Source organism: Ranitomeya imitator, chromosome 3 (assembly GCF_032444005.1).
Source record: "Ranitomeya imitator isolate aRanImi1 chromosome 3, aRanImi1.pri, whole genome shotgun sequence".
NCBI classification, from domain to species: Eukaryota; Metazoa; Chordata; class Amphibia; order Anura; family Dendrobatidae; genus Ranitomeya; species Ranitomeya imitator.
Window position 1 is genome coordinate 678,856,494 of NC_091284.1, and position 144,179 is coordinate 679,000,672.

The 144,179-nt window shown below is 44.7% G+C and overlaps 1 protein-coding gene across 1 annotated transcript; it reads left to right on the plus strand.

Moving 5' to 3' along the window:
- The first annotated feature begins 20,739 nt into the window (after positions 1-20,739).
- RNF41 (ring finger protein 41) lies at positions 20,740-103,972 on the plus strand. The gene is made up of 6 exons (XM_069758401.1): positions 20,740-20,889; positions 82,341-82,452; positions 88,523-88,794; positions 94,343-94,478; positions 97,098-97,201; positions 98,895-103,972. The coding sequence occupies exons 2-6, from the start codon at positions 82,363-82,365 to the stop codon at positions 99,244-99,246; spliced, it is 954 nt and encodes a 317-aa protein (XP_069614502.1). The 5' UTR covers positions 20,740-20,889; positions 82,341-82,362; the 3' UTR covers positions 99,247-103,972.
- Positions 103,973-144,179: the final 40,207 nt, after the last annotated feature.

Genomic DNA, 144,179 nt, shown 5'->3' on the forward strand with positions numbered 1-144,179 from the left:
AACCTGGAAATTATAGGCCAGTAAGTCTAACCTCTATTGTTGGTAAAATATTTGAAGGGTTTCTGAAGGATGTTATTCTGGATTATCTCAATGATAATAACTGTTTAACTCCATATCAGCATGGGTTTATGAGAAATCGCTCCTGTCAAACCAATCTAATCAGTTTTTATGAAGAGGTAAGCTATAGGCTGGACCACGGTGAGTCATTGGACGTGGTATATCTCGATTTTTCCAAAGCGTTTGATACCGTGCCACACAAGAGGTTGGTACACAAAATGAGAATGCTTGGTCTGGGGGAAAATGTGTGTAAATGGGTTAGTAACTGGCTTAGTGATAGAAAGCAGAGGGTGGTTATAAATGGTATAGTCTCTAACTGGGTCGCTGTGACCAGTGGGGTACCGCAGGGGTCGGTATTGGGACCTGTTCTCTTCAACATATTCATTAATGATCTGGTAGAAGGTTTACACAGTAAAATATCGATATTTGCAGATGATACAAAACTATGTAAAGCAGTTAATACAAGAGAAGATAGTATTCTGCTACAGATGGATCTGGATAAGTTGGAAACTTGGGCTGAAAGGTGGCAGATGAGGTTTAACAATGATAAATGTAAGGTTATACACATGGGAAGAAGGAATCAATATCACCATTACACACTGAACGGGAAACCACTGGGTAAATCTGACAGGGAGAAGGACTTGGGGATCCTAGTTAATGATAAACTTACCTGGAGCAGCCAGTGCCAGGCAGCAGCTGCCAAGGCAAACAGGATCATGGGGTGCATTAAGAGAGGTCTGGATACACTGTTATGTTTGCTAATGACAGGTGTTATGAAGGCAATCCAGAAACACAGTGTGCTTAGCGATCGGAGCGCACACAGTGATCTGACAAATACCAAAAATACAAGAACGAGCTCTGAGACGTGAAAACTCTGTAGACTGCACACCTGATCCTATCCTAAACACAACTAAAAGCGGCTGTGGATTGCGCCTAACAACTACCTAGGCAACTCGGCACAGCCTAAGAAACTAGCTAGCCTGAAGATAGAAAAATAGGCCTGACTTGCCCCAGAGAAATTCCCCAAAGGAAAAGGCAGCCCCCCACATATAATGACTGTGAGTAAGATGAAAAGACAAAACGTAGGGATGAAATAGATTCAGCAAAGTGGGGCCCGATATTCTAGGACAGAGCGAGGATAGTAAAGCGAACTTTGCAGTCTACAAAAAACCCTAAAGCAAAACCACGCAAAGGGGGCAAAAAAAACCCACCGTGCCGAACTAACGGCACGGCGGTACACCCTTTGCGTCTCAGAGCTTCCAGCAAAACAAAAGACAAGCTGGACCGAAAAAAAGCAACAAAAAAGCAAAAAGCACTTAGCTATACAGAGCAGCAGGTCACAGGAACAATCAGGAGAAGCTCAGATCCAACACTGAAACATTGACAAGGAGCAAGGATAGCAGCATCAGGCGGAGTTAAGTAATGAAGCAGTTAACGAGCTCACCAGAACACCTGAGGGAGGAAGCTCAGAAGCTGCAGTACCACTTGTGACCACAGGAGTGAATTCAGCCACAGAATTCACAACAGTACCCCCCCCCCTTGAGGAGGGGTCACCGAACCCTCACCAGAGCCCCCAGGCTGACCAGGATGAGCCGCATGAAAGGCACGAACAAGATCGGAAGCATGAACATCAGAGGCAAAAACCCAGGAATTATCTTCCTGAGCATAACCCTTCCATTTAACCAGATACTGGAGTTTCCGTCTAGAAACACGAGAATCCAAAATCTTCTCCACAATATACTCCAATTCCCCCTCCACCAAAACCGGGGCAGGAGGCTCAACAGATGGAACCATAGGTGCCACGTATCTCCGCAACAACGACCTATGGAATACATTATGTATGGAAAAGGAGTCTGGGAGGGTCAAACGAAAAGACACAGGATTGAGAACCTCAGAAATCCTATACGGACCAATAAAACGAGGTTTAAATTTAGGAGAGGAAACCTTCATAGGAATATGACGAGAAGATAACCAAACCAGATCCCCAACACGAAGTCGGGGACCCACACGGCGTCTGCGATTAGCGAAAAGTTGAGCTTTCTCCTGGGACAAGATCAAATTGTCCACTACCTGAGTCCAGATCTGCTGCAACCTATCCACCACAGAATCCACACCAGGACAGTTCCGAAGACTCAACCTGTCCTGAAGAGAAACGAGGATGGAACCCAGAATTGCAAAAAAATGGAGAAACCAAGGTAGCCGAGCTGGCCCGATTATTAAGGGCGAACTCAGCCAACGGCAAAAAGGACACCCAATCATCCTGGTCTGCAGAAACAAAACATCTCAGATATGTTTCCAAGGTCTGATTGGTTCGTTCGGTCTGGCCATTAGTCTGAGGATGGAAAGCCGAGGAAAAGGATAGGTCAATGCCCATCCTACCACAAAAGGCTCGCCAGAACCTTGAAACAAACTGGGAACCTCTGTCAGAAACAATATTCTCAGGAATGCCATGCAACCGAACCACATGCTGAAAGAACAAAGGTACCAAATCAGAGGAGGAAGGTAATTTAGCCAAGGGCACCAGATGGACCATTTTAGAAAAGCGATCACAGACCACCCAAATGACTGACATCTTTTGAGAAACGGGAAGGTCAGAAATGAAATCCATCGAAATATGTGTCCAAGGCCTCTTTGGGACCGGCAAGGGCAAAAGCAACCCACTGGCACGAGAACAGCAGGGCTTAGCCCTAGCACAAATCCCACAGGACTGCACAAAAGTACGTACATCCCGTGACAGAGATGGCCACCAGAAGGATCTAGCCACTAACTCTCTGGTACCAAAGATTCCAGGATGACCAGCCAACACCGAACAATGAAGTTCAGAGATAAGTTTATTAGTCCACTATCAGGGACGAACAGTTTCTCTGCTGGACAACGATCAGGTTTATTCGCCTGAAATTTTTGCAGCACCCGCCGCAAATCAGGGGAGATGGCAGACACAATGACTCCTTCCTTGAGGATACCCGCTGGCTCAGATAAACCCGGAGAGTCGGGCACAAAACTCCTAGACAGAGCATCCGCCTTCACATTTTTAGAGCCCGGAAGGTACGAAATCACAAAGTCGAAGCGGGCAAAAAATAACGACCAACGGGCCTGTCTAGGATTCAAGCGCTTGGCAGACACGAGATAAGTCAAGTTCTTATGATCAGTCAATACCACCACGCGATGCTTAGCTCCTTCAAGCCAATGACGCCACTCCTCGAATGCCCACTTCATGGCCAGCAACTCTCGATTGCCCACATCATAATTACGCTCCGCGGGCGAAAACTTCCTGGAAAAGAAAGCACATGGTTTCATCACTGAGCAATCAGAACCTCTCTGTGACAAAACCGCCCCTGCTCCAATCTCAGAAGCATCAACCTCGACCTGGAACGGAAGAGAAACATCTGGCTGACACAACACAGGGGCAGAACAAAAACGACGCTTCAACTCCTGAAAAGCTTCCACAGCAGCAGAAGACCAATTAACCAAATCAGCACCCTTCTTGGTCAAATCGGTCAATGGTTTGGCAATGCTAGAAAAATTACAGATGAAGCGACGATAAAAATTAGCAAAGCCCAGGAACTTTTGCAGACTTTTCAGAGATGTCGGCTGAATCCAATCCTGGATGGCTTGGACCTTAACTGGATCCATCTCGATAGTAGAAGGGGTAAAGATGAACCCCAAAAATGAAACTTTCTGCACACCGAAGAGACACTTTGATCCCTTCACAAACAGAGTTAGCACGCAGGACCTGAAAAACCATTCTGACCTGCTTCACATGAGACTCCCAATCATCTGAGAAGATCAAAATGTCATCCAAGTAAACAATCAGGAATTTATCCAGATACTCACGGAAGATGTCATGCATAAAAGACTGAAACACAGATGGAGCATTGGCAAGTCCGAACGGCATCACTAGATACTCAAAATGACCCTCGGGCGTATTGAATGCAGTTTTCCATTCATCTCCTTGCCTGATTCTCACCAGATTATACGCACCACGAAGATCTATCTTAGTGAACCAACTAGCCCCCTTAATCCGAGCAAACAAGTCAGATAACAATGGCAAGGGATACTGAAATTTAACAGTGATCTTATTAAGAAGGCGGTAATCAATACACGGTCTCAGCGAACCATCCTTCTTGGCTACAAAGAAGAACCCTGCTCCCAGTGGTGATGACGATGGGCGAATATGTCCCTTCTCCAGGGATTTCTTCACATAACTGCGCATAGCGGCGTGTTCGGGCACGGATAAATTAAATAATCGACCTTTAGGGAATTTACTACCAGGAATCAAATTGATAGCACAATCACAATCCCTATGCGGAGGTAGAGCATCGGACTTGGGCTCTTCAAATACATCCTGATAATCAGACAAGAACTCTGGGACCTCAGAAGGGGTGGATGACGAAATCGACAAAAATGGAACATCACCATGTACCCCCTGACAACCCCAGCTGGATACCGACATGGAATTCCAATCCAATACTGGATTATGGGTTTGTAGCCATGGCAACCCCAACACGACCACATCATGCAGATTATGCAACACCAGAAAGCGAATAACTTCCTGATGTGCAGGGGCCATGCACATGGTCAGCTGGGCCCAGTATTGAGGTTTATTCTTGGCCAAAGGTGTAGCATCAATTCCTCTCAATGGAATAGGACACCGCAAAGGCTCCAAGAAAAACCCACAACGTTTAGCATAATCCAAATCCATCAGATTCAGGGCAGCGCCCGAATCCACAAACGCCATGACAGAAAACAACGACAAAGAGCATATCAAGGTAATGGACAGAAGGAATTTGGACTGTACAGTACCAATGACGGCAGACCTAGCGGACTGCTTAGTGCGCTTAGGACAATCAGAAATAGCATGAGTGGAATCACCACAGTAGAAACACAGACCATTCAGACGTCTGTATTCCTGCCGTTCAACTCTAGTCATAGTCCTATCGCACTGCATAGGCTCAGGTTTAACCTCAGGCAGTACCGCCAAATGGTGCACAGATTTACGCTCGCGCAAGCGTCGACCGATCTGAATGGCCAAAGACAAAGACTCATTCAAACCAGCAGGCATAGGAAATCCCACCATGACATCCTTAAGAGCCTCAGAGAGACCCTTTCTGAACAAAGCTGCCAGCGCAGATTCATTCCACTGAGTGAGTACTGACCATTTCCTAAATTTCTGACAATATACTTCTATATCATCCTGACCCTGGCACAAAGCCAGCAAATTTTTCTCAGCCTGATCCACTGAATTAGGCTCATCGTACAGCAATCCGAGCGCCAGGAAAAACGCATCGACACTACTCAATGCAGGGTCTCCTGGCGCAAGAGAAAATGCCCAGTCTTGAGGGTCGCCGCGCAAAAAAGAAATAATAATCAAAACCTGTTGAATAGGATTACCAGAAGAATGAGGTTTCAAGGCCAGAAATAGCTTACAATTATTTTTGAAACTTAGAAACTTAGTTCTATCTCCAAAAAACAAATCAGGAATAGGAATTCTTGGTTCTAACATAGATTTCTGATCAATAGTATCTTGAATTTTTTGTACATTTATAACGAGATTATCCATTGAAGAGCACAGACCCTGAATATCCATGTCCACACCTGTGTCCAGAATCACCCAAATGTCTAGGGGAAAAAAAAAAGTGAACACAGAGCAGAAAAAAAAAAAAAAAAAAAAAAATGATGTCAGAACTTTTTCTTTCCCTCTATTGAGAATCATTAGTTTGGCTCCTTGTACTGTAATGTTTGCTAATGACAGGTGTTATGAAAGCAATCCAGAAACACAGTGTGCTTAGCGATCGGAGCGCACACAGTGATCTGACAAATACCAAAAATACAAGAACGAGCTCTGAGACGTGGAAACTCTGTAGACTGCACACCTGATCCTATCCTAAACACAACTAAAAGCGGCTGTGGATTGCGCCTAACAACTACCTAGGCAACTCGGCACAGCCTAAGAAACTAGCTAGCCTGAAGATAGAAAAATAGGCCTGACTTGCCCCAGAGAAATTCCCCAAAGGAAAAGGCAGCCCCCCACATATAATGACTGTGAGTAAGATGAAAAGACAAAACGTAGGGATGAAATAGATTCAGCAAAGTGGGGCCCGATATTCTAGGACAGAGCGAGGATAGTAAAGCGAACTTTGCAGTCTACAAAAAACCCTAAAGCAAAACCACGCAAAGGGGGCAAAAAAAAACCACCGTGCCGAACTAACGGCACGGCGGTACACCCTTTGCGTCTCAGAGCTTCCAGCAAAACAAAAGACAAGCTGGACAGAAAAAAAGCAACAAAAAAGCAAAAAGCACTTAGCTATACAGAGCAGCAGGTCACAGGAATAATCAGGAGAAGCTCAGATCCAACACTGAAACATTGACAAGGAGCAAGGATAGCAGCATCAGGCGGAGTTAAGTAATGAAGCAGTTAACGAGCTCACCAGAACACCTGAGGGAGGAAGCTCAGAAGCTGCAGTACCACTTGTGACCACAGGAGTGAATTCAGCCACAGAATTCACAACAATACACATGATGAGAGCATTATACTGCCTCTGTACAAATCCCTAGTTAGACCGCACATGGAGTACTGTGTCCAGTTTTGGGCACCGGTGCTCAGGAAGGATATAATGGAACTAGAGAGAGTACAAAGGAGGGCAACAAAATTAATAAAGGGGATGGGAGAACTACAATACCCAGATAGATTAGCGAAATTAGGATTAATTAGTCTAGAAAAAAGACGACTGAGGGGCGATCTAATAACCATGTATAAGTATATAAGGGGACAATACAAATATCTCGCTGGGGATCTGTTTATACCAAGGAAGGTGACGGGCACAAGAGGGCATTCTTTGCGTCTGGAGGAGAGAAGGTTTTTCCACCAACATAGAAGAGGATTCTTTACTGTTAGGGCGGTAAGAATCTGGAATTGCTTGCCTGAGGAGGTGGTGATGGCGAACTCAGTCGAGGGGTTCAAGAGAGGCCTGGATGTCTTCCTGGAGCAGAACAATATTGTATCATACAATTATTAGGTTCTGTAGAAGGATGTAGATCTGGGGATTTATTATTATGGAATATAGGCTGAACTGGATGGACAAATGTCTTTTTTCGGCCTTACTAACTATGTTACTATGTTTTAAACCGTGTGCTTTTTTTTCCAGAAAGTTTTCGCCTGCGGAACGCAATTATGATGTCGGCAATTGTGAGTTGTTGGCTATGAAGTGGGCGTTTGAGGAGTGGCGACATTGGCTTGAGGGAGCTAAGCACCGCGTTGTGGTCTTGACTGATCATAAGAATCTGATTTACCTCGAGTCGGCCAAGCGGCTGAATCCTAGACAGGCTCGATGGTCCCTGTTTTTCTCCCGTTTTGATTTTGTGGTCTCGTATCTTCCAGGATCTAAGAATGTTAAGGCTGATGCCCTCTCTAGGAGTTTTTTGCCTGATTCTCCTGGAGTCCTTGAGCCGGTTGGCATTCTTAAGGAGGGGGTGATTCTTTCTGCCATCTCCCCTGATTTGCGGCGGGTGGTTCGGGAATTTCAGGCTGATAAGCCTGACCACTGTACAGTGGGGAAGCTGTTTGTTCCTGATAGATGGACAATTAAGGTAATTTCTGAGGTTCATTGTTCAGTGTTGGCTGGTCATCCTGCGATTTTTGGTATCAGAGATTTGGTTGCTAGGTCCTTTTGGTGGCCTTCCTTGTCGTGCGATGTGCGTGCTTTTGTGCAGTCCTGTGGGACTTGCGCCCGGGCCAAGCCTTGCTGTTCCCACGCTAATGGGTTGCTTTTGCCTTTGCCGGTCCCTGAGAGGCCCTGGACGCATATTTCCATGGATTTTATTTCGGATCTTCCTGTTTCCCAGAAGATGTCTGTTATCTGGGTTGTTTGTGACCGGTTCTCTAAAATGGTCCATTTGGTACCTTTGCCTAAGTTGCCTTCCTCCTCAGATTTGGTTCCATTGTTTTTTCAGCATGTGGTTCGTTTATATGGCATTCCGGAGAATATTGTGTCTGACAGAGGTTCTCAGTTTGTCTCTAGGTTTTGGCGGGCCTTTTGTGCTAGGATGGGCATTGATTTGTCTTTTTCTTCGGCGTTTCATCCTCAGACTAATGCCCAAACTGAGCGAACTAATCAGACCTTGGAAACCTATTTGAGATGCTTTGTGTCTGCTGATCAGGATGATTGGGTGGCTTTCTTGCCGTTGGCCGAGTTTGCCCTTAACAATAGGGCTAGTTCGGCTACTTTGGTTTCACCTTTCTTTTGTAATTTTGGTTTTCATCCTCGTTTTTCTTCGTGGCAGGTTGAGCCTTCTGATTGTCCTGGTGTGGATTCTGTGGTGGACAGGCTGCAGCAGATTTGGACTCATGTGGTGGACAATTTGACGTTGTCTCAGGAAAAGGCTCAGCGTCGGTGTGTTGGTCCCCGGCTTCGTGTGGGGGATTTGGTTTGGTTGTCTTCTCGTCACGTTCCTATGAAGGTTTCTTCCCCTAAGTTTAAGCCTCGGTTTATTGGTCCTTATAAGATTTCTGAAATTATCAACCCAGTGTCTTTTCGTTTGGCTCTTCCAGCCTCTTTTGCCATTCATAATGTTTTCCATAGATCTTTGTTGCGGAGATATGTGGTGCCCGTTGTTCCCTCGGTTGATCCTCCTGCCCCGGTGTTGGTTGAGGGAGAGTTGGAATATGAGGTTGAGAAAATTTTGGATTCTCGTTTTTCGAGGTGGAGGCTTCAGTATCTTGTCAAGTGGAAGGGTTATGGCCAGGAGGATAATTCTTGGGTTGTTGCCTCCGATGTCCATGCCGTCGATTTGGTTTGTGCTTTTCACTTGGCTCGTCCTGATCGGCCTGGGGGCTCTGGTGAGGGTTCGGTGACCCCTCCTCAAGGGGGGGGTACTGTTGTGAATTCCGCTCTTGGGCTCCCTCCGGTGGTTGTTGTGAGTTCTGCTCTTTGGCTCCCTCCGGTGGTTTTAAGTGGAATGGCTGCTCCTTGGATTTAGCAGTCTGCAGCTGCTTCCACTGATTGTCTTTCTGCTCGGCTATTTATGCCTGGCTCTTCCCTTCAGCCAGTGCCACTTGTCAATGGTTCCTGGTTGGATTCACATCTCTCTTGGATTTCCCTGATATCCTGACCAGTTAAGCAAATATAAGTCCTTGCTTTGCTCGTTTCTGTCCACATGTTTTGGACTTATTTGTTCTGTGCATTCTATGTTTTGTCCAGCTTGTCAGTATGGGTTAATTCAGTTAATCTGGAAGCTCTGGGAAGCAGATTTACCCTCCACACCTTTAGTCAGGTGTGGAGATTTTTGTAAACTCTGTGTGGATTTTTGTAGTTTTCAATACTGACCGCACAGTATTCTATCCTGTCCTATCTATCTAGCTAGACTGGCCTCCTGTGCTATATCCTGGTTTCATTCTGTGTATGTCTTTTCCCTCTCCACTCACAGTCATTACTTGTGGGGGGCTATCTATCCTTTGGGGATTTTCTCTGAGGCAAGATAGTTTTCCTGTTTCTATCTTTAGGGGTAGTTAGTTCTCAGGCTGTGACGAGGTGCCTAGGGAGTGACAGGAGCATCCCACGGCTACTTCTAGTGTTGTGTTGAGCTTAGGGACTGCGGTTAGTACAGGTACCACCTCCTTCAGAGCTCGTCCCATGTTGCTCCTAAACCACCAGTTCATAACACAGGGCCCCAATTTGTAGGAAGGCATCTTCAGATGGATGTACTTGGAAGAGAGCCACACTTTATCCCCAGACTGAAAGGTCTGAGCATCCAGGCGTCTCTTATCGGCAGGTTTCTTCAGGCGCTGTGATGCTCGTTCTAAAGCGATCTTGGTGTCTTTCCGCACTTTAAAAAAACTATCCGTGATGATGTCAGCAGCCGGAATGCCCAAAGACCCAAGGATAGGAAGCAGGACACCGGGTTGGAGTCCAAACACAATGTGGAAATGAAACTTAGTAGACGTTAGGGCGGTAGGACCCACTACGAGGTTTACCGTGACGTGACAGTGGGCTTCATACAGTCTGATCAGAATGTTAAACTGAAAACCTCATGTTCAGTTATATAAATTTTTGATAGCGGCTTTATATCAACATATGATTTTTGGAGGTGCAGTTCATGTTTTTTTTTCTTTTTGTACAAAGACTTAGTAGAAGACTCACTTACGTGGTTGTTATAGGAGAACTCCGCCCACGATAGTAACTTGACCCAGTCATTGTGATGTATATTGATGAAGTGACGCATGAATCCGGATACGATCTGATTGATCCTCTCCACCTGACCACTGGACTGAGGATGATAAGCAGAAGCGAAATCCAGCTTCACATTGTTTTGCAGATTGCCCTCCAAAACTTCGAAGTGAACTGGACACCCTTGTCGGACACAATGTGGAGAAGAAACCCATGGAGACGAAAAACATGTTGAACGAAGTATTTGGCAAGCTCAGGAGCAGACGGAAGACCAGACAGAGGGGTAAAGTGAGCCATCTTCAAAAATAGGTCCACCACTACCCATATAACGGAGAAGCCAGAAGAGATGGGGAGATCTGTAATAAAGTCCATAGCAATGTGCTGCTGCCAGGGAGCTGAATGGATGGGAAGTGGCAGAAGATGTCCGGACAGAAGATGCTTCGCAGATTTGTTTCGGGCACAGGACGGGCAAGCCGAGACATACTCCAGAATGTCTTTAAAATGGTAGGCCACCAATATAAATGGGAAATGAGTTGTCAAGTCTTCCTCTGCCCAGCGTGACCGGAAAATTTAGAAGAGTGACCCCTACGGAAGAACTCATCTCCTGTCCGAACTACCTACCAAAGTCTTACTGGGAGAAATCCGAGACAGATTGGCAGAGGCCACTGTCACTATTCGGGAGGGCTCGATGATGTGTTGAGGTTCCTCTTCCAAGTCGGGAGGCAGAAAGGACCTAGAGAAAGCGTCGGCCTTGATGTTCCTGCTAGCAGGACGAAAATGCAGAACAAAATTAAAACGAACAAAAAACAGAGACCACCTGGCCTGGCGTGGATTCAGCATCTGTGCAGACTGAAGATAAGCGAGATTCTTATGGTCGGTGAAGATAACGACATGGTGAACTGCTCCCTTGAGTAGATGACGCCACTCTTGTAGAGCCAGCTTGATGGCCAGTAACTCCCGGTCGCCGATGGAATAGTTTATTTCGGAAGTGGAAAAAAACAAGAGACCATTCGCCTGGAGGAAGACTTCTGGGTAAGAACTGCTCCGGCGCCTATGGAGGAGGCATCCACCTTGAGGAAGAACTGTTTGTCAGCAATTGGCCGATGGAGCACTGGGGCAAAGGAGAAGGCTTTCTTTAGAGAGGTAAATGCCTCCTCTGCTTCAGGAGACCAATCCTTGGAATTGACGCCTTTTCGGGTCAGAGATGGAAGCCACACAAGATGAGAAGTGTGGGATAAATTGACAATAATAGTTAGCAAATCCTAGGAACCTTTGTATCGCCTTAAGCCCGGTTGGACGAGGCCACTTGTGAATAGAGGCTAACTTCTCAGGATCCATCTTCACACCACTGGACGAGACAATGTAACCTAGAAAAGGCAGAGAGGATTGCTCGAAGACACACTTCTCAAACTTGGCTCACAGTCTATTCTCCCTGAGTCTCTGCAGAACCTGATGGATATTCCTCCAATGTGTAACCAAGTCAGGAGCGTAGATCAGGATGTCATCCATGTAGATAACCACACAAGAATACAGCAGTTTCCTAAAAATGTCTTTCACAAACTCTTGGAACACTGCAGGGGCATTGCTAAGCCCGAACGGTATAACCCGATACTCATAGTGTCCATCTCGGGTATTGAAAGACGTCTTCCACTCGTCTCCCTGGCATATACTAATCAGGTTGTAGGCCCCTCTAAGATGCAATTTGGTGAAGATCTTGGCCCCCCTGAGACAATCAAACAACTCTGAAATAAGTGTCAAAGAGTGATGATTTTTCACAGTGATCTGGTTTAAACCTCTATAGTCGATGCAGGGCCGCAAAGATCCATCCTTCTTCTTGACAAAAAAGAAACCCACGCCCGCCACAGAAGAGGACTTATGGATGAATCCTCTAGCCAGGTTCTCCTTAATGTACTCTGACATGGCTTTGGTCTCCGCCTGTGATAAAGGATAGATTTGTCCCCGAGGGGGAGACGACCCAGGGAGCAGGTCAATGGGGCAGTCATACGACCTGTGGGGTGGCAACCCAAGAAAAAAAAGATGGCCGACAGCACTCACAGCCCGGAGCGCTCGTCCCGGTCCAGGGAACCCACTAGGACCACAGAAGACTCAGGCAATGAAATGACAGTGCTCCATCCAGGTGTATAGTCCAAACGAATAAGTTTATTGAGCCACCGAACAGCAACGTTTCGACCCAATGGGTCTTTGTCAAGCATACCACAAAGTGCACAGGTGCGGCTTTAAATAGTGTGTGTGTCATGCAGGGCACCAATCACCATCCAGCCGCCCTCTAACATATTTTACATGCATTAAAAAATACAAAACGAACATCAAACATATACATATTAAAAGATTCCAACCATCAATATTAGCAATATATGTGGCAGGTCGATATAACCCTGTAGCATAAATATACAAAAGTAAACAAAGGATCTCAGGCAGTCGAATTCCGGTATCAGGATCATCATAGTAGCGTTGTCCAATCCCCAGAGATCCACATGGCTATATGTAAACAAGGCAGGGCCAATGAGCTCCAGTCTTCCATAAGTTCCAAGCCCCCTACTACCGCCAATCACTGGTTACAGGAAGTACCCTCCGACCAATCCAATGGCTCCTATCAGGACCAAAGCCTTCCTACGTCACTGCCAGGGAATCCCTGGCTACTATCTGAAGCCTCACGGCGCAGCACTGAGGGGACGCACGCGCACCACCGCCTGGATCAGCCCCCACACGTGACCGTGCTAGGAACCGCCCCCAAACAGAGCGCGTCATGCGCCCACCTCCAGCAGCGTCCAAAGAGACCAGAAGCGGTTGCCAAGGTGACAGAAACTGAGGAATACAGAGCCGCTATCTAGGTCTCCACAGCGCAGCATTGAGGACGCAAATGTCCCCAACTGTCCGGACCAACCCCCTTCACAATACTGTGCCAGGGGCCACCCGACAGAGCGCATCATATGCCTACCTCATGCGGCTCGCAGAGCAAACCAGAGGCCATAACCCCGGAAACCTGGCAACTAATAGCATAAACTTCATGGCACAAAATGGCAGAGTAAACACATGGTTCAAGGGAGATAACATAAGAACACAGTATATCCCCAATACAGAAATATACAAGATACTATAACTATATATATCAATCCAAATACCTACATAAGTCATATCACAGATTTATACAGTAACTATATATCAAAAAAAGACCAGAGCTGCCCACTAAGCCACAGTCGAGAGACACAAGGAGGGGAGCCGGACGTGATATCACAATGTATAGTTGATCGTCCAAATATAACTCCAAAACGACCCATCCTTCTGACAGCCGACTGTAGCGAAGATTATCTAGAACAGAAACAAAAAATATCATAACAGGGAAAAAAAACCAAAATTATACCCAACCTATACCACTTTGTTCAGACGGAGGAAACATTAAAAACAAAAAACCAATGGTAATGTACCACAAACCTAGCGGACACAGGTATGTAAATTAAAATCAATATTCAGACCCTTAGGTTGCAGTGATCCCAGGGTATAGATCCACCGAAGTTCCTTTTGTTTGAGAATTTGCAATCTATTACCCCCCTCTTCTTAGTACAGGGACGCTATCAATCACCCTAAACCTCAATTGGTTTCCAAAAAATGTTTAGGGACTGGTAGTTCTGTTAAACCCGTTCTTATCGTGCTCTTATGTTTATTGATGCATGACCTCACCTCCATGGTTGTTTCACCAACATAGGTGAGTCCGCACGGGCACACAGTCATGTATACAACATAGCTTGAAGCACAGGTATACCTTTCTTTCAAAAGACCCACTCTGTTACCTGATAATGTCCAGTTCTGTATGAAATTTGAATCGATTTCTAACAAATATGCATTTGATATCATGCTATTAAACATTGAATTTTTGAAAGCAGAAATGACTTCTATCAAAAGGAGCATCACTAAACTGGAGGATCAGGTGAAGATTCAAGTTACCACACAAGAATGGGGTCCCCTCAGAACTAAGATGGAGGAAAATCTCAATACATTCAGGAGGGACATTGAAACCACGAAAAGGACCAAATGGTTCCGTGATGCAGAAGGTGGGTCGTGTCTTCTCTTGGCAGATGGGCCCTAATCAATATTCCAAAGGTGGAAATAAGAGATATAATGGGACCAAGAGGCGTAGAAGACCGCAAGAAAGAAGACAAGCCAATTTTGGCTTTACGACTGCCGACTCGGAATTGACAGATGATTCTAATGCTGGGGGTTCTAAGAAGACACAGCATCATTTTTTAGGCAAAGAGAAGATAGACAAAACCACTCCCGGAGACGCGGTCGGAGAGGTGGCCGCAAGCACAAGAAGTGGAGGGACAGTGCGGGAACAACGGACTGGATGGAACACCGCAATGAGAACGAGGAACATGAAGGACAACTAAGTGACAGTAAGGAGCTGGTAGTTAATATTTCATCTATTGCTCTATCTGATGTTGAAATTAAGGTTCTGTCCAAGGGGTTGTCATTTTGCCCCTCGAATAGCCCCGATTGGTTTGCGTTAGAGGTGGATTTACAAGCCTTCTTCAGACGACTAAGACTATCTACCTACTTTTATGAGAAATCTGAACGGATTGAGATCCCTGATACTACCACAGATAGCATTGAAAAGGGTTTTACTTTGAGAGGGGTAGGTTTGTATTGCAAGAGCGATTTTCAACCACCCTCTAGAAATCATTTTGTGGAGTCATACATTGACCTTGTACATAGGGACATTGAAAAATTGAAGAGGGACTTTAAAACTACTTCAGCTCAAAATTTATCATCTGCAGAAAGAAAAAGACACTGAGGGCCTTGGCTGATAATACCTTAATAACAGTTAAACCAGCCGATAAAGGCGGGGCGGTGGTAATAATGGATAGTACCAAATATAGGGCAGAGATTCTGAGACAATTAAATGATGGGGCTGTTTATGAAAAACTGACATGTAATCCATCTCTTCGTTTCCAAAGGGAGTTACAGCTTGTGGTCAGTGACTCCCTGGCTTCGGGACTCATTGACCACAAGCTGTCAGAATTTTTGATTATTGAAGCTCCGGTAGTTCCGGTAATATACGTGTTGCCAAAAATACACAAGGACCTGTACAATCCCCCGGGAATTCTCAAAAAAAGGAACTTCGGTGGATCTATACCCTGGGATCACTGCAACCTAAGGGTCTGAATATTGATTTTAATTTACATACCTGTGTCCGCTAGGTTTGTGGTACATTACCATTGGTTTTTTGTTTTTAATGTTTCCTCCGTCTGAACAAAGTGGTATAGGTTGGGTATAATTTTGGTTTTTTTCCCTGTTATGATATTTTTTGTTTCTGTTCTAGATAATCTTCGCTACAGTCGGCTGTCAGAAGGATGGGTCGTTTTGGAGTTATATTTGGACGATCAACTATACATTGTGATATCACGTCCGGCTCCCCTCCTTGTGTCTCTCGACTGTCGCTTAGTGGGCAGCTCTGGTCTTTTTTTGATATATAGTTACTGTATAAATCTGTAATATGACTTATGTAGGTATTTGGATTGATATATATAGTTATAGTATCTTGTATATTTTTGTATTGGGGATATACTGTGTTCTTATTTTATCTCCCTGGAACCATGTGTTTACTCTGCCATTTTGTGCCATGAAGTTTATGCTATTAGTTGCCAGGTTTCCGGGGTTATGGCCTCTGGTTTGCTCTGCGAGCCGCATGAGGTAGGCATATGATGCGCTCTGTCGGGTGGCCCCTGGCACAGTATTGTGAAGGGGGTTGGTCCGGACAGTTGGGCACATGTGCGTCCTCAATGCTGCGCTGTGGAGACCTAGATAGCGGCTCTGTATTCCTCGGTTTCTGTCACCTTGGCAACCGCTTCTGGTCTCTTTGGACGCTGCTGGAGGTGGGCGCATGACGCGCTCTGTTTGGGGGCGGTTCCTAGCACGGTCACGTGTGGGGGCTGATCCAGGCGGTGGTGCGCGTGCGTCCCCTCAGTGTTGCGCCGTGAGGCTTCAGATAGTAGCCAGGGATTCCCTGGCAGTGACGTAGGAAGGCTTTGGTCCTGATAGGAGCCATTGGATTGGTCGGAGGGTACTTCCTGTAACCAGTGATTGGCGGTAGTAGGGGGCTTGGAACTTATGGAAGCCTGGAGCTCATTGGCCCTGCATTGTTTACATATAGCCATGTGGATCTCTGGGGATTGGACAACGCTACTATGATGATCCTGATACCGGAATTCGACTGCCTGAGATCCTTTGTTTACTTTTGTATATTTATGCTACAGGGTTATATCGACCTGCCACATATATTGCTAATATTGATGGTTGGAATCTTTTAATATGTATATGTTTGATGTTCGTTTTGTATTTTTTAATGCATGTAAAATATGTTAGAGGGCGGCTGGATGGTGATTGGTGCCCTGCGTGACACACACACTATTTAAAGCCGCACCTGTGCACTTTGTGGTATGCTTGACAAAGACCCATTAGGTCGAAACGTTGCTGTTCGGTGGCTCAATAAACTTATTCGTTTGGACTATACACCTGGATGGAGCGCTGTCATTTCATTGCCTGTGGGGTGGCAACGTCTCTGCTTCCTTCCTATCGAAGACGTAGGCAAAGGACCAGTAGGAAGAAAGCCCTGAAAGGTAGATGGTGCCACAGGATGTTAGACTGTACGGACGGTAGCAAGACATCTATTGAAGCAGGAATCTCCCTAGCACAGGATTTCGCCCGTCCTCCAGTTCAACATAGGCTTGTGCGCTTGAAGCCAGGGTAAACCTAGGAGCAAGGGGCGAAACAAGCCAGGCAACACATGAAAACAGATTCTTTCTGAGTGAATCAAACCTACCCGAAGTTCCACTAGTACAGTCTGGAAACGAACAGGCTCGATCAGGGCTTTGCCATCCACGGAGGTCACTCGTACATGGTTCTGGAGGCGTCGGACAGGAATCCGGTAATGGTCCACCACAGCTTGTTGAATGAAATTCCTGGCGGACCCGGAATTCAGGGAACCTGACTCAGAAAAATGTACAGTGCCGAAGGAGAGTGACTCAGTCATCAGCAGAGAAGGAGACGAACAATCCTCACCTAGGGAAGCCTCTCCTATAGACCCTAGGCTCTGGAGTTTTCCAGCCTCTCTGGACAAGATCAAATGTTTAGGATTGACGCAGTAAAAACATCTTCCCTGCGAGCGGCGCTCCTCCTGGTGCTGCTTGACCAAACTCACTCTGTCCACCTGCATATGCTCTGAGGAAGAAGCAGAGTAATGAGGAACCATTGACCTCTGGTGACTGGGAGCCTGGCGAAAAAGTCTCTTCTCCCTGGCACGTTCTTGAAACCGGAGATCAATCCGAATCGCCAAGGATACCAGGTCATCCAAGGAAGCAGGAACGTCCCGGCCCACCAGTTCGTCCTTTATTCTACCGGACAGACCCTCCCAAAAGGCGGCCACCAATGTCTCGTCATTCCAGGACAGCTTGGAGGAAAGGGTGAGGAACCGAACAGCGTATTGAGCCACTGTGAGATCCTCCTGGCGAAGACGGAGGAGAGAAGCTGTAGAAGTAGTACGACCTGGTTCATTGAAGGTCATGCGGAAGGCCCCAAGGAAAGACTGGAGATTGTTAACTAGCGGTTCCCCTCTCTCGCATAAAGGGTTCTGCCAGGCGAGAGCCTCTCCTGTGAGATGAGACATCACGAAGGCTACCTTATCCCGATCGGAAGCAAACAGATGGCCCAGCTGTTCAAATTGCAGCGTGCACTGATTAACGAACCGTCGAACCGGGAGGGAGTCGCCAGAGACGAAGCCGGGTGTCTGGAAGCCAGCAACTGAAGTGGTCATAGCCGAAGCATAGGGGGGCGGAACTGTAGATGCTGCACAATCCAGGCGGGTAGACAAGTTCCGTAGGTACATTGTAATCTTCTCCTGCTGGTCTCTCAGAAGGGTGACTTCCTGATATAGCTCTGTGGCCGAAGGTGGTTGGAAGACAACGGGTTCCATGGCCTGGGCAATCTTTAATGAATGGAAACGGAGCCACAGATGGTGAAGTGCACATTTGTTTATTGAACTTATTGTGGAACCACTGGACCACTACTCGGGGGGGCTCCGAAGGGGACGTAACTAATTGAGCCCTGAACTCCCATAGTAAGACCCCTAAAACAGGGCCAGAATGGAAGCCCAGGAGACACAAGGTGCTTCCTCCAGTTAGACCCCAGGTACGTGGTAGCTGACTCGGCCTTGCGGGCAGGCGGGTGAGCCGCGGGCGTCTTTGGGAACCTAATGGAGATGGGATTTCTTGAAATCCCTTCCACTATGCTGTAATATTTGGATGCTGCCGGTTGGATGAAAAAAATGAAAATGTAGTGAGCTTGAAAGGATGCAACGCTGGCCGAGGGTTGACCTTATTCACACTGAAAGATATGTATCTTTATATGGGGAATTGCGATAGAGAATATTAGATGGCAAATATCTTGCTTTCAGTTTACCCATTACGGTACCAGGGTGTAGAGATCCGGCACATGAGGATCAATCCCTCTTGATGGTGTGCTGCATGATGCGATGCATATCTGCCAGCTAAGTAGTCTCTTTACATTTAATTTACTCCTGAGGAACCTTTGATAGGGGAAACGCGTCGAGTGTCCTTCCAGAGCTCTTAGTTTCATGTTTTGATATATTTACGTTTTGTCTCTAATTAGGGATGGTGCAGTATTTTTCTACATATTGGTATCTTTGGATGTGATCAATACATTACTGTCTATTACATATGATTGCGAGACCCCCCATCCCCCAGTATTCACACTTCTTACCTTCGCCTGCTAGTGCATCTATCCCTTCAGACCCACGTGGATTTTGCTGATACCTCTAGGGATAGTAGGTCCAGCTGTCAGGAGCGAGGGCATCATTCTCGCTATTAACTTAGGGTACCAACCTCTGCTGACAGGCAGGGCACAGAAAGGATGAATCTGTTTCCTCCCCCACCATTGGCATTAATTGTACTGCCTATGTCGTAGCACTCTAATTATTATGTACAATATTTTCCATCTATAGCAATTCCCCATATACAGATACACATCTTTCAGTGTGAATAAGGCCAACCAACGGCCATAGTTGCTTCCTTTCAGGCTGACTGCATTTTCTTCCCCATCCCATACAGGGTGATACAGGGATAGAAGGGTCAGCCGTCGGTGAGCGGGGGTGCCAGTGCGCGGGTCCTAGGGCGCCAACCTCCGCTGCAAGGCAGGACCAGTCCAGCATTCTGATAGGTTCAGGCGCCTTCAGGGTCCTATTTGTGATGGTGGTCTCTTTTCTCTCTATATATTACTAACATCAAGATAAGTAAAAACTGTAAAGGGAACCTGTCACTCCCAAAATCAAAAAGCTCACCGTCATGAGGGGCTTATCTACAGCATTCTGTATTGCTGTAGATAAGCCTGTATTGCTGTAGATAAGCCCCCGATGTTACCCATGAGGAGAAAAAGAGGTTAGATTATGCTCACCCAGGGGCGGTCCCGCTGCGACCCAGGTCCGATGGGTGTCTCAGGTCTGGTCCAGAGCCTCCCATCTTCATTCCATGATGTCCTCTTCTGGTCTTCACGCTGTGGTGCAGGCGTACTTTGTCTGCCCTGTTGTGGGCAGAGCAAAGTACTGCAGTGCGCTGGGCCTCTTTGACCTGTCCCAGCGCCTGCAGTACTTTACTCTGCCCACAACAGGACAAAGTACGCCTGCACCACAGCGTGAAGACCAGAAGAGGACATCATGGAATGAAGATGGGAGGCTCTGGACCAGACCTGAGACACCCATCGGACCCAGACCGCAGCGGGACCGCCCCTGGGTGAGTATAATCTAACCTCTTTTAGGTAACATCAGGGGCTTATCTACAGCATTACAGAATGCTATAGATAAGCCCCTGATGACGGTGGGCTTAGCTCACCATCGATTTTGGGGGTGAGAGGTTCCCTTTAATAAAGGTTATAATTTAATAGGTACAGAACTGGACATGGCGATTTAATTAATGGACCAGACCTCACACAGGACAATAAAACACACTCCCTATGTATGAACTGCTCCAATACTTCTGCCATGACTGTCTCTCCCCTTCCCACACTGATAGCTCTTCTTCCCGTCCCCTAGACCAGGCATTCTGAGCTCTGTAGTGCTGCACTGGCCACACTGTAAAGCGACCATTCCATACTGGAGCTCCCTGAAACTGATGAATGGACAGGAACAAGATGGCGGCCAAGATTTACAGTCTGCCGTAATTAGAACTCTGAGCGGGTGCGCGCCGGTGACGTATGGAAACAATTGACTAGCAACTACACTCTGATTGGCCGGGAGTTCTGCTACCTCACGAGCTCAGGAATGAGTTAAAGGTTCTCCCTTCGCTCAGGCACCTCCAAGGTCTAATTCCCCGCCCCTTTTTCCATACTTTCTTCTGATTTGTTGAAGATTAGTTGGTCCTCGCCCACTCTGCAGAGTTCTGCCCTGTGATTGGGTAATGTCAGCCATTAGTCATAGGACGGACGGGCGTGACTTGGCTGTGGGTTGCGTAGCAGCAGAGCTGTGAGAGCGGTGGTGGCGTCAGCTTCTGTCAGGGGCAAACGGAGAGACGGAGCGTCGGGGCACCGGAGACTCCCTGCCCCGGGGGAGGCGGCGTCCGCTCCGTTGGGGTTGGGGCTAGTCACGGTGAGTTCGTTTGAAGTGTTCAGGATACCCGGGCTGAGGCCCCGGGAGGAAGTCCGTGTCCGGGCAGGTGGGAACTCCGGGCATGTTATGTGCGGAGCGGTGAGGCCGGGCTGTCAGCAGGGGGAGGCCGGGCTGTGCGCTGCCTGCAGGGGGAGGACGGGGGAACTTTCCTGTGACACTTTCCCCTGTGTGCACCGTACATTATGGCGGCAGAAGTTACTGCTGGCAGGTATATAGTGCTGTGCGGTCACCGGCTGTGACCCAGCTTCTAGGGGCCAGTGTGGTGTGTGTGTGGGGGGCCCAGTGTCCGCTGCGTGTGCATGCGTGTGGGGGGCCCAGTGTCCGCTGCTTGTGCATGCGTGTGGGGGGCCCAGTGTCCGCTGCTTGTGCATGCGTGTGGGGGGCCCAGTGTCCGCTGCTTGTGCATGCGTGTGGGGGGCCCAGTGTCCGCTGCTTGTGCATGCGTGTGGGGGGCCCAGTGTCCGCTGCTTGTGCATGCGTGTGGGGGGCCCAGTGTCCGCTGCTTGTGCATGCGTGTGGGGGGCCCAGTGTCCGCTGCTTGTGCATGCGTGTGGGGGGCCCAGTGTCCGCTGCTTGTGCATGCGTGTGGGGGGCCCAGTGTCCGCTGCTTGTGCATGCGTGTGGGGGGCCCAGTGTCCGCTGCTTGTGCATGCGTGTGGGGGGCCCAGTGTCCGCTGCTTGTGCATGCGTGTGGGGGGCCCAGTGTCCGCTGCTTGTGCATGCGTGTGGGGGGCCCAGTGTCCGCTGCTTGTGCATGCGTGTGGGGGGCCCAGTGTCCGCTGCTTGTGCATGCGTGTGGGGGGCCCAGTGTCCGCTGCTTGTGCATGCGTGTGGGGGGCCCAGTGTCCGCTGCTTGTGCATGCGTGTGGGGGGCCCAGTGTCCGCTGCGTGTGCATGCGTGTGGGGGGGGGGGCCCAGTGTCTGCTGCGTGGGGGTGAGGGGGGGGCCAGTGTCTGCTGCGTGTGCATACGTGTGTGGGGGGGGGGCCCAGTGTCTGCTGCGTGTGCATGCGTGTGTGTGGGGGGCCCAGTGTCTGCTGCGTGTGTGTGGGGGTGGGGGGGGGCCAGTGTCTGCTGCGTGTGCATACGTGTGTGTGGGGGGAGGGGGCCCAGGGGGGGGGGGCCCAGGGGGGGGGGGGGGGCCCAGTGTCTGCTGCGTGTGCATGCGTGTGTGTGCGGGGGCCCAGTGTCCGCTGCTTGTGCATGCGTGTGGGGGGCCCAGTGTCTGATGCGTGTGTGTGCGGGGGCCCAGTGTCTGCTGCGTGTGCATACGTGTGTGGGGGGGGGGGCCCAGTGTCTGCTGCGTGTGCATGCGTGTGTGTGTGTAGGGGGCCCAGTGTCCGCTGCTTGTGCATGCGTGTGGGGGGCCCAGTGTCTGATGCGTGTGTGTGCGGGGGCCCAGTGTCCGCTGCGTGTGTTGGGGGCCCAGTGTCTGGTGTGTGTGTGTGTGGGGGGGGGGGGCAGTGTCTGCTGCGTATGTGTGTGTGGGGGGGGGCCCAGTGTCTGCTGCGTGTACATGCGTGTGTGTGTGGGGGGCCCAGTGTCCGCTGCGTGTGCATGCGTGTGTGTGTGGGGGGCCCAGTGTCCGCTGCGTGTGTGTGCGGGGGCCCAGTGTCCGCTGCGTGTGTTGGGGGCCCAGTGTCTGGTGTGTGTGTGGGGGGGGGGGCAGTGTCTGCTGCGTGTGTGTGTGTGGGGGGGCCCAGTGTCTGCTGCGTGTACATGCGTGTGTGTGGGGGGGGCCCAGTGTCTGCTGCGTGTACATGCGTGTGTGTGGGGGGGGGGGGCCAGTGTCCGCTGCTTGTGCATTGCGTGTGTGTGTGGGGGGCCCAGTGTCCGCTGCTTGTGCATTGCGTGTGTGTGGGGGGGGGCCCAGTGTCCGCTGCATGTGTGGGGGGGGCCCAGTGTCCGCTGCATGTGTGTGTGGGGAGCCCAGTGTCCGCTGCGTGTGCATGCGTGTGTGTGGGGAGCCCAGTGTCCGCTGCGTGTGCATGCGTGTGTGTGGGGGGGCCCAGTGTCCGCTGCGTGTGCATGCGTGTGTAGGGGGCCCGGTGTCCGCTGCGTGTGTGTTTGGGGGGCCCAGTGTCCGCTGCGTGTGTGTGTGGGGGGCCAGTGTCCGCTGCATGGGGGGTGGGGCCCAGTGTCCGCTGCGTGTGCATGCGTGGGGGGGGGGGCCCAGTGTCCGCTGCGTGTGCATGCGTGGGGGGCAGTATCTGCTGCCTGTGTGTGCGGGCCCAGTATAGTGTGCATGCGTGGCGGGGGGCAGTGGCCGCTGTGTGCGCGCGCCCCAGTGTCTGCTGTTTGCTGCACATGCATGCATGCATGCATGCATGTGTGTGCCCGCTATGTGGGCACCCATATCATGTCGTCTACATCACGTCTGTATTTGCGTGACCTGTGCACTATATTGCAGCCGGCGGTCTTGCACCCTCATGTGAGTAACCTATGTGCAGGTGAGACTTGGCGGTTTTATCGGAATATGTAGCTGTATCTATCGGCAGATCATATATTCCAATTATGACCAGTCTTCATGAGCTCGGCTACTCTGGGGCATCGCCATAAGAAAATAGTCCATTGTTCACTGCGGATTATTACTAGTCCAGTGTTGTGATTTGCCGCCTGTCTGTTGGGCTTTGCTGGCTCAAAGCCCTTTATTCCTTTTGTTGCTTTTGAACGTTGGTTATGGCCATAGGATGCACAGCGACTTTCCTCATCTCCTTCTCTAGTCTTCATTGATGTGCTACATTTGGCACCTTTCTCCCATAGCATTGAGTTATTGCGCACTTCCATAACTTGCTGATTGGTTTGTGCTTACCTATTGAAATCCCTCCTGATCCCCAGAATGGGTTTCCGGAATACTGTCGTTAAGACAAACTGTGACTGCTACAGGAATCCAGGCTCTGCGATCCCGTCATCGATGCATGGAGTGGATGGGTAAAATATCAAGGTCTTTACTTGGCATCATAAATGAGTAAAATTGTAAACTAAACATAAAATGATACCACGCTAAGGGGATATATATCCCCTTAGCGCGGTATTTTATTTTTATTGGCATATGCACTGACGACCTCGGCACTTGGTTGTTTTAATACCAGCAGCAAAGGGCATCTTTTGTTTTCTGGCAGCGCTGGTGTTTCTTTGTGATATATAAATTGTAAACTGCTTCTAAAAACGAGCAACTTTCCAGTTTACTTGTTGAAAAATGTATCCATTCACAAATCGAGGGGACTTTTTTGTTTATTGCTTGTTTGGATTAGACTGCAGTGGTGAATAGTCTCCTAGGATAAGAGTGCAGCGCTGCCTGGCGCCCAATCAGCACTGGCGTCAATGTCTCCGCCTTTGGACAAATTGCACATCAATAGGAAGTGAGAGCAGCCGTAGCCCCGGCTTCCCCTTGATGATCTATTTGTCCGAATGTTGGGACATTGACGCCAGCGCTGACTGGGTGCCAGGCTCGCATGTCATAACTAGCGCACGAGTGCCCCGGTAACGCTAGTGCCGATACAGTGCCAGCACGGGAGGCGAGTATAGTTGTTCTTGTTTTTTTTTTCTTATAGGTGACAAGTGTGGGGTATGACAAGGGGTTGTCAAAGTAGTGGACAACTTCTTCTTTAAAGGGAATCTGTCACCTCATTTTTCGCATATAGGGTAAGTTCACACAGGGTGTTTTTGCTGCTTTTTTTTTTTTTTTTCTGCAGCAAAACCTGATCATCTTGGCAGGAAAGAAGCTGCGTCAAAAACGCAGGTTTAGGTGTGGTGTGTGTGTGTGTTTTTTTTTTTTTTTTTTTTTTTTCCTCCTCCTTTGTCCAGGCTAATATCCTTGGGTTTTCAGCAGCAAATAATGATACCTACGCTGAAAGAAGTGACATGCTCTGTCAAAAAAACACAGCAAAGCACAAAATACTGATCAAACAAAAAACCAATGTGTGTGCGCATGAGATTTCTGAAATCTCATAGGCTTTGCTGTTACTGTAAAAAGCAGCTGAAAATTGGCATAAAAAAGCAACAAAAATACATAGCAAAAATGTCCTGTGTGAACTTACCCATAAGCTGCCGCCACCGCCATTAGGGGCTTATCTACAGCATTTTGCAGGGCCACGCTTAGTAACCTGATATTTACCCTGGTTACCATTGTAAAAGTAAAAAAAAAAAAAAAAAAAAACAGTACATACTGATTCTGATGTCTGTCACGTCCCCCGGCGTCCACAGGGTTAAAACTGCTTTCAGCAGGAGCGCTGCTAAGAGTTTCCCTGCACTGACTGTCAGTGTCAGCAGTAACATCGGTGACGTCACCGCTGTGCTCTGCTTTACGGCCGGCGCTGACAGTCAGTGCAGGGAAACTCTCGGCCGGAGCGCATGCTTTAGCAGCGCTCCTGCTGAAAGCAGTTTTAACCCTGTGGACGCCGGGGGACGTGACAGACATCAGAATGTGAGTATGTACTGTTTGTTTTTGTTTTTTTGTTTGTTTTTTTACTTCTACAATGGTAACCAGGGTAAATATCCGTGACGTTGCAGCGTCCTGGCTAGCGATATCGTTGTTTGACACGCAGCAGCGATCAGGATCCTGCTGTGATGTCGTTGGTCACTGCAGAAAGTCCAGAACTTTGTTTCGTCGCTGGACTCCCTGCAGACATCGCTGAATCGGCGTGTGTGAAGGTAAGTATGTAGTGTTCGTTTTTTTAACTTTTACTCTGGTAACCAGGGTAAACATTGGGTTACTAAGCGCGGCCCTGCGCTTAGTAACCCGATGTTTACCCTGGTTACCGGCATCGTTGGTCGCTGGAGAGCTGTCTGTGTGACAGCTCTCCAGCGACCAAACAGCGACGCTGCAGCGATCCACATCGTTGTCGGTATCGCTGCAGCGTCGCTCAGTGTGAAGGTACCTTAACTTGTTTTTCTTATCTTTCAGGATACATGGAGGCTTATCTACAGCATTACAGAATGCTGTAGATAAGCCCCTAATGGTGGTGGCCGCATCTTATAAGAGAAAAATGTAGTGACAGATTCCCTTTAAATTTCATTAAAGCAAACCTGTTACCAGGATTGACCAATGTGAGGTAAGACTGCCACTTTTCAGGCATGATATACAGTATTCTATAATGTTGTACATCTGCCCCCTACCCTACCTGAACAATGAGAAAAATACCTTTTTAGTATACTAACCTGCAGCTTGGTTTCGGCCCGGCACCTCCCTTCTTCTTGCGATGCCATCCTCCTAATTACTTTGTGTGGATGACTTGTTCCTATGTTATCCACACAGTCTCCTGGCATCGTGCTCCTGCACTGGCGTGCTTCTTTGCCCTGACTAGGGCAGAGTAAAGTACTGCAGTGCGCAGGCGCCGGGCCTCTCTGACCTTTCCCTGTGCTCTACAGTACATTGCTCTGCCATCAATAGGGTGAAGTACGCCTGCGCAGGAGCGTGATGCCAAGGACACTGTGTCCATGACGTAAGGTGCGTCACCACACGAAGCAAGAAGGGAGGTGCCAGACCAACAACGCCCCTTGGACTGGACCGCCATGCAGGTGAGTACAATAAAAGGTCTTTTTCTTATCTTTCAGGTTGGATGCGTGATTGTATACAGCACTCTATTTTGATGTATATCAGGCCTTGAAAGGTGGCGGTCTTATCTCATCAGTCAAAAGTGGTGATGGCTTTGCTATAAATTAAAGGGGTATTCTTCTTTCAGTTGAACACTATCCCATTGACAGTGATGATTTACTGTTTGCTGTGCCCCACCCTAGCAATCCTGAAAACTGCTCTGGATCCTGTGTCCTTGACCCCTGGTCCATTTGATAAGTTGTGCCCTCCATATGTGCGCATAATCCGCGACTTCTTCAATTTCATCCAGTGCCCACGGCAATTAAGTGTGTATATATGTAGAATTAGGCCAAATGGGTGGAGCCACACAGCCTGAAAAATGTAGTTCAGTTTAAGCTTAAAAAAATGGATTAACCCCTTAACGACCGCTGATATGCCTTTTAACGGCGGCAGTTAAGGGTACTTAAAGTGAATAGCCCCCCAGAGTCGGATTTTCTCTGGGATCTCGGTTACCGGGGGTAGCCGAGACCCCAGAGAACATGATTCGGGGTATTTTTTACCGACCCCCTGGGTTGCGATTGCCGGTAATTAACGGTTTACCGGCGGTCGCAAAAAAAAACGCGATTTCCCATTTAATTTCTCTGTCCTCCGATGTGATCGCACATCAGAGGACAGAAAAATGGGGTCCCCAATCGCCCCCGATACTCGCCTGTCTCCCCCGGTGCTCCCTGTGGCTCCCGATGGGCGCTGCCATCTTGTTCCGGCTAAAAAAATGGCGGGTGCACTGCGCCCGCCGGCCGGCACCCGGAAGATCTTTGGGGTCTTGGCTGCCGGGGGTAGACGAGACCCCAAAGAACATGATCGGGGTCGGTTTTTAACGACCCCTGTTTTGCGATCGCCGGTAAATTAACTGTTTATCGACGACCGCAAAAAAAAAAAGCCGAGTGTTATTCTCTGTCCTTTGATGTGATCGCACATCAGAGGACAGAGAAATAGGGGGATTCGGGGACCCTGTTATACTTACCGGTGTCCCTGGATCCTCCTGCGTCCCCTCCTGCCCGCCGGCTTCTTCATCCGGTAAGGAAATGGTGGGCGCATGCGCAGTACGCCCACTATGATCTGCCGGCTGGCAGCTAGAGGAGTTGGGGCTAAATTTAGGGTTAGGGTTTCACACTTGCGTCGGTACGGGGCTGTCGCAATGCGTCGGCCCGACGTACCGACACATGTTGTGAAAATTGTGCACAACGTGGGCAGCAGATGCAGTTTTTCAACGCATCCGCTGCCCAGTCTGTCCTGGGGAGGAGGGGGTGGAGTTACGGCCGCGCATGCATGGTCGGAAATGGCGGCCGTGACGTACAAAAAAAAGTTACATTGAACGTTTTTTGTGACGACTGTCTGCCAAAACACATCAGATCCAGTGCACGATGGACGCGACGTGTGGCCATCTGTTGCGATCCGTCGGCAATACAAGTCTATGGGCAAAAAACGCACATTTGCAGGATCCGTTTTTTTTTTTATCCAAAACGACGGATTGCGACGGATGCCACACGACGCAAGTGTGAAAGTAGGGTTAGGGCTAGGGTTGGGGCTAAAGTTGGGGTTAGAGTTGGGATAAGGGTTAGGGTTGGTTACGTTTGGGATTAGGGTTAAGGTTAGGGTTGAGGTTAGGGGTGTATTGGGATTAGGGTTAGGTTTCAGGTTAATGTTGAGATTATGAGTGTTGGATTTAGGGTTATGGTTAGGGTTGAGATTAGGGTTGTTTTGGGGTTAGGGTTGTGATTATCGTTAGGGTTAGTGATTAGGATTATGGATCGGGTTGGGATTAGGGTTAGAGGTGTGTTAGGGTTAGGTTTGGAGTTAGAATTGGGGGAGTTTCCACTGTTTAGGTACATCAGGGGGTCTCCAAACACGACAGACAATTTTGTGCTCAAAAAGTCAAATGGTGCTCCCTCCCTTCAGAGCTCTGCCGTGCGCCCAAACAGTGGTTTACCCCCACATATGGGGCATCAGCGTACTCGGGATAAATTGTGAAAATAAAAACTTGGGGGCTAAAAAATTTATTTATTTTTTTGTGGGGTAAAAAAAATATTTATTTTCACGACCCTGTATTCTAAACTTCTGTGAAGCACTTGGGCATTCAAAGTTCTTACCACACATCTAGATAAGTTCCTTAAGGGTATGTGCACACGATGCAGATTTAGTGCAGAACTGCAGCAGAAACGCTGCAGAACTGCACTGTGATTTACAGTACAATGTAAATCAATGTGAAAAAAAAAAAGCTGTGCACATGGTGCAAAAAAATCTGCGCAGGAACGCTGCAGATCTCAAAGTGCATGTCACTACTTTTGTGCAGTTCTGCAGCGTTTCTGCACCCCTCCATTATAGAAATCCACAGTGGTAAAATCTGCCCAAAAAATGCACCTGCGGATACTGCCAGGAGATGCCGATTTAGTGCAGAAAATTCTGCACCACATTTCCTACGTGTGCACATAGGGGTCTAGTTTCCAAAATGGGGTCACTTGGGGAGGGGGGGGGGGGGATTTCCACTGTTTAGGCACATCAGGGGCTCTCCAAACGCGACATGGTGTCCAATCTCAATTCCAGCCAATTCTACACTGAAAAAGTAAAACTGCACTCCTTCTCTTCCAAGCTCTGCGGTGCGCCCAAACAGTGGTTTACCCCCACATATGGGGTATCGATGTACTCAAGAGAAATTGCACAACTGTTGTGGTCTAATTTCTCTTGTTACCCTTGTGAAAATAAGAATTTGTGGGCGAAAAGATCATTTTTGTGAAAACAAATGCGATTTTCTTTTTTTTTTTTTCTTTTTTCTTTTCCTCTCCTCCATGGCTCTACGTCATAAACTTCTGTGAAGCACTTGGGTTTAAAATGCTCATCACACATCTAGATAAGTTCCTTAAGGGGTCTAGTTTCCAAAATGGTGTCACTTGTGGGGGGTTTCCACTGTTTAGGCACATCAGGGGCTCTCCAAACACAACATGGCGTCCGATCTCAATTCCAGCCAATTCTGCATTGAAAAAGTCAAACTGCACTCCTTCTCTTCCAAGCTCTGTGGTGTGCTAAAACAGTGGTTTACCTTCACATATGGGGTATCAGCGTATTCAGGAGAAATTGCACAACAAAATTTATGGTTACATTTCTGTTTTTACACTTGTGAAAATTAAATGGTTCTGAAGTAAAATGTTTGCAAAAAAAGTTAAATGTTAATTTTTTCCTTCCACATTGTTTCAGTTCCTGTGAAGCACGTAAAGGGTTAATAAACTTCTTGAATGTGGTTTTGAGCACCTTGAGGGGTGTAGTTTTTAGAATGGTGTCACACTTCATTATTTTCTATCATATAGACCCCTCAAAATGACTTCAAATGTGATGTGGTCTCTTAAAAAAAAAAAAAAAAAAAGTGTAAAAATGAGAAATTGCTGGTCAAGTTTTAACCCTTAACTCCCTAACAAAAAAAATTATGTTTCCAAAACTGTGCTGATGTAAAGTAGACATGTGGGAAATGTTATTTATTAATTTTGTGACATATCTCTCTGATTTAAGGGCATAAAAATACAAAGCTTGAAAATTGCAAAATTTTAAAAATTTTTGCCATATTTCCGTGTTTTTTTTTTCATAAATAATCGCAAGTAATATCGAAGAAATGTTACCACTAACATGAAGTACAATGTCATGAAAAAACAGTCTCTGAATCAGCGGGATCCGTTAAAGCGTTCCAGAGTTATATCATCATAAAGTGACAGTGGTCAGAACTGTAAAAATTGGCTCTGTCACAAAGGGGTTAAACTATATAGATCTGTATTTCTTGTGCAGTCACCGAATCCATTATACTGAATTTAGTAAGAGGATTTCTCTACGTTGCTTTTAAGATATGGTATAATGTAGGCTGGACTTAATAAGTGTCCCCCCATAGTGAGTATAATGCAAATATAATGTGATACAGTGCTAAAAATAAACTTTAGGCTAGTTCCCTGGATGAGTTTTTGATGCTGCGTGTCTTTGGCACAAAAAACGCAGTAAGATAAAGAAATCTCATTCCCACTGTTTATGCAATATAAAAGAAAAATAATTAAACAGACCTGCAGTGAGAGTTTGAGACTCGTGGCTTGTTAATTTCTGTTAGCATCGCTGAACTTTATGTAAGGATTTACCCCATAAAATTGCATTAGATGTGGACAATCCGCTGGTAAACCCGCATATGCGTTTTTCTGCTGCGGAAACACCCGAAAAATGCATATAATTTGCACATGACTGTATCAATAAAGGGCAAATACCAAGAAGTATCAAAAACAAAGCAGCTGTATTTATAGAACTACATACCAAAGAAACTAAATCTGCAGCATTAAAAATGCAATGAAAATACATGTAGTAATAAAAACAAATTCATAGTTAATTGTGCCCTTTTTTATAGATATATTTTAGCTTTTCTGAATAAAAAATATATATACTTTTTTTTTTTTTTTCACATCAATGCGGCTTTTCTAGATGTTGGTCATAAAATGACATTTAACTGCAAAATTTGGCACAGCTCTACTTTATCCCCACCTGTGAGTGATTTTATGTACACTGGTTATTGACGCTTTTACACACTTCACAAAAAACATTTTGTACTAAGGTTGCAAACACTTTTTTTTTTTAACCCCTTCCCGACCCATGACGCCACGTAGGCGTCATGAAAGTCGGTGCCAATCCGACCCATGACGCCTATGTGGCGTCATGGAAAGATCGCGTCCCTGCAGATCCGGTGAAAGGGTTAACTCCCATTTCACCCGATCTGCAGGGACAGGGGGAGTGGTAGTTTAGCCCAGGGGGGGTGGCTTCACCCCCTCGTGGCTACGATCGCTCTGATTGGCAGTTTCACTTTCAACAGCCAATCAGAGCGATTTGTAATATTTCACCTATTATAACGGGTGAAATATTACAATCCAGCCATGGCCGATGCTGCAATATCATCGGCCATGGCTGGAAATACTAATGTGCCCCCACCCCACCCCACCGATCGCCCCCCGATCTGGCCGGTACACTGCTCTGGCTCCCCTCCGTCCTGTGCTCCGCTCCCCCCCCCCCGTGCTCTTGTCCGCTCCCCCCCCCCCCCCCGTGCTCCGTTCCAGCCCCCCCGTGCTCCGTTCCAGCCCCCCCGTGCTCCGTTCCAGCCCCCCCCGTGCTCCGTTCCAGCCCCCCCGTGCTCCGTTCCACGCCTGCCGCGCTCCGATTCCCTCCCCCCCCCCCCCACCCCCACCCCATCATACTTACCGATCCTGCCGGGGTCCTGTCCGTCTTCTCCCTGGGTGCCGCCATCTTCCAAAATGGCGGGCGCATGCGCAGTGCGCCCGCCGAATCTGCTGGCCGGCAGATTCGTTCAAAAGTGTATTTTGATCACTGAGATAGATTATATCTCAGTGATCAAAATAAAAAAAATAATAAATGACCCCCCCCCCTTTGTCACCCCCATAGGTAGGGACAATTAAAAAAAAAAAAAAAGAAATTTTTTTTTTTCCACTAATGTTAGAATAGGGTTAGGGTTAGGGTTTCGGTATGTGCACACGTATTCTGGTCCTCTGCGGATTTGATAAATCCGCAGTGCTAAACCGCGGCGGATTTACCGCGTTTTTTTCTGCGCATTTCACTGCGGTTTTACAATTGCGATTTTCTATTTGAGCAGTTGTAAAACCGCTGCAGAATCCGCACAAAGTGACATGCTGCGGAATGTAAACCGCTGCGTTTCCGTGCAGTTTTTCCGCAGCATGTGTACAGCGATTTTTGTTTCCCATAGGTTTACATTGAACTGTAAACTCATGGGAAACTGCTGCGGATCCGCAGCGTTTTCCGCAGTGTGCACATACCTTTAGAATTAGGCTATGTGCACACGGTGCGGATTTGGCTGCGGATTGGCCGCTGCGGATTCGCAGCAGTGTTCCATCAGGTTTACAGTACCATGTAAACATATGAAAAACCAAATCCGCTGTGCGCGGAAACGCTGCGTTGTATTTTCCGCAGCATGTCAATTCTTTGTGCGGATTCCGCAGCGTTTTACACCTGTTCCTCAATAGGAATCCGCAGGTGAAATCCGCACAAAAAACACTGGAAATCCGCGGAAAATCCGCAGGTAAAAGGCAGTGCCTTTTACCTGCGGATTTTTCAAAAATGGTGCGGATATATCTCACACGAATCCGCAACGTGGGCACATAGCCTTAGGGTTAGGGTTGGAATTAGGGTTGTGATTAGGGTTATGGCTACAGTTGGGGTTAGGGTTAGGGGTGTGGGGGGGTTAGTGTTGGAGGTAGAATTGAGGGGTTACCACTGTTTAGGCACATCAGGGGTCTCCAAACGCAACATGGCGCCACCATTGATTCCAGCCAATCTTGTATTCAAAAAGTCAAATGGTGCTCCCTCACTTCCGAGCCCTGACGTGTGCCAAACAGTGGTTTACCCCCACATATGGGGTATCAGTGTACTCAGGATAAACTGCGCAACAATTACTGGGGTCCAATTTCTCCTGTTACCCTTGTGAATCTAAAAAAATGCTTGCTAAAACATCATTTTTGAGGAAAGAAAAATGATTTTTTATTTTCACGGCTCTGCGTTGTAAACGTCTGTGAAGCACTTGGGGGTTCAAAGTGCTCACCACATATCTAGATAAGTTCCTTGGGGGGTCTAGTTTCTAAAATGGGGTCACTTGTGGGGGGTTTCTACTGTTTAGGCACACCAGGGGCTCTGCAAACGCAACGTGATGCCCGCAGACCATTCCATCAAAGTCTGCATTTCAAAACGTCACTACTTCACTTCCGAGCCTCGGCATGTGCCCAAACAGTGGTTTACCCCCACATATGGGGTATCAGCGTACTCAGGAGAAACAGGACAACAACTTATGGGGTCCAATTTCTCCTGTAACCCTTGGGAAAATAAAAAATTCTGGGCTAAATAATTATTTTTGAGGAAAGAAAACGTATTTATTATTTTCACGGCTCTGCATTATAAACTTCTATGAAGCACTTGGGGGTTCAAAGTGCTCACCACACATCTAGATAAGTTCCTTTGGGGGTCTAGTTTCCAAAATGGGGTCATTTCTGGGGGATCTCCAATGTTTAGGCACACAGGGACTCTCCAAACGTGACATGGTGTCCGCTAATGATTGGAGCTAATTTTCCATTTAAAAAGCCAAATGGCGTGCCATCCCTTCCGAGCCCTGCCGTGCGCCCAAACAGTGGTTTACCCCCACATATGGGGTATCGGCATACTCAGGACAAACTGGACAACAATATTTGGGGTCCAATTTCTCCTTTTATCCTTGGCAAAATAGGAAATTCCAGGCTAAAAAATCATTTTTGAGGAAAGAAAAATTATTTTTTATTTTCATGGCTCTGCGTTATAAACTTCTGTGAAGCACCTGTGGGTTTAAAGTGCTCAATATGCATCTAGATAAGTTCCTTGGGGGGTCTAGTTTCCAAAATGGGGTCACTTGTGGGGGAGCGCCAATGTTTAGGCACACAGGAGCTATCCAAACGCGACATGGTGTCCGCTAACGATGGAAATAATTTTCCATTCAAAAAGTCAAATGGCGCTCCTTCCCTTCCGAGCCTTACCATGTGCCCAAACAGTGGTTTACCCCCACATGTGAGGTATTGGTGTACTCAGGAGAAATTGCCCAACACATTTTAGGATCCATTTTATCCTGTTGCCCATGTGAAAATGAAAAAATTGAGGCTAAAAGAATTTTTTTGTGAAAAAAAAAGTACTTTTTCATTTTTACGGATCAATTTGTGAAGCACCTGGGGGTTCAAAGTGCTCACTATGCATCTAGATAAGTTCCTTGGGGCGTCTAGTTTCCAAAATGGGGTCACTTGTGGGGGAGCTCCAATTTTTAGGCACACGGGTGCTCTCCAAACGTGACATGGTGTCCGCTAAAGAGTGGAGCCAATTTTTGATTCAAAGTCAAATGGCGCTCCTTCCCTTCCAAGCCCTGCCGTGCGCCAAAACAGTGGTTTACCCCCACATATGAGGTATCAGCGTACTCAGGACAAATTGGACAACAACTTTCGTGGTTCAGTTTCTCCTTTTACCATTGGGAAAATAAAAAAATTGTTGCTAAAAGATAATTTTTGTGACTAAAAAGTTAAATGTTCATTTTTTCCTTCCATGTTGCTTCTGCTGCTGTGAAGCACCTGAAGGGTTAATAAACTTCTTGAATGTGGTTTTGAGTACCTTGAGGGGTGCAGTTTTTAGAATGGTGTCACTTTTGGGTATTTTCAGCCATATAGACCCCTCAAACTGACTTCAAATGTGAGGTGGTCCCTAAAAAAAAAATGGTTTTGTAAATTTCGTTGTAAAAATGACAAATCGCTGGTCAAATTTTAACCCTTATAACTTCCTAACAAAAAAAAATTTTGTTTCCAAAATTGTGCTGATGTAAAGTAAACATGTGGGAAATGTTATTTATTAACTATTTTGTGTCACATATCTCTCTGGTTTAACAGAATAAAAATTCAAAATGTGAAAATTGCGAAATTTTCGCCAAATTTCCGTTTTTATCACAAATAAACGCATAATTTATTGACCTAAATTTACCACTAACATGAAGCCCAATATGTCACGAAAAAACAATCTCAGAACCGCTAGGATCCGTTGAAGCGTTCCTGAGTTATTACCTCATAAAGGGACACTGGTCAGAATTGCAAAAAACGGCAAGGTCTTTAAGGTCAAAATAGGCTGGGGTCATGAAGGGGTTAAAGGCAGAAAATTACAACTTTGGCCTTTGCACAAATCTTATGAATGGCATTCGCTCTTTGGATGAATTTGATGCCAAAACTACAAGTGTGTAATAAAAAAATCTATAATATAACGCTGGGAGCATCACTCTGTCCAAAGCCTTTATAGACTGCGCAAGCGCCGGCGCAGTCTGGGCCTCAGAGTGACGCTCCCACACCGCGATCTCCAACAGAGAAGCAGGGACCGCCAGGAGGGTGAGTATCGGCTATATTCACCTGTCCTCCATTCCACCGCTGCGCGCCGCTATCTTCCCGATCCTCGGCCTGTGACCTTCAGTTCAGAGGGCGCGATGACGTGCTTAATGTGCGCGCAGCGGTGGAACGGAGGACATGTGAATATAGTAAGTGCTGGGGGGCCTGAGCTGGCGGCGATACCGGCACTTGACCCCCACAGCGCGCCAGTGTCCCCGCCTGCTCAGGCCCCCCAGCACTCGGCGCCCAGCGACGATAGGTGAGTATGTGTTATTTTTTTTTTTTATATATATTGGAGCAGCATATGGGGGCATATAGAATGGAGCATGTTAAGGGGGCCATCAACCATAATAGAGCAGTGTACGGGGGCATATAGAATGGAGCATGTTAAGGGGGCCATCAACCATAATGGAGCAGTGTACAGGGGCATATAGAATGGAGCATGTTAAGGGGGCCATCAACCATAATGGAGCAGTGTACAGGGGCATATAGAATGGAGCATGTTAAGGGGGCCATCAACCATAATGGAGCAGTGTACGGGGGCATATAGAATGGAGCATCTTATAGGGCCATAAACCATAATGGAGCAGCGTACGGGGGCATATACCATAGAGCATCTTATGGGGGCCATAAACCTTTATGGAACAGCGTACGGGGCATACACTATGGAGCATCTTATGGGGGCCATAAACCATAATGGAGCAGTGTACGGGGGCATATACCATAGAGCATCTTATGGGGGCCATAAACCTTTATGGAACAGCGTACGGGGCATACACTATGGAGCATCTTATGGGGGCCATAAACCATAATGGAGCAGTGTACGGGGCATATACTATGGAGCATCTTATGGGGGCCATAAACCTTTATGGAGCAGTGTACGGGGCATATACTATGGAGCATTTTATGGGGGCCATAAACCTTTATGGAGCAGTGTATGGGGCATATGGATGGGAGCAGCAAATTAAAGAATGGTGGCGCAGGATGGGAGCAGCAAATGACAGGATGGGGACGCAGGATGGGAGCAGCACATGACAGGATGGTGGCGCAGGATGGGAGCAGCAAATGACAGAACGGGGGCGCAGGATGGGAGCAGCACATGACAGGATGGGGGCGCTGGATGGGAGCAGCAAATGACAGAACGGGGGCGCAGGATGGGAGCAGCACATGACAGGATGGGGGCGCAGGATGGGTGCAGCACATGACAGGATGGGGACGCAGGAAGGGTGCAGCACATACCAGGATGGAGACCATATACCAATATAAATGCTCGCCACCCGGGAGTAGAACGGGTTCAATAGCTAGTAAATATATAATCACAAACACACACAATGAATGTTATCTGCATGAATAGATGGTCACATTTTCTCCCACATGTTCCCAAGCATGTGATGCAGATTTTAGATAAGACCACCACCTTTCAGGCCTGATATACAGCAATCTGCAATGCTGTATGTATACCCTCAACCCAACCTGCAAGACAAGAAAAAGACCTTTTTATTATTCTCCCCTGTGGGGCGGTCGAGTCTGAGGGGCGTTTCTGCTCTTGGTCCAGCCCCTTCCCTTCTTGTGATTCTGTCTTCCTTTCTTCCTGTGGATCACTTGTCCCTACATCAACAACAGTCTCTTTGGCATCGCGACCCTTCGCACGCGTGCCTCTTTGCCCTGACTAGAGCAGAGTAAAGTACTGCAGTGCGCATGTGTTGGGAAAGGTCAAGGAGCCCCAAGGCACGTGCACTGCATCACTTTACTCTGCGATCAACAGGGCAGAGAAGCACGCCTGCGCGATGCTGGGGAGACTGTATGATGTAGAGACTCTTCATCCACACAAAGCAAAAGGGAGGCGCCGGACCAAGACCAGAGGCACCCACCGGACTGCCCCGCAGGTGGATATAATAAGGTATTTTTCTTGTCTTGAAGGTCAGATAGGGCGCTTATTCACAGCATTACAGAATGCTGAATATCAGGCCTGAAAGGTGATGGTGATTTCTCATATCCGTCAAACCTGGTGACTGTTTCGCTTTAAGACCCCTTGCAGTGGAATTGCAGCAGATTGATGTGCAGTAGTAAATACTATTGTGGCTTTGATTGGTGCATTTAAAGAGGAACTGAAACCACCAAAAACATTAGTTACCTGCAGACATAGGGTTAATCTGTAGGTAAATGGCTTTAAAACAATGTATAGCGTTCTGGTTTGGAATGTGGCTATGAGAGAAAATAAAGTTTTAATCACCCAGTAACTTCTGTTTGAGTCATTGGGACTCTGCTGGGTAGAGATTAAACCACTGCTCAGTATAATGGGAGCCGTGCTATGGGACTGCTGGGAATGGGAGAGTACAGCTCTGTGACAATGGAGCTTGGGTTGAGCGTGCGTGCACCCACTTAATTTAACCCCTGTACCCCCAAGGGTGGTTTGCACGTTAATGACCGGGCCAATTCTTACAATTCTGACCACTGTCACTTTGAGGTTACTAGATGGTGGCCCGATTCTAACGCATCGGGTATTCTAGAATATGCATGTCCACATAGTATATTGCCCAGAACCACGTAGCATATTGCCTTTAAAAAACAAAAAACAAAAACATATACTCACCTATAGCCCATTGAAGTCCTGCTATACTTGCCATCCGCTGCCTTTCCCGCTCCTCGCCACGCTCCCTGGATCGCTCCATTGCAAGCGGCAGCTAGCGGTCCCAGGGCTGGTGTGAGCAGGACCTATGATGACGTCGCGGTCACATGACCGTGACGTCACGGCAGGTCCTTGTCGCACACCAGCCCTGGGACGGGAGCGGAAGCTGCTGCTTGCAATGTAGCGGTCCCGGGAGCGTGGCGAGGAGTGAGAAAGGCGGCGGAGGGTGAGTATAGCAGTTTTTTTTTTTTTTTTTATTTATTTTAACATGACATATTTTTACTATTGATGCTGCATAGGCAGCATCAATAGTAAATAGTTGGGGACACACAGGGTTAATAGCAGCGGTAATGGAGCGCGTTACACCACGGGCCGTTACCGCTGCCATTAACCCTGTGTGAGCGGTGAGCTGAGGGGATTACGGAGCGGGCGACGGGTGTGTAGGGGAGGGACTAATCGGACTGTGGCCGTCGCTGATTGGTCACGGCAGCCATGACAGGCAGCTGCCGAGACCAATCAGCGAACGAATAACAGTGACAGAAGGACAGACACAGACGGAAGTACCCCTTAGACAATTATGTATATAGATAACTCTGGAACACTTCAACGGATCCCGGTGATTCTGACATTGTTTTCTCGTGACATATTGTACTTCATGATAGTGGTAAAATTTCTTTGATATTACCTGCGTTTATTTGTGAAAAAATGGAAATTTGTTGGAAATTTTGCAATTTTCCAACTTTGAACTTTTATGCAATTAAATCAGAGATATGTCACACAAAATACTTAAGTAACATTTCCCACATGTCTTGTTTAAATCAGCACAATTTTGGAACCAAATTTTTTTTAAAAAAAGTTAAAGGGTTAAAAGTTGACCAGCAATTTCTCATTTTTACAACACTAAAATAAATATATATATATATATATATATATATATATATATATATATATATATATATATATATATATATATATATATATATAGTAACCTAGTTAGTAAGGCCGAAAAAAGACATTTGTCCATCCAGTTCAGCCTATATTCCATCATAATAAATGCCCAGATCTACGTCCTTCTACAGAACCTAATTGTATGATACAATATTGTTCTGCTCCAGGAAGACATCCAGGCCTCTCTTGAACCCCTCGACTGAGTTCGCCATCACCACCTCCTCAGGCAAGCAATTCCAGATTCTCACTGCCCTAACAGTAAAGAATCCTCTTCTATGTTGGTGGAAAAACCTTCTCTCCTCCAGATGCAAAGAATGCCCCCTTGTGCCCGTCACCTTCCTTGGTATAAACAGATCCTCAGCGAGATATTTGTATTGTCCCCTTACATACTTATACATGGTTATTAGATCGCCCCTCAGTCGACTTTTTTTTCTAGACTAAATAATCCTAATTTCGCTAATCTATCTGGGTATTGTAGTTCTCCCATCCCCTTTATTAATTTTGTTGCCCTCCTTTGTACTCTCTAGTTCCATTATATCCTTCCTGAGCACCGGTGCCCAAAACTGGACACAGTACTCCATGTGCGGTCTAACTAGGGATTTGTACAGAGGCAGTATAATGCTCTCATCATGTGTATCCAGACCTCTTTTAACCCCTTCACCCCAAAGCCTGTTTTCACCTAAGTGACAGGGCCAATTTTTACAATTCTGACCACTGTCACTTTATGAGGTTATAACTCTGAAACGCTTCAACGGATCCTGGTGATTCTGACACTGTTTTCTCGTGACATATTGTACTTCATGATAGTGGTAAAACTTCTTCGATATGACTTGCATTTATTTGTGAAAAAAACAAAAATTTGTCGGAAATTATGAAAATTTAGCAATTTTCAAGTTTTTATGCCCTTAAATTAGAGAGTTATATCACATAATATAGTTAATAAACAACATTTCCCACATGTCTGCTTTACATCAGCACAATTTTGGAAACATAATTTTTTTTGTTAGGACGTTATAAGGGCTAAAAGTTGACCAGCGATTTCTCATTTTTGCAACAAAATTTGCAAAACCATTTTTTTACGGACCACCTCACACTTGAAGTGACTTTAAGGGGTCTATATGACAGAAAATGCCCCAAAGTGACACCATTCTAAAAACTGCACCCCTCAAGGTACTCAAAACCACATTCAAAAAGTTTATTAACCCTTCAGGTGCTTCACAGGAATTTTTTGAATGTTTAAAAAAAAAAAATTAACATTAAACTTTTTTTTCACAAAATTTTTACTTCAGGTCCAATTTGTTTCATTTTACCAAGGGTAACAGGAGAAATTGGACCACAAAAGTCGTTGTACAATTTGTCCTGAGTACGCCGATACCCCATATGTGGGGGTAAACCACTGTTTGGGCACATGGCAGAGCTCGGAAGGGAAGGAGCGCTATTTGACTTTTCAATGCAAGATTTGCTGGAATTGAGATCGGAGCCCATGTCACGATTGGAGAGCCCCTGATGTGCCTAAACAGTGGAAACCCCCACAGGTGACACCATTTTGGAAAGTAGACCCCCTAAGGAACTAATCTAGATGTGTGGTGAGCACTTTGAACCTCCAAGTGCTTCACAGAAGTTTATAATGTAGAGCCGTAAAAAATTTTTTTTTTTATTAATTTTCACAAAAAATGATCTTTTCCTATCGCCACGACAGCACCCACAACGAGAGAGGGGATCCGCCCACCTTCCGGACAGGAACCTACAGGTTAAAAAGGGGCGGTCCCCCTCGCCCTCCAGTTTGGGTTCCTGTCCGGACGGCGGGAGCCTACAGGTCGTTTCACCTACCCGGGTCCGCCAAGCCTCTGTGCGGTGTCCAGGTGAGAACGGCAGAGTCGGGGGCCCGGAAGCAGCGTCGGGGGAAGTCCTGTGTCCAGCTTCCCCCCTCGTCTGGCAAGGAGCGGCTGAATGCCGAAGTGGCGTTCCCAGGGGAAGGCACGCCGCCCTGGGTCGTCCACACTCGCGCGACGCTGCGGGAGCAGGTCGGCGCTTATGACCCGGAAGTGATCGATCGACTTCCGGAGGAGACCGGGAGGAGGAGCGCGGGACTTTTGAAAAGGAGCAGCGCTCAGGTGAGATGTGTGTGCGGCAATATGTCTTCAGCAGGAGACGCTGAACACCGACAGGCAGGAGAGCACAGGTCTCATAGCGGCGAACGTGGGCAGCAGGATCCTGGCAAACCAGCGTCACGTCGCGCCTCACCCCCTCAAAAACCGGTACTCTACATTTTTTCAGCAGTGGTGAGTGTAATATGTAAACCATTGCCTGATACAGCCATTTTCTACACTATGCTTTATTATAGGGGAAAAAGGTCTCCAAATCCAAGCATAAGCAGTGTGCTGTATGCACAGAGCCTCTACCTGACACCTATGTTAAAAAGTTATGCCAATTATGCATATGTCGTATGTTAGAAGAAGAGGCCCCTCTCCGGGTATCGGATCTGAGGGAAGTAATTAGGGAAGAAATAAAATCATCCCTTAAAACCAGACGGCATGAAAAAAGCAGTGTGGAGTTGGTGTCCGATTCCAGCCCTTCAGTACAAGAAGGCGAGTATTCGGAAAGTTCTTCGGCATCCTCTTCAGATGAGGATGGAAGACCTTGCTTTTCCATGGAGGGTATGGAAACCTTAATTAAGGCAGTCCGTGCAACTATGGGGGTTGCAGAGAGTAAAGAACCAAAAACAACCCAGGAGATCATGTTCGCAGGGCTGAGCCAGAGAAGTCGGAAAGCTTTCCCAGTGGTGGATTCTGTTAAAGATCTGGTCAAACGGGAGTGGGACAAGCTGGATAAAGGGTTTTTACCTTCAGCTGCAAAAAGAAGGTACCCCTTTGAAGATGACACTTTGTCACAGTGGATGAAGGTTCCTAAAATAGATGCGGCAGTAGCCTCTACGTCAAAAACAGCCTCACTTCCGTTAGAAGATGTAGGGCTCCTCAAGGATCCTTCAGATAGAAAGGCTGACCTGCTCCTTAAAAAACTATGGGAGTCATCATCTGGAGCCTTTAAGCCGGCTATTGCAGGCACCTGTACGGCCAGATCAATCATGGTCTGGGTGACTCAGCTGGAGGAGCAGCTTAAAGCGAAGGTACCCAGGGATAAGTTGCTGAATTCCCTGTCTCAGGTCAGAGAAGGAGCAGCTTATCTAGCAGACGCCTCAATTGATTCTCTGAAATTGGCTGCAAGATCGGCAGGTCTTTCGAATGCAGCCAGACGGGCTCTATGGCTAAAGACATGGAAGGGGGATGCCCAGGCTAAGGCCAAACTTTGCTCCATTCCATGTAGGGGTGAGTACCTATTCGGCCCGGTGCTGGATGACATCCTTGCAAAGGCAGAAGATAGGAAGAAGGGATTTCCTAAAACGTTTAATCCCACTTTTAGGAACGCCTTCCGAAGACCAATGCCCTTCAGGAGATTCCAGCCAGACCAGCAGGGGTATAATCGCGATTCGGAAACATCAGATCATAAGAAGAAAGGTGGATACTATAAGAACCCTTCATCTTTCTCAAGACGTAGACGTAACTACAAATAGAACAGATCTACCAGTAGGCGGAAGACTAAAGTTCTTCTCAGATGGAAAAAGATTACTTCTAGTGCCTGGATAATGGGGGTGGTTGAGTCCAGATTAAAATTAGAATTTTTGAGAACTCCCCCAGATCATTTTGTGATAACATCACTGGACACTCCGACCCAACAACAGGCCTTAGAATTAGAGATTCAACAATTGCTTACAAAGCGAGTTATTGAAGAAGTACCAAAACATCAGGAGAAGACAGGCTTTTATTCTCCGCTATTCTTAATCTCTAAACCTGATGGGTCCTTTAGGACTATCATAAATTTACGTAAATTGAATAGATATCTTCAGTACCACGCTTTTAAGATGGAATCCATTAAGTCAACAACTAAGCTTTTGTTTCCTAGGTGCTACATGTCGGTCTTGGATCTAAAAGATGCGTACTACCATCTTCCAGTTCACAGAAATCACCAGCAATTCCTCAGGATGGCAGTATGGGTAAACCATCAGATTAAACATTTTCAATTTTTGGCAATGCCCTTTGGCCTGTCCATGGCACCTAGAGTTTTTACTAAGGTTGTTTCTGAAGTAATGGCCCATATTAGGGAAAGAGAAACCCTTGTGGTGCCCTATCTAGACGATTTTTTGATAGTAGGAAATTCAATTGACCAGTGTACGTCTAGGGTAAATGCCATAATATCATCCCTACAGGATCTCGGATGGATAATCAACTGGGAAAAGTCAAAACTGGAACCCACAAGACGTCAAATGTTCCTAGGAGTTCTTCTAGACTCAGAAGATCAGTCATCCTTCCTACCAGAAGAGAAGAAGCGGAAGATCGTTCAAAGGATCACGGCCGTAAGAAAAGCTCCAAACTTAAGTTTGAGACGCAATGTCTCTACTAGGATCTTTGACTGCGTGTATATCGGCGGTAAGATGGGCTCAGGCTCATACCCGAATACTTCAGTACGAAGTTCTTCGAGCAGAAAAAGATCTTCACGGTGCTCTGAGCAGAAAGTTCAAATTATCACCCGCCACTCTTCACGATCTGAGATGGTGGCTCAATCCAGCACATTTGTCAAAAGGAGTTCTCTGGACCATCACTCCGAACAATATAGTTACAACAGATGCCAGCCCGTTCGGTTGGGGAGCCCATATGGGAGACATTCTAACCCAAGGGCGATGGTCGAGTCAGGAGTCCCAGAATTCCTCGAATCTAAGAGAGCTTGCTGCAGTCTATCAGGCTCTTCTTTCCTTACTACCATCCCTGAGGAATACGCATGTACAGATACAAACAGACAATATGACTGTGGTAGCCTACATCAATCATCAGGGGGGGACAAGGTCTCGATCCCTGATGACCACTACAGCACAGATATTGTCCCTGGCCGAGAAACACTTACAATCCCTGTCGGCAGTACATATAAGAGGGGAACTCAATATAGAGGTGGACTACCTCAGTCGCCATTCCCTTCGTCAGGGAGAGTGGTCCCTAAACCAACAAATATTCGATCAGATAGTCAATCTGTGGGGGTTGCCGACAATAGATCTGTTTGCTACGAGGAGGAACAGGAAGGTCAGGAAGTTCGCATCCTTACAGATAACAGACCAACCATTTATAGTGGATTCCCTTCGTGTCCGTTGGGACTTCCAGCTGGCATATGCCTTTCCCCCAATGTGTCTGATTCCGATAGTTCTCAGGAAGATTCGGGAAGAAAGAGCCAGAGTGATCTTAATCGCCCCCTTCTGGCCCAGGAGGCCTTGGTTCTCTCTCCTCATGACAATGTCTGTGACCGATCCCTGGGTGTTGCCAGTGGTTCCGGAACTCCTCTCTCAGGGTCCATTTCATCATCCAAATTTGGAGACTCTTCACTTAACGGCCTGGAATTTGAGAGGGAGCTTCTGAGGGAGAGGGGGTTCTCTAACGCTTTAATAGCTACTTTATTGAAAAGTAGGAAGGAGGTCACTACAAAGATCTACTCGAAAATTTGGAAAAAATTCCTTTGGTTTCATCAGCAACCATTAGGAGATAAGGCTCCGATTTCAGCTATTTTAGAATTCCTTCAGAAAGGCTGGGAATTGGGCTTAGCGGTCAACACTCTTAAGAGTTCATGTTTCAGCCTTGGGAGCTCTATAGAACAGTGATATAGCTGGTAATAGATGGGTTGCTAGATTTATTAAGGCATGTCAGCGTTCTAACCCAATCCATATTGTAAGAATACCCCCTTGGGATTTAAATTTGGTACTTGAGGCGTTGACTGAACCTCTGTTCGAGCCATTAGACTCTATTTCAATAAAAATTTAACCTTAAAAACAGCTCTACTTGGCATTAACATCTGCCAGGAGGGTCAGTGATATACATGCGTTATCAGTAGATCCTCCCTATCTAATAATTCTCCAGGATAAGATTGTCTTAAAGCCTGATCCTGCATATTTACCAAAAGTAGCATCTAAATTTCATAGAAGTCAGGAGATTTATTTACCATCCTTCTATGAAGATCCAGGTTCAGAAGAGGAGAAAAAATATCATACTCTAGATGTAAAGAGGACGATATTAGAATACCTGGATAGGACACAAAGCTGGAGACAGAGTAGGGCTCTGTTTGTTTCTTTCCAGAATCGGAAAAAGGGTTCTGGTGTCACGAAGAACTCTATCGCTAGATGGATTAGAGAAGCGATATGTCTTGCCTATTCTGCCAAGGGAGTAACACCACCAGAAGACATCAGGGCGCACTCCACTCGGGCCATGGCATCATCCTGGGCGGAGAAGGCAGATGTCCCCATTGAAATGATATGTAAGGCGGCAACTTGGTCATCACCTTCCACCTTTTATAAGCACTATCGCCTTGATCTATCTGCTAATTCCAGCTTACAGTTTGGCCGTTCAGTACTTAGTGCTGTGGTCCCTCCCAGTTAAATAGTCTTTGAAAGTCTCTCGTTGTGGGTGCTGTCGTGGCGATAGGAAAACCGGTTTTTACGTACCGGTAATAGGATTTTACAGAGTCCACGACAGCACCCATACATTCCCCCCCGTATTTAGTTACTTATTCCTGCACTCTGTTGGAAGGTGTGCCGTAGAGTTCACTCTATAGAGGTGGTGGTATTTAGTATTGTTTAATATGATATTGTCATGTACTGATTCATTGGCGGTAACCCTTGTACTCTGGAACACAAACTGGAGGGCGAGGGGGACCGCCCCTTTTTAACCTGTAGGTTCCTGTCCGGAAGGTGGGCGGATCCCCTCTCTCATTGTGGGTGCTGTCGTGGACTCTGTAAAATCCTATTACCGGTACGTAAAAACCGGTTTTTGCCCCAAATTTTTTATTTTCCCAAGGGTAAAAGGATAAATTGTACCCCAAAAGTTGTTGTGCAATTTGTCCTGAGTACGTCGATACTTCATATATGGGGATAAACCACTGTTTGAGCGCATGGCAGAGCTCGGAAGGGAAGGAGTGCCATTTGACTTTTCAATGCAAAATTGGCTGGAATTGAGATCGGACGCCATGTCGCATTTGGAGAGCCCCTGACGTGCCTTAACAGTGGAAACCCCCCACAAGTGACCCCATTTTGGAAAGAAGACCCCCTAAGGAACTTATCTAGATGTGTGGTGAGCACTTTTAACCCCCAATTGTTTCACTAAAGTTTAGAATGTAGCATTGTGAAAATTAAAAAATCATTTTTTCTTTCCACAAAATGATGTTTTAGCCCGCAATTTTTTTTCCCCAAGGGTAACAGGAGAAATTGGACCACAAATGTTGTTGTCCAACTTGTCCTGAGTACGCTGATACCCCACATGTGGGGGGGAACCACCGTTTGAGTGCATGGCAGAGCTCGGAAGGGAAGGAGCACCGTTTGAAATGCAGACTTAGATGGAATGGACTGCAGGTGTCATGTTGCATTTGCAGAGCCCCTGATGTACCTAAACAGTAGAAACCCCCCACAAGTGACCCCATATTGGAAACTAGACCCCCAAAGGAACTTATCTAGATGTGTTGTGAGAGCTTTGAACCAACAAGTTTCACTACAGTTTATAACGCAGAGCCGTGAAAATAAATATTTTTTTTTTCCACGAAAATGATATTTTATCCCCTATGTTTTTATTTTCCCAAGGGTAACAGGACAAATTGGACCCCAAAAGTTGTTGTCCAACTTGTCCTGAGAACGCTGATACCCCATATGTTGGGGGAACCACTGTTTGGGCACACAGGAGAACTCGGAAGGGAAGGAGCCCTGTTTTACTTTTTCAAAGCAGAATTGGCTGGAATTGAGATCGGACGCCATGTCGCGTTTGGAGAGCCCCTGATGTGCCTAAACAGTGGAAACCCCCAATTATAACTGAAGCCCTAGCCCTAACCCTAGCCCTAATGGGAAAATGGAAATAAATACATTTTTTTACATTTTATTATTTTTCCCTAACTAAGGGGGTGATGAAGGGGGGGTTTGATTTACTTTTATAGCGTTTTTTGGCGGATTTTTATGATTGGCAGCCGTCACATACTAAAAGACGCTTTTTATTGCAAAAAATAGTTTTTGCATCACCACATTTTGAGAGCTATAATTTATCCATATTTTGGCCCACAGAGTCATGTGAGATCTTGTTTTTTGCGGGACGAGTTGACGTTTTTATTGGTAACATTTTCGGGCAGATGACATTTTTTGATCGCTTTTTATTCCGATTTTTGGGAGGCGGAATGAACAAAAACCAGCAATTCCTGAATTTCTTTTAGGGGGGGCGTTTATACCGTTCCACGTGTGGTAAAATGGATAAAGCAGTTTTATTCTTCGGGTCAGTACGATTACAGCGATACCTCATTTATGTAATTTTTTTTATGTTTTGGCGCTTTTACACAATAAAAACTATTTTATATAAAAAAATAATTGTTTTTGCATCGCATTATTCTGAGAGCTATAACTTTATTTTTCTGCTGATGATGCTGTATGGCGGCTTTTTTTTTGCGGGACAAGATGACGTTTTCAGCGGTACCATGGTTATTTATATCCGGCGTTTTGATCGCGTGTTATTCCACTTTTTGTTCGCCTGTATGATAATAAAGCGTTGTTTTTTGCCTTGTTTTTTTTTTTTTTGCGGTGTTCACTGAAGGGGTTAACTAGTGGGATAGTGTATGTGTACATTTAGGGTATGTTCACACGTTCAGGATTTCCATCCTTTTTTTTTTTTTCAGGACAGTTTTTTTAAAAAACTGCAGCTCTTGGCAGAAAACGCAGGTCCTTTTTTTGGTCCTTTTTTTTTGTCCTTTTTTGATGCGTTTTTTGATGCGTTTTTTTTATGCAGTTTTCTATGCAGAGACTGTGTGTTTCCTAGGAAGCTTTTTAGGGCTAAAATGGCTGAAAATACCATAACCCTACCCCTAACCCTACCTCTAACCCTACCCCTAACCCTAACCCTACCCCTAACCCTAACCCTACCCCTATTCTAACCTTAGTGAAAAAAAAAAAAATAATAATTTTTTTATTGTCCCTACCAATGGGGGTGACAAAGTGGGGGGGGTGTCATTTACTATTTTTTTATTTTGATCACTGAGATAGGTTATATCTCAGTGATCAAAATGCACTTTGGAGCGAATCTGCCGGCCGGCAGATTCGGCGGGCGCACTGCGCATGCGCCCGCCATTTTGCAAGATGGCGGCGCCCAGGGAGAAGACGGCCGGACGGACGCCGGGTAAGTATAAGGGGGGGAGATTAGGGCTGGGGGGGCATCGGAGCACGGGGGGGGGGGGGCATCGGAGCACGGGGGGGCAGCCACACTCCGCCCACGCACTTCCGCCCGCTCCCCCGCACTTCCTGCTGCAGCGGTTCTGCACATCAAATCGCAGTAAAACCCGCAGATATATTTTTGATCTGCGGGTTTTACTGCGATTTTGACCTCACAATGGAGGTCTATGGGTGCAGAACCGCTGCGGTTCAGGAAAAAGAAGTGACATGCTTCTTCTTTTTTGCCGCAGCTATTCTGCGCGGCTTTTTAAACGAAATTACGGATCATGTGCACAGCAGTGACTGTTTTCCATAGGGTTACATTGTTATGTACCCTGCATGGAAAACAGCTGCGGAACCGCAGCGGCAAAACCACTGCGGTTCCGCAGTAAAAAACGCACTGTGTGAGCATGGCCTTATTATTTATTTATTTTTTTTTTTACATAAATAAATGGATTTATTGGGAAATGTTTTTTTTTTTTTAATTTGGGGATTTTTTTTTTTATATTTTTTTTACACATTCTATATTTTTTTTTTTAACTTTCTAACATTGTCCCAGGGTGGGACATCACTGTATTAGATCAGATCGTTGATCTGACACTGTGCATAGCACACTGTCAGATCAACGATCTGACAGGCAGCTTAGCTGGCTTCCAGCGCCTGCTCTCAGCAGGCGCCGGCTAGCCAGGTCACTTCATAACCCGGAAGGAGTCCGGCGGCCATCTTGGATCCGGGGACTCATTCCGGGTCACCGGAGCAACGTGATCTCATTGCGTTGCTTCGGTGGGAGAGCGCAGGGAGCCCCCGTCCCTGCGCGATCCCCCTCTATGCCGCTGTCACTACTGACAGCGGCATCAGAGGGGTTAAATGCCCGCGATCGGCGATAGCGCCGATCGTGGGCATTGCTGCGGGGTGTCAGCTGTCATATACAGCTGACACCCGCACCCGATCACCGCGGCGCTCAGCGCAAGACCGCGGTGATCGGTGCGCCGTACTAGTACTGCTGCTGGCACTAATGCAGTGCCGGCAGCGCAGTACTAGTACGGCGCGTGTCGCGAAGGGGTTAATGCACCCCATGATCCTGTTTGCCTTGGCAGCTGCTGCCTGGCACTGGCTGCTCCAGGTAAGTTTATCATTAACTAGGATCCCCAAGTCCTTCTCCCTGTCAGATTTACCCAGTGGTTTCCCGTTCAGTGTGTAATGGTGATATTGATTCCCTCTTCCCATGTGTATAACCTTACATTTATCATTGTTAAACCTCATCTGCCACCTTTCAGCCCAAGTTTCCAACTTATCCAGATCCATCTGTAGCAGAATACTATCTTCTCTTGTATTAACTGCTTTACATAGTTTTGTATCATCTGCAAATATCGATATTTTACTGTGTAAACCTTCTACCAGATCATATATATATATATATATATATATATATATCTATATCTCATCTCATCTGAAGTCACTTTGAGGGGTCTAAAAACTGCCCATCTCAAGGTGCTCAAAACCAAATCCACTAGTTTATTAACCCTTCAGGTGTTTCACAGGAATTTTTGTAGTGTTTAAATAAAAATGAACATTTAACTTTTTTCATACAAAATTTACTTCAGCTCCAATTTTTTTTTTTTTTTTATACCAAGTGTAACAGGAGAAAGCGGACCCCAAAAGTTGTTGTACAACTTGTCCTGAGTACGCCAATACCCCATATGTGGGGGTAAACCACTGTTTGGGCGCATGGCAGAGCTTGGAAGGGAAGGAGCGCCATTTGACTTTTAAATGCAACATTGACTGGAATCGAGATGAGACGCCGTGTTGCGTTTGGAGAGCCACTGATGTGCCTAAACATTGAAAGTCCCCCACAAGTGACACCATTTTGGAAAGTACCCCCTAAGGAACTCATCTAGATGTGTTGAGAGCTTTGAACCCCCAAGTGTTTCACTACAGTTTATAACGCAGAGCCGTGAAAATAAAAATTCTTTTTTTCCCACAAAAATTATTTTTTAGCCCCCAGTTTTGTGTTTTCCCAAGGGTAACAGGAGAAATTGGACCCCAAAATTTGTTGTCCAATGTGTCCTGAGTACGCTGATACCCCATATGTTGGGGTAAACCCCTGTTTTGGCGCACGGGAGAGCTCGGAAGGGAAGGAGCACTGTTTTACTCTTTCAATGCAGAATTGGCTGGAATTGAGATCGGACGCCATGTCGCGTTTGGAGAGCCCCTGATGTGCCTAAACAGTGGAAACCCCCCCAATTATAACTGAAACCCTAATCCAAACACTCCCCTAACCCTAATTCCAACGGTAACCCTAACCACACCTCTAACCCTGACACACCCCTAACCCTAATCCCAACCCTATTCCCAACCGTAAATGTAATCCAAACCCTAACTTTAGCCCCAACCCTAACTGTAGCCTTAACCCTAATGGGAAAATGGAAATAAATACTTTTTTTTTTAATTTTTTTTTTTTTTTTTTCCTTAACTAAGGGGGTCATGAAGGGCGGGTTTTTTAGCAGATTTTTATGATTGGCAGCCGTCACACGCTGAAAGACGCTTTTTATTGCAAAAAATATTTTTTGCATTACCACATTTTGAGAGCTATAACTTTTCCATATTTGGGTCCAGAGTCATGTGAGGTCTTGTTTTTTGCGGGACGAGTTGATGTTTTTATTGGTAACTTTCGGCACGTGACATTTTTTGATCGCCTTTTATTCCGATTTCTGTGAGGCAGAATGAACAAAAAACAGCTATTCATGAATTTCTTTTGGGGGGGAGGCGTTTATACCGTTCCGCGTTTGGTAAAATGGATAAAGCAGTTTTATTCTTCGGGTCAGTACGATTACAGCGATACCTCATTTATATCATTTTTTTTATGTTTTGGCACTATACGATAAAAACTTCTATAGAGAAAAATATTTTTGCATCGCTTTATTCTGAGGACTGTAACTTTTTTTATTTTTTTCTTTGATGCTGTATGGCGGCTCATTTTTTGCGGGACAAGATGACGTTTTCAGCGGTACCATGGTTATTTATATCCGTCTTTTTGATTGCGTGTTATTCCACTTTTTGTTTGGCGGTATAATAGTGGTGTTTTTTTGCCTCGTGTGGTGTGTTTTTTTTTTTTTTTTTTTTTTTTTTTTGTGTTCACTGAAGGGGTTAACTAGTGGGACAGTTTTATAGGTCGGGTCGTTACGGACGCGGCGATACTAAATGTGTACTTTTTTTTTTTTTTTTTTTTTAAATTTGGATAAAGAAATGTATGTATGTATGTATGTATGTCACAAAAACAGTCAGCACTCCATATTCTTTAAAGGTGATATGCAGGTGTTTATTGAGCCCACATCTCCATGCAACGTTTCGGCTCCAACTGAGCCTTTCTCAAGTTTTTGTGATCTATCTGGATTGGTAAATAACCATTGGATGGGTTGTTTGGGCTTTGCACCCGAAGATAAGTATAGGATTTGTGCTGTTCCATTTTTTTTATACTATGTATATATATATGTGTGTGTGTGTGTGTGTGTGTATATATGATGATCTTTGCTGTGCACTGTGTCAGATCAGCGATCTGAAGTGCACAGCAGTGAGGCTTCCCGGCGCCTACTCTGAGCAGGTGCTGTGAAGCCACCTCCCTGCAGGACTTGGATGCCACGGCCATTTTGGATCCGGGCCTGCTGCAGGGAGGAATGAGGTAGGAGACCTTCGGAGCAACGCGATCACATCGTGTTGCTCCGGGGGTCTCAGGGTAGCCCGCAGGGAGCTCCCTCCCTGCGCAATGCTTACCTACACCGCCGGAACACTGCGATCATGTTTGATCGTAGTGTGCCAGGGGTTAATGTGCCGGGGGCGGTCTGTGACCGCTCCTGGCACATAGTGCCAGATGTCAGCTGCAATAGTCATCTGACACCTGGCCGCGCTCCCCCCGTGCGCGTAGCTGATCGCTCTGGACGTACTATTCCGTCCTTGGGAATTAGGGCCCACCCCACATGGACGGAATAGTACGTCCAATGGCAGAAAGGGGTTAAGACATGCCTCGTTCTTTAGGCTGCAGAGTTTTTCTTTGGATTACTGGGGGGTACCAGTACTCGGACACCTAGGGGTCGGTAAGATATTCTTTAACTCTTGGCTAAGGGATAATTTGGGGGAAGCGGAGGATGTGGCGTATCTACTGCATGTGAAATATGTCGGCCGTGTATTGATGTGTCTGGCTTTCTTACAGTGTATTTCTACTTGCCAATATTGCATTTTACGTGCACTTCACCCATGTCCTGAGAGTCCCTGCTTTCCTCTGACATACATGCATTCCTGATTTGGCAAGAAGTATGTGGCGTTAACATGCACTGTTCATATAGCCGTATATGGGTGACTGCTCCAGGAATTTGTTCTGATTGCCTACCATGAGGATAAATTCTTGGGTCATGAAAGCCCTTCTATGTCGCTGTCTGATCAGCAGAACTCCTTGTCATTATAGGCAATTGCACTTTCTTCGTATTTCTCGCTGAACATTCCTGATGGTTTTTTTTTTCTGGATCAATACATATCCTGCTTTTATTACAGAAGAACGCCTTATTCTAGTGATTGTGTTTTATTTACATAAAGCCAATTAATTGGACATGATCAAAAGGCTGGGGCAGACTGAAAGGGAATTTGTCACCACATTTGACCTTTCTAAACTATTAATATGGGCATTAAGGTTATATACTACTGAGAATATTTCTGCTTGTATGCCTCCTAGCCTTGTTGTTGATAAATCCTCTTATCACTTTCTGTAAATGACCTCTTCCAGGCTCTGGAGATAACGCTGCCTCCAGAGATGCATATAACCGGGGAGTTACCAGTGTGATGGCCGCTTTCTGATCTGGCTGCAAAGCTGTGTGTGATTATACCTGACACATCTGCAGGTTCCCATCAGCTTCCATCTACCAGCCAGGGTTGCAATATAGCAGAGATCAGAGAGAAGTAAAATAATGTTTGCAAGAAGACCAATTTAATTTCTCCTGTTCTTTTAGTTACTTTTTTCACTGGTAACTTCCCCTTCATGTTTAATAAGTCTGCCTCCAGAGATTATCTTCCAGACAGCATCCTCCCCAGAGCCCGGAAGAGGTCATTTATATAAAGTGATTCCCTTTAACACTGTTCTATATGTAAGAAAGTATTACACTGGTTGAGACTATGAAACTGCACCAAGTTTATAACCTTGGCGCCTGCTCTTTTCATAACTTGGTGAATCTTAATAAACCTGTTAGACACTTTTCTTCTTTCCCCTGCAGTGCCCCTTGGATTATCTTCCAATATTTTGCGCTAAATTGATGATGCATTACAATTGGCTTATCTGCATGTTCCAGAAACTTTCAGAAAAGGTCTAGATGTAAAAGTGTTGATTGCTTGCTGTTCTTGTCTGTCTAGATTATTGCGTGCAGTTAAATGGAACCTGTCAGCAGGATTGTGCACAGTAACCTACAGACAGTGTCAGGTCGGCACCGTTATACTGATTACAGTGATACCTGGTGATGACATCTGTTTTGTGGTTGTTGTGTAATCTTTAGTTGTAGTTTTCAGTTAATGATATGCTGGTGCTCCGGGTCGGCCTGTGGGAGTCTTCATGTGGTGCTCTGATTAGATATTCATACTGATGGCTCATAACAGGTCACTGATCCCTCACGGACCTGCCCCTATTTTACATATGGAATTTTATATATATTGAAAAGAAGAAAAAAATCCCCTTCAGCAGGCGGCGCTTCAGTATGATCAGTGACTTGTCAGAAGCCATACAGATGAATAGCTAAGCAGCGCACCACATGAAGACCCCCCCCTCCCCCACAGGCAGATTTCTGTACGCTGTCAGTGAAACATCAAAATATAGTCCCGAAGAAGCTCTAATGGGTTAATATGGGGTTCAGTCAGCCGAATCATTGATAATTTATGATAGAAATAAGTTCTGTACACCTGATTTAGTTTCCATCTGGAGAATGGACAATAATATTTTGGAAAATGTGTTTTAGACTGGTTTCTGAAATATTCTGCAACAGAAATTCTACATGTGCATGTACCTGCAGTATGTTTGTGTGCAAGTTTTTAGAATAGGTTCAAACAAATCTGCTGGTACAATCTATAATTACTATCCTGTGTTTACTTGCCCTAAAGCTTTGTGCAGATGTCTTTCAGGTCATATGTTGTTTATATACAAAAAGCACATCACATGTACCAGGGCCAAGGTATTGGACAAAAAAACCAAGCTGTGTTCATAACAGGGCTGTGGAGTCTATAAGCCAAACCTCCGACTCCCAACTCCTCAATTCCCATGACAGACTCCCTCATACATGGCTCTTGTTTAAAGGGAACCTGTCACCCCGTTTTTTCCGATTGAGATAAAAATACTGTTAAATAGGGCCTGCGCTGTGCGTTACAATAGTGTATGTAGTGTACCCTGATTCCCCACCTATGCTGCGAAATACATTACCAAAGTCGCCGTTTTCACCTGTCAATCAGGCTGGTCAGGTCAGGTGGGCGTGGTGACATCGCTCTTTTCTTCCCCAGCTTTCCGTTGGTGGCGTAGTGGTGTGCGCATGTCCAAGTTACGAATCCACTGCGCGCACGTGAAGAAACAGCACGCGATCTGCGCTATTACCCCCTGTCATCGGTGGTGGCGGCCATCTTCCTGGGGCTGCGCAGATGGAGTGCTCTGCTGCACGGGGCTTCAGGAAAATGGCCACGGGATGCCGCGCGTGCGCAGATAGAGATCGCGGTGGCCATTTTCCCAAAGCTGAGTTTGCATCTCGGCTTCAGGGATGATGTAGCGTGGTGACCAGTATGGCGTGAGCAGGGTCCCGTCCACATTTGAGGTGAATCCGTGGCCCGGTATTGAAGGAGAGCAGCAGAGCTGGGTGAATTACGGTTTTCCTGGTGGCGGCGGCCATCTTTCTGAGGCCGCGCATGTGCAGATTCAGTACTCTGCTTCCTAGGGCTTCAGGAAAATGGCCGCGGGAGGCCGCGCGTGCGCAGATGGAGATCGCGGCGGCCATTTTCCTGAAGCCGAGATCTCAATCTGCGAACTCGGCTTCAGGAAAGTGGCCACCGCGATCTCTATCTGCGCACGCGCGGCCTCAGGAAGATGGCCGCCACCACCACCACCGGAAAAGCTGTAACTCACCCAGCTCTGCTTCTCTCCTTCAATACTGGGCCACAGATTCACCTCAAATGTGGACAGGACCCTGCTCACGCCATACCGGTCACCGCGCCACATCATCCCCGCACCTGTCGCCGCCACAATGCCGATAATCCTACCTTCCAACTATAAGACGCACCCCCCATTTTCCTCATAATTTTTTTGGGGAAAAAGCGCGTCTTATAGTCGGAAAAATACATATATATATCATTTTTGCAAGAATAGGGAATCATGCACTATATAATTTGGGATAGAAATCTTTGCATAAATCAATAGGACAGATAAGTATAGGGTTTGTAAAATGTGGTGTTGTATAGCTTTACTCTGAACTTTCAATGTCAAGGCTTGTCTCAGCACGGTACAGCTCACTAAATGCTTCACATGATATTTCTTCTGTCTATGAAGAGGGGAGGGAGGATGGAGGGAGCATGTTTGTGCTGTACGCGCACACACATATATCCTGTTACTGGATTTCCAAATTTGAGAGGTTAGACAATTTTCCCCTTATATTCTATGTATAGTGTATGTCATCAGAGCAGCTAATTTCTCCTAAGAACTAAGAGGAAACACAAACTAAAACCTCAAGCGGAGACAACATATACTGGACTATTGATTTATGCAGTTTATTGAAAGTTTAGATATGCTTTAGGAAGTACTTGCCTTTTTTAATCCTGCTTTCCTGTACACTCCAGAAATTCTGAGATGAATGTAGGCTTTCCTTTCCTGTGTTTATTTTTCCACTTATCTGTAGAGGAGGAGCTTCACTAATCATGAACATAAAGTGCAGCACAGATTCATCTCAGCTAAAAGTCTAGACCTTAAATCAGGAATAGGACAGACATTTATAGGACATTTCATAACTTTCCCAAATTCTTATGAAAAAAATTATTCCCCAGAAACTGCATTGAACTACTGTGCCCAGTTTATTATACATTTTAGGAGTCGGTCCATTTTATTCGGACTCCGACTCCACAGCCCTGGTTCATAAGATTTCTGCAATCTCATAGACTTTGTAGTACTGTAAAACGCAGCTAAATATTTGCATAAAAAACGCAACGTGTGAACATAGCCTAAATCTAACTATTCTGGAACAATGAAGATTTTAGTAACAGGTAAATTGAAAAGTTGAATGTGGATATAGAAAAATATGTATAATACTAGATGGTGGCCCGATCCTAACGCATCGGGTATTCTAGAATATACATGTCCACGGAGTATATTGCCCAGAGCCACGCGGTATGTAACACTGCCTATGTAGTATACAGCAGTGTGGGCACCATATCCCTGTTAAAGAAAAAAAAAAAAAAATATATATATATATATATATATATATATATATATATATATATATATATAATATATATATATATATATATATATACATATACTCACCTCCTGGGATCCAGCAGAGCTCTGGCGATAGGCGCTGCCACCATCTTCCGTTCCCAGGATGCATTGCGAAATTACCCAGACGACTTGGCAGTCTCGCGAGACCGCTAAGTCTTCTGGGTAATTTTGCAATGCATCGCCGGGAACGGAAGATGGTGGCCGATGGGAGCGGCTCAGTGGAGAACGGAGGGGGAGTATAGCAGGTTTTTTGTTTTTTTATTATTTTTAACATTACATTTTTTTTTTTTTTACTATTGATGCCGCATAGGCAGCGTCAATAGTAAAAGGTTTGGGACACACAGGGTTAATAGCGGCGGTAACGGAGTGCGTTACCCGTGGCATAACGCGGTCCGTTACCGCCGGCATTAACCCTGTGTGAGTGAGTGGAGGGGAGTATGTGGGCGCCGGCCACTGACTTCGGGTAGTAAGGAGCGGCCACTTTCTTCCGGACTGTGCCCGTCGCTGATTGGTTGTGGCTGTTTTGCAGCGGCAAATCAGGGACTTGGATTTCCAGGACAGACGGAGGCCGTGACCAATGAAATTCACAGACAGACAGACGTGACCCTTAGACAATTATATAGTAGATTTTTTTTTTTTCTTTTTGTTGCTATAAATCATCACTGTACCAGAACAGTTGGACTTAGAATTTCATAGCTTCCAGCTCATTGCCTAGATTACCACTGTATCGGGGTGGCTGGTTTTGCAAATGAGAAACAAGCACATTTGCAAGCACCACTCTGAAGCTGGCCAGATATTATCTATAAGCTCCATTCCTTGTATAAATGATTTAATTTGCCTTTTGAGGGGTGGAGGGTCCTCTAAAGGAATATCAAGGCAGCAGCCCCATAGCTTTTGCAGTCTTTTTATGGTTTTCCAGCACAATCACTAAATTTTTCAGGGATATAGTGTTTTGTTTTTTTTACCTGCTGGACTATGTTAACTGTACAAAATGTGTGACTGCAGCCTACAAATAGAAAATAAATGAAAGGAAAGATGTCTCTTGGCACCACTTTTTTTTTTTTTTTTTTTTTTGAACTGTTGAAATAAATGCAAATGCCTTGCTGAATTTGACCTCTTCCCGACCTTCAATAAACCTTAAACTAGCAATCATGTAGTTTCGAGTGTCTGTCAGACGGCAGGAGTCCCATAGAGAAGGCACAGTTCACTGTCTGTACCTTCTCCATCACTGCATAAGGCTGGTTTCACATCTGCGGTTTTTGCCGCTGCGTTTTAGCGCAAAAATAGCATGCGTTTTTTTTCTATACTTAACATTAAAAACAAATGCGTTTTTTGCATGCGTTTTGACGCATGCGTCGTTTCTATGCTTGCATTTTGTTGTGGAAATGCAACCTGTAGTAATTTCTAGAGGCTCTTTTTGCCGCAAAAAAACGCATTGCTGTCTATGTAAACGCATGCGTTTTTAAGCACATGCGTTTGCATGCATTTTTAAACGCATGCGTTTCAATAGAAAAACACCAGAATACACACTGATAAGCCACCCCCCAACCCTAGGCATCCTAACCCTAACGTTAGGGTCCCTAGGGTTAGGGTCCCGATCCTTAGGCCGGGGTCACACTGGCGTATTGCATCCGATGCGAGAGCATCGGATGCAATATGCTAATGACACTCAGCTCCTGCTCGCAGCACAGCAGGAGCCGAGTGTCATGCGTCTGCGCTCTCACACAGGGAGGATCGGAGCACAGCTGTGGAGGAGGCGGAGAAATGATTTTCTCCATCTCCTCCATTGCTGGGGTCCGCTTATAGCACACATCACTCGGATGTTATCCGAGTGGTGTGCACTGTCTCACTCGCACCCATGGGCTTATATGGGTGCGAGTGAGCCGAGAGTTTTCCTCGGTCCGTGACAATCGCAGCATGCTGCGAGTGTCTCGGACAGAGGAAAACGGCCGACAAAAAGTCGGCTGCTGGGAGCGGCACCATATGCTAACATTGGTCCGAGTGCAATGCTATTTTTTTTTTTTTTTTAATCTCATTGCACTCGGCCGTATTACGGTCTAGTGTGACCCCGGCCTTAGGGTTACTAGGGATCCTAACCCTATCCATAGGGACCCTAACCCTAGCTATTTCTGTTTATAGTGGGTTTTCTAGTTGATTTTGATTGGAATCTGTCACACACTTCTCATCATGCGTTTCAAAAACGTAAATGCGTTAAAATGCCACGTTTTTTTACCACATGCAAAAACGCAAGCATCTAAAAAAAAAACGCAGCGTTTTAATGCGTTTACATGCGTTTTTGCACCACATGCGTTTGCGTTAAGCGCTGCGTTTTTTAACGCAAATGTGAAACTAGCCTAAGAAGCGCTGTGTTCATGGAGGGCTTAGCAATATGTTAAATTAATAAAAAATATCACTGTTAATCCCAATTGCTCTTACTAGCCCCACCCCCATAAGTATCCATTATTTAAAAATAATTTAAAGAGAAGTTTTCAAATGTATTTTTTTTTTTTTTAATTTTTTTGTGGTCATAAAAAACTAAATCATAAATTGGGAAAAATAAACACTAATTTCCCTTCCGATATCTGCAAAAAGAAACAGGTGGATTAAAAATATAGCGCCCCCCATGTGTTTAAAAAAAGACACAAACTATCTGACTACACGAAAATATTTTATAGGTGTTTAAAACCATTTGTATTAGAAAAATAATAATTTTTTTTTTCCATAAATTAATAGTACCCATGAAAATACTAAACTTTTGTAATGGATTTTATTAGTGACATGTGCTTGTTTCTTCTCCCGAAATGATCTTCTTCCAGTCTCAGTTTATGGGTAAAATCTATCTTCAGCGAGATCAGATTTTCCCATTATTGAAATGAGTTGGTACTCTAAAGTTCTATGGAGACAACTAATGGTCATTTCTGGAGAACTTGCTGCACGATGTCTGTCTGCATCTCCCACCCAGGTAATAAAAGTGAAATATTTTCCCACTGAATTGAGGAAAGATCAGTGTATGAAGGTAAATCGAAGCAGATTTCTCTGGACTGGCCATGGACTCTCCCGACCCGAGCATGACCACATGTACTTCTATGCTGCCGTCACACTCTCTGGAGAGCCGACTGCCAGTCCAAGCATTGTGCTCTTCGTCTGAGTTTTTCGGCTGTGTGACACTTCCCTTGGGGATATAAAGTAGTGTGGGGGTGTTGCCCTAAGAAATTTTTGGGCATGTGCACACCAGAGTATTTTTTGCAAAGTTTTCAGAGCAGAACCTTCAAGTGGTTGTTTGATTACTATTGGCGTGCAATTTATACCATGGCGCTTTACATGTGAAAAGGGGGTATACATAGTTTTTATTATCTTGAACAATACAAGTCACTGACTGGTACAGGAGATGTTTCTGCTTCAAGCCCTCCTTAAAAAAAACACTGCTGATACCCTTGGGTTATTTCATTTCTGGATGTGACAGTTTTGAGCTCTTGGCACGTAGAGTGGTCTAACTGGCTCCTACGGTCTTGCTTTGTCCATTCCTAATGTAAGGATTCATCAGATGGTTTAGTACAATGCGGTGACATAATATGCAGTTTACGTTCAGTCACAGGATCAAAGCTGAGCAGGCTGTAAATGACGCATCCTTATTAGTTTTTTCCATTTATTGACTAAAGTCACACTTAATGGGCCTGTAAACACTATGGCATGCAATGTATCTTCTGCACTATTACAGAGGGATGACTTCTTCATGACCATGGATGTAACATAGTAACATAGTAACATAGTTAGTAAGGCCGAAAAAAGACATTTGTCCATCCAGTTCAGCCTATATTCCATCATAATAAATACCCAGATCTACGTCCTTCTACAGAACCTAATAATTGTATGATACAATATTGTTCTGCTCCAGGAAGACATCCAGGCCTCTCTTGAACCCCTCGACTGAGTTCGCCATCACCACCTCCTCAGGCAAGCAATTCCAGATTCTCACTGCCCTAACAGTAAAGAATCCTCTTCTATGTTGGTGGAAAAACCTTCTCTCCTCCAGACGCAAAGAATGCCCCCTTGTGCCCGTCACTTTCCTTGGTATAAACAGATCCTCAGCAAGATATTTGTATTGTCCCCTTATGTACTTATACATGGTTATTAGATCGCCCCTCAGTCGTCTTTTTTCTAGACTAAATAATCCTAATTTCGCTAATCTATCTGGGTATTGTAGTTCTCCCATCCCCTTTATTAATTTTGTTGCCCTCCTTTGTACTCTCTCTAGTTCCATTATATCCTTCCTGAGCACCGGTGCCCAAAACTGGACACAGTACTCCATGTGCGGTCTAACTAGGGATTTGTACAGAGGCAGTATAATGCTCTCATCATGTGTATCCAGACCTCTTTTAATGCACCCCATGATCCTGTTTGCCTTGGCAGCTGCTGCCTGGCACTGGCTGCTCCAGGTAAGTTTATCATTAACTAGGATCCCCAAGTCCTTCTCCCTGTCAGATTTACCCAGTGGTTTCCCGTTCAGTGTGTAATGGTGATATTGATTCCCTCTTCCCATGTGTATAACCTTACATTTATCATTGTTAAACCTCATCTGCCACCTTTCAGCCCAAGTTTCCAACTTATCCAGATCCATCTGTAGCAGAATACTATCTTCTCTTGTATTAACTGCTTTACATAGTTTTGTATCATCTGCAAATATCGATATTTTACTGTGTAAACCTTCTACCAGATCATTAATGAATATGTTGAAGAGAACAGGTCCCAATACCGACCCCTGCGGTACCCCACTGGTCACAGCGACCCAGTTAGAGACTATACCATTTATAACCACCCTCTGCTTTCTATCACTAAGCCAGTTACTAACCCATTTACACACAATTTCCCCCAGACCAAGCATTCTCATTTTGTGTACCAACCTCTTGTGCGGCACGGTATCAAACGCTTTGGAAAAATCGAGATATACCACGTCCAATGACTCACCGTGGTCCAGCCTATAGCTTACCTCTTCATAAAAACTGATTAGATTGGTTTGACAGGAGCGATTTCTCATAAACCCATGCTGATATGGAGTTAAACAGTTATTCTCATTGAGATAATCCAGAATAACATCCCTCAGAAACCCTTCAAATATTTTACCAACAATAGAGGTTAGACTTACTGGCCTATAATTTCCAGGTTCACTTTTAGAGCCCTTTTTGAATATTGGCACCACATTTGCTATGCGCCAGTCCTGCGGAACAGACCCTGTCGCTATAGAGTCACTAAAAATAAGAAATAATGGTTTATCTATTACATTACTTAGTTCTCTTAGTACTCGTGGGTGTATGCCATCCGGACCCGGAGATTTATCTATTTTAATCTTATTTAGCCGGTTTCGCACCTCTTCTTGGGTTAGATTGGTGACCCTTAATATAGGGTTTTCATTGTTTCTTGGGATTTCACCTAGCATTTCATTTTCCACCGTGAATACCGTGGAGAAGAAGGTGTTTAATATGTTAGCTTTTTCCTCGTCATCTACAACCATTCTTTCCTCACTATTTTTTAAGGGGCCTACATTTTCAGTTTTTATTCTTTTACTATTGATATAGTTGAAGAACAGTTTGGGATTAGTTTTACTCTCCTTAGCAATGTGCTTCTCTGTTTCCTTTTTGGCAGCTTTAATTAGTTTTTTAGATAAAGTATTTTTCTCCCTATAGTTTTTTAGAGCTTCAATGGTGCCATCCTGCTTTAATAGTGCAAATGCTTTCTTTTTACTGTTAATTGCCTGTCTTACTTCTTTGTTTAGCCACATTGGGTTTTTCCTATTTCTAGTCCTTTTATTCCCACAAGGTATAAACCGCTTACACTGCCTATTTAGGATGTTCTTAAACATTTCCCATTTATTATCTGTATTCTCATTTCTGAGGATATTGTCCCAGTCTACCAGATTAAGGGCATCTCTAAGCTGGTCAAACTTTGCCTTCCTAAAGTTCAGTGTTTTTGTGACTCCCTGACAAGTCCCCCTAGTGAAAGACAGGTGAAACTGTACAATATTGTGGTCGCTATTTCCTAGATGCCCGACCACCTGCAGATTTGTTATTCTGTCAGGTCTATTAGATAGTATTAGGTCTAAAAGTGCTGCTCCTCTGGTTGGATTCTGCACCAATTGTGAAAGATAATTTTTCTTGGTTATTAGCAGAAACCTGTTGCCTTTATGGGTTTCACAGGTTTCTGTTTCCCAGTTAATATCCGGGTAGTTAAAGTCCCCCATAACCAGGACCTCATTATGGGTTGCAGCTTCATCTATCTGCTTTAGAAGTAGACTTTCCATGCTTTCTGTTATATTTGGGGGTTTGTAACAGACCCCAATGAGAATTTTGTTACCATTTTTCCCTCCATGAATTTCAACCCATATGGACTCGACATCTTCATTCCCTTCGCTAATATCCTCCCTTAAAGTGGACTTTAGACAAGACTTTACGTAGAGACAAACCCCTCCTCCTCTCCGATTTTTACGATCCTTTCTAAACAGACTGTAACCCTGTAAGTTAACTGCCCAGTCATAGCTTTCATCTAACCATGTCTCGGTTATTCCCACTATGTCAAAGTTACCTGTAGATATTTCTGCTTCTAGTTCTTCCATCTTGTTTGTCAGGCTTCTGGCGTTTGCGAGCATGCAGTTTAGAGGATTTTGTTTTGTTCCAATCTCCTCACTGTGGATTGTTTTAGAAATGTTCTTACCTCCCTTCTGAGTATGTTTTCCTGGGTCGTCTTTGTACGAGTCTAATGTTTTTCTTCCCGTCCCCTCTTCTTCTAGTTTAACGCCCTCCTGATGAGTGTAGCGAGTCTTCTGGCGAATGTGTGTTTCCCAGGTTTGTTGAGGTGTAGTCCGTCTCTGGCGAGGAGTCCATCATACCAGTAATTCACACCGTGGTCAAGGAATCCAAATCCTTGTTGTCTGCACCATCGTCTTAGCCAGTTGTTTGCATCAAGGATCCTGTTCCATCTCCTGGTGCCATGCCCATCTACTGGAAGGATAGAAGAAAAAACTACCTGTGCATCCAGTTCCTTTACTTTCTTCCCCAACTCTTCAAAGTCCTTGCAGATTGTCGGTAGGTCCTTCCTTGCCGTGTCATTGGTGCCAACATGTATCAGAAGAAATGGGTGGACGTCCTTGGAGCTGAAGAGCTTTGGTATCCTATCGGTCACATCCTTGATCATCGCACCTGGAAGGCAGCATACTTCTCTTGCAGTTATGTCCGGTCTGCAGATGGCTGCTTCGGTGCCTCTCAGTAGTGAGTCTCCCACCACCACCACTCTTCGTTGCTTCTTGGCTGTACTTTTTGCTGTCACTTGTTGCTGTGTGCCCTTTTTCTTTTTTGCTTGCTGGTATTGCTTCATTCTTAGGTGTGCCATCTTCATCCTCTACAAAGATTTGATATCGGTTCTTCAGTTGTGTGGTTGGTGATTTCTCCATGGTCTTCTTGCTTCTTTTGGTCACATGCTTCCACTCATCTGCTTTTGGAGGTTCTCTGACACTTTTTGCACCTTCTGTGACCAGTAGAGATGCTTCTGTTCTGTCTAGAAAGTCTTCATTCTCTTTGATGAGTTTCAAAGTTGCTATTCTTTCTTCCAGACCCCGCACCTTTTCTTCTAAAAGGGCCACTAGTCTACACTTCTGACAGGTGAAATTGGATTCTTCTTCTGGTCGATCTGTGAACATGTAGCACATGCTGCAGCTCACCATGTAGGTTGTCACATCTGCCATGTTGCTCCTAGATCCTGCTGACTTGCTGTGTGTTTTCCTTCTTGTGTAATCTACTCAGCCAAGCTCTCTTGCAATAATGTCCTACAGGCAAAAATTCGGTTTGGTGATGCTTTCGAAGCAGCTGGTCCCGGCTGTACCCAACGATCTTCTAGCTTAGGGAGACTTCGCTTCTCCCAGAAGGCACCTGGAATATGCAAATTAGCCTCCTGAAGCTTGAATCCCTGGTTTGGTGATGCTTTCGAAGCAGCTGGTCCCGGCTGTACCCAACGATCTTCTAGCTTAGGGAGACTTCGCTTCTCCCAGAAGGCACCTGGAATATGCAAATTAGCCTCCTGAAGCTTGAATCCCTGGTTTGGTGATGCTTTCGAAGCAGCTGGTCCCGGCTGTACCCAACGATCTTCTAGCTTAGGGAGACTTCGCTTCTCCCAGAAGGCACCTGGAATATGCAAATTAGCCTCCTGAAGCTTGAATCCCTGGTTTGGTGATGCTTTCGAAGCAGCTGGTCCCGGCTGTACCCAACGATCTTCTAGCTTAGGGAGACTTCGCTTCTCCCAGAAGGCACCTGGAATATGCAAATTAGCCTCCTGAAGCTTGAATCCCTGGTTTGGTGATGCTTTCGAAGCAGCTGGTCCCGGCTGTACCCAACGATCTTCTAGCTTAGGGAGACTTCGCTTCTCCCAGAAGGCACCTGGAATATGCAAATTAGCCTCCTGAAGCTTGAATCCCGTACCTTGAGTACCGTACTTATTGTATGTGAACTGTTTCAAAAATTGGATTGGTCTGAAGAGCCTTCACCCACCAATATACAGTGCCTTGTGAAAGTATTTGGCTCCCTGGAACTTTTCAACCTTTTCCCACATATCATGCTTCAAACATAAAGATACCAAATGTAAATTTTTGATGAAGAATCAACAACAAGTGTAACACAATTGTGAAGTTGAACGAAATTTATTGGTTAAATTTTTGTGGAAATTCAAAAACTGAGAAGTGGGGTGTGCAATATTATTCGGCCCCTTTAACTTAATACTTTGCTGCACCACCTTTTGCTGCGATTACAGCTGCAAGTCGCTTGGGGTATGTCTCTATCAGTTTTGTACATCGAGAGACTGAAATTCTTGCCCGTTCTTCCTTGGCAAACAGCTCGAGCTCAGTGAGGTTTGATGGAGATTGTTTGTGAACAGCAGTTTTCAGCTTTTTCCACAGATTCTCGATTGGATTGAGGTCTGGACTTTGACTTGGCCATTCTAACACCTGGACACACTTATTTGTGAACCATTCCAGTGTAGATTTTGCTTTGTTTGGGATCTTTGTCTTGTTGGAAGACAAATCTCCGTCCCCGTCTCGGGTCTTTTGCAGACTCCAACAGGTTTTCTTCAAGAATGGTCCTGTATTTGGCTCCATCCATCTTCCCATCAATGTTAACCATTTTCCCTGTCCCTGCTGAAGAAAAGCAGGCCCAAACCATGATGCTGCCACCACCATGTTTGACAGTGGGGATGGTGTGTTCAGGGTGATGCGCTGTGTAGCCTTTACGCTGAACATATCATTTGGCATTGTTGCCAAATGTCCAATATTTTTTTTTTTTTGTTTTAAATCTGACCAGAGCACCGTCTTCCACATGTTTGGTGTCTCCCAGGTGGTTTGTTGCAAACTTTAAACAACACTTTTTATGGATATCTTTGAGAAATGGCTTTGTTCTTGCCACTCTTCCATAAAGACCAGATTTGTGCAGTGTACGACTGATTGTTGTCCTATGGACAGACTGTCCCACCTCAGCTGTAGATCTCTGCAGATCATCCAGAGTGATAATGGGCCTCTTGGCTGCATCTCTGATCGGGGCGGCCGGGTCTAGGTAGATTTGCAGTGTTATGATACTCCTTCCATTTCAATATGATTGCTTGCATAGTGCTCCTTGGGATGTTCAAAATTTTGGAAATCATTTTGTATCCAAATCCGGCTTTAAACTTCTCCACAACAGTATCAAGGTCCTGCCTGTTGTGTTCCTTGGTCTTCATGATGCTCTCTATGCTTCAAACAGAACCCTGAGACTATCACAGAGCATTTATACGGAGACTTGCTTACACACAGGTGGATTATATTTATCATCATTAGGCATTTAGGACAACATTGGATCCTTCAGAGATCCACAATGAACTTCTGGAGTGAGTTTGCTGCACTGAAAGTAAAGGGGCCGAATAATATTGCACACCCCACTTCTCAGTTTTTAAATTTCCACAAAAATGTAACCAATAAATTTTGTTCAACTTCACAATTGTGTTCCACTTGTTGATTCTTCACCAAAAATTAACATTTGGTATCTTTGTTTGAAGCATTATATGTGGGAAAAGGTTGAAAAGTTCCAGGGAGCCAAATACTTTCACAAGGCACTGTATGTATAATGTGGCTATTGGCTAAATGTTAGGCTACGTTCACATTAGCGTTGCAGGGCAGCGTCGGGCGCAGCTGCGGCAACGCATGCATCATGCGCCCCTATATTTAACATGGGGGGCGCATGGACATGCATTGTCTTGCGTTTTGTGACGCATGCGTCATTTTGGCACAACTGTCAGGGCGCAGAGGACGCTGCATGGTGCAGTTTTTTCTGTGCCAAACATCATGCCAAAATGAACGCATGTGTCACAAAAAGCTGCGTTGTGCATGTTTTTGCGTGCGTTGCGTTGCTGACGCTGCCCCGCACAACGCTAATGTGAACGTAGCCTTAGTGGTTGGATCACTTATTTCCCCCATATGCGGAGCTTCACTTTATCAAAGGCCCATGTATGACATGCCTCCTTACATCTGGCTTACAGGATAAACCCAGACCTATACAGAATTATAAAAAGTGATGCAAAGAGATGAGTGAATCTATACCCGCCACCATGTTACACAAAGCAGAAGCTTGCATCTGGCTTAAAGGGAATCTGTCAGCAGAGAATGACTACTCAAACCTTTACAGCTGCTCGGCGCTTCATGACGGCCAGTCCTTTATATACACCTTCCTACCAGCTTGTTTTCCCTCTACCTCCACCAGTGGTGGATTAAGAGTAGTCAGGGCCCTCCCCAGGTACCTCATGTATCACGTGACATAATCCCCTGATAGGTCATGTGAGTAACACTGCTGTTCTGGGTTAAATCAACACGCACAATGTCAGATAGTTATATATATATATATATATATATATATAATTTTTTTTTCCCTTTATGTACAGCACTATACATAAGTGCTATACAAAATAGAGCAGGGGTGGGAGATTAATATTACCAAGCCACGGGAGACCGTGACTATTGTGGAGACCGAACCAAGAGGCTCTCAATATTAATAAACTATAAATTATTAATTGTGTGACTTAATATTGAGCAGAAATAAGTATGCGGACATTCCCCTATATACAGAATTACCCACCACATAGCCCCTTACATACAATGAGCCCCTCAACAACCAAAGAAATCAACCTATAGGGCCCTTATATGTAAACCATAACAAAATAAACCCTTAACATTCTCTTTGGTTAGTTTAAAAATTCCCAATACATAGACGTGCACGTGTGCACAGAAAAGCAGATTTTTATAGATAACCCGAAATGAGGGAAGGTAGGGACTAGTCTTGCCCTTCACATTCCCTTCCAGACATTTGAGGTTGGCACCCTAAGCTGTAACAGTATGGTGCCTCTGCTCCTCGTCGACTGCCCCTATGCAGCCCTATCGCTACTCTGACCAGGCATCCTATATAAGTGATCAGATGTGTAATGAGCATATATAAATAAACTGTATTTTTCGGACTAGAAGACGCACTTTCCCCTCCAAAAAATTTGGGGGGGTGGCGTCTTATAGTGAACACATGCTTACCGGGGGGGGGGGGGGTTGTAGCAGTGGAACTGGCGGCGGCAGAGGTGTGGAGATGGTGCAGAGTGCACCTGAGCAGGGTCCCTTCCTCAGGATGCCAGCGACAAAAATGTGGCGACGTCGCAGCCTGGTGTTCACGGCGAGCAGAGCAGAGTGCATCGCAGATTTCCCTGCAGCCATCTTCCTGAAGCTGTGGGCCGCCAAAGGCTTAAGGAAAATGGCTGCCATAAGCTGCGCGTGTGCAGATTGAGATCTCTGCAGCACTCTGCTTTAGGAAGATGGCGGCAGGGAAACCGGTGATGCACTCGACTCTGCTCACCGTGAACACCGAGCTGCGGCGTTGCCACATTTCTGAGGAAGGGACCCTGCTCCATGCTTTGCCTCACTGCAGACACCAGACCTGCCGCATCGTACCCCGGGACTGCAGCATTACCCCACTTCTGCCGATGCTGGCTTCCTGAGGAAGGGACCATGCCTTCTGTGAACCCCCACTGTACCACCGCCGGCCCTCAGGTAAGATACCATAAATTAGGACAATAAGACAGACCTCCTCTTATAAAAATCTTTTCTATTTTCCACGCCAAAATTTGGGGTGCGTCTTAGCCTGAAAAATACGGTATACAATTCAATATAGATACAAGTGGGCGTATGTATGTTCCCAGGCATACCCTTTCGGTCATTCGGGGTTTTATCAGCGAATTCCTTCAATCGGGACAAGAAAAGGAGACCATGAGCCGTACTGCAATAAGGATAACCGCTCACAGGCCCAGGCAATATTCTCCCATATAGCCTCCTGTGTACAGTTAGTCCTCAGATCTCCTACACATATAAAATAAATGAATAAAAAGACATACTTCCTCGCTCCCGTTCTCCTGGCGCTCTGCTGTGGTCCCTGAGGCTCCACTTCTAGTCTGCCAGTGTGTACTTGCTAGTGAGATGACCTCATTGCATCTGTGCAAACTGATGTCCTAGTGCCGGCACAGCAGAGGCGACGGGAGCTCCCCTGGAACTGCGCTGCCATTCTGCATCATCAGCAACGCCAGGAAAGCTCCCTGCCACATTATATGTAAAACTTTATTATGGGGGCAATCTGGCAATGGGCCCCCCCAGGGCCCCGGGCGGTAGCCCAGAATGCCCTCATTATAATCTGCCTATTATCTCCACCCTTCTCTGGGCCTTTGAAGCCGATGCTGATGATGAAATGAGGTTGGGATTTTCCATTTTTGCGTTTGTTTTTTTGCTCCCATTCTTCCCAGAGCCGTTATTTTTTCATCAATATTGCCATGTGATGGTTGTTTTGTTTTTTTTTTTTTTGTGGGACGAGTTGTACTTTTGAACGACATTATTGATTTTTACCATATAGTGTACCTGAAAATGGGGGGGAAAAAACTCTAAAGTGCGGTGAAATAGCAAAAAAAGTGCAACTCCACAACTTTTTTTTTTTTTCTACATGTGAAAAAATTCGAAGTGTTTGTTGTGCTCCAAGCTGACGTTATTGATACCATTTTGGGGTAGATACAACGTTTTAATCCCCTATTATTGCATTGTTGCGGTGACGAAAAACTACAATTCTGGATCTTTTATTTTTTTTTTTTTACTTGCCTCCTTAGGAGACTTGAAGCTGGGATCTTCCGATTGCTTCTGCTACACATAGCAGGGCTTCAGCAGAAATGATCATCTGCTGTGAACACGGGCCGGAGTTCATAAAGGGTCAGCAATGACAAGCATGGGTCTTCTGCAGACCCCTGGTTGTCATGCCAACCCATCTGCCCCCCCATGATTGTGACTGGGGTGCCAATGAGCTGGATTTGGACGAGCTTCCGGTGTGTTCATGTTAAATGCTGCCGTCAGTGATTGATGGCAGCATTTAATATGTTAATAGCCACGGGAGGATCACGATTCTACCCTCGGCTGTTGGGGGCACATGACAGCTGATCAAATCAGCTGTCATGTGCCTGAAAAGACGTGGGCTCAGCGTGGAGCCCGCATCAAAGGGGAGTACATTACCTATAGGTTGTGAAGGGGTTAAAAGGCACACATCACTTCAGGTGTAACCACTTTGGCTTCCCCATAATGCTTTGCAGCTATCTCATCACATGGTATAGGGGAGCCAATTAGAAGAGACTAAGTTGGCCTGAATAAAAGCAGAGGCAGGGAATTCAGCAGCCGTTAGTGACTTGGAATAGTCCAGGTGTCAGAGCTCACAGCTCATCCATAGAGAAAGCCCTAAAAGATTCTACAAATACTATTGACAGTAATGAGTTTTAAAACTGCATCTCCAATCTACTGATCTGCATACAGTTCTTGAGATATGGGCCTATATATTTTGTGCACACTTCTATGGTCTTTTCCAAGGAGCTGTTACTCACAGGTGTCATAATGCCAAGTAGCCTAAACACACTCCCCAGAGAATCCTGCGAGCCAGGCCCCCCCCTAAAATAGAAATACATTTTGAATGGTATGGATTATAGATATAGAATGAGCAGGGTGAATAAGAGTTACAACTGACCTTTAACTGGTGACTTGTCAGCTTTGAAGCGCCACTCCAGGGTTTTTTGTTTTTTTTTTTCCGTGGGGATGGGTGTTTCACTGGAGTGGTGTTTTAAATGTAAGTCCCTTGCCACTGGTCATATACTCTCCCTCTGGCATGTCCACTGTTTTTCAGAGCCACTTAGCGCCACAGGACCGATCTTGTGAGCACCGCTTCTGACTGGCTGGAAGTCAAGCTCCCTCACAAGCTCTGAATGCAGATCTGAGTCAGAACGAGGCTCTCATAGTATTGATTAGGCTACGTTCACACTAGCGTTGTGCGCCGCTGCGTCGGCGACGCAACGCACGCAAAAACGCAGCAAAACGCATGCAAAAACGCTGCGTTTTGCGACGCATTCGTCGTTTTTTGCCGAAAATCGGACGCAAGAAATGCAACTTGTTGCATTTTCTTGGTCCGACGCTTGCGGCAAAAAAGACGCATGCGTCGCACAACGCAACAAACAAAAACGCATGCGTCCCCCATGTTAAATATAGGGGCGCATGATGCGTGCGTCGCCGCTGCGTCGCCCGATGCTAACCCGACGCACACTAGCATAACGCTAGTGTGAACGTTACCTTAGTGACCTCCAGCTCGCTCCATGAAACACTGGAGCTGTCAGCAGGGCACAAACTGCAGGAGACAGAGCAGCGGTGAAAACAGGTGAGAATGCCTGAAGGGGAGTATCACAGGGCAGGAGACTTGGATTTTAAGCACCACTCAAGTGACAAAATTTAAAAAAAGCAAAACGTGGAGTGGTGCTTTTAAGGATCACAGCATTTCTGTTTTCGTCTAAGGCAGTAGAAAAGAATGTGTATTATCTTCTGTTACAATGGATTGGGGTGTGGGTCTGTGAATGTTTTCTTGAATTCATTCCCTTGGGGATAACCTGACACTGGGCTTCCTCTGTGATAGCTGGGATTGTGGTAATTGTGTCCAGCTTTTTCTTACAGGAGCACACAAGCTTTCTAGAGATAAAATCTAGTGCAGGACCACAGGAGACTCCATCCATTTTCTTGTCAGGGGGATCAAAACAAACGAACCCTGCACTCATAATTCAGTATTCGCACCTTGCCATGTTTCAGCCATCCTCTTGTAATTTTGGTCAGTCTTCTGCTAATCTGTTATTTTTCTGATGCGCAAGAAAAGGGCAATTTTTCATCAGTGTTTTTTCAGTATTTCACTTATTACGATTGTTTAATCATTGACTTTCTTGTATGAGAGGGAATAAAGGTTGCATAGCTTTTTACCCATTGGAATATTAAAAATGTGCAGCACAAGCTTGACAGTGTATGCGTCAGTGACTTCTCACAGCCCCATTCACTGGGTAACTTTGATTCGTGACTCGGACCAAAAACAGATAAATGTTTTTTTTCTCTGTTTGCAAAAAATCCATGCATATGAATAACCCTATAGACTAGAATGGGTACATGCTGTATCCAAGAAAAGCACAGACCATGTGTGCGATTTGGGGACATCTGAACAAGGTTAAGCTATAGACATGTCGGGTCCGGGTCCTCAGAAGATGATGATGATGATGATTGAACATACTGGCCATTGACATACAATATATGGTCTATTGAATCGTTTAGATTATAATAATCTGTATTGTTTTGTTTTTTGGTGGGGGGAGCTTAGATTGCAGGAAATCTTTTCCCTTTGTGTCCAGGTTTTCAGTTGACACCACTTTTTGGTCAGCAGATGAGGGCAGCCAGATCATGGACAACAGCTAAGTTCTGAAATGTTTAACACACACTTAAAGGTACCGTCACACTAAGCGACGCTGCAGCGATACCGACAACGATCCGGATCGCTGCAGCGTCGCTGTTTGGTCGCTGGAGAGCTGTCACACAGACAGCTCTCCAGCGACCAACGATGCCGGTAACCAGGGTAAACATCGGGTTACTAAGCGCAGGGCCGCTCTTAGTAAAGTAAAGTAAAAAAAACAACCACTACATACTTACCTACAGCTGTCTGTCCCCGGCTTCTCTGCCCTGTGTAAGCACAGCGGCCGGAAAGCAGAGCGGTGACGTCACCGCTGTGCTTTCCGGCTGCCCGGCGCTCACAGCCAGAGCAAAGAAGCAGAGCGCCGGGGACAGACAGCGGTAGGTAAGTATGTAGTGGTTGTTTTTTTTACTTTAACGATGGTAACCAGGGTAAACTTCGGGTTACTAAGCGTGGCCCTGCGCTTAGTAACCCGATGTTTACCCTGGTTACCAGCGAAGACATCGCTGAATCGGCGTCACACACGCCGATTCAGCGATGTCAGCGGGAGAGCCAGCGACAAAATAAAGTCCTGGCCTTTCTGCCCCGACCAACGACATCACAGCAGGGGCCTGATCGCTGCTGCGTGTCACACTGGACGATATCGCTAGCCAGGACGCTGCAACGTCACGGATCGCTAGCGATATCGTCTAGTGTGACGGTACCTTTAGCAATACTTTCATTGCACAATAGTGCGTTTTATGATTGATTAATTAGTCCTTTCTAATCCCAGTGAATGTTTTATTTGAAGGTGTGTAAGCAATTTCAAATTATTTTATACATGTTGTAATAGTGTAGTGTTTTTTGTTGTTATTTTTTTTAAATTACAAATACAAGTCTATAAAAGATTATGTACTAACTACTTTATGATTCTTAAGTCCTGTTAACTTTGAGTCACAAAAGTGGGTGTCTGGCAATGACCCATACAAGTAGTTGCATTAACTTGTCAGGTAAAGCCACAGTCGGCAACACTTTCAGTATGGCATTGTTTCTGATACAGGTATTTAAGGCACCCAAAAAGGAGAATTATCTGTCTTTACTTTTGGTATCCACCCTGGCTTTTGGCTCAAACTGTAACTAAAGCAAACAGTATATCTAATTCCTTCCTAAATAGAATTTTATGTAGGGGCTAAATTTTCTTTTTCCTAAGGGTACCGTCACACACTGCCATTTCGATCGCTACGACGGTACGATTCGTGACGTTCCAGCGATATTGTTACGATATCGCTGTGTCTGACATGCAGCAGCGATCAGGGATCCTGCTGAGAATCGTACGTCGTAGCAGCTCGTATGGAACTTTCTTTCGTCGCTGGATCTCCCGCTGTCATCGCTAGATCGGTGTGTGTGACACCGATCTAGCGATGCGATCTAGCGATGCGTTCGCTTGTAACCAGGGTAAACATCGGGTTACTAAGCGCAGGGCCGCGCTTAGTAACCCGATGTTTACCCTGGTTACAAGCGTAAAACTAAAAAAAAGCACATCCTTACATTCTGGTGTCCGTCAGGTCCCTTGCTGTCTGCTTCCCGCACTCAGTGACTGCCGGCCGTAAAGTGAAAGCAGAGCACAGCGGTGACGTCACCGCTGTGCTTTCACTTTACGGCCGGCAGTCAGTGAGTACGGGAAGCAGACGGCAAGGGACCTGACGGACACCGGAATGTAAGTATGTGCTGTTTGTCTTTTTTTACGCTGGTAACCAGGGTAAACATCGGGTTACTAAGCGCGGTCCTGCGCTTAGTAACCCGATGTTTACCCTGGTTACCCGGGTACCTCGGCATCGTTGGTCACTGGAGAGCTGTCTGTGTGACAGCTCCCCAGCGACCACACTACGATTTACCTACGATCACGGCCAGGTCGTATCGCTGGTCGTGATCGTAGGTAAATCGTGTAGTGTGACGGTACCCTAAGACTGTGCAACCACTTTTCTTTGCGTTCTAAACACACGTAAGGATATGTGCACACATTGCTGATCTGCCTGTGGAATTTTCTGTGTGGATTCTGCATCTCTTGGCGGAAAACGCAGGTCAGAATCTGCGTTTTTTTTTTATGCAGATTTTGTGCGTTTTCTTATAATGGAATGGGTGAAGAAACGCTCCAGAACTGCACAAAGAATTGACATGGTCCTTTTTTAATCGGCTGCGGATTCAGGCTGTGTGCACACGATGCAAATTTAGTGCAGATCCGCAGCATTTTTTTTCTGCGCAGTAACGCTGCAGATCTGCACTGTGATTTACAGTACAATGTAAATCAATGTTAAAAAAAAAAAAAGAAAAACTGTGCACATGTTGCAGAAAAATCTGCGCAGAAACGCTGCAGATTTCAAAGAAGTGCATGTCACTTTTGTGCAGATCTGCAGCGTTTCTGCACCCCTCCATTAATAGAAATCCGCAGTGGTAAAAACTGCAGAAAATCCGCACAAAATCCACATGAATTTCGCACTAAAGCCGCATAAAAACCGCAGCAAATCCGCAGCTGCGGATTCTGCCAGAAGATGCAGATTTTGTGCAGAAAATTCTGCACCTCTTTTCTTACGTGTGCACATAGCCTAAGAGGAGACTTAATAGCTGTCTACAATATCTGAAGGGATGTTGGTATAGAAGGATCATCCTTATTCTCATTTGCACATGGAAACACGAGAAGCCATGGCATGAAACTGAAATGGAGAAGATACAAATTAGATATTGGAAAAAACTTTGACAATGAGTGAAACAGGCTGCCACGAGAAGTGGTGAGTTCTCGTTCAATGGAAGTCTTCAGAGGCTGGACAGACATCTGTCTGAGATGGGTTAGTGAATCCTGCATTGAGCAGAGGGTTGGACACGCTGACCCTGGAGGTCCCATCCAACTCTAACATTCTATGGCCATGCCCTTAGGGTTATAGTTCTGTGTAAGCAGCTGCAGTATTCGTGTTGACTTGTACTCACCTGGTGAATGTTCTATTGCACCAATGGTCTTTCTGGTCTTTGAATTGTTCTGCCGTCATGACATGCCCGCCACGTTCACTTTCACTGTGTCAGTCCATGGACTCTCAGCGTCCATGTCTTGACCGTGTTAACATCGCCTCTGAGGACAGTAATTGGTTAACGTGGGTATAACCTGTACTTCATCACTGCAGGACAAGTTGACAAAAGCCAGAGCGAAGGTATAAATATAACAATACTGAACCTACGTTTTAGGCAGATGTGGGAAAAAATATTGCTAAGTAAGAATGATTACAGAAATAAGTTGTGTGCGGTTTTTTTTTTTTTTTTTATTCCAATAACTAAATACGAAGTGAAATCCAACTTCAATATTGGGTGTAACTACCCTTTGCCATAAGTTCTTCTAGGTACACTTGCACACAGTGTTAGAAGGAATTCTGCAGGCAAGTTATTCCAAAAATCTTGGAGAAAAAAAACGCAGATCTTCTGTGGATGTAGGGTTGCGAAAATCCCTGTCTTTTCATCTAAATTAAAGACTTGGTGATGACGACCACGGCTTTGTGGGCCATATCCCTTCCACAAGACTAATTTTCTTACACTGACGTGGCTGTATATTTAGGGTCAATGTCCTGCTGCAGAATAAATTTGCAGCCATTGAGATGCCTCCCTGATAGTATTGCATGATGGGTAAATGTCTGCCTGTATTTCTGAGCACTGAGGACACCATTAATGCTGACCAAATGTCCTACTCAATGTGCTGAAATGCAGCAAGGACCCTCCACCATGCCTCACTGTCTGCAGATGCTCATTATTGTCCTGGCCTCCAGCCCTCTCGTGAGCTGTCCTGTTAGAGCCAGATATTTCTCATTTTGATTCCTTAGTCCAGTGGTCCCCAACCTTTTTGACCTTGAGAGCCACATTTAGCACTGAGAGAGGGTCGCGAGCCACATTCAGCTCCTGAGAGGCGGTCACGAGCAACATTCTGCTTCTGTCCCCCTCAAAGTTGTGTCAACCAAAGCCACCATTACAGGTATAATGATAACCGAAGCATTTCCACAGAAATCACTCCAAAGCAGTAGACTGAGATCCAGAGGTTCCCACAATGCCCCAATTCAGTGTAATCCCATCAGACTCCCAGCACACTGTTGCATCCAGCTTTAAGAACCTCCTCTAATAGGTAGTATTATCCTCCAGCGTACCATACCTAGAACATCTCTAAACCCCTAAGACCAGTATATGTGCATCCAGATCTGATCTTCTGTGCTGGGCTACTCAAAAATTCACAATTTTGAGATGTACTCTTCATACCTGTTTGCTATACCTGGAGCTAATGCACCAAGCTGGCAGACAGTCGCGAGCCACAATTCCTGGGACTGCGAGCCACATGTGGCTCCCGAGCTACAGGTTGGGGACCCCTGCCTTAGTCAATAGCAACAGCTGCCATTATTTTCTGCATCCCAATTCTTATGTTTTCAAGCATAATTGAGTCACATGGCCTTGTTTCCATGTTGAAGGTATTGTTTTTGGCCACAATTCTTTCATGAAGGCCTCTTCTGGGTAGCCTTTTTTTTTTTTTTTTGAACAGTAGATTTGTGTAGCTGGTGTCACTGGCACCGTTTCTGAGCTGCTGGCACTGCTGGACATTTCAGTGGGAATCAAGCATGGTGTATTTCATCTGCTGCACTAAGTTTCCTTGGCCGACCTCTGATTCTACAGTCATCAATGTTGCAGCGTTTTTGCCTAAAACCTCTGCACAGTAATGTATATGTTGGTTTAGGTATAACCTGAAGATGTGGAAACGAAGGTATGATCATGGGTGCAGACGGGTCTCTGCTGATTGTGCAGCAAATTCAGAGAGCTAAGTGCCCTTTTTACACAAGCCTATTGATATAGCAAGTGAATCTGTACTGTGTATCACAGATCAAAAATGTCCTGCTCTCCCTCTGAGGCTGCACATTCACCACTGATAACTGATACCATGTTACTAATATTTGGTATAGTCTGGAAGGGTTTGCTGTCTGTAATTCAGAGACTGCTGCAGGGTCCAAATCCAGACATCTGTGCATCTCATTTGCATGCTATTAACCTAGATATACTGTAAACGAGAAATCTGTGGAAGATCGTAAAAATTATAAAGCTGCTTATCTCACCAGATCGTGCTCAGCCCATCTGCATGGCAATGAAAAGCTTCTCATCCGGTCAAAAATAGCTACATATAATGTGATTGTTAATAAATACTGCGTATTTTTAGACCTATGTACTCGCATACACAGCCCTTGCATAGTCTTGGAGTAGATGGAGGAATAAAATGTCACTTATTTTCTTATTGCTCTTGTTAAGGCATTGGTTAAGGGAACATTACACTTTGCTTTAATTCCAGATGTATACTGACACACTGATCTCATTAGCTTTCATTACGCTGGCTTCTGACTACTAAACGCACAGTGATGATCCTTACATCTTCACATTCTGTGTATGAATAACCCCTGTGTAATCCTATGTGGCATTATTTTCGGGAGGCATCATAAATGGGCCAGCCTAGAAGGGAGATGTATAAAGCGGGCTTTATGAAGCATTCTAATGTGATTTAATGGTTAAGTAATAGTTTTATTGTTGGAGCGCAAAACTATAAATACTTTATATAACCTGAAGGAACTGGATAACTGGTTACAAAAATTTTTATTTTTTTTTTTAATAAAAAACTTTGCCATACCCTCCTTCCATGGCAGATGTCTGCATGGTTTGGTGGACATGGCACCGCGGCAGCTTGTAACTGACTGCTGCGGTCACGTGTCCAGAAGATCACGTCCTTGGATGTTTCTCCAATGTGGCGAAGCACCTGGTGGCTGTCTGGTCAGCCTCACTGGCTTTCAGAGCCTTGACCTCAACCCCATCCACCTAGAATGGAGTTTGTGAGCAAGGCCCTCACGTCTATGGGTGTTTGACCTCACAAACGCTCTTCTGGATGAAGAAACAAAAATTCACACACGTTCCAAATCTTGTAAAAAGCCTTCCCAGAAGAGTGGGGGCTGTGTTTTCAAAGGGGGAAGACCAGCTCCAAATTAACCCTTGTTTTAGAAGGGGATGGCTTATAAGCTGTCGTGCAGTGACGTGTTCCAATACGCTTTTCTACATGGTGTATGTTTGGGCATTACGTGGCAACAAATGTTACGGCATTATACAAATATACAATGCACAAATATGATACTTCATTTTTCTCCAATATTCTGCATAAGAGACACTTGTTTCCATGTTCCACAATCGGATGTGGTGGTGGTGGTGGGGGGGGGGGGGGGGAATCCTTTGCTGAGATAATCTTATAAATGTGCCCTGCTGTGTACTGTGTAATGTCTGTATACTCTTTTGTGTCCTGCCCGGGAGCTGTGGTATGATCAGACCATGTTCCTGTATGGTCAGACACAGCCATTACACAGCACATGGCACAGTCACACTTACAAAATTATCTCCCCACAGATAATCTTGCATAATACCTGGCATAATAATAATGTTTTTTCTGTGTATGTACGCAGCTGTGGTCAATCTTGTGGATCTTAATTTCATTCATTCCTAATGGAAGTGCCAAAAGACCAGCAGGATGCTTCTCGGCTGTATACAACAGTTCCATAGAAAATTAATGACACTGAGGGGAGCATAATCCACCACCGTCAGCCTATCTTCACACATTACCTCTTTGCTCCCCCCCCCCCTTTTTTTTTCTCCTGCAGCCAAAAGACATACCGTATGTGAAGCCATAAAACCAGCTAATTTTATCAAATTACTGGAATTGGTTTCATAAAATAGGAGTTTTCTTCAGAATAGTCATTGAGTTCATGAGAAAATACACAATTGTAAATGTAAAACGAGCAGGGGGAGTTGAATTGGACAGTCTTGGTTACCTACCTTGGTTAGACATTGGCAGGTAATTGAGGTGTTCAGGCGTTATTTTACTTTCACACATCACTAATATAATTAAACTGTACTAAAACAGCCCTCCTGTGAGGACACCCAGACATTTAAACTTTGGGGTAACCCAAAAATCAATGGGTTTGACGACTTGCTGTACCGGTTTCCTCACCCCACCCGTTACAGTGGGGAGGGGGATAGTATGCGATATGGGCATGGCCACTATTTTTAAGTGCTCTCAATTGAAAGACACGGCACAGAGCTCCTTTTTCATTATTCAGCTTAATCCATATTGTCATACATTCAAAGATCTTGAATATCCGTAAATAATTATAATGGTTACCACGTGTGAATAAAACCTCCAACCACAAATACAGGCTTAAAATGAGCTACCAAGCTTCAGTAGAGGTGTCTGTGTGGACGATCCAAGCGCAATACTTCATGCGATGTAAGGGGGGTCCCCGTCAGTATCTGAGCATCTCTGCCTGTTTGCAGCTTGGATCGTCCACACCAACACCTCTACTGCAGCCTGGAAGCTAATGGTAAGGCTGGTTTCACATTGGCGTTTTTTGGGGTGCGTTTTTGCGGTAAAAAACGCAAAAAAACGCATGGTGAGAAAACGCATGTAAACGCGTGTAAACGCTGCGTTTTTTTGACGCATGCGTTTTTGCATGTGGTAAAAAAACGCGGCGTTTTGACGCGTTTACATGCGTTTTTACATGCGTTTGCGTTTTTTAAATGCATGCTGAGAAATGTGTGACAGCTGCCAATCATCAAAAAAAAGTAAAAAACCCACTATAAACAGAAACAGTTAGGGTTAGGGTTAGGGGTAGGGATCCTAACCCTAACCCTAAAGGGATCCTAACCCTACCCCTAACCCTAAGGGATCCTAACCCTACCCCTAACCCTAACCCTAAGGGATCCTAACCCTACCCCTACCCCTAACCCTAAGGGATCCTAACCCTACCCCTAACCCTAACCCTAAGGGATCCTAACCCTACCCCTAACCCTAAGGGATCCTAACCCTACCCCTAACCCTACCCCTAACCCTAAGGGATCCTAACCCTAACCCTAAGGGATCCTAACCCTACCCCTAACCCTAACCATAAAGGGATTAGGGGTAGGGTTAGGGGTAGGTTTAGGGTTAGGGGTAGGGTTAGGGGTAGGGTTAGGTTCCCTTTATCACCTTTATGTTGGGGGGTGGCATATCAGTGTGTTTTCTGGTTTTTTAATAAAAAAACGCATGCGTTTTTTACCGCAAAAAACGCATGCACCAAAAAACGCATGCGTCCCCATTGACTCCAATGTATTTTTTGACCCCAAAAAAACGCATGAAAACGCATGCGTTTTTTTTTGGTCCAAAAAACGCTTCTAAAAATACTACAAGTAGCATTTCAGAAAATGAACGCATGCAGTAAAAAAACGCATGCAGTAAAAAAACGCATGCGTCAAAAAACGCGACCAAACGCGTACACAAAAAACGCATGCGTTTTCAATGTTAAAGATAGGGAAAAAAAACGCATGCGTTTTCAATGTTAAAGATAGGGAAAAAAAACGCATGCGTTTTTTTGAAAAAAAACGCTGCAGACAAAAACGCAAGTGTGAAACCACCCTAAGCCTGTATTCCTGGTTGGAGGTCTTATTCACAAGTGGTAACTAATATACTTATGACAGACAATCGTATGATGGCCGCTTGTGGCGTTGGACTATAGATTTCACTGAAGTCAGTTTATTGCTTGCATACACGATGTAAGTGCTGTCTTACAAAAAATAAATAGTAAAATTTGTGAAGGGAGGTTATACTTCAGTCCTGATTTCTGCTTCTAGGGGGATTGTGTCCATAGCTCAGATCAGAGGCTTCTATAAGGGCGTGTGCCGTATCTTTGGTCCAAGTGCGATCCAACAAATCAGATTACGCTCAGACCAATGTGGGGCTGCGTGCAATATAGATTAACTTGGACAATGTCTGTCCGAGGAAGAAAATCCCAGAATACTGTTTGCATTCAGCCATTCAAGTCAATGACTTTGTGGGGAAAAATCGTACTGCCCTTGGTCAACATCCCTGACTTTTCATGGACTGACACAATGAAGAAAAGTGAGAGAATAAGTAAACAAACAAACCCTCCATCTTCTAATTATCCAATACAATCTGTTCAGTGTGATTGTCCCGATCCCTTTTTTTTATCCTCTGTATCGTAGAAATTAGTGGCGTGGCACTATCCTAGTTTGGTGAACAGATTATATAGCTATATGCTTAGTCTTGGAATGTTCTTCTCCCCCAAGAACTGGCAAAGATCTTGGTGCTTGTTTGCTTTTTTGTGTTATAGCTGTCACGTAAAACTATATGCAGCACAGGAAGACTGCAGGCTGCCATTTCCCTTAGGCTGGATTCACTCATTAGTGGAAACTATTGTTGATGAATTAAAACGGTCACCCATTGAATTGGCCTAATAGTATGCTATTTAGTAATTTGTGTTGACGTATTCAGTGTTTTTATTTGACAGTAAATGGAAGTTCACAAAACTAGTGTCTTCACAATATTGTGATGGTGATGAGCATTAATTGTAGGCACTCCATTAATGGCGTTATTCTGGATTTTTAAAAAATAGGCTAATGGTAGGAAGCTGTATAAAATATAATATAATTGTTTAATTCTATTATCACAATTATTGAAGAATGCATAAATTCCCACTGACTGTGTTCACATGACCTCAGCAGTCTAGTTCCATACATGCCGGTGTGACCACTGAGGCCTGTGATTGGCTGCAGCTGTCATATAAATGATGGACATGACTGTAATGTGCGCTGCACTGTGTGAATAATGTCTGATTTTTATATATATTTTTTTTAAATATTTTTCCTACCATGTTTTTCAATTTTATGTTTCCAGAGTTGAGTTTCAGTGATGAGCGATGGGGTATGATGTAACGCGCTTCCAGGGTGATGTGGACGAAGATCTTATCTGCCCCATTTGCAGTGGGGTTTTGGAGGAGCCAGTTCAAGTAAGTGTTATTTCACCAATCCTGTAACAGAAATCCCTTCATCATTTCATATGGATGATGTGCAGTGGTCCTTCTATATGATCTGTCTTGCCGTTAATATATCTGTGCTCTTCAGCCTCATAATCATTCGTGCGGTGAAGATAAATGACAACCTGTGCCGGATTAATACTGAGGATTGCATAGAATTTCTCCTGGCTCATATCTGCATATGGCTCTGTGTTGGGTATTTGAGTGCAAATGTGTATGGAGGCTTATGTTACAAGCTTGGGTGAGAAGCATGTCCCTTTCACTCCCAATCAAGACATATCATTTTTTATTTACGGTATTTTTTTACTTTTGGCAACACATTGTATCAGAGTAACTAGCCATGTGTTGTATTACACATGTCAATGTATGAGCCATACAGTGCAATACGCTACAACATTTGGAGGTCTCAATTTTGGGGGGTGTTCTCTGTGCAATATAAAAGCGGCTTTTTTTTTTTCTTTTTTTTTTTAACTTGTCTATAAAGGTACATTTCCTAAGGTTTTGGTTTTGTAGAAACCCAATTATACTGTTACTTATACACTGCTCTTGGGTTCAATTAACCATCTGTGTCAACACTAAGGTGTTCTGCCAATCGGGCACTCTAATACTCCTGTGTAACCTGGGAGTAGCAGTCACATGAAGGAGCCGGTATCTGGATGCTTCCACTGATCAGTTTGGTCCCGGGCGATCCTCTAAATCTTTCCGTTTATAGGAATATAAAATGAGCCGTGCTGATTTTGATGACTTGCAGTGCAGTAAAGCTCTGCAGAATTGTAAGATGTTGGTGCTGTGACAACGCAAGGGACACGGAAAAATCGTTAGGGACAGACTGAGATGCAAACGAGAAAGTGTGTGGCACCATCTAATAATTGGAGGTGATGTGCCTGGTGGCTCTATTACAAGTGCCCTTTTTGCTCTCGCATTAGCCTAAAAGACTAATGGTACTAAAAAACTAAAGGTACCTTCACACATAACGATATTGTTAACGATATCGTTGCTATTTGTGACGTAGCAACGATATCGTTAATGAAATCGTTATGTGTGACAGCGACCAACGATCAGGCCCCTGCTGGGAGATCGTTGGTCGCTGAATAAAGTACAGAACTTTATTTCGTCGCTGGACTCCTGCTGACATCGCTGGATCGGCGTGTGTGTGACACCGATTCAGCGATGTCTTCACTGGTAACCAGGGTAAACATCGGGTAACTAAGCGCAGGGCCACGCTTAGTAACCCGATGTTTACCCTGGTTACCATGCTAAAAGTAAAAAAAAAACAAACACTAGATACTTACCTACAGCTGTCTGTCCTCCAGCGCTGTGCTCTGCTCTCCTCCTGTACTGTCTGTGAGCCGGAAAGCAGAGCGGTGACGTCACCGCTCTGCTTTCCGGCTCCCAGACAGTACAGGAGGAGAGCAGAGAAGCAGAGCGCAGCGCTGGAGGACAGACAGCGGTAGGTAAGTATCTAGTGTTTGTTTTTTTTTTACTTTTAGCATGGTAACCAGGGTAAACATCGGGTTACTAAGCGCGGCCCTGCGCTTAGTTACCCGATGTTTACCCTGGTTACCGGCATCGTTGGTCGCTGGAGAGCGGTCTGTGTGACAGCTCTCCAGCGACCAAACAGCGACGCTGCAGCGATCCGGATCGTTGTCGGTATCGCTGCAGCGTCGCGTAATGTGAAGGGGCCTTAAGGCTCCTCTTTAGAGTTGTAAAATCCAATTACGATTCACTTATTTTCTGAGGGCATCCAAGATATATATTAGATATATATATTAGATTATATGTACACTTAATTATTTTGTAGTTTGCCTGTGGTGGTAGAAGGTGCTCCTGTAACATGTCGGTGACGGTGCTCTTCACATGCACAAGTACAGCGGAAGACTTGTTTGAGCAGTTTCTGAAGTAGTCGGTGTTAGACCCTCCATAACAAAACTCTCACCATACTCCTCCCAATGGGCTCAGGGTATTAAGAGCCGTGTGGATGTGAGTCGCACTCCGGAACTGCATAGGACATTCAGTAATCGGCTCTATAACTCCGTCTATTTTTAGGGAATCTGGAGTTATGTTTAGAAATATTTCGCAAGGAAGATTTCGGCCAGCTCAAGTGTTTATTTTTCCATTCCTGTCTGAGCAGGAAACATTTGAGAAATGGAAGCCATTTCCTGCCAAAGTACCATCATTCCTATACGCTTGTATGTACGATGGACGTAAAAAGGCCAGGTTTGTCATGTAAAAGAATCATTCCATAACTACTTCCACTGTAAGGGGAACCGGTCACCAGAAATCATGCTGTTAATCTGCAGATATGGGGTTAAATAGCATTCAGAACCTGGCACCCACTCTCAACCAATGCTGCAGGGAGGAAATTAACTTTATCCCCCTCCCGGACAGTGGTTCATGGTCCGACCTCAGCTCCTAAGCAGGGAGAAAGCAAAACATTATACAGACATTGCAGCTGGGAAACACAGCTGATTCTTTCTTTTGAGGTAAAACATTGCTCCTGTGAGGTAAAACATTGCTCCTGTGAGGTAAAACATTTTCCTGCCTGTTTTTAAACAATCAGCTGTGATCCCCGGCTGTCCTGTCTATACTCTCGCGTCCTCCCCTGCCCAGGAGCTGTGGTATGATCAGACCATGTCCCTGTACGGTCAGACACGGCCATTACACAGTACACAGCAGGGGCACATTATAACATTCTCAGCACAGGGACATTTTATTTAACCCCTTAATGACCACTAACGCATATTTTTACTGACCTGATATAAGAGAACATCATCCACATGCAGGTGACAATCCAGCAGCTGTCGGCTGTACACTATAGACAACTTGCTGAATCGGGCACAATCAGTGTTGGCATGTCCATATCTGTTTAACCCCTTAGATGCTGCTGTCAATAGTGACTATATAATATAAATGGGTAACAATGTGGGGGCGCCCTCTTTAACTCTATCAGCACCCTGAGATCATGATTGTGTGGCCCTAATGTTTGCAATGGCAGTTCATGGCCAAATAGTGGCCTTAGTCTGCCGGCTACAGGGGCCTGTTCAGAAGTTAGCGACATTTAGGTGGTCAAAATACACTTTTTTCCTTCCTGTCATGTCACTTTGCATTAATTCCTGAAAAGCACCTGAAGGGTTTATAACTACCTGATAGCTGTGTTCAATATGTTGAAAGGTGCCATTTTTAAAATGGTATCACTTTTGTAGATTTCCCAATATATAGGACCCCTAAAGTCACATCACACCTGGATAGGTCCCTAAAAAAAAAAAAAAAAAAATTACATTTTGTAAATTTCCTTGAAAAAAGTGAAAAATTACTGCTATGTTTTTTGTAAACTCCTTTGAAAAGCTAGCAAAATAAAATTTACCTTTTTCAAATAGTGCTGATGTAAAGCAGACATGTGGGAAATGTTTGTTAATGTTGTTCAGTGGTATGACTATCTGGATTAAAGGGAACCTGTCACCCCCCCTCAGGCGTTTGTAACTAAAAGAGCCATCTTGTGCAGCAGTAATGCTGCATTCTGACAAGGTGGCTCTTTTAGTTATGCTCCCTGCACACGCTGAAATAAACGCTTATGAAATGTGCCCCCTCACACTGTGAAACCGTCCCGGGGGCGGGTCTTTCCCCCTAATCAGACGCCTCGCAGCCGTCACTCCGGGCCTGTGCGCGCCGGGCGCAGTCTCCTCCTGTTTCATTAGCGTCCCTGTTGCCTGCGCTGTAAGTTCGGAGGCAGCGCAACTGCGCATGCCTGGAAAAAAATACTTACAGCGCAGGTGTCGGGAACGCTAAGAGGAGGCGGCGCGCACAGGCCCGGAGTGACGGCTGTGCTGCGTTTGATTAAGGGGGAAAGACCCGCCCCTGGGACAGTTTCACGGTAGGAGGGGGCACATTTTATAAGTGTTTGTTTCAGCGTGTGCAGGGAGCATAACTAAGAGAGCCACCTTGTCAGAATGCTGCATTAGTGCTGCACAAGGTGGCTCTTTTAGTTACAAACGCCTGAGGGGGGGGGGGGTGACAGGTTCCCTTTAAAGGGATGATCATTCAAAGTTTGAAAACTGCCAAAAATTTAATTTTTTGCAAAATTTCTGATATTTTTATAAATAAACACATCACATCAATCTGAATTTACCAGTATCATAAATTCCAATGTGCCAGGAAAAAAATAATCTCAATCACTGGGATTTGTTCAAGCATTCCAGAGTTACCACATAGTGAACGGGACAAATTTTTGAACTCTGACCAGTGTCACTATGGGGTTTAAACACATCCATTAGTGGATATTATTATTATTATTATTATTATTATTATTGTGTTTGTATTATTAGTGACTCACATCCACATAAGAGCTTTCAAGAAATAGGATTTTTGTAAAGAGTTGCGCATATGGTGTAGCCATATGTTCTCTTCAGGCAGACCCAACAAACAGCCCTCTGGTGTGTGCGGATGGAGCCATAGAGACAGTTAGCATGACTGCTGCCTCCTCTCTGGAATGACTGAATATAAGAGCATCGTCTCCGAGGTGCCATAAAGCCATGACCTTTTATTGGAAGTCATTCTTCTTGTTTTTTCTATATCCATTTTTTGAGAGCTGATGTTAATGCAAAGTTGTACATGTGGTTGTGGTTTTTTTTTTGTCTGCTCTACAGCATGGGAGCCATGTAATGAATGATTCCCATGAATCTGTCACCAGGTATTCTGACCGCTTTCTGCCTATGCAGTGTACACAAAGGCTGCTAATCGGCGGTGGGGTGTGGGGTATTCAGGGCTCAGCATTCAGAGACCTGAAACATCTCCAGCAGAGAAGTGATTGTATCAAAATTGCAGCAAGCAGCCCAGTAAGTGAGACATTGCTGGAATCTGGGTCTCTGTTCCTACATCACGCTGCTCAGATTGCATGGCAAAAACTTAATGATAAATTCCCTTTCAAGTATACTGAGGAAAACAGCAGAGACCAGACAGTGGCAGAGAGCTGGCTCTGTTCCTGGTTTATTTAGAACTACTGCAGCCCATGATGGAAGGCTTCCAGAAAGGGGACAACTCGGTGGCGCAGTGGTTAGCACAGCAGCCTTGCAGCGCTGGAGTCCTGGGTTCTAATCCCACCCAGGACAACATCTGCAAAGAGTTTGTATGTTCTCTCCGTGTTTGCGTGGGTTTCCTCCGGGCACTCCGGTTTCCTCCCACATTCCAAAGACATACTGATAGGGATTCTAGATTGTGAGCCCCATTGGGGACAGTGATGATAATGTGTGCAAAACTGTAAAGCGCTGCGGAATATGTTAGCGCTATATAAAAATAAAGATTATTATTATTATTATTATTTAAAAAAAAAAAAAAAGAATAAAAAAAAAACTCGTTTTGGGATGCTTGTAGCATCTAGTCACTGCCTTTTTAGATTTGTTGGCAAAATGGACAAATTTTAAAAAGTGTGTAGTTGGCTGCATTATTTTGTGTTGTAAATTACCATTACCACCGAAGCAAACCTGTACTATAAGGCTATATTCACACTTTGCGGATTTTGCTGCGGATCCGCAGCGGATTTGACCGCTGCGGATCCGCAGCAGTTTCCCATGAGTTTACAGAACAATGTAAACCTATGGGAAACAAAAAACGCAGTGCACATGCTGCGGAAAAAACAGCGCGGAAACGCTGCGGATTACATTCCGCAGCATGTCACTTCTTTTCTGCGGATTTTCACCTGCTCCAATAGGAAACTGCAGATGAAAATCCGCAGAAGAAACCGCAGTTAAAACCGCAATAAATCCGCAGTAAAAACCGCGACGGGTTTTCACTGCGGATTTTGTAATTCTGCTGCGGAAAAATCCGCAGTGGAATCTGCAAAGTGTGAACATAGCCTTAGGTTGTCACCCGGTCTTGCCTACCTGGCATGGTAGTATGTGTGAGCCACCTGTGCATGGCAATAAAAATGCAGGGGGTGGGGGGGGGGATTTGTGGCACCCTTCCTGTAAAGTTCGGCTATATTTACTACGTAGTCTAGGGCATTAATAGCCAACGCATTAGTATTGATCCTGATTTCTTGTTCTCCCAGGCTCCTCACTGTGAACATGCCTTTTGCAATGCCTGCATCACCCAGTGGTTCTCCCAGCAGCAGACCTGTCCCGTGGACCGCAGTGTGGTTACAGTAGCACATCTCCGGCCGGTCCCTCGCATCATGCGGAATATGCTCTCAAAGCTCCAAATCACATGTGACAACGCTGTTTTTGGCTGTACCACCATTGTGCGACTGGACAACCTCATGTCTCACCTTAACGACTGTGAACATAATCCAAAGCGACCAGTGACATGTGAGCAGGGATGTGGGTGAGTCCATGTTTGTTACAAATTGATGAACCTATTAATGTGGCTGTATTGCTCCCATATTGACACGCACATTCCACTGTGAAACCATTTTCATCCTTATAACCAATGGCAAACGTGCTCCTAGAGGAATGCGCCCATAATCTCACAAATGAATCTGAGGTTTTCCTGTAGAACATGGATTGTTCACATGATGTGCAATTATTAGTACTGTATATGCATCCAGCATATGCAGCTTCCCTCATCTGAGCACTCATACTAGCCTCCAGGATATGTCCCCACCAGCTAGCCCCTGGCCAGATGCTACAGGGTTTTGGTGCCTCCTTTGCTCTCCTCCACAAGCATACAACACAGTGGCACTAGTTGTACAGACGAGGGCCTCGGCATAGGCTTGCACTGTTTCAGAAAAGCAATAATTGTGACAAATACCCAAGAATCGAAATGTCAAGTCTGTTGCTAACCTCCCATCACCATTGCTTTTTTTTTTCTTTTTGCATGTGTATACTTGAAATGAAACCCTGCATATCTGGATGGAGTGTGCTGTGAATTTCGTACTCCTGTTACCATAGGGGTCCACACCTTGTTCCACCCGCACCTCTTGGACCAAGGGCACGCCTGTCTTCCCTTCTCAAACACTTTGGAAAGTCACTAAATTATTGTGCAGCGTGATGGCGCCCTCAAATTTTAACAACTCTTAATGTTTTCACTCCAGATTCAAGCAGCTCTGCAAAAATGTGAGGAGCTGGTATGGGGCATGGCTATGCCTGCCCATCAAAGTTCTCAAATCTTGCCAGCGTTTCTTGCCTCAAAAAATGTTGCTCTAGTCCTTGACTTGAGTAACTATTCTGGTGAAAATTTTCTGCACCAAATTCATTAAAGGGGTTGTTTCACAAACAAAGTGTGTATAAAATCAATAGATTTTGGAATAAAACTAGTTCCACAATTGGATGTGTTTTAAAAATAAAATTAGCTATGAGCCCTTGCGGTCTGTCGGTATACTTTTGTTTCCATCCCCTGGCCAGAAGCTGGAGCATGGTAAGACACAGCCATCACAGTACATATCAGGGGCAAATTGATACGATAATCTCAATACAGGAACATAATAAATTATATTTTTATGTCATTTAACACATCCAGTTGTGGAACGTATTATAACTCCAAGATCTTGCCACCTCTTAAAATTGCGCCATCTTATTCCTGCACAGTCCCCATTATATCTGGTGTACAAACACCAGGCTTAACCCTCCGTCAGGGGCAATATGTTTCATAACAAGATTAGGGGCATTGCGCCTGTCTGGCACAGGCTAGAAAATAGGCTATATTTTCCTTTTTTTTAAAAATTTCAATGCTCTAAAAGTGATCAGTTACCTTAATAGGAATGTAATAAATGAGAATACACATAATCAGGTGTGTAAATAAAAAAAAAAGTTTAATAACCAGAAAAGTAATATGTTTCTGTCTTGAGCATCCTCCTCACTCTCTCCATCTTGATGTGGAACAATGTCCAGATGTGTCTGATACAGATCATCTTCTGAATCAATGTCGCTTTCTTCCCCTAAATCTTCTAGCTGTAAGGGGTCTGTCTCATCATCAAGCAGTATATTTTGCACTTGCTCAACATGAAGGGCATTGGACAAGTCAAATATTCTCCTCACCATTTCATAAGAAAAGCAGAAGAGCGAGAATGTTAGGGCGCAATGTGCCTGGGAAGCACACTCTTATTTCTAACAAAACCTTCTATGACAAATCCACAAATTTAGCACTAGCTATTCATAAAACAAGCTAAAATTTGCTGTTTTTATTCATCCCAATTGTTTTTTTAATCGTCAAAGGTGTGACGCATTCAGGGGCAATGAGCCTGAGAGGCCAAAACACTGATATGTGATCTCCTGCAGCACATGAGGCTTCTCAGGTTTCACACAGCCTTTAGGCTTTGTGCACACGTTCAGGATTAGGCTCAGGAATTTCTGGTGCGGATTCTGCCTCTCCTGGCAGAAAACGCACCTGCGGATTTGTCGCGTTTTTTTGTGCATTTTTGCTGCGTTTTTTACCCCTGCGGTTTTCTATAATGGAATGGGTACAAAAACGCTGCAGATTAACAAAAGTGACATGCTACTTCTTTTAAACCGCAGCGTTTCCGCAGCGTATTTTCCGCAAAGTGTGCACAGCATTTTTTTCTCTCATTGATTTACATTGTACTGTAAATCAATTGCGGATCTGCAGCGTTTCTGCTGCGGATCCGCAGAGAATCCGCAACGTGTGCACATAGCCTAAGGGTATGTTCACACTTTGCGTTGTCCTTCTGCGGGTTCTCCCGCAGCGGATTTGATAAATCTGCAGGGCAAAACAACTGCGGTTCTCCCTGCAGATTTATCGCGGTTTGTTCCGCGTTTTCCGCTGCGGGTTTCCGCCTATACTATTGATGCTGCATATGCAGCAATATGCAGCATCAATAGTAATGTTAAAAATAATAAAAATTGGTTATACTCACCCTCTGATGTCCGGATCTCCTGGGCGCTGCACCCGGCGGTCCGGTTCCAAAGATGCTGTGCGAGAAGGACCCTTCGTGACGTCACGGTCATGTGACCGCGACGTCACCGCAGGTCCTGGTCGCACAGCAACTCTGACCTGACGGCCGCGTGCAGCGCTGAAGACTTCAGAGGGTGAGTATAACATGATTTTTTATTTTTTAACCCCAAATATGGTTCCCAGGGCCTGGAGGAGAGTCTCCTCTCCTCCACCCCGGGTAGGAACCGCACATTATCCGCTTACTTCCCGCAACGTGGGCACAGCCCCATGCGGGAAGTAAGCGGTTCAATGTATTCCTATGGGTGCAGAATCGCAGCGATTCTGCACAAAGAAGTGACATGCTGCGGGTTTTAAACCGCTGCATTCCCGCGCGGTTTTTCCCGCAGCATGTGCACAGCGGTTTGCGGTTTCCATAGGGTTTACATGTTACTGTAAACGCTATGGAAACTGCTGCAGACCCGCAGCATCAAAATCGCGGCGGTTCCGCGGTAAAAACCGCAAAGTGTGAATATAGCCTTAAAGTTATGAAGGTACTGGGAGGATGGTGTTTCCCAGACAAACCACTGAAAACAGAGAAATGAAACTAAGTGAGCTGCGCCTGTCAGATCAGTTGCCCCTGACGGAGGGTTAATAAATCTAGACCTTAGTCGTCAATAAAAAAACAGATGTGTCAGATTTGGTTATTAATTGCTCAGTCATGGATGGATATCTCTATCATGTATGTATTAATGAGACCATAAGATCTATTTTACTTTTTCTATGCTCTTGTGGTTTGCCCACTCCCAATTACAGCGCCGCTGTATTCACCGTTCTCCTGGCTGCTCATAAACGTCGCTGCTAGTGCTTCGCTCAACTCCTTGTATTTAATCAGTTCTAGAAAGAAAAAAAAAACTGTCCAAAGTACCATGCCTTTTGCAAAAAGGACACTTTGCTATTTGCAAATCACCTGAACAAGCCCATGCAGATATTAAGCCAGCAAGGAATGCAAAATTAATGCCATGTGCTTATAAATGTAACTGTTTCGGTAGATGCATTCTGCATGCGCACTCCTGTTTAACCTGCCTAATCTTACAAGGAATTCGTATTAAAGGGAAATGCCATATTAATTGACACAATATGGCACACTTGTCTGTAAAGTTATCTTTAGGTGCATTCTTAAAGTAGAAAACTTTCCACTAATACTTTCACACTGGTGTTTTTTGTAATGCGTCGCAATGCATCGTTTAGGGGAAAAAACGCATCCTGCAAAGTTGTTTGCAGGATGCCTTTTTGCCCCATAGCGTAACATTACCGACGTATTGACACACGTAGCAACCGTCAGTGCGACGGTTGCGTCGTGTTGTGGCGGAAAGCCGGGAGCAAAAAACGTTAAATGTAACGTTTCTTGCTCCAGACGGACCGCTTTTTCCGACCGCGCATGCGCGGCCGGAACTCCGCCCCCACCTCCCCGCACCCCACACCTCACAATGGGGGGCAGCGGATGCGCCGGAGAATGCATCCGCTGCACCCGTTGTGCGGTGCTAACAACGCTAGCGTCGGAATCTCGGCCCGACGCAATGCGACGGGCCGTATTCCGACGCTAGTGTGAAAGTAGCCTAACCGCCAAAGTGCCCCAGATTCCCGATATTGGTGCTGGTCCCAGCAGCGTGACCAGTGCTGTATGTGAAGCGGCTGGCTGCATGATCTGTCATGGCCGATGCCAGAAAGGAACTGGCTGAGGAATTGAACTGAGTAAAGTCCCTTTTGAATAGTAAATGTGTAGATAGTAGTACTTCCATTAAAGGCAATGGCATATTTTATTTTTTTTCCATAAAGCTTTGTCTGGGGGAATATTCCCAGAATGCAGGAATCTAAAATGTTCTTTCTGAAAGTAATGATATCAAAATATTCCTAATGTGACTCCTTGAACCTCCCATTGACATCTGTATGTGCTGCCGCACAGGTAATTACATGGCTGTAGTGATTGTGCCCTGATTACAGCCACACTGGAGCTGGGGTAACCGGGATGCAATGTGCTCACTGGGTTTCCCATTCCCAATGTGCAGGTGACGCCTGTATGTAATCTGAGGTCAGGGTTTCCCAGCAGTGATGCAGACCAGCTGCATAATGCCAGCTCTGTATGGGACTGTTTATTAAGGTCAAGTATACAAGTGCTTTTTCATAACTGTGGTTAAAGATGTGAGACTAATGTAGGGGCATCAAGTAACTGGTGTCCACTCCCACACATCACTGAGGATATCTGCTTTCCCTGCATGCAGAGTGCAGTCTCCTTTTATTCTCCTCTCCATGAACCCTTCTGGAATGCTTCTTATGGCTTCCTGAGCTTACAGGTACTTGGATCGCCCTCCTATCAGTGAGTGATTTCTCTGAATCTGGAGGACACGTTCACTATATGACTGGCCCTACACGAGCCATATACCGCAGTGTTGGTGCATGATATATGGGCGCATTGCAGTTGATTGGCATAAGGGCAGGACATCTTCCAGAATTGGCTGTATCCATTATGGAAGCTGCTCTTGTGGTGGTTTGGGTCACTGACACCAAGTGACACTAATAAGCGCTGGGCCTCCATCCAGGAAATCCTGTGTGATTGGGGCCTTTAGTTCTTTTTGATGGGCACGATGTCCTCTGTTTCTCTACACAGGATATACCACAGCCTCCTGGGGAAATGTGCTCCTCTGGGGAAATGTGTGGGTGTTTTTTTTTTTTTTTGTTTTTGTTTTTTTACCTTATTTATACAAACCAAATAAGATTCCTGTAAAAGCTAAATTGCATCCTGGGTGATAACTGAATTATTAGCCACTTACTCGAAACCTATGGACACTAACCTCAAAGTGTACGCCGAATCGGAGCGGGCGCAGCCTCCATATAGCAGAGTTTGGATCATTTGTCATCCATGTCTTCTGCCTCAGGAATTGCTTTGTGTGAAATATACAATTATTGAACCTTTTTATTTCTTGACAACTTGGTAACAGATGTGTGTGTATATATAACGTTTTGTGTTTTTTTTTTTTTTTGTTAGTCTGGAAATGCCCAAAGATGAATTACCAAATCATAACTGCATAAAACATCTCCGCTCTGTAGTACAGCAGCAGCAAACTCGTATAGGGGAGCTAGAAAAATCTGCAGCAGAGAATAAACACCAACTATCTGAACAGGTACAGTATAAAGACTAAATCCCCACCCCCACCAATCCTGATAATATTCAGGGTCCAGGAATCAAATGCTTTACCCAGTTCAGAGCTGCCTGCCATGTGCATGATGCGTCTGCTGCTCCCCGTGTCTGGCTACTGCATTGCCATGGTAAGTCAACCCTGCAGCCAGTGCCGATCGGTGAGCTAAATGGCTCTGACGGGGGTGTTATGGCTACAGGGGCAGAGCCACTAAACTCGCCAAATGGCTGTCAACATGTCTGCACTAGAGCCAATGGCAGACATCGGGAGCAGGTGGACCCAGGTAAGGGGTACAGAGCAGGTGTATAAGCGATGTGTAAAGCAGGTGTATATACGATGTGTAAAGCAGGTGTATATACGATGTGTAATGTAGGTGTATATACGATGTGTAAAGCAGGTGTATATACGATGTGTAAAGCAGGTGTATATACAATGTGTAATGTAGGTGTATATACGATGTGTAAAGCAGGTGTATATACGATGTGTAAAGCAGGTGTATATACAATGTGTAATGTAGGTGTATATACGATGTGTAAAGCAGGTGTATATACGATGTGTAAAGCAGGTGTATATACAATGTGTAATGTAGGTGTATATACGATGTGTAAAGCAGGTGTATATACGATGTGTAAAGCAGGTGTATATACAATGTGTAATGTAGGTGTATATACGATGTGTAAAGCAGGTGTATATACGATGTGTAAAGCAGGTGTATATACAATGTGTAATGTAGGTGTATATACGATGTGTAAAGCAGGTGTATATACGATGTGTAAAGCAGGTGTATATACGATGTGTAATGTAGGTGTATATACGATGTGTAAAGCAGGTGTATATACGATGTGTAAAGCAGGTGTATATACGATGTGTAATGTAGGTGTATATACGATGTGTAATGTAGGTGTATATACGATGTGTAATGTAGGTGTATATACGATGTGTAATGTAGGTGTATATACGATGTGTAATGTAGGTGTATATACGATGTGTAATGTAGGTGTATATACGATGTGTAATGTAGGTGTATATACGATGTGTAAAGCAGGTGTATATACGATGTGTAATGTAGGTGTATATACGATGTGTAAAGCAGGTGTATATACGATGTGTAATGTAGGTGTATATACGATGTGTAATGTAGGTGTATATACGATGTGTAATGTAGGTGTATATACGATGTGTAATGTAGGTGTATATACGATGTGTAATGTAGGTGTATATACGATGTGTAATGTAGGTGTATATACGATGTGTAATGTAGGTGTATATACGATGTGTAATGTAGGTGTATATACGATGTGTAATGTAGGTGTATATACGATGTGTAATGTAGGTGTATATACGATGTGTAATGTAGGTGTATATACGATGTGTAATGTAGGTGTATATACGATGTGTAATGTAGGTGTATATACGATGTGTAATGTAGGTGTATATACGATGTGTAATGTAGGTGTATATACGATGTGTAATGTAGGTGTATATACGATGTGTAATGTAGGTGTATATACGATGTGTAAAGCAGGTGTATATACGATGTGTAAAGCAGGTGTATATACGATGTGTAATGTAGGTGTATATACGATGTGTAATGTATACATTTAACAAACTGCAGCCTGGAAGAACATTCAGACAGGGGGTAACCCCTTTAACTGGCGTGTGCCTCATAATGAATTTGGTGCATCTTGCGCAATCACTCTTAATGAATTAACCCCTTGGTTATCTGCAGTAACTTCTTTGACGTGTAGTAGCAGTCGGACCCCCGCTCTATTGAAATGCCACTTATTGCAGATGTGCAGTGAGAGGAATTGTGGGACCCTCCATTCTAGAGTCTGGACACTTATTGCCCAGCTTGTGGGTAGGTTATGCCACAGCATACATTAATCGCCTATTTAAACATAATACACGTCAAAGCACCACTCAAGCATTATTTTTTTTTTTTTTTTTCAGCGCCGAATTGGTGCTTCTAACCTAAGGTCCGTACATAACTCACCCACCACCATTTTCACTTTTTTTTTTTTTTTTTCCAGCGCTGCTTTGGTCCCACCTCGCCATCTTGTGACCACAACTTCTGACTGACTGGAAGTCAGAAGTTGTGCAACAAGCTCTGAATGTAAGTCTGAGGGCCAGAACGAAGCTCTCATAGACTTTCATTGGGTAGGGACCTTTGGCTCGCTCCCGCTGATCACAACCTGCAGGAGAGTGGCGGTAATAGAAGTTGAAGACTGCGGCGGATAAGACTGGGGGCAGGTAACTTGGATCAGAAGGACCACTCCAGCACTGCAATATAGACAAACAAATATGCTGCATTGGTGCTTTTAAACTGATTACTTTTTTTTCAGTTTAAACCCACAAAACTACATAATCTTTCAAGATCCTGATGTATACCTTCCATGACAGAACAGACCGCATGTTCAATATGACACTTTCTAATAAAATTGGAAAGTAAGTAAACCTAACAAGCATGTGAATGCAGTTTAATGTTGGGTAGTAAACGCTGCGAAAAAAAACTGCCCTAACCACCAGTGCATCCCTAAGAGATCCATAGCTACGGAACGGATGTCTCGGGAGTATAACGTTACTTATCCTTTTATTTGTTTTTAGAAACGGGACATTCAACTCTTAAAGGCGTACATGAGAGCGATCCGCAGTGCCAACCCAAACCTACAGAACTTAGAGGAAACTATAGAGTATAATGAAATTCTCGAGTAAGTAACATATATGTATTTTTTTTTTTGGGTCCTATATCTAAAGCAATGTGCTCCTACTGGGGTGCTTACACAATGTATCAGGGGTTCCTCAAAACACAACAAGGCCGATGATTTTACCACTAGAGAAGGTAAACCAATTTTAAGATGCTCTGCACGTTAATAAGTGCATCTAAGCTGGCTAGAAGTACAGAATGCTGCAGAACAACCCATACACAAAGCCATTGTGTGCATTATGGCTACCCCAGGACGTGGAACCTTTTCAGAAGTTTTCCTGGGGTAAAAGATTGGATTTGTTGTATGAACTTAATTTTAGAAAATTTAAGAAATCAGCAAACCCTTTTTATATGGGTTACGTGGTGACCCTCATTTGCGTGTTTCCACCAGCCATTCCTAGACCGTTCTCATCTCCACAGACAGTCCTGTTTTCTTGGCACAAAATTAATTTGTAATGCAGGTATGTAATATTTTCCCTTAACAACTCCACACCACAGCTAATTTCCATTGTTTCCACAGTCCTTCCAAGAGCTACAACTTTTTTTTTTGAGACATCCACATGACAGCTTCTATTTTGCGGGATGAATTGTACTTTTGAATGGCACCTTTCATTTTATCATGTGATGTGCTGGAACGTGAGAAAAAAATTCAAAGTGCCTTGCTATTGCAACAAAAGTGTAATTCAAACTGACCTGGCAATATGATTCTCCAGGTCCGTATAATTACTATACCAATGGCAAACTTGTGTCTTTTGTTTAATTTTTTTTTTTTTCATCCCTATGAAAAAAAACAAAACTTTTTTTTTTTTTATACCATTTTGGAATAGATGCAATGTTTTGATCACCTTCTTTTGCAGTGGCCAAAACCCATGATTTATTTTGTTTTATTTTTTGTTTTCTCTTGTTGCGCTGCTTACCGAATTGGATTTCTCAGATATTCATGAGGCCAAACGGGTGTTCTGAATTTTTTTTTTCTACTTTAACACCCCCCCCCCCCCCCCCCCCTCTCACTGTGTACTGTATTTTAGATCCCTTAAGGAACTTGAACCTGTGATCATCCAATCACTTGTACTATAGCCAGCTCTGTTAGGGTCTCCTATGGATGCCAGCTACACAATGACTTTCACAGGAGAACAGTCATGACAAGCATGGAGGTTTTCAGCAGACCCCAGGCTGTCATGGCAACCCATCGGTGCCCCGTAAACATGTCATGGGCACGAAGAATGATTGACAGCAGCATTTAACAAGGTAACAGCCGTGGGTGTTTTTCTGCTGCACCTGCGGTTGTAAGAAGAAGATGATGGCTGAATAACATAACATACTATGTCATATATTGGGGAGGCATTGACTGTTTTCTCCTTGCCCAGCCAGGCACTGTGAAATGGGCTAAAGCACATTCCCCCTTTACATGTATGGGACTGGATATAGATCACCAGACTGTTGGATAGCTGGGAAATCCTAGATTTTTAGGGTGGGATTCCACACTGGGATATATCCTAGTGATGTGCCAACATTCTTAAGAGCTTTCTCTCCATATTATAAAGAGGTTTCGGTAATGTAGACTTATAAACTATACCTAGGCTGTTAGGAATTGCATCTTTCTCTTTGCTATGATAAGTCACTAATTTGGCTGCATATATTTGTTTGAGTTTTCAGCAATTTTATTTAAAAAAAAAAAAAATGTTCTCCTTTTGCAGGTGGGTGAACTCCTTACAGCCGGCACGTGTGACTCGCTGGGGAGGCATGATCTCCACGCCGGATGCGGTGTTGCAAGCTGTCATCAAGCGTTCTTTAGTGGAAAGTGGCTGCCCAGCGTCCATAGTAAATGAGCTGATAGAGAATGCCCATGAACGCAACTGGCCGCAAGGTTTGGCTACTCTTGAGACAAGGCAAATGAATCGGCGGTATTATGAGAACTATGTGGCAAAACGAATCCCAGGAAAGCAGGCTGTGGTGGTGATGGCCTGTGAGAACCAACACATGGGCGAGGACATGGTTTTAGAACCAGGGTTGGTGATGATATTTGCTCATGGGGTTGAAGAAATTTAATTGCACACAGATGAATATATGCACTCCTTGTGCTGCTCCTTATGTGCCGTCCTTTTCAGAAGGCAGGGTCTTGAGTCCCAAGCTAATCGCTTAACGTATGAAGTCTCTGGACCCCACTCTTGCTCCTGGTGCCTACGAGTGTGGAGTAAGGACTTTGTTGTTGATTTTAAAGACACTCCAAGGGCACATCATCTGATTTATGTTGTCCTTCGCAGTGCACTATGGCATCAACTTGTTACAACTTCAAGCAATCCATATTCATTTCCTTATTTCTGCTTAATGTTTGCTGGAAAGAAAGTGGCCCATGAGGAGAAAAGCAAACGCCAACAATATGCCGACGTGCAGAAGAAACACAACTTGTGAAGGAGCAGAGGCATTTGTAACGAAGTTCTGGGCATTGTCGATGAGGTGCAGAGGCTTCCTCTCAAATCACTGGTATCTGTAACAAGATATGCTACGACTTGAACTTTTGACTTGTGCAAACCGCTGTGGACTTGGGTTTTGCAGGAGAATTTTTCTGCAAGTAGGCTAGAATAAAAAAGTAGATATTTTTTTAAACCCTCCGTCACTGGCACTATCTTCAGATGTTCAGATTATTTTGGTTTTGTCACAATAAATTAGCAGCAATATGCAGCAGACAATGCAGCCGTTCCATAGAAATCCTGACGCTCATTCTGTCTCATGTCATTTCCATCCATAGATGTGAACAAATAAGGGTACCACACTGCGGCTTTTCTTTATCTTGAATGAATGGAAAAAGCAGTGGCTATAAATTCCAGGTGCTTTTGTGAAATTGTGTGGTGGCGTGTGTGTGTTTTGGGTTTCTCACTCCCAACCTCTTAACGAAAGGGAAGACGGAGCACAAAGAAATGGCATGACACTTTGTTGGGTTTAGTTTATTTTTTTCTTTGGTTAAGCTTGTGTATAATTTTCTTACATATGTTTTGAGCATAGCTTTTTTTTTTCAATTTTGATTTCCTTTATTGTCGTAGAATTGTTGTAGTTTGATTTTGGTATGCAGCAGTTTCCCCTTACACAACAGGTATAAAGTTAGGGGATAACCTTGCATAGCCCCTGCCAGTATGGACAAATGTAAACTAGCCTTTCATTATCTACACTGTTGTATAAATCTACTTTTTGTCCTATGTAGTTGATTCTGCACAGATTCGCTAATCATAAGGAACCATATAGTCTACCTTTTGGCCATAGTTTTTTTTACTCTGGTGATATTTTAAGGATGTTTGTGAAAATTGTTGTAATTCCGGTGATTGGATGCAGTACTCGCATCATGTAGTCATGACAATTCAGATGGGACTGCGAGAATCTGCAGAGGAGCACGGCAGGGGCTTTAAGGGTAATTTTTTATTTTATTTTATTTTTTACACACAGGATGCTTATGTCCTTCACAAATGGAAACCTTTTAAACCGCTTTAGGCCACTTTCACACATTCAGTATTCAGGATTGGGTGAAAAATTCTGAACTGGTGATGTGTTTCTATTATACTTTTCCCCTGATTGTTCCGCTCCTGATCGTGGCTTAATCGGAGGAAAAGTATAATAGAAGCACGTCACCACTTCAGCATTTCGCACCCTCTCCTAGTTTTGGCTTACAAGTACTCATGTAAAATACTGACCAAATACTGAACGTGGTCATAGGTGAAAATTTCAGATTATGGTTCATTAAGATTAAAAACCCCTCTCCCTTAAGTTTCTCATATTGATGGGTGCACCATCCATCTATTGATGACCTACCCTAAGGATTGGTCAACACTCAGCACCCCACCAATCAACTGTTCAGATCCATTCACTGTTTACATTTGGCTACCGCCAGATCCTCCCCTCCAGTTTGTTATTGATGACCCTTCCTATGGGCGCAGTCCGATGGCTGTATTAATCTGACCAAGATTAGGTTGCAATGCTCGGACTGGCCAGTTATTCTCGTGACCGGAGTGTGACCGCTGCATAAAAATATATAAAGTTGTCACTCTATGGTCGGGATTTCTACTGGCCAGTCCGACCATTGCACATCGATCTGTCTGACTGCGTCGTAAGGTAAAGTAATCAATAAAAGTTTGGAAAACCCTTTTTTTTTTTTTTTTTTCCTCGGAAGTGCTTCTTTAATCGCCAAATAAAGGGACTTGTTGATTGACCAACCATTCTTAAAGGTATGTAAATAGGATTTTAGGTTTATTTTTATATAGTCTAGCCAGACCCAGCTGCATTTCCGCGCTTGTCTTTTCGTATGGAGCAAAACTTGAATTAAACATTTCTGACTCCAGTGCTCCTAAACCATACGTTTTATCATTTATTTCTCAGTGGTCTTTTAAAAGCTTTGTATGTATTTTCAGTGTCACTTTAAATGTTCATGGTTATCGTGTTTTTGCGTTTTGTTATGTTTTATTTTTGTCTTGCTATTCATAAAATATACATACATTTTGTGAATTTGTTTTTCTCCAATTTTACCATAGATTGAACCATGATGGAAATGAGTCTTGTGAGTTGTCATTATCGGCCATTTTGAAGACGTCGTTAATATGTGTATTTTGTGCCAAAGTACATTTATTTGACGTGCCCATAGCATACATCAGACGGATAATCCCTCATTTACATACAGATATTGCTTGCCTTCTGGAGATGGTTTTCTTAATCTCCTTGGATGTTTCCTTTGTTCACTTTCCTTCTGGGGGCTTAGGAAAAACGATGGGCATAATGAGATTAATTGCTGGAAAATACCACTATCTAAAAGATTGTTTGGCCACATGCAATGGTCTATAATCTAAATATACATAGACTAGTACAGAAATCATGGGAACTGGGTTACTTGCTGATCACATAAAATATCGTTGGTCATTAACAGGGAGAAAATTATTTAACTCCAAATGGTACATTAAAAGGCTGTTCCAATGCAGTGGCTAATGAGACCCGCTGTGCTTTTCTGCCACAATTCCTCTAGGTAGATGTTAGCAGTTTGTATAGCACAGCTTACTCTGTAGTTGAGAACTGGGCAGTTATTACTTGTCAGTGCAAAATCTGTTCACTTTAGAACATGACTTCTAAAGTTCTAAAACTGTTCTGCAGCAATCCTTTTTTTTTTTCCTTTTTTTTCTTAACCCTGCATAAAGAAGAGTACATCTTAAAATTTAGATTTGTAAAGTAATGGGAAACATAAAATTCTTCTTTCCTTCAGGATCCACTTCTGGCTGTGGCTCAAAATAATACTGCAGCGGTATTTTCCCAACCACTCGAATAGCAGGGAGTATGATGAAAGCACAAATAACAAGTGGTTCCCATCGTTCCTTGTTTACTTTTTTGCGGCTATTACATGTCACGTGATTTTTCGCCAGTAACTTGCCTAGATGTGGTCTTGAATGGTGCAAGATTGCTGTGGCCAGTGATTGCCTGGAGTCGTCACGCGAATGTTAATATACATGATGTCATTAATACAGTGGAGTAGACAAAGAATAGCTGGAGCCACTGAAGCAATAGGCTGTTTAAACAAATTACATTTTTTTTTTACCCCTGGTTCAGCCCCCTATTTAAGGATTTTCTGTTTTTTTTTTTGTTTTTCCTTAATAAAGCCCACCATAAAATCACCCTTTATAGTCCTGAATGCACAGACTGGAGTAGATCCTGCAGTCTGACTGCCATGTGTGTTTTTCTGTTTGAGCCTTATGACCCCATTACATTGATCACCTTTAATTCTAACACTGATGTATTAACCCAACCTTAAATTTTCATTTTGTCTTGTTTTTTTCTTTTTCTTAAAGGTCGACCTATTGGGGTATAGTTACAATGATTAAACATCCCCTCCAGAACATTGTGGTCCCAAAACTATGCTGGCATGCATTTTGGGACCCACATTTTTATTAGGATCTGTTGATGCATTTATGTGATTATAGCTAATCAGATCTGGAGGGGGTTAACCTTTCCTTTGCCCCATCACTGCTCCAACTTGCAAAGTAAAAGTTTAAAATGCATTTACTGGAGAACTGATATTCTGTTACGGAGTCCTAAGAATACTCTGTTTTGCAGGATGCAATGTCAATCTCTGTGAAAGTTGGCTTGGCTCGCCTTCATTATCTTGTTGCTCCCCTGCTTCCAGGGCATAGCCCCCTTGTAGCTACACCCATGTTTGATTGTGGTCAGTCAGTGTATGATCTATACATACATTAATAACAATATTTTGAAGGATTAGTATTATATGAAGGCATGTATCACTTATAAAATCTATAGAGAGAACATCATCTTGTATTTCGCTAAGAAATTGGGCTAACAGTTGGGGAATACTTGTTGCCTTGCTCGGAGCTTGCTTTCATATTAAATTGCTTAGTAAGCTATAAAATACACATGGAAGTGTGAGCTTGTATGTTTACTGTATAGTGTCTGTTTCTCTCTAATATCCTGTAGGATTTTGTCTCTGAATTTCATTGGCTTTGAGCTTTTCTAACCCAGAGATGTGAACACTCCCTTGATCTTCAACCAGAATTCATTGTTGTGTACCTGTGTAAATTGTGCAATCTTCCTTCGCCTTTGACTTTCCTGTATGTATCGCAGTGTGGCATTTTGAATTTAGGTTCATTTGTGGAGAAAAAAAGCTCTAGAAATGTCTGCTTAGGTCATTTGTTCTAAGTCTTCATGCATCTCACATACTATTTAAAATATACTTTAAAATGAAAGTGCATATTTTTCGAGACACAAGTATGAATAAATAAACTTTTTATAAAAATTAACTACATGTGTTGGTGGTATATTGTCTAGAGTGAAAAGTCCAAAAACATTTGTTCAAGCAGAAGACTCTTCAGGAATCTCTTCTGTAAAGTTTTTTTTTTTTTTTTTTTTTATAATCTTTGAATGGATGTTGTTGTTGTTTTTTTTTTTTTTAAATGGTTCTTTCACACACACAAAGCGATGAAAATTCCTAGTGACTCTTACAGTGACTTATTGCATGTCTTCCTAGTGGAGAACTCCAGAAGAATGTACCAGTTTCTTTTAAGCAATCTGTGTCTTTGGAAATTTTGAAGCAGGGTTTTTTGGGGTTTTTTTTCTGCCTACGGCTCAATCTTGAGCCATGGTAAACTGGATGCACGAATGATCTGTGCAAGCCTGGATAGATCCACTAGGGTATTCTCCACTGTTATTTTGATGCTATCAAACCGGTTGCTGGTTTTTCTCTTAACCTTGTTCCTTCTATTTTTTTCGACCATGTTTTTTTTTTTTTTCTTTTTCTTTTTTAAATCCAGTGATTTCTCTCTTCATGTGATGAATCCAAAGTAGGCAATTCGTAGCTTGGTGATCCTTTCTTCAGCACCACTCTTCTTAGGCGTCAATTCTTCCTCTGTCTTGTTACTTTATCATCCAGGTTTTGCATCCATATGTTCCCACAGAAAAGGCCATACGATGTTCAAGCTGTCTGTCTCCAGTGAAATGTTCCTCGATTTGAAGACCTTGTCCAGTGACTTTATTGTTTTGATTTTTACCCATAACTATTCTCCTATTAATTTCTGGTGTTTTTTGCTGGATCTTGCGTGATCATTGATCAGAGTAGGTTGAAGTCCTTTACAACTTCTAGTTCACCACTGTCTATCTCAAATGTGTCCTGGTCGTTCCTGGCAGTAGCCAATATCTTTTGTCTTTGTATGAAGCAGCCGTCCCGTGTTTTGAGCTTTCCATTTTCACACGCTGTAATAAGCCATTAATTTCATGTTCATTTGTTGCCATCAGTGGTTTGTAATGTTTAAGATGTTCAAAAGCAGGAACATATGAATAAGTGGAAGTGGTTTTCCAATACAAATGGGACCATTCTTAAAGGGAACCTGTCACCCCGTTTTTTTCAGTACGAGATAAAAATACCGTTAAATGGGGCCTGAGCTGTGCGTTACTATAGTGTATTTTGTGTACCCTGATTCCCCACCTATGCTGCCGAAATAACTTGCCAAAGTCGCCGCTTTCTCCTGTCAATCAGGCTGGTCAGGTCATATGGGAGTGGCGACACCGCTGTTTCTTCCCCCAGATCTTGCATATCTTTCCGTTGGTGGCGTAGTGGTTTGCGCATGCCCATCTTCTGAATCCACTGGGCAGGAGAAGAAAAAACGCGCAATCTGCGCTATTTCCCTGGTGATCTGTGGGGGCGGCCATCTTCCTGAGGCCGCGCGTGCGCATATGGTGTCCTCTGCTGCCCGGGGCTTCAGGAAAATGGCCGCTGGATGCTGCGCGTGCGCAGATGGAGATCGTGGCGGCCATTTTCCTGAAGCCGAGATGCGAACTTGGCTTCAGGAAAAATTGCCGCCGCGATCTCCATCTGCGCACGCGTGGCATCCCGCGGCCAAAAACTAAATCTCCGAGCAGTCAAATACTTGGAGACCACCCAAGCATGCTTGAGGAAAACCCAAGCAACGAGTATACTCTCTCAGCACTACTGCTTAGACGCATGGCGAGACTCAGAAGGGACGGAGCGCTATTTGATGTTTTGAGAACAAATTATATAATCTGTGAAATCTGTATATAGAGCCCCCGAGTGCTAGAAGAGCAGAATCTTCCCTCAAGTGACCCCATTTTGAAAAAATACACCCCTCTGTAAATTTATCTACAGGTATAGTGACTATTTTGACTCCATGGATGTTTTCTAGAAACAAGCAGTATTAGAAGTTGCTGATACAAAATTGCAAATCTGTAATTGTAGTGCCCAGTACATTATGCCCAGCTTGTATTTTTGGGAGACATGGTCGCTGTAAATTTAGGTGGGCTCTCACTATAGAAATGCCAAACGTGGATGCTAAATGTGGTTTAGATATTCTACCGCACTCCCTAGGTGGAATATCTTTTCAAAATGCTAATTTATTTAAATACAACAGACACTGCCCTTCCAGTATACAAGGCCTTCCTTTTTTTCCAAAGCAAGACGCAGAGGCGCCACTTAGAAACATAGGCTATTAAGGTGTGCCATCCTATATAGATCAACTACCAGGTCATACATTCTAAAAGGTTTAAACGCCCCTGGACATTACAGGGATACCTTGGTCCATAAGAACCATTCACAGTACCTGGATTAAGCGACCTTAGACTAAGACCCGGGAGGGTCGAAACGTCACCACTGTTGTGTCGCATATGCACTGTATATCAATCACCTCGTATTTGAGCTAATGTCTGTTGTATTTAAATGAATTAGCATTTTGAAAAGATATTCCACCTAGGGAGTGCGGTAGATTATTATATATTGCTACTAGACCACACGGTCTGTCATACCAGCACCCCCACCCTTATATAGAGTGCAGGCTAATATTATACATTTATAAATGTGGTTTAGAGACACTGTGGTGCTCAGAAGGGAGCAGGGGGATTTGGAAGAGCAGAATTTGCTAGATTTCTTTTGGGGGTGAGAAGCTGTAGCTCGTTTCCAGAGTCTTTTCTACTACATGTAAGATGGAAGCCCCCTATACTCCCATTGACAGACCTAAGTGGGAACTTTTTTTTTTCTTCCTGTAGATTGAGTTGAAGGTTGTAATTAAGAATATAACATTTAGGATCACATTTATCCTGCACTCTGACACTTACTTTGGGGTTTCCATCTAAATCCCCAAGTGATGTGACCAGAGCTGGACTGGGACTAAAATTTAGCCTTGGCATTTGAAGGTACACAGGCCCACTTGTCGCATGCTGAATATGTAATATCTATGTGTACCTATAGGTCACAAGAAGTGAGGTGCGTGTAACATGACTATATAACATAGAGCTGTGCCCAGTATTGCAGCTCAGTCCTTTTTCTTGCTCTTGGGTACAGGATCGGGCAAAGCTGCTATTTTACACACAGAGCTGGGTCTCATAGATAAGAAAAAAAGTGGACAAGCCAGCTCACCGGTTGTTGGAAGCACGGAACTCCGTCTTGAAAGGCAATAGATTCACAGCAGAAAAAAACACATGTTCCAGCTTCTTAGAAATAAAATTGCAGATTAATTGAAAAATACTTAAAAAGTGCATGCTCCATGGATCTCACAATAGCCCCGGGGCTATTGTGAGATCCGTGGAGCATGCACTTAAAGGGAAGGTGCCACCAGTTTTCTTGTATTTTGTTTTTTTGTGAAATTAAGCTTAAAATAGTAATTAAAATGTATTAATGCAATGTTTGCACTGTTTGCAAACATTTCTATATCAAAAATATTATATATTTTTCTACAAATATACATATTTACCACTAGGGGGAGCATTTTCCGTTTTAGACCTCAAGCAGCTATAGTAAGATTTAGCAGCTCTGCCCCAGGGATATTAGACCACCCAAAAGGGAAGGGAAATGGTGATGTCAGCAGTTACTGCCCCAACAGTAAAGGTACTGTCACACTAGACGATATCGCTAGCGATCCGTGACGTTGCAGCGTCCTCGCTAGCGATATCGTCCAGTGTGACAGGCAGCAGCGATCAGGCCCCTGCTGGGAGATTGCTGGTCGGGGAAGAAAGTCCAGAACTTTATTTCGTCGCTGGACTCCCCGTAGACATCGCTGAATCGGCGTGTGTGACACCGATTCAGCGATGTCTTTGCTGGTAACCAGGGTAAACATCGGGTAACTAAGCGCAGGGCCACGCTTAGTAACCCGATGTTTACCCTGGTTACCATCCTAAAAGTGAAAAAAACAAACACTACATACTTACCTACAGCCGTCTGTCCTCCAGCGCTGTGCTCTGCACTCCTCCTGCTCTGGCTGTGAGTGTCGGTCAGCCGGAAAGCAGAGCGGTGACGTCACCGCTCTGCTTTCTGGCTGCCCGGCGCTCACAGCCAGACCAGAGAAGCAGAGCGCCGAGGACAGACAGCGGAAGGTAAGTATGTAGCGTTTGTTTCTTTACTTTTTAGGATGGTAACCAGGGTAAACATCGGGTTACTAAGCGCGGCCCTGCGCTTAGTTACCCGATGTTTACCCTGGTTACCAGGGACCTCGGGCTCGTTGGTCGCTGGAGAGCTGTCTGTGTGACAGCTCTCCAGCGACCAAACAGCGACGCTGCAGCGATCCGGATCATTGTCGGTATCGCAGCGTCGCTATGTGTGACGGTACCTTAAGAATGAAGAGCAGCATCACTGGGCAGCACCATTTTGTGTGTGACTGCCCTGTGACCTGCTGTCACCAGCAGTTACTGCATCAGAGTGACAGCTCGTTTACAGAGGAGCAGAACACAGTGGGCTCAGCAGCATCTGGACCCAAGAAGAGTGAAGACATCTGGTGTGCATGGAGCAGCATTAGGAGCTGTCTGGGACTCATCCCTCAAGAAGATAAGAAGGAGCTCCAGGTCTGCAGTGAATGGCCAGGCATTATGGAGGGAGGGGAGATATACATTGTATGGCTAAGGGTACCGTCGCACAGTGGCATTTTGATCGCTACGACGGCACGATTTGTGACGTTCCAGCAATCTCTCTGTGTCTGACACGCTCCTGCGATCAGGGACCCCGCTGAGAATCGTACGTCGTAGCAGATCGTTTGAAACTTTCTTTCGTCGTCTAATGTCCCGCTATGGCGGCATGATCGCATGGTGTAACAAAGGTGTGCACGATATTGTATACGATGTGCGCATAGTAACCAACGGCTTCTACATCGCACATACGTCATGAAATTATCGCTCCAGCGTCGTACATTGCAAAGTGTGACAGTCTACGACGCTGGAGCGATATTGTTACGATGCTGGAGCGTCACGGATCGTTCCGTCGTAGCGATCAAAATGCCACTGTGTGACGGTACCCTAAGAGTGACTGATGGGAGAGAAAGAGGCATGAAGTATGATGAGTGAGACACATGGAGGCTGTGTGCACACGTTCAGGATTTTTCGCATTTTTTGCGTTTGTTCGCTATAAAAATGCGATAAAAACAATTTAAAAATGCATCCCATCATTTATAATGCATTCCGCAATTTTTGTGCATATGTTGCGTTTTTTCTGGGGAAAAAACGCATCGCAGTAAAAAACGCAACAGGTTCTGCGCATGTCGTGTCTCCCCCTTTGATGTGGGCTCCGGCGCTGAGCCCACATCAAAGTCACGACATGTCGGCTGTTTTGTACAGCTGACATGTGCGCGCAATAGCGGCAGGTGAAATCGCAGTTCACCCGCCGCTATTAACCTGTTAAATGCCGCTGTCAAATGCTGACAGCGGCATTTAACTACAGCTTCCAGCCGCGTGGCCAGAAATGAGCGCATCGTCCACCCCCGTCACATGATCAGGGGTTGGCGATGCGTCAGGATGGTAACCATAGAGGTCCTTGTCAATCACTGTCATTGTAGCAGGCATCGTCCGATGGGACTTGTAGTCCCATCGGACGATGCTTGCACACACGCATAGAGACCCCCCCCCCCCACGCCGCACAGAGACCCCCCCCCCTCACGCCGCACAGAGACCCCCCCACGCCGCACAGAGAGGGAGAGCGACACAGGGGGAGAGTGCAGTTTACCGGAGATCACTGGGACTGGGTGCAAGTGGGGAGGCGGAGAAACAGCAGGAGAAGCACACAGGGCAGCGTGTGAGAGCAGAGGATGTCTGCCCAGAACCTGCAGTGCCTGGAGTACAGAGGAGCAGTCAGTGCTTCTGTCCTGCGATAGAGAGTAAGTGGAGCTCAACAAATAGCACTGGACTATAATAAAATGGCAGCTAGTCACACCTAAAGCAGTGAGTTGTGCAGCCCACAGAGGCGTGCCCAGCTCACTGCTAATGCTGCTGCAATGTTACAGATAGGAGATAATAGACCGGCTCGGACCCTATGTCCATGGGGTGCCGTAATCTGACACTGATAGTGCCCTGCTACTGCTGCAAAACCAAGATGTCAGCCCCCAGTTCCTTCTTTCTACTCATATAACACACGGAATCTGTTTTACATGCATTCAAATCTGGGTTATAACAGCATATTATGCTACATTACATTGATTAATTAATGATCTACAAACGCGGTACCTTCCCTTTAAGTATTTTCCAATAAATCTGCAATTTTATTTCTAAGAAGCTGAAACGTGTTTTTTTTCTGCTGTGAATCTCATAGATAATGTTGCGGCATCTTCATATAGTTGATAGATAAATGTTAGCTCAGTGGGTATATGACTCTGCATCATTGTCTATTAAATTTACTCACTGATATAGCACCATTAATTCCACATCACTTTACAAATGTTATCTTTACTGTCCCCATTGGGGCTCACAATCTACATTCCCTATGAGTCATTGAAGTGTGGGAGAAAACCAGAGTACCCGGAAGAAACCCACACAAACACGGGGGAGAACATACAAACTCCTTGCAGATGTTGTCCTTAGTAGGATTTGAACTCAGGATCCCAGTGCTGCAAAGCAACAGTGCTAACCACTAAGCCACCAAAAATCTCTACAAAGGCCAAGATCTGTGTTACCGCCATATCGTGACCATGTACTGGTAGATATAAGTTCTGCAGAACATATAAGAGATCACAGTACAGTTATATACACTGCTCAAAAAAAGGGAACACTTAAACAACAGAATATAACTCCAAGTAAATCAAACTTCTGTGAAATCAAACTGTCCACTTAGGAAGCAACACTGTTTGACAATCAATTTCACATGCTGTTGTGCAAATGGAATAGACAAAAGATGAAATTATTGGCAATTATCAAGACACCCTCAATAAAGGAGTGGTTCTGCAGGAGGGGACCACAGACCACATCTCAGTAACAATGCTTTCTGGCTGATGTTTTGGTCACTTTTGAATGTTGGTTGTGCTTTCACACTGGTGGTAGCATGAGACGGACTCTACAACCCATACAAATTGCTCAGGTAGTGCAGCTCATCCAGGATGGCACATCGATGCAAGCTGTGGCAAGAAGGTTTGCTGTCTGTCACCGTAGTGTCCAGAGGCTTGAGGAGCTACCAGGAGACAGGCCAGGACCCCAGGAGACACGAAGGGGGCCGTAGGAGGGCAACAACCCAACAGCAGGACCGCTACCTCAGCCTTTGTGCAAGGAGGAACAGAAGGAGCACTGCTAGAGCCCTGCAAAATGACCTCCAGCAGACCACAAATGTGCATGTGTCTGCACAAACGGTTAGAAACCGACTCCATGAGGATGGTCTGAGTGTCTGACGTCCACAGATGGGGGTTGTGCTCACAGTTCCACACCCTGCAGGATGCATGGCATTTGCCACAGAGCACCAGGATTGTCAAATTCGCCACTGGCGCCCTGTGCTCTTCACAGATGAAAGCAGGTTCACACTGAGCACATGTGAAAGAGTCTGGAGACACCGTGGAGAGCGATCTGCTGCCTGCAACATCCTTCAGCATAACCGATTTGGCAGTGGGTCAGTAATGGAGTGGGGTGGCATTTCTTTGGAGGGCCGAACAGCCCTCCATGTGCTCGCCAGAGGTAACCTGACTGCCATTATGTACCGAGATGAGATCCTCAGACCCCTTGTGAGACCATATGCTGGTGCGGTTGGCCCTGGGTTTCTCCTAATGCAGGGCAATGCCAGACCTCATGTGGATGGATGAGTGGAGAGCGGGATGGTGAACGCCGGATGGCCATTGGAGAGCGGGGCTGCGGAGGGAGACAGCGGGACTTCCAGTGGAGAGCGGGGCTGTAGAGGGAAAATGCAGGACGGTGATTGTAAAGTGGGGCTGCAGAAGGATAGAGCGTGACGGTGGATGGACAGCTGGGCTGCGGAGGGAGACAGCGGCGCTCTGGAGCTGCTGAGGGAGAAAGCGGGACGGTGGGTGTAAAGCTGGGTTTTGGAGGGACAAAGCGGGACGGCAGTAACTTACTATGCCCAGGCAACGCTGGGCTCTTCAGCTAGTGTTATATATTACACTATGTACAGTTAGGGCCAGAAATATTTGGACAGTGACACAATTTTCGCGAGTTGGGCTCTGCATGCCACCACATTGGATTTGAAATGAAACCTCTACAACAGAATTCAAGTGCAGATTGTAACGTTTAATTTGAAGGGTTGAACAAAAATATCTGATAGAAAATGTAGGAATTGTACACATTTCTTTACAAACACTCCACATTTTAGGAGGTCAAAAGTAATTGGACAAATAAACATAACCCAAACAAAATATTTTTATTTTCAATATTTTGTTGCAAATCCTTTGGAGGCAATCACTGCCTTAAGTCTGGAACCCATGGACATCACCAAACGCTGGGTTTCCTCCTTCTTAATGCTTTGCCAGGCCTTTACAGCCGCAGCCTTCAGGTCTTGCTTGTTTGTGGGTCTTTCCGTCTTAAGTCTGGATTTGAGCAAGTGAAATGCATGCGCAATTGGGTTTAGATCTGGAGATTGACTTGGCCATTGCAGAATGTTCCACTTTTTGGCACTCATGAACTCCTGGGTAGCTTTGGCTGTATGCTTGGGGTCATTGTCCATCTGTACTATGAAGCGCCGTCCAATCAACTTTGCAGCATTTGGCTGAATCTGGGCTCAAAGTATATCCCGGTACACTTCAGAATTCATCCGGCTACTCTTGTCTGCTCTTATGTCATCAATAAACACAAGTGACCCAGTGCCATTGAAAGCCATGCATGCCCATGCCATCACGTTGCCTCCACCATGTTTTACAGAGGATGTGGTGTGCCTTGGATCATGTGCCGTTCCCTTTCTTCTCCAAACTTTTTTCTTCCCATCATTCTGGTACAGGTTGATCTTTGTCTCATCTGTCCATAGAATACTTTTCCAGAACTGAGCTGGCTTCTTGAGGTGTTTTTCTGCAAATTTAACTCTGGCCTGTCTATTTTTGGTATTGATGAATGGTTTGCATCTAGATGTGAACCCTTTGTATTTACTGTCATGGAGTTTTCTCTTTACTGTTGACTTAGAGACAGATACACCTACTTCACTGAGAGTGTTCTGGACTTCAGTTGATGTTGTGAACGGGTTCTTCTTCACCAAATTAAGTATGCGGCGATCATCCACCACTGTTGTCATCCGTGGACGCCCAGGCCTTTTTGAGTTCCCAAGCTCACCAGTCAATTCCTTTTTTCTCAGAATGTACCCAACTGTTGATTTTGCTACTCCAAGCATGTCTGCTATCTCTCTGATGGATTTTTTCTTTTTTTTCAGCCTCAGGATGTTCTGCTTCACCTCAATTGAGAGTTCCTTTGACCGCATGTTGTCTGTTCACAGCAACAGCTTCCAAATGCAAAACCACACACCTGGAATCCACCCCTGACCTTTTAACTACTTCATTGATTACAGGTTAACGAGGGAGACGCCTTCAGAGTTAATTGCAGCCCTTAGAGTCCATTGTCCAATTACTTTTGGTCCCTTGAAAAAGAGGACGCTATGCATTACAGAGCTATGATTCCTAAACCCTTTCTCCGATTTGGATGTGGAAACTATCATATTGCAGCTGGGAGTGTGCACTTTCAGCCCATATTATATATATAATTGTATTTCTGAACATGTTTTTGTAAACAGCTAAAATAACAAAACTTGTGTCACTGTCCAAATATTTCTGGCCCTAACTGTATACAGACATCAGGTCTTATATCATGACAGATTTTTACCCTTCGCCATGACAGCACCCACTTTGAGAGAGGGACCCGCCCATAGGAGGAGGAAACCTACAGAGACAAAAGGGCGGCCCCTCTGCTCAGTTGGTTTCCTGTTCCTATCGGAAATCCCGGGATTCCTACAGAGGAGGTGGTTGGAGCACCTGCCTGTGTGATCCTGCGAGGACAGCAGGGGCTGCGGCATCAGAAGCAGCGGCGGGAGAGTCACTGCATGCATCCTCCCCCCTCGTCTGGTTCTATCCGGCAGGTTCCGGGCGATGGAATCCGGCCTATGGAGGAGCCAGGTGTGGGGAGGTCGTCGGCCGCCAGCGACGCTGTTGGAGGCGGCGGCTGCATCGCGCGGGTAAGTCCGAGCTGATTCATTGAACCGGAAGTGATTGGTACACTTCCGGTTCGCGGCAGGAGCGCTCCTGTGAAAAAAAAAAAAAAAAGACCGCGCTTACAAATACAGGCCAGGGACGCTGAGCTAATCGCTCACCATGCTGTCCCCGGCACATGAGGAGCTTCCACCAGCGGTGGATGATGGCGCTGAGAAGAGCAGCGCTAGATCGTCAGCAAAGAGGAGTGGTCGTTCCATGCCAGGATCTGACACTCACACCAGGAGTAAGACGAGGAGTAGAAATGCAGATCTATTCACACCCCACACAGCGGCTTCACCTCCAAGACCGGTATGATGATAGCTTCACTGGGTGAGTGTCTAAAATCCTCTACCTATAAGCTGATCCCTTCCTTCTCTGCCTCTCCCCTTAGGCTAAAAAGACCAGTAAATCTAAGCATAAGCAGTGTGCCCTGTGTATGCAACCCCTGCCCGACATGTATCCCAAGAGGTTGTGTCAGACCTGTATAAAACAGACTTTACAGGATGAGGCGGCTGTTACTGCCACAAACATCCGGTCCATAATAAGACAGGAGATCCAGTCTCTCGGATCAAAATCTCTAAAAAAAAAACATGGAAGTAAGCACCTCTCTCCCGTCTCCATTTCAGAGTCTGAAGAGGGCCTAATCTGATCCTCCAATACCTCAGGATCATCCCCCAGCTCTTCTGAGGATGAAGGCGGAGCATGTTTTCCTGTTGACAGCATAGACAACCTTGTAAAGTCCGTTAGGAACACTATGGGGTGTCCGGATACTAAGGAGGTCAGGTCGGTTCAGGATATAATGTTTGCTGGACTAGGCCAGAAAAAACGATGTACCTTCCCGGTCATTACCGCTATTAAAAACCTTGTTAGGAAGGAATGGGACAAACGGGGAAAAGGGTTTCTCCCATCATCTTCTAAAAGGCGTTACCCTTTTAGTGATGAGGATTTGGCAGTATGGACCAAAGTCCCTAAAGTGGATGCGGCGGTGGCATCAACTTCAAAACAATCTTCCCTTCCGGTAGAGGACGCAGGAGTTTTACTAGATCCACTAGATCGTAAAAAGGAAGCTCTCCTCTAGAGATCTTGGGAGACAAACACAGGAGCCTTTAAGCCAGCAATATCTGGCACGTGCACAGCTAGGTCTCTACTAGTCTGGGTAGACCAGCTGGAGCAGCAAGTAAAAGGCAAGGTCACGAGAGAAAAAATTCTCCAAACTGCCACTGATTAGGAGTACTGCAGCATTTTTAGCCGACGCTTCAGCGGACTCCCTCCGTTTGGCAGCAAGGTCAGCAGGTCTGGTCAACGCGGCTCGTCGAGCCCTCTGGCTGAAAGGATGGAGGGGGGATGCACAATCAAAATCCAGATTATGTTCAATCCCGTGCCAGGGTGAGTTCTTGTTTGGGAAGGTTCTGGATGACCTACTGAATAAAGCAGGAGAGAGAAGGAAGGGCTTTCTTAAACAGTTTCTTCCTTCTTATAGGAGAGTGTTTAGGAGACGGCCATTTAACAGGAGGAGGCCGTACGAGCCACAGAAAGACCGTTGGGAGTCAAAGGAAACAAAACCGAAAGGTGCCTTATATAGTAACCCTGAAACATCTAGATGTGGTAGATACCATCAGTAGAGAGATCCCAGTTGGTGGAAGACTGAAATATTTTTATTATCAATGGGAAAAGAACCTCAAATCAATGGATCCTTCGTCTAATAAAATCTGGACTAAGATTAGATTTCTTTAAATTGCCACAGGATAACTTTATCATAACATCACTGAAAGCGCCGGATCAACAAGAAGCGCTTCAGTTAGAAATTCTGACCCTTGTGGCTAAGAATGTTCTCATCGAAGTACCAAGAAATCAGGAAGGGAGAGGATTTTATTCCCCTTTATTTCTGGTTTCAAAACCAGATGGTACTTTTCGTACTATAACAAATCTAAAGAAACTAAATTCCTTTTTGTATGAACACACCTTTAAAATGGAATCAATAAGATCTATTAAACTTTTTTTTCCTAGGTGCTTTATGACGGGTCTGGATTTAAAGGATGCATACTATCATCTTCCAATTCATACAGACCACTAACAATATCTCAGAGTGGGAGTAAACCTACAAGGCCGGATCCGTCACTTCCAGTTTACGGCCATGCCATTCGACCTTTCTATGGCTCCTCGAGTTTTCACAAAAGTCATGCTGGAAGTGATGGCTTATCTACGTCATCAGGATACGCTAATTGTGCCCTATTTAGATGATTTCCTAATAATTGGTAATTCAGCATCTCAATGTGAAAAACGCTTGTCTAATACCATTTCATAATTACAGGCTTTAGGTTGTAATGTAAACTTCAAAGAATCCAGGCTGCATCCAGAAACTCTTCAGTCCTTCCTAGGACTAGTCTTGGACTCTGTAAGTCAAAAATGTCTCTTACCAGAATCCCAAAAATCAACCATAATTTCAAAAGTCACTATGGCAAGATCTAGTCCTCATATGTCCCTTAGAGATGCCATGTCTCTCTTAGGTTCACTCTCCTCCTGTATTCCTGCGGTTCAATGGGCCCAATACCATACTAGAGCCTTACAACACCAGCTACTTCATGCTCGATCACATTGCCAGGGTCATCTAAACACAAAAATCACTTTATCTGATGACGTGCTTTAATCACTTCTTCGGTGGTTAAGTAAAGACCATTTGTCCAGAGGAGTCTCATGGACAAGTAGGTCCTCTAAATTACTCACTACTGACGCAGGCCCAGAGGGGTGGGGGGCCCATCTGGACCAAAATATAGCTCAAGGTCGCTGGAGTTCTTTAGAGATTCAACAGTCCTCAAACTGGAAGAAACTAAATGCAGTTTATTATGCCTTGAATTATTTCCTTCCCCAGCTCCGAGGGTCTCGTGTCAAAATCCTGTCGGACAACACAACAGTCGTCGCATATTTAAATCGGCAAGGCGGAACGCGATCGGGAAGTCTGATGTGTTCAGCGGCAGACCTCTTCGATCTAGCAGAACCCAATTTACTTTCACTCACGGCTCTCCATATCAGAGGAGTAGAAAATTTAAAGGCCGACTTCCTAAGTCGCCATACACTTCGCCAGGGAGAATGGACTCTCAATCCTCGGATATTCAGGAAGATAGAGGACATATGGGGCCTTCCGCAGATAGATTTATTTGCAACCAGGAACAACAGGCAGCTACCGATGTTTGTATCCCTGAATGTGGCAGATCATCCGGATATAGTAGACTCTCTCCAGTATCCATGGAAATACGATCTGGCCTACGCTTTCCCACCAATAATGCTACTCCCATTGGTTATCAAGAAAATAAGGGAAGAAAAAGCAAAAGTGATATTAATAGCTCCATTTTGGCCAAAGAGACCCTGGTTCTCCTGTCTTCGAGCGATGTCAGTTTGCGATCCCTGGATTCTGCCAATGACACCAGACCTCTTGTCTCGGGGTCCATTCTACCATCCACGAGTAAAGGGCCTCCACCTTACGGCGTAGAACTTGAGAGGCAAATACTAACATTAAGAGGGTTCTCTCAAGAACTAATCAACACATTACTGTTAAGTAGAAAAAAATCCACAACTCTAATCTATAGCAGAGTATGGAGAAAATTCCTCAACTTCTATACGGAACCCTTCTCTAGCAAGGTTCCTATTAAAGTCATCCTTGAATTTTTACAAAAAGGTCATGAGATGGGTTTATCGGTAAATACTTTGAAAGTTCAAGTGTCTGCCTTGGGAGCCCTCTATAGTGCTAACATAGCTGGTAATAGATGGATAGCAAGATTTGTTAGAGCATGTGAAAGGTGTACACCGGTTCATGTCCCACGTCTACCGCCCTGGGACTTGAATCTAGTCCTAGACGCCTTAAAGGGAACCTGTCACCTGAATTTGGCGGGACTGGTTTTGGGTCATATGGGTGGGGTTTTCGGGTGTTTGATTCACCCTTTCCTTACCTGCTGGCTGCAAGCTGGCCGAAATATTGGATTGAAGTTCATTCTCTGTCTTCCATAGTACACGCCTGCGCAAGGTAAGATTACTTTGCGCAGGCGTGTACTACGGAGGACAGAGAATGAACTTCAATCCAATATTGCGGCCAGCATGCAGCCAGCGGGTAAGGAAAGGGTGAATCAAACACCTGAAAACTCCGCCCATATGACCCAAAACCAGTCCCGCCAAATTCAGGTGACAGGTTCCCTTTAACTGGACCTCCTTTTGAGCCTTTACATTCTATCCCTCTAAAAAATATCACATACAAGGTAGCTTTATTGATAGCATTAACTTCTGCCAGAAGAGTGGGAGACATCCAGGCCCTTTCCATAGACCCTCCATTCTTAATGACATATCAGGACAGGGTGGTTCTCAAACAAGATCCATCATATCTCCCTAAAGTAGCAACAAAGTACCATAGATCTCAGGAAATTTTTCTACCTTCCTTTTATGATAATCCACTAAATCCAGAGGAAGAGAAGCTACATATGTTGGATGTTAATAAAAGAGCAGTCCTAAGCTACATAGAGAGAACTCAGTCCTGCAGACAGAGTAGGGCTCTGTTTGTATCTTTTCAGGGTCACCGAAAAGGCTACGGGGTCACAAAAGCTACCTTGTCCCGTTGGATCAGAGATGCTATCTATCTTGCATACTTGTCAAAAGGCAAAGATCCTCCAGAGGGAGTAAAAGCACATTCAGCTTGGGCTGTATCATCCTCGTGGGTGGAGAATAAAGATACAATTAGGTTCTGTAGAAGGACGTAGATCTGGGAATTTATTATGATGGAATATAGGCTGAACTGGATGGACAAATGTCTTTTTTCGGCCTTACTAACTATGTTACTATGTTACTATGTATATCTCCATCGAGCTCATATGTAAGGCCGCAACCTGGTCGTCGCCTTCAACTTTCTATAGACATTATAGACTTGATCTGTCTTCTGCATCTGACTTGGCATTCGGGAGAGCCGTCCTTAGTACAGTAATCCCACCCAGCTGAAGGTTCTCCGTAAATCTCTCAAAGTGGGTGCTGTCGTGGCGAAGGGTAAAAAGCTGGATTACTTACCGGTAATGCCCTTTTAATGAGCCACAACAGCACCCTGTCACTTCTCACCCTAGTAGATATGTATAGTTATTAATACAAAATATTCTCATAGGAGAATATAGATATGATAAAATGTACTAACAATTACGGAGATATACTAATTTAACAACGGCGGTTCCTCTCGTACTCTGAAAAACAACTGAGGAGGAGAGGGGGGCCGCCCTTTTGTCTCTGTAGGTTTCCTGTTCCTATGGGCGGGTCCCTCTCTCAAAGTGGGTGCTGTCGTGGCTCATTAAAAGGGCATTACCGGTAAGTAATCCGGCTTATCCTGTATATAAGATCAGATGGGGGCATTCTTTGCGTCTGGAGGAGAGAAGGTTTTTCCACCAACATAGAAGAGGATTCTTTACTGTTAGGGCAGTGAGAATCTGGAATTGCTTGCCTGAGGAGGTGGTGATGGCGAACTCAGTCGAGGGGTTCAAGAGAGGCCTGGATGTCTTCCTGGAGCAGAACAATATTGTATCATACAATTATTAGGTTCTGTAGAAGGACGTAGATCTGGGTATTTATTATGATGGAATATAGGCTGAACTGGATGGACAAATGTCTTTTTTCGGCCTTACTAACTATGTTACTATGTTACTATGTAGATGTCTGTGCACACAGTATAGGATATGTCAGTGACATATTCTCCCATACACTGTGTATACGAAGATATATATGCACTGATTGATCGCTCCTGGACCTGGCTACAGGACGTACATGATATAATACAGTCATGGCCAAAAGTATTGACACCCCTGCAATTCTGTCAGATAATACTCATTTTCTTCCTGAAAATGATTGCAAACACAAATTCGTTGGCATTATTATCTTCATTTAATTTGTCTTAAATGAAAAAACACAAAAAGAATTGTCCTAAAGCCAAATTGGATATAATTCCACACCAAACATAAAAAGGAGGTGGACAAAAGTATTGGCACTGTTCGAAAAATCATGTGATGCTTCTCTAATTTGTGTAAATAACAGCACCTGTAACTTACCTGTGGCACCTAACAGGTGTTGGCAATAACTAAATCACACTTGCAGCCAGTTGACATGGATTAAAGTTGACTCAACCTCTGTCCTGTGTCCTTGTGTGTACCACATTGAGCATGGAGAAAAGGAAGAAGACCAAAGAACTGTCTGAGGACTTGAGAAACCAAATTGTGAGGAAGCATGAGCAATCTCAAGGCTACAAGTCCATCTCCAAAGACCTGAATGTTCCTGTGTCTACCGTGCGCAGTGTCATCAAGAAGTTTAAAGCCCATGGCACTGTGCCTAACCTCCCTAGATGTGGACGGAAAAGAAAAATTGACAAGAGATTTCAAGGCAAGATTGTGCTGATGTTGGATAAAGAACCTCGACTAACATCCAAACAAGTTCAAGCTGCCCTGCAGTCCGAGGGTACAACAGTGTCAACCCGTACTATCCGTCGGCGTCTGAATGAAAAGTGACTGTAGTAGGAGACCAAGGAAGACCCCACTGCTTACCCCGAGACATAAAAAAGCCTGGCTGAAGTTTGCCAAAACTTACCTGAAAAAGCCTAAAACGTTTTGGAAGAATGTTCTCTGGTCAGATGAGACAAAAGTAGAGCTTTTTGGGCAAAGGCATCAACACAGAGTTTACAGGAGAAAAAAAGAGGCATTCAAAGAAAAGAACACGGTCTCTACAGTCAAACATGGTGGAGGTTCCATGATGTTTTGGGGTTGCTTTGCTGCCTCTGGCACTGGACTGCTTGACTGTGTGCATGGCATTATGAAGTCTGAAGACTACCAACAAATTTTGCAGCATAATGTAGGGCCCAGTGTGAGAAAGCTGGGTCTCCCTCAGAGGTCATGGGTCTTCCAGCAGGACAATGACCCAAAACACACTTCAGAAAGCACTAAAAAATGGTTTGAGAGAAAGCACTGGAGACTTCTAAGGTGGCCAGCAATGAGTCCAGACCTGAATCCCATAGAACACCTGTGGAGAGATCTAAAAATGGCAGTTTGGAGAAGGCACCCTTCAAATATCAGGGACCTGGAGCAGTTTGCCAAAGAAGAATGGTCTAAAATTCCAGCAGAGCATTGTAAGAAACTCATTGATGGTTACCGGAAGAGATTGGTCGCAGTTATTTTGGTTGTGCAACCAAGTATTAGGCTGAGAGTGGCAATACTTTTGTCTGGCCCATTTTTGGAGTTTTGTGTGAAATGATCAATGTTTTGCTTTTTGCTTCATTCTCTTTTGTGTTTTTTCATTTAAGACAAATTAAATGAAGATAATACCAAATAATTTGTGTTTGCAATCATTTTCAGGAAGAAAATGAGCATTATCTGACAGAACTGCAGGGGTGTCAATACTTTTGGCCATGACTGTATATGGTGGCTCTATATATATATATATATATATATATATATATATATATATATATATATATATATATATATATATATATATATATATATATATATATATATATACACACACACACAGTGGGGCAAAAAAGTATTTAGTCAGTCAGCAATAGTGCGAGTTCCACCACTTAAAAAGATGAGAGGCGTCTGTAATTTACATCATAGGTAGACCTCAACTATGGGAGACAAACTGAGAAAAAAAATCCAGAAAATCACATTGTCTGTTTTTTTAACAATTTATTTGCATATTATGGTGGCGTAAATAGAGCACAGTGTATACATCCAGCATATAACACAGTGTATTCATCCAGCGTATATAGCACAGTGTATACATCGAGCTTATAAAGCACAGTGTATACATCCAGCGTAAATAGAGCACAGTGTATACATCCAGCGCATACATCCAGCGTATACAGCACAGTGTATACATCCAGCGTAAATAGAGCACAGTGTATGCATCCAGCATATATGGCACAGTGTATACATCCAGCATAAATAGCACATTGTATACATCTGTCACGATTCACACCGTGACTGTCAACACTGGGTCACGGGTCCCACCATTGTGTCAGGGATCCCAGGGAGGATATCTTTATCGTCCCACTACTCACACCAATTTGTCATGAACTGGGGTTGTTTTGTTGCCCCTGGCTCCTTCTGAAGGGGATTTATCTATATCCCACTTCCCAGTTCCGGTTGGAACTTGCAGCTCTCCCTTACCCTCAGGTCAGACTAGGTACTGCACCTAGGGTAATTAGTCGCTAGAAAGGCTGCCTGCTATGTACTGGCTATTGGACACGCTGCAGCACTGAGGCAGGAACAACAATTATCAACGCCTCCGTCGTCGCTACACAGATTACACAGGACAAGGTATGCTGCCACCAGCTTCAATTAACGGGTCCGAAGCCAACCCAAATCAGTAGCGCAATTCACTTCAGAGGACACAGTTTGTTTATAGAGCAGCAGAGGCAAGCTAGTAGAATTATATATTTTACTCCGAAAAAAGTAGGCAGTGTTACAAAGTATAAAAAGATATTAGAAAGGAGACAATTAATATATACATACAGATTACAATATACAATAAGGATTAAAATAGAAAAGTACACTTTCACGTCGTTATATCATTTCATATCCTCATGGCGGCCATGTGCGCAGGAGATACACACATCCAGATGCATGGAAACAGCTTAAAAAGCTGCTGGTAGATCGATTCCCGGGCCAACACACACTCAGCCAACATAAAAATAAGCCCTCTGCTCCTGATAGCACTAAAGGGCTGGTTAATGATATGCACTGATTCTTAGGCTATGTGCACACGTTCAGGTTTTTTCATTTTTTTTCACGGTAAAAACGCTATAAAAACTCATTAAAAACGCATACATTATGCATCCTATCATTTAGAATGCATTCTGCATGTTCATTAATTTTGCGGATTTTCTGCTATTCTATGCATTTGGGAAAAAACGCACAAAAAACGCATGAAAAAAAACATGAAAAAAACGCATGTGGATTTCTGGCAGAAATGTCCAGTTTTTGTCAGGAAAATTTCTGCAAGAAATCCTGTCGTGAGCACATACCCTGATAGTTCTTTACCTTTTCCAAGGTCTGAGACAAAAGAAATTCCTGAGTGAGAGGGGAGGGACCACTAGTGGCTTTGCAGGATTGGTCATCTGCAGTCTAAGCCACACCCTGCTCACACACTAGCTTCAAGTTACCCAGTGTCTACCATAGGGCTTGTTTGTTGTATTCAGGGGAGAGAGGGGGGGTCAAAGCTGCCATGTGCTTTCAGGACTATAGTCACATGTGCAAATGTCCCTCAGCTATGGTATTTTACATTATTGTGACAACATTCAGCATATATAGCACAGTGTATACATCCAGCGTATATAGCACTGTGTATACATCCAGCATATATAGTACAGTGTATATATCCAGCGTATATAGCACAGTGTATACATGCAGCATATATAGCGCAGTGCATACATCCAATATATATAGCACAGTGTATACATCCAGCATATATAGTACAGTGTATATATCCAGCGTATATAGCACAGTGTATACATGCAGCATATATAGCGCAGTGCATACATCCAATATATATAGCACAGTGCATACATCCAGCATATATAGCACAGTGTATACATCCAGTATATATAGCACAGTGTATACATCCAGCATATATAGCACAGTGTAAACATACAGCATATATAGCACAGTGTATACATCCAGCATATATAGCACAGTGTATTCGTCCAGCATATATAGCACAGTGTATCCATCCAGCATATATAGCACAGTGTATACTTCCAGCGTATACAGCACAGTGTACACATCCAGGGTATATAGAACAGTGTATACATCCAGCGTATAGAGCACAGTGTATACATCCAGCGTATAAAGCACAATGTGTTCGTCCAGCATGTATAGCACAGTGTATATATCCAGCGTAAACTGCACAGTGTATACATCCACCATGTATAGCACAGTGTATACATACACCATAGAGAGCACAGTGTATTCATCCAGCATATATAGCATGGTGTATACATCCAGCTTCTAAAGCTCAGAGTACACATCCAGCATATATAGCACAGTGTATATATCCAGCATACATAGCACAGTGTATATATTTAAATTTTAAAGCACAGTGTATACATCCAGCAAATATTGCACAGTGTATACATCCAACTTATAAAGCACAGTGTATACATCCAGCATATATAGCACAGTGTTTACATCCAGCATATATAGCACAGTGTATACATTCATCATATATAGCACATTGTATACATCAAGCTTATAAAGCAGTGTATTCATCCAGCATACATAGCACAGTGTATAAATCCACCATATATAGCAGTGTGTACATCCAGCAGATATAGCACAATGTATACATCCAGCGTATATAGCACAGTGTATACTACAGAGTATATAGCATATATAGCACAGTGGAATAAATGGCGCTATAATAATAAATAATAATAATAATAATATAGCACATTTACATCCAGCGTATATAGCACAGTGTATACATCCAGCATATATAGCACAGTGTATACATCCAGTGTATATAGCACAATATATACATCCAGCATATATAGCACAGTGTATACATCCAGCGTATATAGCACAGTGTATTCATCCAGCATATATAGCACAGTGTATTCATCCAGCGTATATAGCACAGTGTATACATCCAGCGTAAATTGCACAATGTATACATCCACCATATAGAGCACAGTGTATTCATCCAGCATATATAGCATGGTGTATACATCCAGCTTATAAAGCTTAGAGTACACATCCAGCATATATAGCACAGTGTATATATCCAGCATACATAGCACAGTGTATATATTTAAATTTTAAAGCACAGTGTATACATCCAGCAAATATTGCACAGTGTATACATCCAACTTATAAAGCACAGTGTATACATCCAGCAAATATTGCACAGTGTATACATCCAGCATATATAGCACAGTGTATACATTCATCATATATAGCACATTGTATACATCAAGCTTCTAAAGCACAGTGTGTACATCCAGCAGATATAGCTGTGTATTCTTCCAGCGTATATAGCACAGTTAATACATCCAGCATATATAGCACAGTGTATACTACAGAGTATATAGCACAACGTTTACATACAGCGTATATAGCACAGTGTATTCATCCAGCATATATAGCACAGTGTATACATCCAGCATATATAGCATGGTGTATACATCCAGCATATATAGCACAGTGTATTCATCCAGCATATATAGCACAGTGTGTACATCCAGCGCATATAGCACGGTGTATACATCCAGCATATATAGCACAGTGTATTCATCCAGCATATATAGCACAGTGTATACATCCAGCATATATAGCACAGTGTATACATCCTACCAAACCACCCTAGTCACTAAATGCCTATTAGTTTAATCTATAAAGTGCATGTGCAAAGTGCTATAGCATGGGTAAGTATGCCTACCAAACAGATCCCTATGTACAATGGTCTCACAATAAGGCAATAATAATTACATGGGAGGCAGGCAAGCACTCACCGCTGACAGGGGTTGGAGGATCCTAGACCGGGTGTGTTAGAAAGCCCCCCTAATATATACATATGTATATAGCACAGTGTATACATCCAGCATATATAGCACATTGTATACATTCAGCATATATAGCACAGTGTATACATTCAGCATATATAGCACAGTGTATACATCCAGCATATAAAGCACAGTGTATTCATCCAGCACATGTAATAGTGTATACATCCAGCTTATAAAGCACAGTGTATATATCCACCATATATAGCACAGTGTACACATCCAGTGTATATAGCACAATATATACATCCAGCATATATAGCACAGTGTATTCATCCAGCATATATAGCACATTGTATACATCCAGTATATATAGCACAGTGTATACATCCAGCATATAAAGCACAGTGTGTACATCCAGCGTATATAGCACAGTGTGTACATCTAGCGTATATAGCACAGTGTATACATCCAGCGTATATAGCATAGTGTATACATCCAGCGTATATAGCACAGTGCATACATCCAGCGTATATAGCACAATATATACATCCAGCATATATAGCACAGTGTACACATCCAGCATATATAGCACATTGTATACATCCAGTGTATATAGCACAATATATACATCCAGCATATATAGCACAGTGTATTCATCCAGCATATATAGCACATTGTATACATCCAGTATATATAGCACAGTGTATACATCCAGCATATAAAGCACAGTGTGTACATCCAGCGTATATAGCACAGTGTGTACATCTAGCGTATATAGCACAGTGTATACATCCAGCGTATATAGCACAGTGCATACATCCAGTGTATATAGCACAATATATACATCCAGCATATATAGCACAGTGTACACATCCAGCATATATAGCACAGTGTATATTACAGCGTATATAGCACAGTGTATACATCCAGCATATATAGCACATTGTATACATCCAGTGTATATAGCACAATATATACATCCAGCATATATAGCACAGTGTACACATCCAGCATATATAGCACAGTGTACACATCCAGCATATATAGCACAGTGTATATTACAGCGTATATAGCACAGTGTATACATCCAGCATATATAGCACATTGTATACATCCAGTGTATATAGCACAATATATACATCCAGCATATATAGCACAGTGTATACATCCAGCGTATATAGCACAGTATTCATCCAGCATATATAGCACATTGTATACATCCAGTATATATAGCACAGTGTATACATCCAGCATATAAAGCACAGTGTGTACATCCAGCGTATATAGCACAGTGTGTACATCTAGCGTATATAGCACAGTGTATACATCCAGCGTATATAGCATAGTGTATACATCCAGCATATATAGCACAGTGCATACATCCAGCGTATATAGCACAATATATACATCCAGCATATATAGCACAGTGTACACATCCAGCATATATAGCACATTGTATACATCCAGTGTATATAGCACAATATATACATCCAGCGTATATAGCACAGTGTATTCATCCAGCATATATAGCACATTGTATACATCCAGTATATATAGCACAGTGTATACATCCAGCATATAAAGCACAGTGTGTACATCCAGCGTATATAGCACAGTGTGTACATCTAGCGTATATAGCACAGTGTATACATCCAGCGTATATAGCACAGTGCATACATCCAGTGTATATAGCACAATATATACATCCAGCATATATAGCACAGTGTACACATCCAGCATATATAGCACAGTGTATACATCCAGCATATATAGCACATTGTATACATCCAGTGTATATAGCACAATATATACATCCAGCATATATAGCACAGTGTACACATCCAGCATATATAGCACAGTGTACACATCCAGCATATATAGCACAGTGTATATTACAGCGTATATAGCACAGTGTATACATCCAGCATATATAGCACATTGTATACATCCAGTGTATATAGCACAATATATACATCCAGCATATATAGCACAGTGTATACATCCAGCGTATATAGCACAGTGTATACATCCAGCATATATAGCACATTGTATACATCCAGTGTATATAGCACAATATATACATCCAGCATATAAAGCACAGTGTATACATCCAGCATATATAGCACAGTGTATACATCCAGCATATATAGCACAGTGTATACATCCAGCTTATTAAGCACAGTGTACACATCCAGGATATATAGCACAGTGTATACATCCAGGATATATAGCACAGTGTATACATCCAGCGTATATAGCACAGTGTACACATCCAGGATATATAGCACATTGTATACATCCAGCGTATATAGCACATTGTATACATCCAGCGTATATAGCACAGTGTATTCATCAAGCATATATAGCACAGTAATCATAAGTATTTTGTGGAGAACATACCAGTCACCAACATAGTTATGTTCCCGATAAGGGATTAATTACCAATAGATAAATGGGACTGACATAGGACCATAATGGACAAACTGCATAAACATTGAAATCAAACTAACCAGAAAAACAGTCATAAGTCTGAGTAAATGCAAATTACAAAAACTTTATTAAGCACAATAGGTAAGAAAATGACAGATAGGAACAATCCCCGTGCCACCCTTAGCACGTACAAAAAAGAACAGGGGTAGGTGCCTCTAGTACTGTATTTTCTGGTGTATAAAACTACTTTTTTGCTTTCAAAATATTTTATTAAATTATAACTTTAACCGGTAAGGGTTAGTTAGGAAGGGGAGGAAGGGAAAGGGTGGGGTATGGAGGTAGGGAAAAACAATCCCCCTAAAAATAGGGGAAACAGGCGATCATACAGTAGAATTGTATAAACATAATAAGAAAGCAAGTACTATGTGCAGTTTCGCTAAGTCATAGTAGTTTAGGATGGAATAACGCAATATGCTATCAAACTGACACAGGTAAAGTTTTATGCAGATTCGTTGAGTATGCATCTAAGATCGTAATGACTAGTAGGTAGTAATATATGAAGGCCTGTTGTAAATTTTAGCTTAATGTATGATATGTAGTAACTTGCCGTATTTTTCGGACTATAAGACGCACCGGACTATAAGGCGCACCCAGGTTTTAGAGGTGGAAAATAGGGAAAAAAATATTTGAAGCAAAAAAATGTGGTAAAATATTTAATAACATACTATTATATATAATAACACCACAACATATAATAGTATGTTATTATTTTGGAAGCTGCGGGACCAGTGTGGTGTCTGTACAGTACTATATGAAGATGCTGGAGGGTAAGTATAAGAATGGGGGCACAGGGCTTATATTTAAAGCACCACTCCAGCACTGCTAAATAACACTGGAGTGCTGCTTTAAAATCCAATGGGAGAACTATAACTCCCAGCATGTCTTGCAGATCCTATGACATGCTGGGAGTTATAGTTCACTAAAGAAGTGGCAGAGTGCTTTATTGTGTTTTGGAAAGACTAACCTCTTAACTGTGGCAGCCAGCCACACTGTGGTGAGGTAAAAGCAACCCATGACTGCACACAGAGCCCTCCCTCTTGTTGTCTTTCCACAGCACAGGTAATGGAAGCCAGCAGATTCTAGTGTTGGAGTCTGAAGGACCTGTGATGATGTCAAGAAGAGGCAGGGCTCTGTGCTGCCATGTGATGCTCCAGCCCGCCCACTTCTGACATCATCACAGGTCCTCCTTGTGCACACTGCACAGCACTCAGCTCCAGCCCAGGAAGGTACAGCGATCTCTTCCCCGGACCCTGCTGCTGCTGCCTCCTCCTGCCCCGGACACACAGATCTCCCCAGCTGCTGCAGGAATCAGCGCTGGGGAAGCCATGTGTGTCCCTGCTTAAGTGCAGTATTCATTTGCTGCTCCCTGCTCACAGCTCAGCTGATAGGTGGGCGGGGAGTAGCTAATGAATATTCACTGCACTTAATCATCGGGACCACATGGTTTCCCCAGCACTGATTCTGGGCAGTGGGGACATCCTGAAGTGGGATAACAGTGGGATCCCACTCACTACTGCCCCCCTCCCCACATGCTACATCTGTACCATAAGACGCACCCACACTTTCCTCCCAAATTTGGAGGAAAAAAAGTGCGTCTTATGGTCAGAAAAATACGGTATGTCCGGAAACACCCAATGGTGATCCTGCGACTATGTGGGCGGCAAAATAACTGGCTCAGTATTAAAGCTAATCTTTGGGAATAAGTACGTCTATAACCTGTGAGGGGTGTTGTGAAAGTAGATGTCAATGCGTGCAGAACAAAACTACAGTTCATGTAGGACCATTGTAGGTTCTAATAGCCTTCAGGCCATGTTGCTTGGAGATTCCGGGAGGATTCAGGCCGTGTTGCTGCAGAAAGGATAAGCCCTCCACTGGGTTTGCAACATGTACATTTCCAGACAAAAGTTTTATTGTAAGAGTAGAGGAGGGAGACCACGAATATGCAAAGTGAGCCCTCCTAAGCTCCCATGTAATGGATGAAAAGTCTCTTCGTTTATTCAGAGTGTCTCTAGATAAATCTCTAAAAAATGATAGATGACCATATGGGGAGAGCTGATAGTTCTTATCGGAGGGGAGATCGAATAATTTACTCCTGACCCAAGCCGGGAAAAAGGAGACAATGATGTCCCTTGGCACATCCTGTGGGAGAGACGCAGGTCTTTTGATTCGGAAAGCTTTTTCAATAATGTTCGGTTCACTGACATCAGGAATGAATTTTTGAATCATTTTGAGAATATAATTCTTCAAATGAGGGGGTTTAACAGACTCCGGAACTCCTCTTATTTTTACATTATTTCTTCGTCTGTGGTTCTCGAGACTCGCCATGTTGCTTTTTAGTGCGTCAATGTCTTTTTGCAGATTTTCCAGTGTAGTACCAGATATAGCAGGGGTCAGCGAACTAACCAAGTGGGGAAGATCTAAACCCCTAGGTGAGAAGTCCTCTTCGTTGCTATCCGATGAATATACAGAGGGTGAGTATGAGTCGCATATAGGCGAGGAGCAATCAGATTGGGATGACCTTGAAGAAGATGCCGATGAGGAGTCAATGCTCTCAGCAATAGAAGACAGTGCGTCTCTTATGTAAGACTCAGACGCTGTCTCCATACCATCTAATCCTGAGTTAAAAGATTTGAAAGAGAGAATGTATTTGTCTAGCTTTGAAGAGCCTTCATCCATTTTTTTATTTAAGATGTCACAGAAGCCTGCTAGTATATTGTCCATAGATATTTTAGTGGGGGGACCTTCTGTCATTATTGTCTCCACTGATCCGAATGATGGACATGAGGTGTTTGATGTGGAGTATTTCTCCCCTTGATCTATTAGACTGCTATGTCCCTTTAACAGCGCGTTTTGTGAAATGCGATTTTTTTGTGGCGTGACCTCTGGTTTGAGCTGTGGTACCCCAGGGCTTGTGGACTGATGTTTCTCCTTTAACTGGGGTCTGAGCTGCGGTATGAATGAAGGGGCATCGTATCTGAGGGTACAGGTTGCTGCTTGTTTTCTGATGTTATTTGTAGCAGGGCAGCTGTAATCAGTGGGCGGAGTTGAAGGCGGGGTCTCGTCCTGTCTCTCTCTCCCCTGTCCGAGGTTTTTCCCCTGTGCTGCCCTGCTCCCTATCCCAGCCGGCAAATGAAGAGCTGCGGTACCTGAGTTAGATGACACACCGGTCTGGGGTGTTGTAGCAGCTTTAGCCGGGGAGTTCGGAGCCAGAGCCGCTTGTGGCTGAGGTACCTCCAGAGCTTCTCCTGTGTGCGGGTCCAGGCTCTTCCTATAGAGATCTGTGTTGCCGTGCGCTGTGGGCGGGACTGTGGGCGGGACCTTCTCTCTGTCCCCTCTCTCAAGCTTCTTCAGCGCGAGCAGTGCCGCGGCTCCAGGTCCTCTCTCGGAGGTGTCACCGGCCCGGGTAAGTAAGTCGGAGGGTCTCTGGGGACTTGCAGGAGCAGCCGCGAGGAGCACCGCTTCACCCGATCTCCCCTTAGCTCTCGGGATGCGGCTCAGTCCTCCTGTAGCGGTGCCGCGGCGGGCGGAGCCGTGGGCGGGATCGCGGGCGGGGCCACCTCCCCTCTCTTGCTTCTCGGCCTCGCCAGCTCAGGCGAGGCCGCGGCTTTAGGCCTACCTGCGGCGATAGCTCCGGGACCAGTCAGGGAGCCAGCGAATCCCGCAGATTTCAATGCGGGAGCCGCTGTAGACGGAGGCTTATCCGGGGATCTTCTGATGTGCACACCTGGTCCGGGGCTTGGTAGCGCCGGTGATTGTAGCCTCCTGTTTCCTTATGTATGTAAGGCTACGTTCACACTAGCGTTGTGCGCCGCTGCGTCGGCGACGCAACGCACAACGCACGCAAAAATGCGGCAAAACGCACGCACAAACGCTGCGTTTTGCGACGCATGCGTCGTTTTTTGCCGAAAATCGGACGCAAGAAAAATGCAACTTGTTGCGTTTTCTTGGTCCGACGCTTGCGGCAAAAAAGACGCATGCGTCGCACAACGCAACAAACAAAAACGCATGCGTCCCCTATGTTAAATATAGGGGCGCATGACGCGTGCGTCGCCACTGCGTCACCCGACGTTAACCCGACGCACACTAGCATAACGCTAGTGTGAATGTAGCCTAAGCCTTCAGCAAGGCCGCAGTTGGGGTCCATAAGTCCCAGTGATGTTTGTGCTTTCTTCCAGGTTGCTTTTTCCATGATGTGTCTTTCCTTGGACACTTTAAATAAAGTTCTGTGTGGTTTATTCCCAGGAAGCATTAAAATTGCCGCTGATAATCAGGGATTTATTGGGAGCCTCAGTGAAGCAGGTCAGCTCCCAGTCCCCAGCAAGCCACGCCCCATAAGACTACTTTTTAACCCTTGAAAATCTTCTCAAAAGTCGGGTATCGTCTTATACGCCAGGTGTCGTCTTATAGGGCAGGTGCGGAGTAATCTGCAGTCGCCGCATATTGTGGGGGGAGCGGTCCCAATTACAAGGTGAGGGGGCACCTCACCGGGAAGGTGTAAGTGAAGCAGAGGCAGAGAAGGAGATAATAGGATACAAGGGCGAGCCAGATGAGTGAAAGAGGAGTATTTTTCTAGGCACGGCACCGCTCTCTCTCTCTTATTTGCATAACCCTGGCATCCCAGACGCTGACAGTTTGCTTCACTTACACCTTCCTGGTGAGGCGCTCCCTCACCTCGTCATCAGGACCACTCCCCCCCACTATATATTTCGACCGCAGATTGCTCCGCACCCACCCTATAAGACGACACCCGGCATATAAGACAACCCCCGACTTTTGAGAAGATTTTATATTTTAACTGGAAAAGTTGGGGGTCGTCTTATACGCCCAGTCGTCTTATACGCCGGAAAATATGGTATATACAAATAATGTCAATACAGGTAATGACCGTATACAGTGCACAGTAATAGGCTAGTTCATATATCCGCGTATTTATATATGCTAGTAGCTAATGCAAGCAGCGAGAACAAACCCACAAAAAGTAGCACCCCACCCCCGTCCACCCCGACGCGCGTTTCGGCAAATGCCTTTCTCAAGGAGTATGCAGATGTAATACCAGGTCCAATATATATATACACAAACAGATAGGGCTGAAAATAATTGTACCCGCCCTCCAGAGTGTCTTGATTACCGGTCGTCGGTTCGCATGGCCACACAGGAAGTACACGGGCCCCAAGTGTTCCAGAGGTAATGGCACTGCGATAGACGAGACCGGAAATGAAGCTCAAAGGGCACAGCGCGGTCGGAATATAGTTCGACATGCGCAGATTGTACCGCGCGGCCATCTTGGTGAAGGATCGATACTTAAAACCTTACACAGACACTTTAAGGATTTTCATGGATGTAATGCGGCGCTTCTGAGGGTCAGGGTGATAGATGCCCTAAAGTTTAACATCAGGGGTGGTCAACTTTCTAAGAGGCTTGTGAGGCTTGAGACGCAGTGGATATGGCGTCTCCAGACCGTCCAGCCTGAGGGTCTGAATGAGAATATTTCTTTTGCCCCATATCTGAAATCCACTGGTTGCTGCTGTTCTACTCTTCGTGCATACTTCCGCATGTGCTTTATTTTATGTGATGGGTTTTAATCTCTTTCTAGTACTATTGATTGTGGCACGTGAGGATGGGTGACTGTCTTGGTAAGCACTTCGGGAGAACACTGACTTCTGTGGACCATTGCTAAGATCCTAGGAAGATGACACTGCTGTCAACACCAGGTCACGCAGGTTGAAGTGCAACATTGGGACTGTATGTGCTGGGATGTCTACTGTGGACCATGGATTCCATTTCCCGTCTATTATGGAATATGCATGATGCTTACTAGATTATTGGGGATGGGTTGCTATGGCTATGTGGATGTACATACATGTATATATTTTTTATTTTTTGAGATTTGTTTGTACACATGACATTGTTGTGGTTCTATGTGTTTACCTCCTGAGAGATGTAAGCGTGCATACAGATATATATATATATATATATATATATATATATATATATATATATATGTATGTACGTGTGCTATCCTATTTACACTGGTCGAAAGATATGTGTATATTTGTTATATAATTTGTTTGCCATCTCTTAATTGGTAATATATTTTTGCATTTTAGTAGTGCCCTCCTAAATGTTTGTTGTTATTTTCTCCCATCCATGAATATGCCACGATTTTCTTTTTTCTTTGGGCGTATATATATGTAATTGTGTGGACATATCCGGCTTTGGTCCTTGTAAGTTGAGCCATATCTATAGTGATCATTCTGCTACGGTGCAAATTGGCATCTATCTATTCTTTATTTCTTTAATTATGTTCCCTTGGAAGATGGTGGCATGGTTTTACTATATGCTATCACTATGGTGTCTCCATCAAGATGGCTGCTCCATTATTTACATGGAGTACCTGGATGTGGTCTCCTCCAAGATGTCCGCGCAGTGCTATCCATCTATGGCCTTCACCAAGATGGCCACTCGGTACAATCTTCGCATGTCGAAGTATATTCCGACCGCGCTGTGCCCTCAGAGACTCATTTCCGGTCTCGTCTATCGCAGTGCCATTACCTCTGGAACACATGGGGCCCGTGTACTTCCGCGGTGCTGTGTGGCCATGCTAACCGACGACCGGTAATCAAGACACTCTGGAGGGCGGGTACAATTATTTTCAGCCCTATCTGTTTGCGTATATATATTGGACCTGGTATTACATCTGCATACCCCTTGAGAAAGGCATATGCCGAAACGCGCGTTGGGGTGGATGGGGGTGGGGTGCTTGACAATTTGTGCCTCTGCATTTGACAGGTATGTATACTTTTTGTGGGTTTGTTGTCACTGCTCGCATTAGCTACTAGCATATATAAATACGCGGATATATGAACTAGCCTATTACTGTGCACCGTATACGGTCATTACCTGTATTGACATTATTTGTATATACTAGAGGCACCTACCCCTGTCCTTTTTTGTATGTGCTAAGGGTGGCACGGGGATTGTTCCTATCTGTCATTTTCTTACCTGTTGTGATTAATAAAGTTTTTGTAATTTGCATTTACTCGGACTTATGACTGTGTTTTTCTGGATAGTTTTATATATAGCACAGTGTATACATCCAGATTTTAAAGGGCAGTGTATACATCCCTCATATATAGCACAGTATATACATCCAGGAAATATAGCACAGTGTATACATCCAGCATATACAGCACAGTGTATTCATCCAGGAAATATAGCACAGTGTATACATCCAGATTTTAAAGGGCAGTGTATACATCCAGCATATATAGCACAGTATATACATCCAGCATATATAGCACAGTATATACATCCAGCATATACAGCACAGTGTATTCATCCAGGCAGGCTCGGACTGGCCCACCGGGGAACCGGAGGATCCTCCGGTGGGCCCTGGCACTGACACCTGCTGGCAGGGCCTCCCCCCGCTCCAGGGCCCCCTCCCCCGCCGCCGCCCGCCTTGAATACTCACCCTGCCTGCTCCAGCGATGGTCTAGGCGTCTGCACTGCAGCTCGTCCTGAACGAGCTGTCACGTGACACCGCTCATTAAGATCATGAATATGCGCATATTCATGATCTTAATGAACGGTGTCACATGACCGCTCAAGCAGGAAGAAGGTGCTGCGCCGGCGCCGCCGCCTGGAGTCGGAACAGAGCGCGAGGGATGTCGGCACAGCCGTGCAGTGGGACAGGTGAGTATGAGGGACGGGGGGGGGGGATGAAGGAGGACATAAGCCGGCGCGCGGAGCAGGAGCGGGTGCGGGGAGATAAGCCTGCATACAGGGGGGAATATGAGCCATGCAGGGGGGAATATAAGCCATGCAGGGGGGAATATATATGAGCCATGCAGGGGGGAATGTATATGAGCCATGCAGGGGGGAATGTATATGAGCCATGCAGGGGGGAATGTATATGAGCCATGCATACAGGGGGGAATATATATGAGCCATGCAGGGGGGAATGTATATGAGCCATGCAGGGGGGAATGTATATGAGCCATGCAGGGGGGAATGTATATGAGCCATGCAGGGGGGAATGTATATGAGCCATGCAGGGGGGAATGTATATGAGCCATGCAGGGGGGAATGTATATGAGCCATGCAGGGGGGAATGTATATGAGCCATGCAGGGGGGAATGTATATGAGCCATGCAGGGGGGAATGTATATGAGCCATGCAGGGGGGAATGTATATGAGCCATGCAGGGGGGAATGTATATGAGCCATGCAGGGGGGAATGTATATGAGCCATGCAGGGGGGAATGTATATGAGCCATGCAGGGGGGAATGTATATGAGCCATGCAGGGGGGGGAATGTATATGAGCCATGCATACAGGGGGGAATATAAGCCATGCATACGGGGGGGGGATATGAGCCATGCATACAGGGGGGAATATAAGCCATGAATACATGGGGAGATATGAGTCATGCATACAGGAGGGGGTAATATGAGCTATGTATATGGGATAGGAGGGAGATGAGCCATGCATGCAGGAGGGGGGTCATTATACAGTATTGAGCATCATGTGTGGCCGTTATACAGTATGGAGCATCATGTGCGGTCATTATACAGTATGGAACATCATGTGTGGCCATTATACATTATGGAGCATCATGTGTGGTGGCCGTTATACAGTATTGAGCATCATGTGTGGCCATTATACAGTATGGAGCACTGCGTGGCCATATTTTTGTTTGTTTATAATTATTGTATATAAAACAGTGTGATCAGCAGTGCTAAATGGCTGCGGTTGGGACGTGGATATGGGTGTGACTAGTTGTGAAATGGGTCTGGTCAGAGGCGTGGCCTAAAATTTGCCGCGGCGCACTACGCGCGCCGCAAACTTAATGCCTCCTTCCCTTCAAAAGTTGGGAGGTATGGTACCACATTTGCCAGATCACGGCAAGTGCCGCAAATCCCGTAGGGAATGAATGAGGCCGAACGCAGTGTTGCCATAAGTGATCCGTTACGCGGCAGATGCAGAAAAACTGCCCGATCTGCTGCAAAAGGCGACTTTCACATCAGCGATTCTTGCCAAAGTCACTGCCGATAGTGTCATACTCACCAAAAGGGAAGGCAGCGCTAAAAGTGCCTAGGGCAGCAGAAACTCTAAATACGGCCCTGGGGGGCTACATTATATTCTGTGGGGGGACTGCATTATACTCAAGGTACTACATTATATTATGAGGGGTTACAGTATACTCTATGGGGGGCTGCATTATATTCTGTGGTGGGGCTGCATTATTCTCTCAGGGGACTACATAATATTATGGGGGCTACATCTTACTATATGAGGGGGCTACAGTATACTCTATGGGGGGGCTGCATTATATTCTGTGGTGGAACTGCATTCTCTCAGGGGACTACATTATATTCTGTGGTGGGTGGCATTACACTATATGAAGGGGGGCTGCATTATACCCTATGGGGTGCTACATTATATTCTATGGTGGGGACTGCGTCATACCTGAGGGGGTTGCATTATATTTTGTGGGGTGCTGCATTATATTCTATGAGAGGGGACTGCATTATATTTTATGAGGGGGCTACATTATATTCTGTGAGGGGGCTACCCCAACCCTTGCTACATTATTAAGACGTGAACTACCTTATATTATACCCTGATATTAGCGCTTTTTACCGCACAATTGGTGGTCTTGTATCTATTTCTATGTAGCTACATAGTGGGCCCCAAGAATGATTTTCTCTGGTGGGCCCAAGGTGGTCCAGTCCGACGCTGCATCCAGGAAATATAGCACAGTGTATACATCCAGCGTGTAAAGGACAGTGTATAGTAAACATAGTAAAAGTAAAATAGTAAGGCCGAAAAAAGACATTTGTCCATCCAGTTCAGCCTATATTCCATCATAATAAATCCCCAGATCTACGTCCTTCTACAGAACCTAATAATTGTATGATCCAGGAAGACATCCAGGCCTCTCTTGAACCCCTCGACTGAGTTCGCCATCACCATCTCCTCAGGCAAGCAATTCCAGATTCTCACTGCCCTAACAGTAAAGAATCCTCTTCTATGTTGGTGGAAAAACCTTCTCTCCTCCAGACGCAAAGAATGCCCCCTCGTGCCCGTCACCTTCCTTGGTATAAACAGATCCTCAGCGAGATATTTGTATTGTCCCCTTATATACCGTATATACTCGAGTATAAGCCGACCCGAGTATAAGCCGACCCCCCTAATTTTGCCACAAAAAACTGGGAAAACTTATTGACTCGAGTATAAGCCTAGGGTGGAAATGCAGCATTTACCGGTGAATTTCAAAAATAAAAATAGATCATTATTTCCCCATAGCTGTGCCATATAGTGCTCTACACCGTTCATTATTTCCCCATAGCTGTGCCCCATATAGTGCTCTGCACCGTTCATTGTGCCCCATAGCTGTGCCATATACGGTGCTCTGCACCGTTCATTGTGCCCCATTGCTGTGCCATATACAGTGCTCTGCACCGTTCATTGTGCCCCATTGCTGTGCCATATACGGTGCTCTGCACCGTTCATTGTGCCCCATTGCTGTGCCATATACAGTGCTCTGGACCGTTCATTGTGCCCCATATCTGTGCCCATATACGGTGCTCTGCTCCGTTCATTGTGCCCCATTGCTGTGCCATATACGGTGCTCTGCACCGTTCATTGTGCCCCATATCTGTGCCCATATACGGTGCTCTGCACCGTTCATTGTGCCCCATTGCTGTGCCATATACGGTGCTTTGCACCGTTCATTGTGCCCCATTGCTGTGCCATATACGGTGCTCTGCACCGTTCATTGTGCCCCATAGAAATCTCTGCCGCCGCTGCTGCAATAAAAAAAAAACCACATACTCACCTCCCTTGATTGCAGCTCCCGGCGTCTCGTTCCGGCGCCTCCATCTTCCCGGCGTCTCTGCTCTGACTGATCAGGCAGAGGGAGCCGCGCACACTGTATGCGTCATCGCGCCCTCTGCCTGAACAGTCAGAGCGCAGACGCCGGGAAGATGGAGGCGCCGGCCGGGAAGATGGAGCGGCGCCCGGCGGCTGGAACGAGGACAGGTGAATATGCTATACTTACCTAGTCCTGGCGATCCTCGCTCTGTCCCTCTGCCTGGTCTTCGGTGCCGCAGCTCTTCCTGTCAGCGGTCACCGGCACCGCTGATTAGAGGAATGAATAGGCGGCTCCGCCCCTATGGGAGGTGGAGCCGCTTATTCATATCTCTAATGAGCGGTCCCACGTGACCGCTGGAGAGGGGAAGAAGCTGCAGCACAGAAGCCCGTGGGACGGCAGGGACAGCGCGAGGATCGCTGGGACTAGGTAAGTATACCTCAGCGCCCTCACCCGCCGACCCTGCCACCCACATTGACTCGAGTATAAGCCGAGAGGGGCACTTTCAGCCCAAAAATTTGGGCTGAAAATCTCGGCTTATACTCGAGTATATACGGTACTTATACATGGTTATTAGATCGCCCCTCAGTCGTCTTTTTTCTAGACTAAATAATCCTAATTTCGCTAATCTATCTGGGTATTGTAGTTCTCCCATCCCCTTTATTAATTTTGTTGCCCTCCTTTGTACTCTCTCTAGTTCCATTATATCCTTCCTGAGCACCGGTGCCCAAAACTGGACACAGTACTCCATGTGCGGTCTAACTAGGGATTTGTACAGAGGCAGTATAATGCTCTCATCATGTGTATCCAGACCTCTTTTAATGCACCCCATGATCCTGTTTGCCTTGGCAGCTGCTGCCTGGCACTGGCTGCTCCAGGTAAGTTTATCATTAACTAGGATCCCCAAGTCCTTCTCCCTGTCAGATTTACCCAGTGGTTTCCCATTCAGTGTGTAATGGTGATATTGATTCCTTCTTCCCATGTGTATAACCTTACATTTATCATTGTTAAACCTCATCTGCCACCTTTCAGCCCAAGTTTCCAACTTATCCAGATCCATCTGTAGCAGAATACTATCTTCTCTTGTATTAACTGCTTTACATAGTTTTGTATCATCTGCAAATATCGATATTTTACTGTGTAAACCTTCTACCAGATCATTAATGAATATGTTGAAGAGAACAGGTCCCAAAACTGACCCCTGCGGTACCCCACTGGTCACAGCAACCCAGTTAGAGACTATACCATTTATAACCACCCTTTGCTTTCTATCACTAAGCCAGTTACTAACCCATTTACACACATTTTCCCCCAGACCAAGCATTCTCATTTTGTGTACCAACCTCTTGTGCGGCACGGTATCAAACGCTTTGGAAAAATCGAGATATACCACGTCCAATGACTCACCGTGGTCCAGCCTATAGCTTACCTCTTCATAAAAACTGATTAGATTGGTTTGACAGGAGCGATTTCTCATAAACCCATGCTGATATGGAGTTAAACAGTTATTCTCATTGAGATAATCCAGAATAACATCCCTCAGAAACCCTTCAAATATTTTACCAACAATAGAGGTTAGACTTACTGGCCTATAATTTCCAGGTTGACTTTTAGAGCTCTTTTTGAATATTGGCACCACATTTGCTATGCGCCAGTCCTTCGGAACAGACCCTGTCGCTATAGAGTCCCTAAAAATAAGAAATAATGGTTTATCTATTACATTATTTAGTTCTCTTAGTACTCGTGGGTGTATGCCATCCGGACCGGAGATTTATCTATTTTAATCTTATTTAGCCGGTTTCGCACCTCTTCTTGGGTTAGATTGGTGACCCTTAATATAGGGTTTTCATTGTTTCTTGGGATTTCACCTAGCATTTCATTTTCCACCGTGAATACCGTGGAGAAGAAGGTGTTCAATATGTTAGCTTTTTCCTCGTCATCTACAACCATTCTTTCCTCACTATTTTTTAAGGGGCCTACATTTTCAGTTTTTATTCTTTTACTATTGATATAGTTGAAGAACAGTTTGGGATTAGTTTTACTCTCCTTAGCAATGTGCTTCTCTGTTTCCTTTTTGGCAGCTTTAATTAGTTTTTTAGATAAAGTATTTTTCTCCCTATAGTTTTTTAGAGCTTCAATGGTGCCATCCTGCTTTAGTAGTGCAAATGCTTTCTTTTTACTGTTAATTGCCTGTCTTACTCCTTTGTTTAGCCACATTGGGTTTTTCCTATTTCTAGTCCTTTTATTCCCACAAGGTATAAACCGCTTACACTGCCTATTTAGGATGTTCTTAAACATTTCCCATTTATTATCTGTATTCTTATTTCTGAGGATATTGTCCCAGTCTACCAGATTAAGGGCATCTCTAAGCTGGTCAAACTTTGCCTTCCTAAAGTTCAGTGTTTTTGTGACTCCCTGACAAGTCCCCTTAGTGAAAGACAGGTGAAACTGTACAATATTGTGGTCGCTATTTCCTAGATGCCCAACCACCTGCAGATTTGTTATTCTGTCAGGTCTATTAGATAGTATTAGGTCTAAAAGTGCTGCTCCTCTGGTTGGATTCTGCACCAATTGTGAAAGATAATTTTTCTTGGTTAATAGCAGAAACCTGTTGCCTTTATGGGTTTCACAGGTTTCTGTTTCCCAGTTAATATCCGGGTAGTTAAAGTCCCCCATAACCAGGACCTCATTATGGGTTGCAGCTTCATCTATCTGCTTTAGAAGTAGACTTTCCATGGTTTCTGTTATATTTGGGGGTTTGTAACAGACCCCAATGAGAATTTTGTTACCATTTTTCCCTCCATGAATTTCGACCCATATGGACTCGACATCCTCATTCCCTTCGCTAATATCCTCCCTTAAAGTGGACTTTAGACAAGACTTTACATAGAGACAAACCCCTCCTCCTCTCCGATTTTTACGATCCTTTCTAAACAGACTGTAACCCTGTAAGTTAACTGCCCAGTCATAGCTTTCATCTAACCATGTCTCGGTTATTCCCACTATGTCAAAGTTACCTGTAGATATTTCTGCTTCTAGTTCTTCCATCTTGTTTGTCAGGCTTCTGGCGTTTGCGAGCATGCAGTTTAGAGGATTTTGTTTTGTTCCAATCTCCTCGCTGTGGATTGTTTTAGAAATGTTCTTACCTCCCTTCTGAGTATGTTTTCCTGGGTCTTCTTTGTTCAAGTCTAATGTTTTTCTTCCCGTCCCATCTTCTTCTAGTTTAACGCCCTCCTGATGAGTGTAGCGAGTCTTCTGGCGAATGTGTGTTTCCCAGGTTTGTTGAGGTGTAGTCCATCTCTGGCGAGGAGTCCATTGTACAAGTAATTCACACCGTGGTCCAGGAATCCGAATCCTTGTTGTCTGCACCATCGTCTTAGCCAGTTGTTTGCATCAAGGATCCTGTTCCATCTCCTGGTGCCATGCCCGTCTACCGGAAGGATAGAAGAAAAAACTACCTGTGCATCCAGTTCCTTTACTTTCTTCCCCAACTCTTCAAAGTCCTTGCAGATTGTCGGTAGGTCCTTCCTTGCCGTGTCATTGGTGCCAACATGTATCAGAAGAAATGGGTGGACGTCCTTGGAGCTGAAGAGCTTTGGTATCCTATCGGTCACATCCTTGATCATCGCACCTGGAAGGCAGCATACTTCTCTTGCAGTTATGTCCGGTCTGCAGATGGCTGCTTCTGTGCCTCTCAGTAGTGAGTCTCCCACCACCACCACTCTTCGTTGCTTCTTGGCTGTACTTTTTGCTGTCACATGTTGCTGTGTGCCCTTTTCTTTTTTGCTTGCTGGTATTGCTTCATCCTTAGGTGTGCCATCTTCATCCTCTACAAAGATTTGATATCGGTTCTTCAGTTGCGAGGTTGGTGATTTCTCCATGGTCTTCTTGCTTCTTTTGGTCACATGCTTCCACTCATCTGCTTTTGGAGGTTCTCTGACACTTTTTTCACCTTCTGTGACCAGTAGAGATGCTTCTGTTCTGTCTAGAAAGTCTTCATTCTCTTTGATGAGTTTCAAACTTGCTATTCTTTCTTCCAGACCCCGCACCTTTTCTTCTAAAAGGGCCACTAGTCTACACTTCTGACAGGTGCAATTTGATTCTTCTTCTGGTCGATCTGTGAACATGTAGCACATGCTGCAGCTGACCATGTAGGTTGTCACATCTGCCATGTTGCTCCTAGACCCTGCTGACTTGCTGTGTGCTTTCCTTCTTGTGTAATCTACTCAGCCAAGCTCTCTTGCAATAATGTCCTACAGGCAAAAATTTGGTTTGGTTTGGTGATGCTTTCCAAGCAGCTGGTCCCGGCTGTACCCAACGATCTTCTAGCTTAGGGAGACTCCTTGCTTTTCCCAGAAGGCACCTGGAATATGCAAATTAGCCTCCTCAAGCTTGAATCCCTGGTTTGGTGATGCTTTCCAAGCAGCTGGTCCCGGCTGTACCCAACGATCTTCTAGCTTAGGGAGACTCCTTGCTTTTCCCAGAAGGCACCTGGAATATGCAAATTAGCCTCCTCAAGCTTGAATCCAGCATATACAGCACAGAGTATATATCCGGCGTATAAAGCACAGTGTCTACATCCAGCGTATAAAGCACAGTATATACATCCAGTGTATATAGTACAGTCTATACATCCAGCTTATAAAGCTGAGTGTATAAATCCAGCATATATAGCACAGTGTATACATCCAGCATATATAGCACAGTGTATACATCCAGCATATATAGCAGTGTATAAATCCAGCATATATAGCACAGTGTATACAAACAGCTTATAAAGCACAATGTATAAATCCAGCATATATAGCACAGTGTATACATCCAGCATATATAGCACAGTGTATTCATAAAGCATAAATAGCACAGTGTATACATCCAGCGTATATAGCACAGTGTATACATTCAGCATATATAGCACAGTGTATATATCCAGCGTATATAGCACAGTGTATAAATCCAGCTTATAAAGCACAGTGTATACATCCAGCATATATAGCGCAATATATACATCCAGCATATATAGCACAGTGTATTCATCCAGCATATATAGCACAGTGTATTCATCCAGCATATATAGCACAGTGTATACATCCAGCATATATTGCACAATATATTCATCCAGCATATATAGCATGGTGTATACATCCAGCATATATAGCACAGTGCACACATCCAGGATATATAGCACAGTGTATACATCCAGCATA

Bases quoted from the DNA above. Each gene is read 5' to 3' on its own strand.
- RNF41 (XM_069758401.1), top strand. From the start codon at position 82,363: ATGGGGTATGATGTAACGCGCTTCCAGGGTGATGTGGACGAAGATCTT. The intron at 82,453-88,522 runs GTAAGTGTTATT...TTGTTCTCCCAG, and splicing joins TTTTGGAGGAGCCAGTTCAA to GCTCCTCACTGTGAACATGC. The intron at 88,795-94,342 runs GTGAGTCCATGT...TTTTTTTGTTAG, and splicing joins ACATGTGAGCAGGGATGTGG to TCTGGAAATGCCCAAAGATG.